The 144,179-nt window shown below is 41.8% G+C and overlaps 1 protein-coding gene across 1 annotated transcript; it reads left to right on the forward strand.

Moving 5' to 3' along the window:
- The first annotated feature begins 27,682 nt into the window (after positions 1 to 27,682).
- On the forward strand, positions 27,683 to 106,059 carry ANO6 (anoctamin 6). The gene is made up of 20 exons (XM_076331739.1): positions 27,683 to 27,811; positions 55,043 to 55,119; positions 64,911 to 65,039; positions 73,894 to 73,959; positions 75,607 to 75,885; positions 76,013 to 76,126; positions 77,986 to 78,101; positions 78,522 to 78,656; positions 79,962 to 80,067; positions 81,355 to 81,415; positions 84,794 to 84,939; positions 86,409 to 86,486; positions 88,014 to 88,239; positions 89,123 to 89,292; positions 89,873 to 89,970; positions 92,898 to 93,028; positions 93,824 to 94,029; positions 100,101 to 100,300; positions 100,760 to 100,865; positions 101,802 to 106,059. The coding sequence occupies exons 1-20, from the start codon at positions 27,703 to 27,705 to the stop codon at positions 102,006 to 102,008; spliced, it is 2,760 nt and encodes a 919-aa protein (XP_076187854.1). The 5' UTR covers positions 27,683 to 27,702; the 3' UTR covers positions 102,009 to 106,059.
- The last annotated feature ends 38,120 nt before the right edge of the window (positions 106,060 to 144,179 follow it).

Below are 144,179 nucleotides of genomic sequence, written 5' to 3' on the forward strand. Positions count from 1 at the left end.
TGTGCTCAAGACCCTTAAACTTCATGGGGTCAGGCCTAAAGAAAGGGTAATGGACCATGAGGTCCAGCTTAATAGACCTGATATTAACACAGCAGCAAGAATGTCACCAAATGCAAAGTTTAGGGCAGGCAATGAATGAAGTATTTGTTACACTTAAATAATATACAAAGATTATAACAGAGTAGTAGCACTATATCAATGTCATCATGTGGGACTTTGAAAATCCCCCATGTATGAAATAACTTTGCAATGCATCCTTGTATTATAAACACCACAATTTACCTACATGTCCTAAATGATTAATTAGATTAATGTGTGTTAAATGTCATATCTAGCCAATAATATTCATCGGAACTTCTCATTAATCTTGGACCTTGAAAAACCTACGTGTAAGAAAACCTTTCTAATCTATCAGATCGCAGTAAGAGAATATTTGCATATGAGAAGCAAAGAGTTTATTCATTCAGTGGCTGAGATGCCAGTGCCAGTACTGGCAGATCAACGATTTTATTGGAAAGTGAATGAGATTTGTCACTTTCAGTTTAGCCCTGAAATGCTTATTTGTGCAAATAATGTTTCATCTGACTAATGAAGTTAATGGATAACTCATGTTTAATTATGAACCAATGTGGGGCCTGAGCCTTCTTGACTCTAACATTCGTTTTAATATGAAACAATAAAGTAGCATGTGCTAATGAAAGCCCTAGGTGAAGCAAAGGAATAAATACAGTTATTTAGCAACACCAGGGATCAGCAATTCAACACCTTATTTAATAATTATTTAACTTCTTTTCATAGGCATATGTTTGTAAGCCCAGAACTGCTTAACACTGTATTTGAAATAGCCCTATATTAAACTTTATTTGTAGATAAGGAGCTTTTATTATTGTCTCCACTTTGTATTGTTAGAAGAATTAAAATGTAGATATAAATAATGATTTGGTGAGCTTTCCGAAAGTGGCAAAAAGGCATTTAAAAAAAACCCCCATATTTCCCTGGACAGAATTTACTTTCTCTTTTAATAACTGAGAGCAAAATACTTTCCAATAACATACTTCAAGGAGCAGCTACTCTATGAGGAGTGTGTATTGAAATAAGGCCCCACACAGACGTATGGTGCTTGAAATGGGAAACAGAAAAATTAAGCAAAACAAATATTGGTAAAGTTAGTAATTATATTTAATTTGACCCAAAAAAAAAAATCTTTTTACTTTGAAAAAAAGAAAATCCCATGAGTAGATGCCTGACATAGGATCATAGAATCATAGAATCATTAAGGTTGGAAAAGACACCATTCTGACCTGGCATTCACCAGTATGTGCTTGCAGGTGATGGGAACGAAGAATGGCCCCGACATGCCTGGGGACTCCAGAGGGACAGGAGGGCTGGTCTCTTCTCTTGGTGAGCAAATGAAAATAATGGAGCAGCGTTGCCTGCTTTTCTGCCATAGGACAGTTGCAAACAGGTTATCTAAAATACAGGGTTTTTTCCTTCCTTCTGAGGTTAATTAAAGGTTAATGGGTTGATGGAGAACAGGTCCTCTTCCGGGGGTGCCTTTCTTCCCACAGGGACCTTGTGTAGAAACTGGCACGCTGCTGAGCGTTCCCCGAGTTGGCCAGGGAGATGGCCGGAGATGCTGAGCTGGGCCGGCCCAACGTCCAGAGGTGGCAGCAGAAACCGCACAAAAAACCTGAGCCCACAGCAGTTGTGTTTCGAAACCCAACTGATGCGCCTGTCCGCATTTCCAGACCTCTCGGGCCTGGACAGCAAGCCAGGCTGTACAATGGAGGAGGAGGCCATGGAAAGCAAAGAGACAAATTGCTTCACTGACCTCTCTCTCGTGACAGCTAGAGAAAGATGGGCAACCAAGGTAATTGCCGAGGCACCCAAAGAGGATTAGTATTACTGACTTTACTATTGCCTCTCACAGAAGTATCCGGTGCTCATCCTCCATTTTTGAAAGTTAGTAGTTTAACATTTCATTTAATCATTAAAACATCATAAAACATAATAATCCTTTAAATATTAATCATTATTTTTAAATTATTTTGAAAAAAAAAATGTTTCCTTGTGTTTTGAAACTTTGAACTCGGTGTTCTTGAGTAGGGAGGGAAAGCTTATTGAACTCACGTATTCTAATATAATGTCCCAGACTTTGGTATAGCTCAAAGCTTTGCATGGAGAAGCCCCACCTGGCTGAACCTGGCACTTTCCAGTAGCAGCACTGCTGGCAAGTTAACTCAAGAACAAGGCCACCAAAATTATAATCAAGAAGGTGAGGCTCTGCTAGACCACCATGCTGGATGGAAATGCAGCTCTAGTGCAGGAGTATGCATGTCTGCATGAATTATGAGCTTAAATTTTATCAATACTGAGTGAAATTAAAGCAACATCTTCAAAGCATCTTCCCTGACTTAGGACTTTGTTCCATTTTGAATTTGACGCGGGCACTTAAAAACCCATCTTCCTCCATCTGTCAGTGAGGACATACTCAGAGATCCAGGACAGTAGATGCCTTTTTCCCCACTGCAATGTAAGCAAAGTGACCAGAGACTACCAGATGAGAAGGAGAGCAAAGCCACTTTCAAGTTTATCATCTGAGGTTACTTCATACCATCCACGGTTGGTGAACATATGTTGCAGCCTTGAAAGAAAACAACAACTCTGCAGGATTTTAAGCTTTTTATTGAAAAATTATGAAGCCAGCAATTCAAAGTTAATTAAAATCTGAACCAAACTATTCTAACTTTAGGAAAACTAACTACAATGAAACAATCCAGTTATGAATCAAGCTTAATGAGAATCAAAGTAATTATTGTGTAAATAAAATGTTATGAAGTCACAAATTATTTTGAGCAGTGGGTGAAATCATCAAGGAAACACATTAAAACATGAATTTATGTAACACAAACTCAGAGGAGGACTTGAAATCTGCTCTCTGAGTTCTTGAACAAGTTGTATGTAAAGTATTGAAATACGAGTATATACGAGTATATGAAATATGCCTTAGCTAAAGAGGCAAGTGGGGGCGTTAGGCTTTTCTGTCTCGTGTTTTCCACTGGTTAAGCTTAGACAGCTTCCTGCTCATCATTTAGGTCTTCTAGATCACATTTCAGGTGTGATTTCAGGTAGTGGGTTTGAGATGCGCTGATTGAATGCTCTTATTTTTGACGATCTGGCTTAGACCGCATGTCTCATGAAGTCTGGTGTAGGTGTTGCAGTAGTTAAGGAAAAAGATAACATCTTCAGATTGCACGGTCTTTGGAGCATGAGGGTTAGAGCTGTGGTCAGCCAATTTCACTTCTGTTTGATATTTCATATTGTGCAGTTTACTTTAATCACAAGGCTCCTCAGGCCAGCATAGTATGTGGCTTCTTGCTGTTATTTGGCCTGAAGACATTGGTGTTTTCCACAGAAAACCATGTGTGCCAGGTTTTCTAACTCAGTAAGAAAGTACAATCCATACTCAGAGGCACATACTCGACTGGACATCAGTCTAGCATGCAGCAGACTTGCACTCAAAATATAAAAATTATGAACCCCAAAAGAGGTGACTCCAGATATTGTTTTGTCTGTCTCCCAGCTTCTCTGTGAGGAATGAAAATCCCTCCTAAGGAATAAGAACAATCTGCACATACGTGTGTGTGTGTGTATATATAAAAATAAATTTAAAAATACAACATATGTAGAAAAAATAATAAACCTTGCAAAATACAGGAATCTGGAGTTTATACATGGTAAGTCTATATCTCTCCGCCTAGATATGAGGGCTTGACCTATGTGTGTATGCAAGGTTTGAAAAGGAACTAGCTATTTTGAAAATCTGCTATATTATGCAGAGCTCTGAGGAGCAGGAGTGTAAACACACCCAGAGTCTCTTACGGAACGGAAGCAGAACGTCACATTCGTAGGCAAGGAATATGCTTTTATAATGCTTTTTCTCTCTCAGGAGCTGTGTAACTTCTGAATTATATTCTAACATTTATACTACTACTACTACTATTAATAATATAGTCACTTAGCCAGATGCTGCTCTGTCTTGCTTTACTGTAAATCAAAAAAACCTATTGTTTACCTGGGTTTACACTGTTACAAATAAATGAGAGAGATCTAGCGAACTCTGAGCAACAGAAGCAAACTCCCCAGAACATGCATTGCTGCATATCTTGGATCTTGAAGGCTCTTTTATTTACATTGTAAGTATTCCAATAATGTATTTGGCTTTTAGCTGAAGTATTTCTCACTCTCAGCAGTCAAAGAAGCACTATAACTGCTCACAGAGTCTAGAACAGATCTTATCAGAAGTGGTATATCTCACTTCTGGTGATGGAGAGAACAGAAACAGGGTGCAAAAGCCAGAAGCACGCAAAATTCTAGCTTTGCAGGAAGCCTTCCTTTGGAATGATGTAGTGTCTAATACATGTTCTCATATTAATACACTTAGATTAACAACATATGCTGTTTTGCAATAGTCTGACAGCAAACATAGTACAATCTTCTCCCTGACAAAGATGACAGAAGAAAAATACAGTGATAACCTGTTATCCTGTTACATTCCTTTGCGACGACAGAGCTCGGTAAATGCATTTCCAGTAACAGCCTTCGCACAAGGCTGCGCACTAGTGCCAACAGACAAGTCAGCTGGCAAACAACCATTCAGGGTTGTGGCCAGGTTTCTCACCCTGCTGCCACTGAAATCCTGGACTGCATCTGCCAGTTAGAGAAGAATGGGTAGGGTAAGGCTAACTCGACTTACTTTGAACTCAACTCATAATAGTCAAGAGTACAAGTATGTGTGACTCTGAACCAAAAGGCTTGCATCTGCTGAAAGTTACAGTGTAAACAATGAAATTGGCAATACCATTCCTTTTCTGGAAATCTGGAATCTGTTTTTTTCATCATGAAAAAACACCGTTTTTCAGTATAGGAATGGTAGCAAGAGCTCTGCCCACAAAATGTTTCCAAGAGTGTAGGTAACCTGGGGAGGAAGCCTGCCTGTTCAACAGTCAGTGTCCTGGGCTTAGATTGTCTCTCCAGTACTTGTAAACTAACAGTTATTTGCTTAGACAGAATTAAAGCAAAACCAATGACAAAGTGAAGAATAAATACTCCGGTCTCAAAGCTAGGCAAATCCTCAAAACTTTACACACGAATGGTCGGAATAATGGATATTCTCTTCCTAGTGTGAAGGTGCAAAATGTGTAACAACAAATATTTTCCCATCCAGTTAAGTACAGAAGGGTCTCTTCTACACTTGAGGCAGAATCACGTCAATGTATCATCTCTGGTTTGTATCGTGCTAGAGGGAAGATTCGCGAGGACTCCAAGAGACAAGATAGCACATGTGAGCGCCTCTAACTTTCCTCTTTTTTTTATAGACCATGAGAGATCATTTCCCTTGTAGGCAAAATCAAACATCTGAATCACTCCTGCGTAATGGTTGCATCCTGTCTGAGTTCCTTTTATTTACAAATGGATTTGCAGTCTAGTGAGTCAGATTAAGTACCAGTCTGTCACAGCAAAAACAGAGATAACGCACTTCTTCACGTGGCTGAACGTAGAGGAAGAAGACTGTAAAATAAAAGAGGCAAACACTTTGAATTCAGTTACTTTACTTCAGCACACAGAACTTGGAGAGATTATTTTCACAGTGAAATGGGGTCCCATAGTGGAACCCATCGGGTCCTACAGGGACCCCATTTCTTCTGTTAATTAAGGTAACTGCTTCTACCTAAGTGTTTGGCAAAGATGGGAATGCTGGATAAGGAGTACCTCCATTTTGGATTAGTATTTTCTGGAAAAAAAATAGTTCCCGTTGCAGACAGAGACAGAGGAAGATATGTTAAACTGAAAACATGTAGCAAACACACAGCCTCTAAGCACCACTCTCAACACAAAAAGCATGTTATCCAGCACATGGGACTCATGGCCAGAAGTCAGGTTTTGCATTTGACAGCAAATAAATGAGCAAAACCGCCAAATGATATTGTATAGTCCTGCTTCCTTATCTATTGCTAAGGGAAAGTTCCTATAGGTGTTCATCTGCCATTACGTTAACTTGGTGTCTCTCCATACCGGAGGTCCCCTCCCCCTCTGTAAAATCAACCCACACTGAGATCCAGCTGGTGGAAGCAGCTGGTTTTTGGTCTGCCCCCAGGGTTTCCTCGCTGAAGAGGGGGAAACGGGCACGTCAGGGTCATGGAAGGAGCTTACCAGGGACTGAGAGTAGCTGGACATGGCAAACTGGAACTTCACCACTTCTGGTTCTCCACTGACGGGAGGTCCAGACAGACCTCGCTTGAACAGGACAAGACAGGACATGCCTGTCTCTGAACGTGAGTTTCTAACAGCATTAAGTGAATGAAACTCAAGGAATTACTATAGGCTCCCTGGCAGCTTCTCCTTTACCCTCCTGCTCCTACTCAGCTGTACTGAATGAAACTTAGAGTGGCCCAGCTGAAAAATACAGAATGTATTTTTTAAAAAACCCATTGGGTAATGCCTTTTTCTCTTTGGTGGGGTGGATTCAGTGGGCTAAGGTTGGAAAGGGAAGAAGGTAAAAAGTTTGAAGTTGACCAAAATGTTCAGGATTTCACTGTTTATTTTCTCTTTGTTAAATTTTGCCTGTTTTTTAATTCTTGGTATGAGGATCAGCAGGAGGAATGGATGGAAACTCTGTGAGTACACAGACAGACGGAGTTCAGCTGTCTCACAGGGGAAAAAGGATCATGGCTCATGAATTGGCAAGGCTCATTAAGAGGGCTTTAAACTAGGTTCGAAGGGGGAAGAGGATAAAACCAGGCTCACTAGAGATGAGCCTAGGGGTGGCGTGCCGATGCCGGGGTCGAAATCGATAGCCCAGCTCAAGTGCATATACACCAATGCACGCAGCATGGGCGGCAAACAGGAGGAACTGGAAGCCATTGTGCAGCGGGAGAGATACGACTTAGAGAGATATGACTTAGTCGCCATCACAGAAACATGGTGGGGTGACTCTCATGACTGGAGTGCTGCAATGGATGGCTATAGACTCTTCAGAAGGGACAGGCGAGGAAGGAGAGGCGGTGGGGTGGCCCTGTATGTTAGGGAGTGCTTCGATTGTATAGAGCTCAACGATTGTGATGATGGTACGGTTGAGTGTCTATGGGTAAGGATGAGGGGGAAGGCCAACGAGGCAGATATCCTGCTGGGAGTCTGTTATAGACCACCCAACCAGGATGAAGGGGCGGATGAAGCGTTCTACAAGCAGCTGGCAGAAGTCTCTCAATCGCTAGCCCTTGTTCTCGTGGGGGACTTCAACTTCCCGGACGTCTGCTGGCAATACAACACGGCAGAGAGGAAGCAGTCTAGGAGGTTCCTGGAGTGTGTGGAAGACAACTTCCTGACACAGCTGGTGAGTGAGCCTACCAGGGGAGGTGCCTCGCTCGACCTGCTGTTTACTAACAGAGAAGGACTGGTGGGAGATGTGGTGGTCGGAGGCCGTCTTGGGCTTAGCGACCATGAAATGATAGAATTCTCACTTCTTGGTGAAGTAAGGAGGGGGGGCAGCAAAACCACAACCATGGACTTCCGGAGGACGCTGGTTGAGAGAGTCCCGTGGGAGACGGTCCTGAAGGGCAAAGGGGTCCAGGAAGGCTGGACGATCTTCAAGAAGGAAGTCTTAAAGGCGCAGGAGCAGGCTGTCCCTGTACGCCGTAAGAAGAATGGGCGGGGAAGACGACCGGCCTGGCTGAACGGGGAGCTCTTGCTGGGACTCAGGAAAAAAAGGAGAGTTTACTGCTTGTGGAAGAAGGGGCAGGCGACTCAAGAAGAGTACAGGGATCTCGTTAGGTCGTGCAGAGAAGAAATGAGAAAGGCAAAAGCCCAGCTAGAATGCAATCTGGCCGCTGTCGTTAAAGACAACAAAAAAAGTTTTTACAAATATATTAATGACAAGAAGAGAGCCAAGGAAAATCTCCATCCTTTATTGGATGCAGGGGGGAACATTGTCACCGAGGATGAGGAAAAGGCTGAGGTACTCAATGCCTTCTTTGCCTCAGTCTTTAACAGGCAGACCAGTTATCCTCAGGGTACTCGGCCCCCCGAGCTGGAAGACAGGGACGGCGAGCAGGATGAACCCCCCGTAATCCAAGAGGAAGCAGTCAGTGACCTGCTACGCCACCTGGATGCTCACAAGTCTATGGGGCCGGATGGGATCCAGCCAAGAGTGCTGAGGGAGCTGGCGGAGGAGCTCGCCAAGCCGCTCTCCATCATTTATCAGCAGTCCTGGTTAACGGGGGAGGTCCCGGGCGACTGGAGGCTTGCCAATGTGACGCCCATCTACAAGAAGGGCCGGAAGGAGGATCCGGGGAACTACAGGCCTGTCAGCCTGACCTCGGTGCCAGGGAAGATTATGAAGTGGTTCATCTTGAGGGCGCTCACAAGGCATGAGCAGGACAACCAGGGGATCCGGCCTAGCCAGCACGGGTTCATGAAAGGCAGGTCCTGCTTGACCAACCTGATCTCCTTCTATGACCAGGTGACCCGCCTAGTGGATGAGGGAAAGGCTGTGGATGTGGTCTACCTGGACTTCAGCAAGGCCTTTGACACCGTCTCCCACAGCATTCTCCTAGAGAAGCTGGTGGCTCACGGCTTAGACAGGTGGACTCTGCGCTGGGTCAAAAACTGGCTGGACAGCCAGGCCCAGAGAGTTGTGGTGAATGGAGTTACATCCAGTTGGCGGCCGGTCACGAGCGGTGTTCCCCAGGGCTCAGTACTGGGGCCGGTCTTGTTCAATATCTTTATCAATGATCTGGATGAGGGGATCGAGTGCTCCCTCAGTAAGTTTGCAGATGACGCCACGTTGAGCGGGAGTGTTGATCTGCTCGAGGGTAGGAAGGCTCTGCAGAAAGACCTGGACAGGCTGGATCGATGGGCCGAGGCCAGCTCTATGAGGTTCAACAAGGACAAGTGCCGGGTCCTGCACTTGGGCCACAACAACCCCATGCAGCGGTACAGGCTTGGGGAAGAGTGGCTGGAAAGCTGCCCGGCAGAGAAGGACCTGGGGGTGTTGGTCGACAGCCGGCTGAACATGAGCCGGCAGTGTGCCCAGGCGGCCAAGAAGGCCAATGGCATCCTGGCCTGTATCAGAAAGAGTGTGGCCAGCAGGAGTAGGGAAGTCATCGTGCCCCTGTACTCTGCCCTGGTGAGGCCGCACCTCGAATACTGTGTTCAGTTTTGGGCCCCTCACTACAAGAAGGACGTCGAGGTGCTGGAGCGTGTCCAGAGAAGGGCAACGAGGCTGGTGAGGGGTCTGGAGAACAAGTCTTACGAGGAGCGGCTGAGGGAACTGGGGTTGTTTAGCCTGGAGAAAAGGAGGCTGAGGGGAGACCTCATCGCTCTCTACAACTACCTGACAGGAGGTTGTAGCGAGGTGGGTGTCGGTCTCTTCTCCCAAGTAACTAGCGATAGGACGAGAGGAAATGGCCTCAAGTTGCGGCAGGGGAGGTTTAGATTGGATGTGAGGAAAAATTTCTTTACTGAAAGAGTGGTGAAACATTGGAACAGGCTGCCCAGGGAAGTGGTGGAGTCCCCATCCCTGGAGGTATTTAAAAGACGAGTAGATGAGGCACTTAGGGACATGGTTTAGTGGGCATGGTGGTGTTGGGTCGACGGTTGGACTCGATGATCTTAGAGGTCTTTTCCAACCTCAATGATTCTATGATTCTATGATTCTACACGGCACCAGGGCAGCTTTTCCTTGTTGCAAATTTGTTTCCAGTACACAGATGTCAAGAAAGGACTCCCGGGGACCAACACCACTTATTTTGGGGAACAATTTTCCAGAAACCAGTTTCCCAGATTCTCGTGCAGTGAACAGCACTGCTGTTCCATGTCGCACCCCACAGGCTGTGTTCGCAAACCTAATATTTCAGTACAAGTTCATTTGTGCAAGTGAAGGCTTTTCTTTCCTTTGAAACATCATCTACGAGGCACTGAAATAAATAACTGGGAGCCAAAATCTGACCAGCACTTGTGTATTTTCTTGTGTGTTAATCGTTTGCAGGGGAAAAAATACAAAAGCATTCTTATTCAGCATAAGTTATGAGTTAAATCCTGTTTAGTAAAGGAACTTACACACAGGGGAAATAAATCAGTATATTCAAATACAGAGTGCCTACATGAGGATATAAACCATACAAAATGTTTTCCTCCTTACATTCTGTGTGGTCAAATTTACATTAAAATGCCAACAAATGTCTAATATTTTTTAATTGTTTAAAGACCTCCAGAGCTTTAAAGCAATAATTAAATACATATTTTTATCTTCCTACAGAAACATCACCTAACCTGCTCTGTTGAATAACATTTAAAAACTCCAACCTGTTAGTATAAGCCTCTTTTTTCCTTCTTTTCTGCTCTTCTTTTTTCTCTTTATTTTTTCTCTCTTCTCTTTCTTTTTTCTTTTTTCTTTTTCTTTCATTTTCCTTTCTTTTTTCTTTTCCTTTTTTCTTTTCCTTCTTTTCCTTTTCCTTCTTTTCCTTTTTTTCTTTTCCTTTTTTTTTCTTTTCCTTTTTTTTTCTTTTCCTTTTTTTTTCTTTTCCTTTTTTTTTCTTTTCCTTTTTTTTTCTTTTCCTTTTTTTTTCTTTTCCTTTTTTTTTCTTTTCCTTTTTTTTTCTTTTCCTTTTTTTTTCTTTTCCTTTTCTCTTTTTTTTTTTTTTCCCCCGGTGACTGCTGCCACTTCTCAGCTAGTTGCAGTGGACGGTGAGTGAACTCTGCCAGAGCTGTGGGCTGAGGCGGTAAATGAGAGCATGCTGCCACCAGGAGGCTGACGGGCTCGCTCTGGGTTCGCTCCAGCGGCTTGCCTTCTGCTTCAAAGGTAGCTATAAACAATCCCCAGCTCTTTGACAAAGCTCATGGGCATATAAATAGCAATGAGAGAGAACTAATGAGCTACCCTAGGGCTGCATATAAATTATGGCTAAAAGTGACTTTAGTTAAGTGGCTATTAGTGCCTACACTGGGCATGCATGAGTGAATGTGTGTTTAATTGCACTAACATGACTGCCACATATCGCTAAATACAACAGTAGAAATCACTCCACGCTAGCAGTGACTCTTTCAAACAAGGATCAGGAAACTAAGTGCTCAGATGAAATAACTACGTACTCTTTCTTACAAGATCATGACAATTTGATATTATTAATCTTATTAGTAAAACATTATATTTGTATTAGGATTTTTTTTCAGTTACTTTCAGTAGCAATTTAAGTATATTTGTAGATTACAGACGTATACGTACCTACTGGGCAGGTGTAAGTCGCCTAATGCAATTGGAGCCACTGGAGCTATCTCAATGTATATCAGTTGAAGAGCTTTCCCTAAGAATTTCTCTGTAGAAAAATGCTGGTACTACAGCTACATGCTGCCCTCACAGTCTCTGATAATGTATTTAATGTTATTTGTGGAAAAATTTATGCACCAAAAAAAGAAGATTTTATCCAAAGCTAATGAGGAGTTTTCTTGTTTCTAAAGAATCTAACTATCCAATCCTGGACTATTCAGCTATACCTTTTCCATAAAGATCCCGCTTTATAGACAGGCACAAGTACTCTGGAAGTAAAACATACTCATCTTTACCAGCCTGTGAGGCTGGATTCTTTCCTTTGCAGTTCCTTGGTCTATCAATGATTTCTCCTGTGATCTTGAGAGGGTTTCTTAGCCTAGTGGTGTCTTGTAATCCTTAGATCAAGATCAACTAAATAATGGTTGGGAATTATTAACCTCTGTGGGACTGGAAAGGAGTTGTGAAGCATAATGGCCTTTCTCTCCAGCCAAAATGCCTAATGGCATCCCTTCCCCAGAGAGTGCAACAACGTCTGCTGAGGCTTTCTAGTAACAGCTTGCTTCTGACGGTGGTGAGAGACATTATAGGGGTGAACCAGCTTACAAATGCCATTTCCACACATGCCATCTCAGTGCCATTATTACACGCACCATTTTACAGATCCTAATGAACACTAGTTAATAAATTACCTATGTTTCCATGAAAAGCCATCCCAGGTATGACTGGGGAAAGGGCTCGGTTATAGTTCTGATTAGCAATATGATTCATCTAGACCCCTTAAAAACCCCAAATATCCATAATACCAGGTGGACCGTTGGCTCCTTCACTGAACACTGAGACCATCTGAAGGTGGCCGATGTGGCAGCAGGAAATGGGGACAGCTGCATAATGTTCGTATGTGCTGGCAGGCACGGCTGAAGGGTCCCGAGCGCCTGAAAGCAGCCAGAAGGCACGGTTTGCCTGTGCCCATCGCTCTGCCTTCCCGCGCCCTTCCCAAAAGCCACACAGATCCCAGCAGTTTGGGTTACTTGATGAGAACCTCTCCTGAAGAGGCAACTTCCCAGTGTCCAGATATTCAAAGCCCGTAACATTTATATGGCCATACCCATTTCAAAATGTAAATAGGAACAGCCAAATTTCAAGGGCCAGTTATTTTCTCTAAAACAATCACCTATTTTCTAGTTTTATTAGAAGCTAATGAGCAGCCTTTTTTTTCTTTTGTACTGGTGGAATTTATTCTGAGAATATTTCCTCTACTAAGCTGCTCTCCTATTCACAAGAGATAGGGGCTCTCCTTTGAATTTGTGAGTGCATTGTACCACTGGCCATAACTGAAGCTGCCAGAACCATCTGGTAATTCATTCTTAATGAAAGCATATGTTTAGAAAATTATCATTTTTCTTTGTTTTCTGTCTGTACCCTGTTGGTGTCAGCACCCTCTTCCCATATTCTGCACTTCAAAAATGATAAACACGGTTTAAATACTAAGCCTAGCCTGGATTTTCAGGGATGAGTGCAACTACAGAAAGTTTCAAAGAGCTCTAGGAAATGGAAATTCACTAAAGAACTAACTAGTCCCACAAGGCTCAGGCTAACGATTGCACAAACTTCACAGGAGCTGCTGCTAGTCTGTGCTTCCAGGCTTGAGCTTCCCACCTACTTTCACTTTAATACATGGTTTCCCTTGGTTACTCATTTTGTCTGCACAAACCTCTGAAGTCCTTCTGCTACAACCACCCTTTCCTTTTTTATACATCGTGGTGTATGGAGTCTCTTTAAACTTTGACCAGCTGAGTCAAAAGGATGCTCCACAGGTGCTGGCCCTTTGACCTCACATGAAAGGAAGATTTTTCTCATCTGAGGAAGCTATGAGGAAGCTTTGCAGATTATGTAGGAAGAGGCTTTCCTCAAGGAAGCCCAAGCTACTGCACAGGTGAGAATCCCACCAAAGGAGGAGAATCTAATGCTCAAACTCAGTTAGACCTAGTAGCTGGCCTTCCATGATGCTTCCAAGACCATAGCTCCTTGTGGGACCAGGAACAAACTCTACTCCTGGCATTCAAGGCTCCAAGTGCTACTCAAAGCAAGTTAGTCTGGAAACAGCATTACAGTAAGGGGCAGAAACAGGTTCCTCCAGCCTGGCTGAGGTAGGAGCGCCTGGGTGAGACACCCTGCTCCTGCTGGCTGGGCACGGCACATCTCCGTGGAGAGGTGCTACCGCTACCCGCTTGATCTCGCTTAGCTCGGTGTGAACGTAGGGGAGGATAGGTGGAGTCATTCTAGTTGAGGTACGAAACAAGCGCAGGCTATAATGATGTTTCTCTGCTGCTCTTGTTACTATCCTATTAATTGTTCATGGAATGGTACATTGAAGGAGTTTCACATTTTTTTAAAAAGTTACAATTTAATTTTTTTACCTCTTTTTTTTTTTTTTTACAGTTTTTACATTTTTTTAAATGGTTACAATTTTTTTTAAATGGTTACAATTTGAATTCCCCTCTGCCTGGCAGGACTGTGGCTGCCCCAGCCCACCTCCCACACAGAGCCTGCTAGAAAGATGGCAAGATTCTGGGGAGAGGCGCTTTTCCTTTTTGGATACAAACTGCTATTCAGTGTTTGGAGTCTTACTGGAAGTTTCCTTCAGGAAGAAAAACTGACGCTGAAGTCAGATCTTTGTCTGACTTTTGTCCTCTTTATGTACAGAGACTAAAAACGAAATTATCAAAAAAGGGCAAGCACTTTCTTCTCAATTTCAAAATTCTTTCAGCAGAGCTCTCACGCAAAGACATCTCTGGCTATAGACTTTTTATGAGGCCACATGCCTAATACTTGCTCTGGTTATCTCCTTGTTTTTCTGATGTTTCTGTGTCAGCCTGTGATGGTTTTGCTGCTTCTCTTCACGTCTAGCTCCATCAAACAGTGCCCACACCTCTGCATTTGTATTTAGCCCAAAGAAAACCTCTTTTATCTGGGATCCTTACAATGGTGTATATTGCTATGTTCTTCTCAATAGCTCTTTTTGTTTCAGCTAGCTAATTCCATGAAGGAGCTTTACCGTTTCTTACATTTTATTCTGAATGAAAACCAGCTGTTATGACCAACAGCTACAAGGAGATTTTGTCCAAGCCCTAGCCTAATGCACCCTAACCCTCACTGAAACCATCTTTCAGAATGAAATTCTGACTTTGAGATTTGATCTTTACAAAGGTCTGAGGTTCCTAGAGAAAACTTCTTGCACTAATTGGATATATCAAAGTTGAAAGTTCAGACTATAGAGTCAGAAATGTTCTTCTTCAACAAAAAGAAATATAAAACCAGACCAAAATACTGTATCGTGTTACTGCAAGGCAGACATTACAGCCGGTCTGGGAATTCCAGGCATATAGCTGGGAGTAGCTCAGCACCTCAGTTTGTTCCTGTCCTGGTTTTGGACATGACCTCATGACCACAGGAGACTCTTGCCTTACACTGGAGTCCTTCCGCCATCCACCTATGCATCAGTGCATCAGTCTCAGCTCACAACCAGGTGTGCCTGGCTGTAATTTTAAAGAGCAGTGCTGTCTGATGTCACTTAGCGTGGCAGCACACTGATGTCTCCTGCATGTCACAGTGCATCGTTGTTCCTTATCCCTGGAAGGCCACACCAGGAGGATGATCCCCAGAAACATCTGGGAAAAAGCACGTTTAGGGCCCTTTATGGGACCGGGAGAGGTGTATCTCCAAGGGCAGAAGCACCACAAACATGCAGGATTTCCAGGGCCCTAAGCAGAGAGGCATGCATGGAAGGGATGAAAAGGGACCAGATTTCCCTCACACCAGCATAGAGGTGAGCCCCACCAAGGGCTGCCCCCCTCCTCTACCCCTGCTAACAGAGAGATGGATGGATTCCGACATTCCCCAGGAATGGGGTGGGCAGGTTTAAAATCCTCATCTCCTCCCTGAAATATTGTAGTGCTGTTCACAGCCCTCCAGACTAGAGCAATGGGGTGTTTTCTTTATGGCTTGTACAACCTCCTGTGTCTTAAACCAAGCCCAAAAAATGAATCAAAATCCATTTTATCTGTGCTGAGATGGACCAGAGACTGTGTGGGGGCTCAGCAGGAGCTTCTTGCTGCAAATGCAAAGGGTAGGTCACTGCCAAGGCAGCCCACTGCTGGTCCGTGTGCCTGGCTAAAATGCCATGTCCTCCTTCTCTAATGTGTGACCTTGTGTTAAAAAGGTCTTACCAACCATCAAAGCATAAACATGCGTTGGCAAACGCGAGGGAACTTAACAGCGCTGCATCCGCAGATAGCTGCAGTATGTGTATGTTGTTCGACGAGACTTCTCAAGAGCTGGCAGTCACATTTGGAAGCAGAAAAATCACCGATGCAACCGAGTCCAGCGTGGAGCAAGACATTTATATTCATTGACTGAGAATAAAGCTGGATACAATATATTCTGTGGCATTTCAGTGGCTGAGATCCATCACTCAGAAACGATCGGGGAAATGATTTTATAGAAGTTTCCTTATCTGTTTTAAATTATGTAAATGCTGTATGGACAATATAAACTGGTTTGTATTACACACAGACTGCTGTTGAAAAGACTTGGAAGTTGTAAGGTCAGGGATCTCCAAGTTAGAAAAGGCTTTTGCAGCTTACATTTTGACACTAACTGCAGTTACATTATAAAATACTGTTTTCACCACAGGACCCTTGCTTCACCCATCGTGCAGAATGTGGGACCCACTCGGAGAAGAAGCCGTTTGGTGTTTTGCTTTAGCCACGCTACCCTGCATCTACCACGGACCGTGTGTGGGGCTGCGTTCAACTAATTTTCCTATGGGCTCTGCTCTGACACTCCTTCTCTGAAGTGACTCTGTCACAAGCACTTATTTATAAGGCTTCCCATGGCAGGGCTCTAATATTATCTTATTTTAGCCTGCTAAGGCTCCATTCCTGAGCATTAGTTATTATGTGGACCTTTTTGCCCACATAATAGTTATGTGTAATTATGTTGTTGTTGTTATTATTGTTGTTGGGGGTTTTTTTCCCATAAGACTTATGGGAAAAAAGTAACATGATGCTGTTTTACGGAGTGTAAACTAAAGTACATACACTGGGTAAACCCACTAAGGATGTGCAGACAGCCAGCATTTTGGCATTTCCTAAATTCTTCTAAATTAATCACAGCCATTTCACATTGTTTAATTATTTTTAATGTCATTTTAGAAAGAGTGACAAATAGAGTAGCTTGACATGCCACACTCCTACAGCCAAGCCAAGTTGCTCCTGCTTAAAGAACTGCACCAGAAAACAATGGATTATTGAAAACAATTTTAGCAGAAATTAACTTTAACAACATTAATATTAGTCTTGTCCAGTTAAGGGAGGGAGGTTAAGAGAAACTGATGTTTGCAGTTTAGGCACGGATAATTACAAAGAAGGTTATCTCCTAGCAAAGAGGTAAATAAAGGTTAGTGAGCCAGGCCTAATATTAAGACTTCACTGGAACAGTTCACGTACAGGGCAATTGGAGTGTATGGCCAACAAAAAAATCACTAAAAGTGAACACAACCTCTTGGGAGGTCTTGAGGTGTAGGGAAGGGTCCGATTCTCATTGTACCCTACCCATGGTAAGATGAAGGCTGTGCTGCAGTATTTCCACAGAATTTACTCTATCTGTTTAGAAACTGAACCTCATAATTGATGCAATACAAAAACATGGCAGTGAAATTGCAAATAAGTAGGTAGTGAAGGTGCAGATAGATGTTTCTGAAATGAACTTGCAAGTTAATATAAGCAGAGTTGATTTCCTTCTCGTTTGTTAGCAGTAAAAGGCTGTAACTCTATCCATGACTCTGCAGGGTACGCACAAAATTGATCAATGCAGAGGTGAACTCTTCACTTGAGCTGTGGTTATTGAAAACCATCAGCTGCTTTCAGGGGAATCAAAGTTGCTGATGGCAACACAAATACAGTAAAAGCATCCCGGCTGTTCTGAGGGGATATCACATAATGGGGAACTGACCGATTTTTCAACAGTAGCTTCCACGAATGTGTTGCTGTGAGAGTTAGCGTGATTTAATGGGCTATCCAGCGTGGATGGAGTGGGCCCCAAACAACCTGAATTTACTGAACTGGTTTTGAAAGGGCCACAGCAATCATATAATTTCGTTTCTGCATACTTCAGTATAATGTGGGAAATAATATACAAGGCTATTTTGGGTTGCAAGGGCATATTGGCTTAGAGAGAGATAGCGACACATCAGGCATGCTACCATGTTTATGTAGCTTCTGGACTGGCTGGCTGGCATCTAGTCAGCTCATAGCTTGGGCAAAATAAGCTCAAATCTGTTCACACCCTTCAGTGCATTGGCAGTGATGTGTCTCCACTCACATCCCCCTACTGAAACATCAAATTTAACAGAAAATATTCTTGTGGTATTTGACTTTGGATTTACTGTTTCCCTAATAATTTTCTTTTGGAATGGAAGGTTAGGAAAAGCAAGAATGAAGAAGCAGGAGCTGTAGTGATTTGCTGTCTCAGACCCACGTTTGAGAATGGTCACATCTGTAAATGGGGAGTAAGATTTCTTGCTTTGAAACATAAATTTCCAGTTGCAACAAGCAGAGTTACTGTTCACAAAGCAATCACCATGGCTTCAAACCGCAGATCTGGAAAACAGCTGCAAAGCGTTAAATAGATCTCCTGGTACTCTGCAGGATCACAGTATGGCCTTGATCACTTGTGATCTACCAGTTCATCAGCATGCTGGACCCTGTGGTTAGGCACCTTTTTTCTGTAAAGAACTAGATGGGTATAGCACCTTTCAGAAGGAAACTAGCTTTGAGATGGAAGGGGAACGGTGACAACCTTTACCTGGAAAAGTTCAAGCCACAGAAGAGCATTATGTATTTGCCGTATATCCCCTGGCCTGAATACAATACCTGATGTGAGGATGTTTCTGCTGCAGCCTATATGGTCACAACGGAGAAGAGCTTCAGGTTTTCACACACCAGCCTGAGGAACATGTCTAGTTTTCCTTAGAGGAAGTCAACAAGTTCCTCATCTGCATGGCTAGCCTTTGATCCTGCAGCGCTTGAACCCAACTAGCTGAGTTCAGGAACCTGGGAGTCAGGAAAAATGCTCGTGCTATTTCTTACACTTTTTTCCACAGCCACCCCCAGGCCATTTCTGAGTACAGGATACTGCCACAGTCATACCTTTAGTTTGACCAGCTACTGCTGGTTTTCACCTCAACCATCAGGTGAGTGCTTTCAAAGGCTTTTATTTCTTGTTCAAGGAATTTTATGTGCCTATATTTGGGGGAGAACAAGGTTCCGTTTTATTCCTGTTTATCTCACTCTTGAGTTTCTCTGGGTTGGTAATAAGACAGAGGCAAGGTGTTTGTAAGACATCATTTCACAGCTCAGTTGTGAGCACGTTCACGTAAAGCCACGTTCTGCCCTTGTTTACACTCTGCAGCTCCGGAGGTTTCTCTGGGGATTTGATGGAGGAAATAAGGTCAGGATGCAGCTCTTTGAGTCAAACCCCACCAAACTTACTCTGGCAAAAAAAGCTTGTGGGTTTCCTCCTCCTAATACCCAACGCAATGGAAGGAAACATATGCTCCTCCAAGTGACCATGGAAACTGGTGCCTGGGTTTCCAAGGTGATTTTCTGGCAAGTGGCCGAAGGAGGAAGCGGTAACAAAACAGGAACAAAACAGGATCCCAGGCAGCAGAAAACATCCACATTCCTGGCGATGCAGCAGCCTGCTCTGAGGAGGCTGAAGCCACAGAGACAAACAGGGCAAACTCCTCACTTTAAAATCACCATAGGTGTCAAACACACAGCAAAGGATGGGTAACTCAGTCTGCTGGTCCCACCTTCCTTGCACATCTATCTGTTTCCTTTCCTGCTTCTGTCTGGTGAATGACATGAGCCTTATCCAACTAACATCTTAAGGCTCATATAAGCTCGCTTTCGATAGAAAATAACAGAGCAAAATGACACAGGGAGAGAAAAAAGAAGCTGCTTAAAACTGACTCATACCTTGAGGTTAGGAAATTCTCACACTCTTGTTATATATATATTTTTTTAATGCTTCATAGTAGTAAATAAGAGTGTTTTTCTATCTTGCATTTTGCAAGGCATGGAAGATATGTGACAAAGGATCGATTTATCTTTAAAGTGCAATAAAGAGACTTTGCAGAGCACATCGGTATTCCTCCTGGGGCTCCAAACCAGCATACAGCAGAACCCCTCCTTCCACATCTTTCAGAAGGACCAGGACTCTCCTTCTGTGCCTGTCAGCATAATTTCTTCTTGGATTAAAGTTAAAATACAGTGAGGTGCAACATGGCACAATGGAGTGGAGGAGGAGGAAGGACTGGTGACAAGACCGTTTCCTTTTGCAGCAGAGAGGAAGAGGAGTTGATACACAGACATATGTGCTCCTCCAACTCCTGCGCAAGCATTAAAGCCTGTCACAGAACGCTCTCACATCATGAATTGTGGAGTCTACTGATGTACACCAGTTACATGACCACAAGCAAGTACAGACACAGCATCTAACAGCAGAACAACCCAGCAACAGGGATGTTAATGAAGATTAGACGAGGGACTGTTGCAAATTAAGACCAGCCCCAGCAGGAGAGCTACCCATCCTGATATAAAAAGTCTGCTCCAGAAATAGCAGAAAGCGGTTTCCTTTCTGCTGGAAGAGAAGGAGCCAAAGGAGTCAGAAGCTTCCCTCTACCTGTTGGGAAGAACCGCTGAATATCAAAATCACAAACGTGAATCAGTGTTGCTAAGTGTTTTCTTGTGCGTTTATATTCATGCTTTCAGCTATAAGTAAAGCCTTATGAAGCTCGGTTGCCAGATTCTTCATTAAAGCCAGAAGGTCCTATTCTATCTCTGCAGGATATAATTATTGACAAGTTATTTTAAGATTGTTTCATGGCCACAGGATAGAACCAAATTATCCTTAAAAGTGCTGTGAAGTAGTTTGACATTGTCTTCACTTATCTAATTGTGGGGTTGATTTCAGAATTCCTCTTTCTTCCCCTCTCTTCAACTTTAATGGAAAATCTGTGCTTGCAAGTGGTGGGGGAGATGTACAACAGCATTCACTGAAAGCACTTTGCTTACCACAAACACAGAGCCTTTCTGAAAGCACGCAGAGGGAGCATTTGCTTATCCCACTGAAGTACAGTAAAAATGAACACTAGCTGCAGCGTGGGATGCATCGGCCACTGCAGTAAGGGGAGATGGTGACGATGAGGGAAGGGGATGTAACCCGCGTGAGTTAGTCTGAGTGTGCCAAGACAACCCTTTCTGACCTTATCATCGATAAACTCCTGTATGCATATTTGTCACAAGGTAAGTTCAGGTTTTTACTCCGAGAATATATATCCCACTGACAGCACTGCCCAGTGTAGTCTGAACACTCCGTTACACGGCGTGGTTGTGTGTACTCCTCTCCTTTACTTTCATATCCAGACTCTACCTGCACTTGGACACGGCAATGCTGCACTACACTACTCAAATCAGCTTAACAATTTCCATGGGGTTCAGGTCAGTACTAAATGTAGCTCTTTGTATCTTCTCAGAGCACTAAGACAAAATCTGTTTGCAGTCTCACAAGCGTGGGACATACCTTCTCCATCAGTTGAACACAATGCCCAGACACCGCAGCTCATTCTGCGTGCAAAGGGCAGCAACACGCAGAGGTACTAGCACTGGCTTTGAAAGGACTAGTCATGTTGGTAATGTACCATACCTGAACTAACTAACCCATGTGGGTGACTTTGCCTTCCATATCACCTGCCTACAGTCATGTTTGTAGTTTACTGTGCGCTTGCAGGGTAAGGCAGGATAACTGAGAACATGCTCTCTCTTGAAGAATGAGTAAGATGTGCTACAGTCATTTCCTGTGACTTAGGGATGTCCAGACAGATATGGGACTAAACAGGTTTTTTGTAAGTACAATTAAAACGTTGTAGAACTAGTATAGAGCATTGCAAGTGAAACGATTGTATGTGAGTGTTCGTAATTTACCTGGTGAAATAACCCCATTAACTCCCTGAAATTTAAATATTCTGAACTATTTGAGTTCACACATTTGTGTTAGAAAAATAAAACTATTTGAACTCTGAGTCTATTATTCTAAGATATACATTGGCCATGTATAGACCTTTCCTAAGAATTAAAAGCTTTGTATTAAACACATTAAAAATATTGGATAAAAGGTTTTCCATATAATTACCATGTCCATATCCCATACTAAGGACAGCTAGCGAAAGAAGGTAAAATGAACACATAGGTAGGAGCCAGCAGAAGACTTGGTAGCACTTATGAGGCTTCTACATGAAGTAATTACACACGCCACTGGTCTGAGATCAATTATTTATATCCTCTTTTATATACTGTAGCTCACATTTTATTGGCAATTGTTATTACCAATTCACTTCAATAGAGGGCAAAAGAGACTGAAGTTGTCATCTCAGACTGGAGGTTGCATGCAAGAGTGAGAATTAAGAAATCTCGAGGATTACATACAATTGGAAACATGACCAAAGTAAAAGAAAAATACTAGAGCTGTACAGGGTTTGGGTAATTTTAATTTCCCTTAATGCTTCACTGCTCTCCCTATCTGTGAATCATACTGAAATAAACACAGGAGCTTGGTGAAACAAAATGAACTCCAAACTCTTCACAGTCATTTTTCTCTAGTCTTGAACAGATTGTAAGCACTAATTTAACAGTACCAGGAAAAATATATGGTTTGGTGAACTGGAAGTATATTCTCCTACATTTTCTTTTACTGACTTTTAATGCAGTAAATTTCTGAATAATTTGGTGCACTTAAGGGAATTTCTTGTGATGAATGACCATTGTATTTGTTTTTATTTTCTCTCTGATTTTACTTTTCCATTAGAACAGGGGCTTTGCAGGCTATCTAATAGAGCATTTCAAACGGTCTCTTTTCTGTTACTGAGTTTCAAACTCTTTCAGTAATGCTTTAAAATTCACCTGCTTTCAGACACAAAGGCACAGTATCCCAGCAGTTATTAAAAAGTCTAATGATTTATGAAACATGAAATAATAGACTTTGTTTGGTCTCTGGGATAATTACTTCTTTCATTCCACCTAAGAATGCAGAACAGAAAGACGGCTGTGTTCTCCATTCTGCAATGAATCCCGCAGTGATGGACCACTTTGACCTTCATATCCTTAAAGAATTCCTCACGCAGTGATACTTGTCTCCTGCTATTCTTCCCAAATTTTGTCTGCACTGATATAATTTGCTGTAGTGGCCTTAATACAGTTATCTTTCAATAACTGATAGTTTTCCCACAAAACACTTTCCCTCCAAGTTTTTTTTTAAGTACACTTGACCTACCAGTCCTCCACATTTGCTGACTGTCTGCTTTCTTGATGCTCATCATCTTCATTCTGCTAGGACTACGGTTTAAGCAGTATGGATTTTGTCCCCCAGCAATTCGCAAGCACTGTGAAAGACAACATTTGAATTCAAAATTATCTTGACAAATGAGAAAGAGTTGATCAAATGAGGAAAAATAATAAAAGCAAGGGCAAAAATGTCCACTTAGGAGCAGAAAATCAACTACAGAAATACAAAATGGGAAATAGCCTGACAAAGAACTCAACTGCAGAAATTAATCTAAGACTTATTGAAGAGTGCGATAGAAATATGAGTTGACAAGTGCTGCTGCAAAAAAAAGTAATTGTCGCTCTGGGGTATGTTAGAAGGAGCACCACATTCAAAACGGTACAGCAATCGTATTCACTGTGGGTGAGTTCTTACCTGGAATACAGTATTTGTTGTTGGGTGCTGTACCTGAAAATAAAGGGTTAGACAATGTCTTTCATTGTGTACAGAGGTACTGACTTGTAATGGAAATATTAAGATGGCAGAAATGAAGTATGAGTGGATATAGTTGCATAAGCACGAGAACAATGTAAAAAATGGATTATATTCATGAACAAGGACATAGTCCACAACAGTAAGATCGAGGACTGTTGTCTCTGTTAAGCCAAGGAGGCCTGCACTGCAGTAAAAAACAGACCACAGATTGCCTGTCAGCAGAAGACCCTACCCTCTAACAAGAGGAAGATGGGAAGAAGGTAACAGCACATCACATACGCCATTCCTTTTCCTTTTAGCCCAGCTAGAATTACAGACTATGGCCTTAAGGAACTTGGAGCAGACTTGCCTAAAATTTGTGGAGATGGAAGTGAGCAAAATTCTGATGCAAAAGCATCATGCCATAGTGATTTTTGGCTCTTGAGTATAAAAGACCTGTCAAAAAATTAGTTTGTCGTTGCTTAACAGATGTGATGAGGACCTGATACCCGGTGTCCCGTCACAGAATCACAGAACGGTTGAGGTTGGAAGGGATGTCTGGAGGTCATCTAGTCCAACCCCCCTGCTCAAGCAGGGCCACCTAGAGCAGACTGCCCAGGACTGTGTCCAGGTGGCTTTTGAATATCTCCAAGGATGGAGATTCCACGGCCCCCTTGTCCTCTGTGTTGGACACAAGTGACCCTGGCCAGACCACCTGAACACTTACATCTTGGTTCTTCTAAGTATGTGTGTGTGAGAGTGTAAGTGAATTAAATCATTGAGAAAATGACTGTGAGCGGGTAAAGCCAACATACTTACAGATTTTGTAAAATAATATTACCTTCTCCTTCCATAGAGTCTCACACTGAATTTTTTACACTAACTTCTTAGCAAAGAGGAAAGCACAGACAGTGATAACGTGCTGGAAGGCTGAAAGACCTGGGTTTGTGTAGACCGGATGAGAAAAGCCTCAGAGCAAGTAAGGTGATAAGTTTTCCATATGTAATATGTTATTATTAAAAGGACAACAACCAGCTGTTCTCATGGATGCTGGGAGAAGCACAAGAAGAAAACAGCTTCAATTGCTGCAAAACGATTTTGGCTGAGTATCGACAGGAGTGAAACCCTGGCAAGAGCTTACCTGGACACCTCACGGACTCCTCACCGGAGACTGTGAAGCACATGACTGGCAAATATTTGTCACCAATGTCTGGATATGTTCAAACCTGTCTTACTGCTGGGGGCTGGACCAGACCAGCTATCAACAGTGCATTTCTGATGCTCAGCACCAGATTTATTGCCAAAGGCCCTGTGACTCAGAGACCCTGGTGCCAGCCCAGATCCGTGTCAGTTAGAGACTTGGTGCCTGTGCCAAAGTTTTGTCACCACTGGACTAAACAATTTCTTTTAGTCTCTTCCTGACCTATGTTGTTATGGTTGCTATGAAACCCTTACTCATGGAAGCAATTTTTCCACTGTCTCCGTGGACTTCTGCTCTTGTTTCTCACTACCACCAATGTTAAAACATTTTTATTTCTTCTTCAATAGAATTGAAAACAGCCATGCTTGAACTGGAGGGAAAAAAGAATTTATTTTAGTCTAACTTTTTCATTTCAGATGACTTTTGAAAAACTCTGTTTGTCAGTCAGAGATTACACAACTGCAATTCTTTGAGCTGATCTTTTGTTATTATCCGTCTGACAAAAAGATGGCAGCAGGGTGGTGCTGTTGCATTTTCCTCTTCATTTGCTTTTTTTTTTTTAATCTCTGCTTTTCAGGAGTAACAAAACCAAGCTTCTGAAGCTTTGGTGCTTTACCAAAAGTACACATGGAAATATTTGCATCAGGTATAAAGTTAAAAAACAAATAGCTATGCATTTTCAAAAAGTTTTATGGGAATTTTAGACACAGTACTCCCATTGCCTTTTCAGATAACTGCAAAACTCAGCTCTGAAGTAATCTATGAAACTGAACATTCAGGTATTGAAGGCTGAATGAAGCCTACAAAATCTTCATGTTCTGTAACTGCTGGGAGAAATCTTACAGTGGGAGCAGGACTGAAGAGGTAGACCCTCTACCTGCATTTTTAGCAGGATCAAGTTAAAAAAACACATTTTGCGTATAGCCTGGTTTTGAAATGCTCCTCTTTTGTACACATTTTTTTTTGCGCTTTGCAGCTTTTTGATTACATTTTCATTCATGAAATGTGAAAATGGGAAGTACGTAACCAAGGTAACAATGATGTCCCTGGTGTATATCCGAGAGCGCACAAATCTCATGTCACAGTCCTAAGCCAAGCTGTACCTTGTCTGTAACAATCCCTGCTCTCCTCCCATCATTTATGAATTAAGATCTTACCAGCAGGACCACATTCCGGGGAGGACCAACAATGAAGGAGGGCAGCTGAATATTACACAATACAGGTATATAAAGATGTCGCTGCAACTGTTTGCTGGACACACTGAAACCATGCGGTGCCTGCGGCTGAGTCAGCCTGGAATAAACGCTCCTGGCAAGGAGCGGCGTAATTCACTCTCTCCTTGTAACCTCACTAAGTGCGAAACCTGACAAGTGGTTGTGACAGTGAGTAAGGCACATGCTGAGATGGCCAGAGGCAGACCGGCTGTGTCACAGGGCAGCACACCAGATTTCTGACTTGGGACACAGGAAAACACATGTCTTACTACGCATCATTACCCCGTACAATGGGTATCCCCCCATCATATTGCCCTCCTTCTCCCGTTCAGCAATGTGAGGCTTTCTTCAGCTAACAGAGTGAGAAAAATGCTCAGTGTCAGATGGTGGAGATAACGCTCATTTGCTAATACCGGTGCTGGCATCAATAAGGTCGAGAGAGGTAGTTTCTGTTCTGATGATTTCACTTATGCCCTTGCAGACCATTTCCTCTCTTCAAGCAACCAATGTGAGGGGGTCTTTGCTAAGCATAGTTGCTCCAAAACTTCCCAATTAAATTTCTCAACACATTTTTGTCTGAAAGTGCTTGCACTTAGATTTGCTGTAATGCCAGGCCCTGCTGTGACTCTAACCCACAGCCGCTTGACAACAGATAACCATATTAGCAAGTGACAAGCTTATCTAACAAATGGCTTTTCGTCCCAATTCTTGTTTGTACACTTCAGACATCCTCAGTCCTGTGGGCCATTTTGGTATCAGCAATAGACCAGAGATTGAAAATAGATTGCTTATAGGGTATTTATTTCTTTACGCAGAAAAATAAAAGGTTATCTTGCTGTTTTCTCCTTTCCCCAAACAGGACTCCCCCATTTCTTCAATTCATTTTTCCAGCCTTATTTCCATTTCTTCCCACTATTCAAGCTCAGTCCAATTCCTCTCTGGGCATCCCTCCAGATGTCTTTCTGTTTGAGGAACCCTCTACTTTCCCCCTGGAACCAATACATGTGAGTAGATTGGTATACTGTTGAGCACTCAAATCCCTTTTTATGAGTACTTCTGCCTCCTCGGCATTTCTGCATAGTGACAATTCTGCATTCCCTGTGTTGCAAAATTCTCCTAGTTTGTATCTGCAGACTAAGATGGAGACGAGGACAACCTCTCACCTGCAAAACTGTCAACTGAGTTGAATACATCAGTAGAGCTCCAAAGATGGGCTGTTTATTCAGTCCTTGAGCCTTCCCTCTCCAACTTCTGCTACTTTCTCCGAATAACTCTGCCAATACTTACTGGTTTGGGGTTTTTTACATACGTGGGCTTCACATTTTCAGAAGTATTTAGCAATGGTGAGTTCTTCAATGCCTGGGTGCATAATCTGACATATTTTGAAAAGACCCAGGGAGTTCACTCCTGACCCAGTTTTCAAAAGGTAAACATACGGACGAAACCAGAGAAATCTTCACCCTGGATCCTGTTAAGAAAGAGTGTTCCCTAATTAGTTTTAAGATGGCGTTTGATCAGCTTATGATATGATCACGTATATGAGTTCTATGATACGGCCAACTGCAAAAAAGAGAACAAAACGCACAATTGCCAATATAATGTTTTTCCAACTTCCCCCTTTTAGTCATTCAGGATGCCATTAATGAAGTACGTAAATGTGCCCGCTTACAGAGCACGATTTTGATAACGGTCTCTGCCCCTCTCTGCCCATAGATCAGAAAGCGCCTTCTCCCCGTTCCGGCGGCTCCAGCAAATCGCCCGCTAGAAGGTGATAACGGTGTAAGGACCGAGGCAATACGTTGCCTCTAGTCCCGAATCCCACCTAGAGCTCACCTTTCCAGAAGTTCAGCGGCTTCAGGCAGGAGCTGCGCAAGGCCGAGAGCAACCGGACGGGCCGCCAGCCGCCAGCCTGCCAGGGCAAGGGCGGACTCGCCTGCCGGGAAGGTGGCGGCGGCCTCCCCCCCCGCCCCCCGCCGCCGCCGCCGCCCCCGCCCCGCCGCCCGCCGCCGCGGCCGCCGCTCCGCCTCCGGGGCAGGGAGGGCTCGGGGCGGGCTCGCCTCCCCGGCGGCGGGAGAGCGGGCGAGAGGGGCCGCAACTTCGGGAAGATGAATGCGGAGAACCAAGATGTGCTGCTGGATCTGGAGGGGGAGGAGGAGGAGGGAGAGGAGGAGGAAGATGATGATGATGATGATGATGATGATGACGGGGAGATCGGTGAGTAGGGGGGCTACAGCCTGGGGAAGTTCCTCGTGGAGCCGGTGTCGCGGGCGGGGAGGGCACCTGCTGGCGCCGCGCCCCGGGCAGTGACCGGGCCGGGGCCGGGGGGGGGGCTGGCAGGCAGGGTGCTTGCGCCACAGCTCACCTCCTTCTGCTACAACTTCTGATGATTTTCCCGTGGAAAATACGTGATCTCTTTGTCTGTGCTGGCGGCGTGTGCCAGGTGGGGCTTCCTCATGAAGCGGCGTTGCTGTGCTCCTGCTTTCGTAGCATCAGCACAGGCTAGTTTTCAGAGAAGCACCAAAAACTTTACCTGTCCCTTTCCCTCTCCTGGGAGGGAAACGCGTGAGATGGCACAGAAGCAGCACTTTGCAGTTGAGTGCGAGGCTGGAGACCTTTGGTGTCGCGGTGATCTCCCAGCACAGGCACAGCCTGTGCCAGGGTGCCTTGCTCCCTTGGAAAATGCGAAGAATGCCATCGCCTCCGCACACCCCCGTGCACGCAGCATCCCCCAGGGCTGAGCCCTACGGCTGGCACCCGCTTCAGGGGACAGCAGCTAGCTCTCCTCGTTCTGCCTGACTTGGCGTGCCTTAATTTGACAGCCAAGGAAAGGAGGGGGGAAATTACACCTCCCCCCCAAAAAAAAAAAAAAAAAAAAGTAAGGGAGAAAATTGGCAAAGCATAGAAAGATAGTAATTTTGCTGGGAAAAAAATGCATATTGTGTCTGCCAGAAATGCAGACAGTAAAATGACCAGAGAGTTTTAAGTTCAAAGACAGCGTACGTTAGTCTTATCCCGACAGCAGCAACAAGAATTTTGATAATTTTTTAGTAGTGGGACTGGATTTCTGCATTTGTAAAAAGTTCTAGTGACATTAACTCTCCCTGATACTCTTGCTGCCTCTAAATACTAATCCTTAACAATGGCCAATACAGTTTGCCTCATTTATTCAGCTAGCTCACTCCAAAAGTGTATAAAGTTTAAGCCTCACCCAATGTCTGTGGAAATCAGGGAATGTCTTTCCTCCAACATTACTAGCCTTTGTTTCAGATGCTGTGGGAGTATCCCTTGCTTTACAGTAATAGTCCAAAGACAAATTCAGTTTTCCATATAAAGTGAGGCAGAGGAATTGTTTGACTCCATTCCCCAAATTAAGGAGTGGATCAGCACTGCAGTGTATTAATCAACACATGCCTTTTTCTTTCCATTCTTCACCCCAGAGAACAACCAAATTGTTTCCTACTCATGACTCTCTATCAAATTTGGGGTTAGTTCAGCTCCCAGAGCCAGCAAATCATGAGCTTGCAGGATACAGCAGTTTGGAAAAACACATGCTGTGTGGCAAAATTGACTAAAAATTGAGCAGTGATGATTTCATGAGTTGTTATGCAAAGCCTGTTACGCAGTGCCCAGCTCTGTCACGTTTGCTGTTCTGCCTTGCAAAATGCATGCGTAACAGTCTCGAGGTTTTTATGTTAGGTATAATTACAGGAGAGCTATTTTATTAGTCTGAGAAACTTGTAAATCATCCATTTACCTCCAGTTTTATTGTACCACTTGCATCTGCATTTTTCCCAGGAAAGCCATCCCTGCTTTGGCAAGTAAGCAGGACTTCTGAACTCTTTCCAGTTCCAGTCAAGATCAGTCCCAAGTGTTTATAGCTCATCAGGAAAGCATTATTATGGCATATCAAAGTTGTAGTCATGGCACATAAAGGGAGTGCTCTGGCTCATTGGCATACAGTTGGTTTTGGTTATCCGCGCTGATGACTAGCAAACCACTCGCATCAGAAGCAGACTTAGGCAGGAGTCCAGAGAAAGAGCTGGGCTAATGAGTCCCAATCCACAGGAAGGTACCACAACCGCGCTGCCGGCCATACATAGCTTTGAAATGGATTGTTTTGGTCAGGCTTGTGCTTAAGGAAGAAAGTCTTGTCCTAAGGTTAGGCTTTGTTGACAAGTTGAAACCCTTTTTTTCCAGTGCTTAAACAAGATAGGCAAGTTTTTCTTTTGGAGTCAGACTGTTTTCAAGAAGATTGTTACATTAGTGGCATCAATTTGTTTCTGAGATATCTTGTTACCAGGCAGAAATGGTGGGAAGGACATTGACCTGCGGTTGCCAGAGCATTTAAAATTCTCCAAACCCATTATTTTCTGCCTAGAAACTGTCAGACAGTTCCATAAACTGTAAAGTTTTTCTTTCCCTGGTGCCAAACCTCATACCATATCTAAATTAGTTTGCTTGTGTTTTGGGATTTACATAATATCTGAGTGTGCTTTCCAGAAAAATTAACTTCTGCAGACAATATCCAGAGGCATCCACTCTGACTAACCATTCCGCATGAAATACTTTTCTCTTCATGGGGATATGTTAGCATCTCGCTCACTCTTTGTTGTCTTGGTTTTGCTCAAATATACCTCCTAGTTGTTCCTTGAGCTTTGAGTGTACAACATCTTCCCATCTTCTGACACTGCTGCAGTAATCATCAAGCCATGCTTTACAGGTGACCAAGAAGTGGATGTTCATATGTTAACCTTTTTCTTGTCACACAGTGTAGCTGCTGTGCCAATGAGAATTCCAGCTCTTCTTTCTGAAAAGGAATTAATGCTGTTGTTCAGCATACATTTTTACCAACTACAATAAAAATGTACATCAGTACTGGCTTATTCAAGCAACGTTATTTGTGGAGTTGCAGCATAAAATAACCAGTTTTGTGCAGCCCAATGTGCAACTGGAACCCTGTCCTGAGGAGTGGTGTTGTAATCCAAACGGTGAAGAGCAGGCATAGCTATTCTTCACCTCCTTACTTTTGCTCACTGTTCTGTTCTCTGCTTCTTTCCTCATGGCATAGACTGAATTTTATCATATTGCCTGCCTAGAGCTTCTATTTTTTCCTATTCAATAGCTTCATTAACTTGACCTGCTTCTCATATGACCCTACAGATATTATTGATATCATATACTGTACTCCAATATGAATGTACAGTATACCAACAGTGTTCTACAAATTACTCCAGTGTTTGCCTTCATGGTGCTGTGAAATGGTCAATTCTCTATAGAAGTCTTCTAAAGGCAATGGAAAGTCTGAACAGTTAGATTCCTTGATTGAAAAATGTGGGTTTGTCCTGCAATTTATTAATTGTAATCCTCACACTGTGGGAAATTTAAAAGTGGTCTACTCGGCAGTAGGTGCAGGGATCAGATCTGATAATTTTATAACATGCAAGGCTTTATAAGCAGATTCTTTAAAAAAATGTAATTCTGTTTCTGAGAGGACAATATCTTGCTTTTCAGTCTACTTACAGTAATGAGTAAGACTGCCCCAGTCCACTCTTACCACACCTGGTTTTCTTCTCTTTTTCTTCTCTGTCTTGTAATCAACCTAAAAATTATTGGGGCACATTTCAGTCACCCACTGTCCTGAAGAAGACTGTGGGATGGGTATGCCTGATGAGCTGAGAATCAAGAATTTCTGCTCCCCAATTCTGTGCTCTGTGTGCGACACCGTTCTTGTACGTGTGCATCTAGAAGATGAGGAACAGGAGCAAGCAGGAATGTAGACATATGTCTCATTTATTCTGATTTGCTATTGAGGCAGCGAGAGACTTTTCATGGTGAAGTGGGACTTGTACAGGTCCAGGAAACACTGCCCTGTAATACTGCTCAAAACTTAAACTACCTTTCATGCCTTCATGTCCTTCCTCTTATCTATTACCCTGATGGTTTACCTACATTTCTTCTTCTCTTCATACTTCAGTAATTTTATTTTTTAACTTTCTGCCCACTTCACTTTCACTGAATCCAAGCCACACAGGAGTAACATCCTTGTAACCAAGTATGGCTGCATTTGAACAGTACGCTGCTGGTACCGCTCACTTTTTAATTCTGATTTAATGATTTTTCTACAAAACTACTTAAAAATACATAGTGAGAGTATAAATATTTAACTACAATATAATTGCTGTTTTGTAGCTATTTATAATTCATAAAGTCTGGAGGAGATCAGAGTATTTCAAGAATCAGGCAGGAATTTAGGAAACTGATAAACTTCACAAATTTACCAGATTTTTCTCTTTTTAAAGTTTTTCTACTATAACAGAATTCCCAGTTGTCCATTAGAAACTTATTAAGTCATTAATTTTATGTCAGATATTTATCACAGGTGATTCCCTAAAAGTTTTTCCTCTACACAGCCCACAAGTTCTTTTAAAAGGAAAAATGCCCTATACACGTTTATGCTCAACATCTTCGATTTTTTAAATGACTTTTCAAGCATTATCATTTGTAAAAAAGAAAACTTATTAAAATTGATATGTAGGAAACAGCCAGGCTTGTGTTACATGGTACAGAACTCCAGCAGCTCCGTAGTGTTACAGTTATTGAAAGTAATGCAATCAAAAACTCACAAAAAATGTCCTAGTATCAGCTGATTTGCAGTTTATGCAGTATATCAAATTGCAGGTAGAGAGCTTGAATTTCAGGAGACCAGAGGCATGGAAGGGGTGATGTATGCATGCCATAACAGACATTGTGTCAGTCTGTGAGTCACACAAATGGACCTTTCAAAAGTAATTAGAGAAGGATTATAAATCAGATCTGTTACTATATGCATGGAAAGTTCAATAAAGTTGTTATCATTTAAATCACCTCATCTTAGTATTTCTTAGTACCTGCCATTTCCTAGGAAATGATGGGTTGCATGCTGTGGAATAAAGGTCTAGTTTGCCAGTAGAGATGTGGCAAACCCCAAGAGGGAACTGATACTAAAACTGATGTTTTCTGCTGTGGTTAAAAAAAAAAAGGAACAAACACAAGGGTGCTTTTGTATGAGAGCAATTACCTGTCATAAATTAAATAGTCTTTGTAACGCCTTCCAGCTTATCCCTTGTAAAGAACAATGGATTTTTTCTTTTATTGTTTATTTTTAGTTTGAGATAATATATTCTTGTACCCCTCTAAAAAAGTCAAACAAAGAAGCATTAGCCTACATTCGAGATTAACTGGGATAGGCCAGGAAAAAAGTTACTCATTTTTGTGCTTTATAAATAATGCACAAATAATAAAACTAAATATCCTGTGCTTGACGTGAAGATCTTTAAAAAAGGTGCTGCAGGCCTTAAGCATCTGAAGCTGCTACAGGTGTGTGTTTAACAAGATAATGCATTTAACAGGGTGTGAATGTCAAGGAGGTGGGCGCTGAAGAATGGTGCCATGGGTTGGATTGTTTATTGTTCTTACATTCAGAAAACAAAGGTGGGGACAGAAATATCTTGCAAGTGCTGAGCTCTGTATCCTAATGAATAGAAAAAATCAGCTTGCATTTGCCGGACTGTCACTATTGCTTCAGTGCATGTCTCTGGCATGGTCCTTTCTAACAGTCTGAAGTATTGCTGTATAGAGTACATATGTTATTAAACTGATATTTGATTGATATTTTTATTATAAAATTTAAAAAAAATCACCAAGGCATGGGCCTAATATCACTTGTAATTTTTTAAGGGTTTTTTATTCAAATCCAGTCTCACTGTGAGTCTAGGTAGAACAGTTTTCCCACTGAAGAGTGTATGTGTTCATCTGCTGCGCTGGTCGCGATGAGAGCCCGCTAGGACATTGTTAAGATTTTGTGTTAGGGTTCAGGTCTGATGAATCTGGAAGTTGAAATGAAAGCCTTAGGCTGTAACATCACAAACATGTCAAGCCAGCATAAATTGGCTTGTCTACCCAAAGAAGTATTCCCCCCACAACCACCTTACAGCGGCAGCTTAAGTCTTCATGGCATTTTGACCTTATTTTTCATTGGGGTGTATCAGTGGTAGCACGGTAGAAATGCAAGGCTGTAAAGAAGGACACTGTACCGTTTATCTTATTACTGCCAGTGTCTTCTGTGGGAAATGAAAACTGGCAGTCATGCGAATTGTCATCAAACAATGGATGTTGTTTGATAATCAGTCCAAGAAAGCAAACACCTGAGCACAGAATCCTTTGTCTTCACCACCCTTCACACTTTACTCAGGCATCCCACGTCTATCTGAAGGCTTCGTAAAAGGATGAGTGTCTTGATTGCTTCCTGAGGAATTATACAGGCATCTGAAAGATATTTTTGCTTGATTCAATGGAATTATTTCTACCCCTTGTTCTGACCTGTCCCAAACTCAGCATATGATAACAACTGTAGACATGTAGGCACGATTGCCTGCATGGACTTCAGAAGTGAGATCCTGAAGCATCGCTAGAGCTCATTAAAAAAAAGTCCTCAACCTCAAGATGGCTTGATTTAATCTTTGAGCAGTGCCCACTCCTCTGCAGGAGGAATCACTCCCCAACCTCCTTATGTACACATGGGGTACCTTCCCCAAGGAAGTCAAGAGATGTGCTCAGGCCCCATGTTTGTATATCCATGATTTAGTACTCCGCCTATGCGAAGGTAACTCACCTAAAGCAGTTGTTGGTATATCAGGGATAGGCTGCTGAGTGGCAAAGGGTAGGGAACGGAGAAGACTTAGACTTTCATTACCATCAGGCAGCCTGCCACATATTCTTCCATTGCATGATACTATCAAAGGGGAGTATAATTCCTTTTTCCCATTCCCATCCTGCATCCATGTCAGAGCGGCTTCCTCTTCACAAGCCTTCAGTTCCAAACCTTATCAATATGGGTGGTCCATTTCCTATGCAGCACTTGACCTGTTGAAGTGCATGATATTACTGAATGCAAAATAGGCAGAGCCTAGATAGTTTTGCTAATGGAAATAGCCATATTAATAAAATCTGTGTGTTATGATTGTAAAAGGGTAAGATTCAGACCAGCATAGGCGCCATTAGCAGGAATAACCAGGAAGACCAAATGGTTTTGGAAAGGGACCACATTTAAACATCTTTAATGAACACAGGATTCAGATTGGAAAATTAACAAAAATGTCTTAAAACACAAACTGACTGAACTTTAAGCAGTGTAGTTACAAGTCTGCTGGAGCATAAACATTCTTTAATTGATTTTATGCCTCATGTGGTAGAAATTGCAGCTTAGTTTTAAAATATTGTGTAAAGGCTGAATAAGATTGAACCCTTCAATTTAGTGTTTACATTAAATAATTTCCAACTAAACCACTAATCATCAATATTCTTTAGACATAACTGAAAATTAAAGTTTTGTAGGAACTGCCACCAATAGCAGATTTTGCTTTGCTTTTATAGTTTCCCTTCCTTTCAGTTTTTTGTTGATGGATTTCCCCTGACCCCATTAATCTGGTTAGTCAGGTTCTCCAGCATTCTTTAGATGTGATTTATCATGGAACATTAAATATTTGCATAGGAGACTGCTTACGGTGCAGTCATCAGAATGAGCTGCTGCGCCGGTATTCTTCTGTAGGAAACAGCCACCACCTCTCTTCTGTTTAAGTGCCGTTTGAGAGCAGTTGCTGCAGCAGGCTAAATGTCTGGTAACTTGAGCGTCCATGGTGTGTTTCTGTCTTGTGGGCTTCTAGCTTGGGTGGATCTGACTATTCAGAGTGTCTACAGGAAGATCTTGGTTCTTGCTCCACTGCTGCAGCAGAGACCTGTGACCTGTCCTTCAACCGTTACTACTTTGGGAAATTACAATCAGATAAGGAATCTTCACTGGGTAGGGAAGAGAATTTGTAATGTAGAGTGGGAGCAAGAAGCACTTGTGTGGGGATGCAGTGAGTCTCCTGTGCTGTGGTGGTGCCAGAGCTAATGCGTTTTGGTCAGGAGAAGGGGATGAGATTAGTGACTTTTCAGTGGGTGAAAGATTGTGGGTTCTTTCCTTCCTTTGTGGGAGGAATATTTAACTGAGAAAATGTCATCTGGATTGCAGATGAGGGTGGAAAATATGAGAGCCGATTACAAAATGTTGTCGGTGTAGCAACCCTGCTAAAGCTGCTGGGAGCTGATATTAGTAATCCAAGGACATGCTGCTGTGATCTGGCACAGTGGAGGAGCTGAAGAAGAGCCACGTCCTGCCTGTGGAGCAGCTGGGGTCTGTTGTTAGTGGAGGGTGCCTGAGATAAGCACCAAAGACTAGAACTTAGATCAGTGGAGAGACTCCTGTAGCACAGACCGGGGTCTTGACTGAAGGGTCTGGTAAAATAAGGAGCGTCAAAGAGATGGAAAGAGTAAGGAGATGGAAGTAAAGGCAAAACATCCATTGAGACCTGGGTGCAGACTAAGAAAGAAAGTAAGTAAAAGGGAAAGAGGAAGGATTCTGACAGTCTTCATAAGGGTAAAGCCGACCAGTGCAGCTATTCACATATTTATCTGGTCAGGAACTCATAAACAGTGGCATAAAGATTCTTCCAAGTCAGTTCATCAGGAAAATAAGCTACAGCATAGGACTAAGGTAATATAACCGTGGGTGCAGTGAATTGAAATAATTCATCTGTGGCATTTTCATGCATATTTTTAATCTATAGTAAAAATCACAGTGTGTTCATAGGTAATTTATCCAGCAGGAAAAAAAGACTACATTTATACCATTAATTATTTGCAAAAAAAAATTCCATTGCTTGAGGTTTGGCACTGCAGTTAGAGATAATAACATTTAACAAAACAAGACTGAGATGATGATCCAGAGGGCTCTAGCATTGCCAGAGAGTTTTATTAGTTTGTGTGCAATATCACTAAAATTATTAGTGTTCTCTTTCTATGTGTTTTTTCCTTAAGTAGTCTAATGGAGTTTTTATAGGCATTAATGAACAAGGATGAGGTCAAACAACGCACACTTTATAAACCCTTGTGAGCAGTCCCATTGATGAGAGTGGGAATAGCATTTTTTTTGTAAATGCTATTCATAGCAGAGAATGCAGAACTAGTCCCTAATGGAGGAAATATCTTTATTAAATTTTTCATCATCTCCGTATATACTGATTTATTCTAGGAAAAATAATTAAATTCATTTAATTATTCTGCTGTCTATGAAAGACGAGAAGGAATTTGCACAAAAGGACAGTTTAATCTATAAACTGATGGCTGTGCTTAAGACAAACAGCCCAGCAAAAACTCCTACAGTATTTGGTAAGACTTAAACATGTAATGTATTATTTTAAAAAAAGAAAAAAAGAAATCAATACGACCTGAAGAATAAATGAGCCAATGCTGGTTTTTTGGTTTTTTAACTTGTTCCTTGTTGATAATAAAGTGAGGAGAGAAAAAGCTTCAGGGGCAATGCAGTCCAGCCAAATAGAGCTCCAGATGTTTCTGTAAGTTTATTGGTGTTTGCAAGAAGAGCAAGGCTCTCTTTTAGACCTCTTATGCACAAAAGAAGGTGTCTTTAGGTAGAAGTTGGTTATTAAGCTGCAGCCGTTAGAAGAAAAATCTGAAGAGTCCTTCAGTTGTTGAAACTACAGAGTATTTCCTGATTAGGAAACAAAAGTATAGAGTTTATTTCTAAACTCTGGGTCCAACAGTGGGAATGCTTACAGACACGGCTGTTTGCACCTACACACACAAAGTAGCTCAGAAACGCCTGTAGGTTTTGACTTTAAACTTAATATTTTCATAGGCAAAGTAATTAAAAGTATCTTTTTGGGACCCTCCTGTAAACACGCTGTATAACAGCTGAGTGTAGGAAATACTTTAAAGCAAACATTCTGAGAAACTCATTACAGAAATTCAAATATATCTCCTCGGAGACATGTAAATTTAAGAGCAATGGGTATAATTTTATAAACATATTTCAAACTTAAGATTTCTAATTAGATAACTCATTGATCCATAGGCATTGAAATCTAACTAAACAGCGATTTGCAATTACAATTTTGGTTAATCATTTCAGTTCCCAATGAAAAGGCTCCACAGCTGCCTGGAGGCTTGGCATTGGTGAGGAACACCATGGGATCAGCTTGGCTGCTAGAAAAGCTGTGTTTGTAGCTTGGGGCAACAGCTGTGCATGGGCTGCCCTCCTGTAAAATACACCAAAGGCAAGGTACACTCGTTCCCCATGTAATTGGGCAGTAATTTCCACAGTATGTTTGGGGTTGATCTTGGCAAGTCTATCTCATGGCAAAAGCAGCTTGTCTTCTTTATATTCCCTGCCTAAGGACAGCTGATTTGGGTTAGTTGCTCTGGGATAGGAAAAAACCCCAACTTCACGTTATTTTAAGCAATGAAGAAAACCCCTTCAGGTTCAAGAAGGCACCAGGGACTGGCAGAAGTCCAGATGCATTTGTGCAGTGATGTGCTGCGGCGCTGGAGCAGGTGAAAAAACAGCTTATCGTACTCTTGACCAGAGGGTTAATTCTACGGTCTCCGCCGAAGCATTAGGTCACAGTCCTTCAGCAAATCAGCCTTCAGAGATATGCATATTTATTAGGCCAGGTTCTGGGCACGCATGTGATCTAGGCAGGGAAGGTAGAGTGCTTGCACAAAATTTATAAATGGCTTACACTGCTTCTTGGTTTTATCCTTTGTATCTCTTAAAATATCAGCAATATTATGGTTTAACAGAGCTGATTTAAGTCAGATCTCACTAACAACTCATCTGAAATTTCTCAGGGAAAGAAAACACATATAAACAATGACATTTTATGATGTTTGGACCCAAGTAGTGTAGTGCTTCTGATAGCTGTTACATTGTGAAAATTTCACGTACTCCTCTCAGCTGACGTTAGGAATCCTGATTTTTATAGCATTACCTACAGTTTGCTCCTATAGTCCTCACACAAATGAGGTAGCAGGCTGCTGCTCATCTCTGCACACCAGGCTGTGTAGGGACGTTATTACAAGCCAAACATGACACAAAGATGAGAACAATCATTTTGAGTTCAGTGGAACTGTCAGCATCCATAAAGTTATTTAAGTGTGTAAATGTTGCAGTCTCAGCCCCCAGAGACTGTATATTGCTGTTCAGAGTCGGGGTTTTTCAGTGGGTTTTTTTCAGTGGTTTATCTTCCCAAGCTATTGATGGTGGAAGGATAAATATCTGTGTAAACAACAGTACTCCATTTATCAGTTGTGGCTGGTGTATCCTCGTCTTTCTTTTTTTGTTTGTTTCCTCTGAGTTTAATTAAATATTTTGGGGATAGATGTTTATCCTGCACTCTAAGATAAGACCAAATGTGTCTATCAGAGGAGTTTCTGCATCTCTCACTGCGTACAGTTCACTGAGCAAACCCAGTGACCGTTCTCCTCAACAGGATGTTCCTCAGGAACACCTTGCACACAAAAATAAGCTCCAGAGAAATCCTGTTTGGTTTCAGGAAAAGTCTTTCAGTTCTTTTTCATGCCCTTCGCTATTTTCTTCACCGTTTTATTTTGTTACTTTTAGGGTCAGTGATTCTCTTAGCATTCAGAGTGCCGAGTTTGACTCCATATGAGCAGATCTGGCTCATGCAGAAGAGAAATGTCACTCAGAAGTGACATAAGGTGCTCTCAGGGTCCACACTGCGCCAGACAGCCAAAGTGCCAACCTGTAGCAAACTGGGGCAGAGGAGTCGTGTGGTGATTTCATGTTTCAGGGATTGCTCCACTTTGCAGATACTAAATTAAACCAAAGTCTGTGGCTACAGGAAAGGTGGCCATTGAAATCCTAGCTCTGTGAGTTCAGCACGAGTGTATCCCATCAGTGCTATGTGCAGCAGGGGACTGATACAGCAAGTACTTACAACATTTAAGGTTTTGTCTGTGTAGAATGCAGGTCAAAAATATGACAATAAGTAAGATTACAAAGCTTTTCTTTTACATGATCAGGCAGCTTTCTAACTGTGCTAATGGAGGGAACTGAAGTCTACAGAAGTGAGAAAATGTATGTTTGATGTTAAAAAAATTCCTTGCAGTCTAGTGAGCAAAGTGTACTTTCAGAGCAGTTGAAATGTTGAATTATACGTGTTTCTAGGGATCAGCACTGTGCTTTTTCTCTTCGTCTCTGAAAGTGCATGAGCAGAATTTTCCACTTTTTTTTTAACTGAACATGTTTGCTTCATTTCATAATACAAGGGAAATGAAAGTGCCAGTACTTTTCTAAATGTGGGGTTTTCCATATCTGTGGACCCTCATGTAACATGTCACCTTGACATGGGACAGTAAGAAGTCAGGCAAGGCACATCTCAGCTAAAGGTTTCAGTCTCAAATGTATATCCCTGATTTTTAGAATGTACGTTGCTATTAAAATCAGTGGAGATGTTTTGCATTGTTCATTCTAGGCACAAAAATATGGCTTGGAGTTTAGCTGTCCCACCTCAAATATTCCTCAAGTGTGTGATATTGTTGTTTTTCGTTAAAGGCTAGGTCATGCCTCTTGCAGAGAGCTCAGAGGTGAGGCCACCAGAGATCTTCTGCCTGGGACTGCCCCTCTTAGTCCCCTCAGTGTGCATTACAGAATGGCTGGTACAACTAACGCTGTCACCTCCTTGCTGTCTCTTTTTGGTGTTTGCTACTCCTGAAGCCCTCCTCTCCTCCTCATTCTCGGTCTCACCTCCACCATGTGAAGGGAGAGCAGCAGATTGATTTGTGTGCTGCAACATCTCCATCACTCTAATGCTTTCAAGAAAACTGATAACCGGTTAGAAGGACTGAGTGCTAAATGCCTCCAAAATGGAGTTTGCATTTAAACTTAGAGCTCTAAATATAATGTCACTGTGAGTTTTGGTTTATAAATACAGTTAGGCCTAAAAAAAAACAGTATAGAGAAAGTGGATATTGGTTTGTCTTTGTATTCTTCTGTTTCTGTATGTTTGCTTGCAGCATTTGTTTCACAGCTTGTGTAGTTTTTCAGTGAGTTATAAATGAGTATGTCCATATGTCAAGTTATTGATATGTGCAGTCCATACTTAGGATAAAGCGTAAAGAGAAAATGTTTTTGATGGATTTACTGGATTTTCTTCCCCTCCACACAAAAAATAGAATCTGCAGTAAAGCCACTGTGGTCTCCTCTTAAAAATAAAACAAAACTCAGCATAGCCAGGGTCAAGGGATTATGACTAGCCTCCTAACAGCCCATCACACTTGCTTTTTCCCTACTGTTATAATGAGATGTTTAAGCAATCCTACCTAAGCTTAAATGAAAACCAACTCTGTAGAGGCTGCTTGGTTTTTTTAATCTGAAAACTGATTTTTTTACATCCTCTCACTTCCACAGTTTTGAAGAAACGGATTAGAATCTCAGTGGAAATGAGTTTGGGAAGAGGGGTATGGCTGGGTCTCTCCACACTGGTTGTACTCTCATGAAGATCTGTCATGTTGTATGAAATGAGCAAGCCCTATGGTTGTTCCTGTGTAACTGCCATCTGGTATGTTCATAACACAGTAAAACAGTTTAGCAGGACTCTTTATAGACACCAAAGTAAAATGTCTTTCTATGCTTTCCAAAGCAAAGCTTGCATCTCCTCTTTTGTGGGCTTTTTTTAAGATTTTATGGAATTGCACTGTGGTATAGGTGAGATGATAGGAGGAAAACAAGAGAATTTCTGTTTGGCTTTTTCCTCCTTATTATTCTTGCTGCTTGCTTTTGTTATAGCTGAAGGGTACCTAAGATTCAAAGCCAGTCATTTTTCATCAGCGTCATTAGTTAGTCCTGACTTCTTTTTGCTTCCTCCAGAGATAAGCTATCAAAATACCTATTTTCCACATTTTGATGCTACCTGCCAATCAAAAGAAGACTTGTACTTTAAAATTCACCTGCATTCTTTCCTGACAAGTTCTTAGACTGAATTTACTCACTCTGGGATGGCTAATCTTCTAGGGAGGTGCAACAATTGTTAGAGAAATCTAGAAATGGCACTTTACGCCACACTATCTTGTGCTTACTTTGGTGGGTCTAAAGCTGCCGTCACTGTTCCCGCTCTGAAAGACCTATTCAGACCAGTGGTGGGTGACCATGCTGAAATCTGAAGTATGACATTACCCAGGGAGTGATCCTTCTATATGTGTTGCTGATAAGCACAAATCTTAGGGTGACATAATATCTAGCTACCCAATAACATTATTAACGTCATTGCACATCAAGCACTCAAAAAGCTCTCGCTATCCCATGGGCAGCACTGTTGATACTTTTCCTCGGGTATCTACGGTGTCTGCCTCAGAGTGTGTAGTAATATGTAATACACCTGAGAAGATTTCTACTGTGCCACCTCATGGAGCGGAGGGGAATCAAAACTTGCTGTTCCTCACTCTTCCCAGTGCCAAGAAGTGTAAGCAGCAGTTGCAGGTTCAAAAGGTGTAGAGAGAAATTCATTAATTAAAAAGCCATGAGATGATCTAAAACAAAAAGATACTGCTTCTGCCTGATCGTATACCATGGGAACTTCACTGCCTCCGCGCCCTTATCTTACACTTCAGAACATCGAATGGCGGTTTTGACCCAGAGCACCATTGGCCACTCTTGGGGACAGGAGACTGTGCTAGGTGGACCACTGAGGTGATCCATAAGCACATTCTTGTGTTCTTATGTGTCCTTGTTCTTCTTTGGCTGCAGACACACTCTGTTTCTTAAAAATCACTGAGCTTGTGCAAAACTGGTGAACAGCCTTACAGTCAAAAGGCAAGGCAAGAACATGGACAGAAGGCAAGCTATAGGCCAAAGACTCCATTATAACATAAAGTTGAGGACTGGGAGCAGGCAGTCTGTCCAAGGACAAAAGCCAGGAGCTCGCTAGCACTAAGGCCTGCAGCTGGATGACCCCAGGCAAGTTGTGAGTTTCCTTCTTACATCTGATAGGACAAGCCACCAATCAGGCTCACAAGCCAGATCACGGATCACCCATCCCAACAAGAGGCTGATTGCAGCCAAAAGTGCGGTCTGATGGTGGTGTTACCTTGGAAAGCTTGTAGCATTACCAACCCTGCCCAAGCTCAAGGCTTGGTCTGATAAATGTTCAATGCCTGATCTGCGCATTCATGTCACCTAACCAGGATCTTCAGCACGGCATTCTCTCTCCAAAGAAATCCACTGCATTTTTCCTTTCTTGTCTTGTAAAAGGACTGTAATGACAGTTGAAATCTTACCTCCTTCTACTTCCAGGTTCTCAAAGTCCAGGGAAAAATGTTTGTAATCACTCTGGAGTTTGTTTTTATTGCCTTCATATTTTCCAGATGTGTTTGTGTATAAGATTCTTGAGTTGGTATTTTCACATGCATCTATTTATTTCTCTTTAGTTTTATAGTGGACTTTTCAATGCCAGGCAAAGAGAGCATATTCTTGTTTTCCGTCAGTCTGCCCACGTTACTGTTACTAGAAAGCTGTGTGTATACATGCATCCTTCTTGTTAATACCTCTTTTCCCAAAAAGTATTTAGAAACCTCTGTGTCTTCAAAGCCACAGCTGTTGGGCATGAAGCTGTCAGACCTTGCCCAGCTGTAGTTGCTGGGCATCGTGAATTGAATTGTCAGCAGAATCCAGAACTTTTTATTCATACTGACTGCAATAAGCTAAAACACAGACTGGTTTGTTTTTCTATCATGGTACTGAATTTACACTAATTACATTATCTGAACTGACTTTTAAAACTTAATAAATTTGATACGCGAGTTGCTAAGGAAAAGTGTCCATAGTTATTATGATTACTTTTCTTACAGTGCGTTTTGAAATTACTCATCAGCAGCGCAGAGTGCTCCTACACATGGGCCACTAATCAAATTGTCTGATTAGGTGAAATTCTAGACTTTCAGCAAAGTTTCCTCATGCCAGATTGCAGTAATAATTGTTCCATCACTTCTGCTCAAGGGAATCTCTCAAATGCTTCAGATATAATTTCATTTCTAAACTGACTGTATAATTAAATAATACAGTATAGCCAGCAGTAATTGTTCTCCATATTTAAATGTAAATATTACCAGTTACCAACAGGAGCCACAGTATCCCTAATTGGCTGCGGCTAATTGCGTATTATGTCTAAAAAATATTAACATTAAGGTTGTGAAGTCAAGCACTTAGACGTTGGGCAATGTCAGCATTAACATTGCCCAGGCAACTTCAATTTTCCTGCCATTTCTTTGCATGCATGTTACAGTTTTTAATTACACAATCATACTGTTCTTTTTTTCCTCTTAAGTCCACTGCTTCATTCAGTAAACTGGTAGTAATTGCAGATTTCTTTTTCTCTTCCTCATTAAGAGCATGGCTCCAAGCCTTGTTTAACTCAAATTATCCAAGCCTTGCACAGCATACATTTTCATTCCTTTCCTCCCCTGTGTTTCTATGGTGCTTTTACCACATCTGAGCACTATATCCAACGGGAGTGTCAGGTTGCCTAACTCCCTTTTTAAGGAGAGCTGGAGTTTCAGGAATCCAGACCCCCGTGATAGGAATGCAGGCTGCTGAAGTGATAAGATGTGGGGAATGTAAAACACTTCTGAGTGAGTTGTGCAAAGACAAGGCGCTGAACAGAGAGACCTGCATCCCACCAGCAGGCCCCCCTGGAACACATCTACTAGAGGGCCACAAGAAAATAATTCATTTTCAAGCACTTTTGCGCAATCAGTTATTAACACCATTCTGGGTTTATGGCCGATAAACTCTCTGTGTTTCATACAAAGCTGTCCAAAAAATGCTCACCAATCACAAATGCTTTGGGACTGATTTTTTCAGAAATAAGAGCATTTCCCAATCTTGCTATTCGAAGTACTGCACTTCTCCAGCTAACTGAGTGACAGATGCCCAGCTCTGCTGTAAAAGTGCTGAGCTTCCCAGCTGTAACAGCCTGGGCAGTTAGCTTGAAAACTCTGCTGTGGAAAGCTGGGCAACACTTTGTTCAAGCAGCGTGCTCAGCGTCATGTGTATTGGATGCCAAAGCTGGGGCTTACACCACTTCTCCAAGGCTGAACGCAAATTCTTTGACAATCAGAAAATCTTTCTTCCTTTCAATCTTCCTGCAGTCTCTATATCCTATCCATCTTTTGCAAGAACAAGTTAAAGGTCTAGATGGACAAGCCCTCCTCCTTAACCAAACCTGGACTCATCCTCATCGCAACCCCATCTTGTATACAAAAGGAGGTGGGGTCCTGAAGAAAAAAGAATAACAATTTGGGTTTTATAATGAAAAATTACTTCCTTTGCATCCACCAGCATCTCCTGAGCTAGATCAAGTGGTATCGCTGTGTACCTTTTACCTTTTATGTAGTAAGAACCACTTCTGAAATGGGAAGACCAGGATGCAATTCCTTCCTTTGTCTTCTTTAAAATAAGCGTCAGTGATGACAGACAGTCTTGAACCAGCACTATTTCAGTGTTTGTGAGTTTGAGTTTGGGGTCTTATTAATCTGCTCACTTGCCACATTTGGCTGTAAGTTTCTATTTTTTTTAAGAGCCCTGAAAACCCGATTCTACCATGTAAAGCAGTATCAACTAAAGTGGAACGATTGAAGTTAGTGATTTAATTTGCAGGTCGTAATAAGTAGTAACCTATATACAGTTTTGATTCATGTTTTGAATTTTTATTTAAAAGGCTTTCTAAGGGAAAGAGGTTTTCTTGCTGATTGGTAGAGCAGCTAAGACAGTAAAACCGTTGTGTTCTGCTGAATGATGACATTGCTGAGGGCATCACAGGGGCTACACCCAGCCTGGTCCCTGGTGACCCCCAGGGGGAATGCCCGCCATGCGTGACGGTGAGGCAGGGAGGCTCCTGTCACCCAGCAGCTGCACAGCCGTGGTTTTGGTTTGTACTTCTGGACCTGAATGTTTGGGTTACTCCCAAATCCTGTTTTAGGTGCCTGCATCCTTTCTTTAATTCCATTCATCTCAGCAGGTATATAGCTCAATGCACACTTACTTTGATTTTTAATTTGTTGTTGAATTACTTCTTTCTTACCTGTAAGATAATAACTATTTACTCTGAATTTGTATTTAGATGCATTTTGTTGGTAAGTAGAATTAATTAACCATGGAGAAAAACAACATGCAAACATGTTTATTAGTTATCTTAAATATGCTGTATACATAAGAAGAAAGTACATTTATAAAACATTTTGCATTTAAAATAATTTAGTAAGCAAGCGAAACATTAACTGTAGTTAATGAAATTGATGGATTGATTAATGAAATTGATGGATTGATTCTGGTCACTAATGGCCATACGCTGTGTTTGATATAATTTGGCATAAAAACTGTCAATCTGCTTCGACACTTTTGAATATCTCAGCAGGAATTTATCTGTAACTTTATATGCCTAACACCTTCTGTCCTAATGCCTTTTGGGTTTTTAGAATTAGTGGATTTCATTCCCTGCCACCTGGATTATATTCACTGCAAGAGAAAAAACAGCAGCCTGTTCTTCTTGATCCCTTTTTCAGACTTAAACAGATTATTCCAAGTAAAGAAAATTTTCTCTCGGAACCTACGAACAAAACTAAAAATCAGAGCTGTCTGTAAGCTGGTGCTGGACTCAATGACCCAGCTGATCCCTTATGTCTTATGTTCTTAATGGGACTGAGGTAGTTATTTTTCTTAACCTTCTTAAACTAAGAACTTGCATTTTTGACAGCAGGAATGACAATGTTTGCACTATTGTTAAAAATGAAAGAAATAAAAGTATGTATGAATGTGTGCTTCAGTATGTAACAATGTGACATAGTTTGAGTCAATAATGAAACAGGCTTATTTGACAGTCAACATTACAGCAGTATGCTACCTGATTCCATATATAATTAAAATAAAGCAGCCCTTAATTGAAAAATTTAAGAAGGCTCATTTGTTGCATCATTTTAATATATTTAAATTACTTAATAGATTATAAGAAGGTATATGTGGCGAAGAGAGAATGATTCAAGCCCATATTCCAACCTGAGATTAATGCCTGAAAAGATTATCAGTCTGAAGCCTTCTGACTTGATCAGTTTATTCCATTATTTTATACTCTGACAAAGGTAGCTAGCTATTTGACATGTATGCATTCCGTGTACAAGCAAAAAACATACCAAATATTGTTTAAAATTGTAGCAGGTAGGCATGTTAATACAGTCTAAAACCAAAAATTTTTTCTATATCTATGTATCACCTATTGACAGATGAGAGCCAAAATAATTCTTTCTGACAGCCATTTCAGCTGAAGATGGATAAATTGTTTAGCTTCAGAAAAAGTGTTTAGAATAGTCTAATTAGCAGCTGAATTTCTGCAGTGATTTACAGTCAACTGGTGTCTGATGTGCAGACTGGATGCAGACAGGTTGGTTCTGGCATGCATTGCAGCAGCGAAAACCAGGAGCCAGCATTTCCATTTCAGCAGATTACTCTGAATTCACAGAATTGTAACTAAAAAGCCATTAGCCCAGTGTTTGTTTTCGAAACTGAAGTTGGGGCTAGTCCAGGTCTCATTGAAATGATTTAGGATTTTTTGCCACAGGTTTTGGGCAAGTGTCCCACACCGAGCTCTGGACACACAAGAACTGTTTGACAGTTGGGTTACTGAGCCCCTTAAACCTTCCAACTCAGTGCCTCTTAAATATTTAGGCACTGCTATCAGCAGACTCATTTCCACAAAGTCTAATTTCTTGTTCTATAACTGCCTGCTAATTACTTTATTATTTTTGGTGCCCTACCCCAACTCTGAGCTGGCTGTTTCAGGACATGGGGTGTTAGACTGGCAATAATCTGCATTATATTCCCAACTGAATGTTTTCCTGTTTAGGGTTAGTCATGAAGGAGTATTTATTTTTGAAAGTCATACCACATGTTCCCAATCCTTTGTTTGCACAGCTGTAAGAGAAGATAACTTAATGGGAAGAATAGTCTTTCAAACAAGAAAGAATCATCTTCCAAGACAGACATTTCATTTCCTTTGTGATCCAACAGCATCTGTAGCTTCATATTGGGTATGCTTGCACATCTGAAATTAAAATCAATGTTTTTCTTATTATGTGGCATAGATTAGGTTTTGAGTTGACGATACCTGCAGATCTGCTCTGTGTGAGTGCACAAAGAACGTAATTTTTTGACAGTTTGGAAAACCATTTTGGCATTACTAATTGTCATCGGTTTTCTCACGTGCTGTAAGACTGCAGGCGACCGTAAGAAGAGAACAAGACTTTCACACGGAAGGCAGCTGTATAGATCTCTTATTAACTATAAACAATAGGTCATAAAATATAGTTTGTGATAAAAATAATTACATTTCACTTCAAGTACGTAACTTTTCAAAAAGGGAAGAATATTGGGTTTAGTAGCATGTATTCTTCAAATAAGGCCTACAGGTATAAAATAAAACTAATTTAAACACATTCCAATAAAATAACTGAACCTAAAGAAATGAATGCTGCTAAGTGCAAGCCAATAGTATTTTGATGGAATGAGGTGAAACCATTGATAATTTGTGATCATAATGGCTACCCTCATAAGTGAGCAGGGTTGAGACTGTTCCCAGAGAAGAGCTAGTCTGGAAAAGTCACTTCAACGCAGATAGACCTTTAACCATCAAAAAGATCCCGATAATAATGTGTCCACCTAGTAAGGAGCAACATAAAAAGATCAGACCTACATTTGGAAGGATAACCTAAGACGTTCTTTTCTTAACTCTTTGTGTTTATTCATTTACTCTGTGAAGTGAAAAAAAATCGGGTTAATATATCATCCTAGCTAAGGAGGATTTGATGGGGTTTTTTTTGTTTAAAATTGTTTAGGTGATTAAAGGAGACTGTTTTATATGTGGCTTGATATATAAGGATCAAGACCATCAGGGATATTTTACATTTTAAAACTGATTTTTTTTAACAGAGAAAGTAGCTCAAGGAAGCTAATGGCCTTGATTAATTTTGTTTTAGAACCACGGATCTCATTGTCTCTTTCTTTCTTTGATTCATAGATTTAAAAGGGAAAATACATGTTCTTGCCTTTTCAACTCCTAAATAGTTTCTTAGCTCTGAGAGTACTCCTATACAATGAACCGAACATATGAAATAAACTACAATAAAAAAATACTCTGCACCAGCAAAAGAGATTGTGGCTGTCAAAAACCAGTATATCAGTCCAACAGTTTCTGTTTCCAGAAAAATTCGACTTGTGCAATGGTTTTACTTCACTTCAGATTTCAGCAAGTATTACATACGACTTGAATAGTTTACATTTAACTGAAAAAAATATTTGTTCTATGATCAGCCCTTAAAACAGGTTGTGACCTGTTCTGATAGGCTTTTTTTAGTAATAACTATTAGATTAATTTTTTAGTTTTATATATACATATATAATATATTAATTTTATACATATATAATTAATATATTAATATATAGAAAATCTGATATAAATTAACAGGAAGGAAAGCAGCTGTTTTGTCTAGTCTAAATAGCATATATTCAATGGTTTTTTTGTTCATAGCTCCAGAGCTTGTAGTCATGTTTATAACGATATCTTCACTTTCTGGGTAAGTGTTAAGATTTGGAAAAGCAAAATCTTTGCTCAGTAGGGAAACTCCTTTGTATTGTCAGTTCTCCGCCTTTTTGATCTTCTGGGGCATTTAAAACAACATGGCATAAATTTGTCCCTCTCTTCCCCCCCTTCTCTCCCCAAAAGTCAGGACAGAATCTTATACCTCAGTACCATAATTTTATTATTTTTGGACCAAGAGACAGAAGGCTGGACGTTCTTAAGGAAGCTGCCATCTACATAAAGTCCTTTTTAGGACAGTGGCTTTACTGCAGTCCCTAGCTGGTATTCAGGGATGTCTCCGGATCTTTAGACTGATTCACCTGAAAATGATGCTCTCCCCTCATTATTATTTCCTCAGTTTTGATACAGACAGTGATTGCCATTTCCTCACGTGGTACCCTGTCTTGGATGTGTCAATGCTCATCCTTTTTGAGAAGATGAATCTCTCTGAAACATTACAGTTTTATTCCAGACAGCAGTAGTGTGTTCTTTTTTATGAAATAAGGTGAAAGTAATTTGACTCGATTACATGATGGGCTTCAGAGTAGTTTTCAGTCATTCCAGGACTCAGTTCATATCAAGTATTTTACTTCATGCTTCCTTGTGGCTTCTGAGACAGTACCTGTGAGGTGGGGCTTGGGGCTTGGTTGCGTCTTGGGTGCCGTGCATGATGGTACCACAAAACCGATCTTCTGCTAGCACGACTGCAGCCTGCTGAGATGAGGAGACACTACCACAACGTCCGTCTGTTTTCTGAGGAGCTGTGTGATGCAGGATCAGCTCTACTTAGAAAGCAGTATCTGGGCAAAGCCCAGATCCAAAGTCTTTGGATCTTCTTGTTTATCCCAGCAGATGGGAACAATCTGACTCCGTCCAGTACTCTGAGCCTCACCGTGGCAAACCTGATCCAATCTTTTCATTTCATTTTCATTAGGACAAATAGACTTTACTAATGACTATTTTTTCTGTTCTAATGTGGTGACAGGGCTGTCAAACAAACATTTTGGGGAATGTGTCAATTCAGATAAAAATTATGTGTAAATATTTCCTGATGTTTTCCAGTCAGTGAAATATTTTGTTATTATATTAATTTTCTTCGCAATCTATTTGGGTCTAGAAGACCTAAGTGTGTCTATGTTTTTACATTTTTATATGCGGTGAAGGTTGTTGTCTAAGGCACGGCTACACGAGGGCAGCGCTGTGAGCTAAGCTAGGGTGTGGGTTTGAAGCACGCCATCTATTCAGTGTTCTCCTTCAGTAAATGCCTGCTACCCTTTCCTCCCATGCTTTCCACCTGCATTTGCTGTAGGACAGCATTGTGTGTGCAGCCAGGTAGTGCAGAGAAGTTGATGTGCCCCAGCACTGCAGTCTAGCTTTGCAACAACTCATTTTCTGTAACTGTACTGTAAACTTTCCCGCATATGGAGGAGATACCCTACGCAGCAGGCAGATCCCACTGAGGGGCTGAGCAGATACTCTTGAGCACATCAGTTTTGTACTTAGGAGAGCACAATATTCTACTAATCTATTTTCCCCGCTGTAAGAACAGGATTTGGGACTCACACTTTTTCAAACTTCTGTGGCAGACGGTCAGTACTCTTACATAATACTCTGAGGGAGGTGAGGAGTGATATGATATCTATAACAAAGCAGCAATGCCTGGGGACCCTGGGGGATCCCAGACATCACTTCCTGGCTTTACATTCATGATTGCTCATGAGGTACCGTGTTCAGTGCCAGGGCTGAGATCTTGTCCTTTGCAATGTCTCACAGGTCTGTTGAGGGAACTGGAGTAAGTACCAGGTACTATGAGTTTGGTGCTGTAAAACCTTTTTGGTTTCTCAGAATAATTCTGTGCCTATTAGTTTGGCTTATGTAGGTGATTTACAAGCTTAAAGAGTGCTGCTACCCTTTTTCACCTTTGATTACTTCCATTAGAGAGGAAATCAATGATGGCCAAGAATTTCTTTGGCACAAAAAGTTTGGCAACTTCAGGCATGTTTGACAATGTCCTTGCTTATAGAGCCAAGCCCAGTGGTCTTTTCAGACATCAGCTTCTCCAATATCTTTGTGGGGTTTTTGTCATTAATGGTTTTTTGGACAGCATCTTTCTTTTCACTTCTGGATACTGCTTTTTTTCCGTTCTCAGGCCTCTTAACTTACAGTCTCAAAAAGACTGTTTCATCCCTACTGCCTGTGCTTTGGGCAGCTTCTATTATTTCATTATTCAGACTCCAAGGAAAGTTTTAATTCTTCTTTATATTTATTCCAAAGGGAGAGCGTCTTCCATGCCTATCAGTGTGCCGTAGCCTCTCACCTCTGCCATAGCAATAGTTAGAAATTGCTACTAGTGATGTTCATGAAAGCCTTTAAAAATTGAGTTATTCAATGGGAAGATTACTGAACTTCCAAAACCATTCACTGTCAATATCAGTTAACTAAAGGAAACACTAGACATTTTTCATTGATTCTCAAGGTATTTTAGGACCTTTATTCAATCCAGTCAGAAATGCTGGCCAACCTGTGAGAAAGCAAAGCCATAGAGAAAACTCATAAAACAAATCACTGGTAGAATCAACAAGCAGGATTCATCTCCCATGGCCTGGCCCAAAATGTGGGAAGTACGCAGGTTATAAAAAAGCAGCGTGGGATTAACATAGGCTTCTTAATACTTGTGTATTACTTTGAGGTAAGGTGTGAAATACTGACGGTGCAATTCAGTGTCCTGGATTGCAGAATGATCTCCAGGCAGTTGGAAATACCACTGGTATATTGGCAGCTCAGATACAACTGAGATGTTCTTGTAAAGTAGCATGCGCAGATTCAGTACTTAAAATTTTTGCAACAGCATCTTTTGTAAGGACCAAATCAAAGACCAACTGGTATTGCTGAGCAGGAACTCAAAATCTATTATTATAATTCAAAGAAATATGATAAAATATTCTGACAAAAGCATACGCTGCCAGGATTGCTTGAAGGTAGAACTTGATGTATCAGTCAATTAAAATCAGAGCATGCCAACACAAATCCAGTAGATTTCTTTGCTCCCTTACACCTTCTTTGCTTTACTTGGCTAAGTGGTAGAACATAAGGATCTACACTTGATGTGCTCTGACCCAAACATTAACAGGAGTGATAATGCCTCAGAAGAAGAAAGAGGTAAGCAGGAATATTATTTTAATATAAAATCTCAGCACGGTGGTCTTTTTTGGCCATAACTATGAGAACACAATGGCCAGACTTACACTCAGAGAAAACTGGGTCTGGAAAGGACCTCAGAAGCTCATCTAGGCCATCCTCCTAAAGTTCATGCCTGGTTCAACTTGGCCTAGATTGTTCCAGCTCATTTAAGTAATCTGCGCTGAAGCATCTCTGATGTTGAAGACCTCACATGACCTCACCTGCCTCTCCAGGCAGTCTCTTCTACTGTTCTCACTGTTAGAAAGTTTTTTCCTAAAGTCCAGCACTTTTGTACTGCAATTTTCTTTCTTGTCCTCCCTACTTCAAACTGACCTTACTATAACGCTGGAGGGGAAGTGGGAGAAATACATGAAATGATTTTGGGGGTAGGAAAAGCGCTTTGTGTGGGTGCAGCTTTTTCTGGCAAAGCTGAGTTTTTGCAGGTACCATTTCTGTCTCTCTGAGAGACTAGAAGGGTCTCTTCGAGCTAAAAACTGAACAAATTGGCACAGCTATCCTTGCAAACCACTGCTAGGACAAATCTGACCTAAGTACACATTCAGGTAGTGTCAAAGCTCTGTATTTTTGCCTTCATACAAACATTAATCTGTATTTAATTTGAGAGAAGTTCTGGGCTGATGTCCCAGAAGAAGTGAGAGTGGCAGGTCCCTTTTGCATGAGTCCTTTCATTGGATCAATGGTCCAGAGACTGTACTGAGTGGTGTTTCAAGTTAAAATGCGTTAAGATGATAAATATTGATTAAATGATAAAGTGTGCATGACACCATATCATGGGGAAGATATGCTGGCCAGAGACACTGAGGCAGAAGCAAATTGTAGTCATATAAATTTTTACAGAGGATGTTCCTGGCCAGCCCCACATCCATCAGGATTTGGGAGAACTGAAGTTAACCTTCCTGCTGTGAATGCCACGTGTCCCCCCTCTCTTCAGTTCTGGCTGAAGGGATTTCTAGACAGCACTGATGGGGGGGGTGTAGCTAGTTACACATCATGAAGACTTAGCAAAAAGGCCACTTTAACTCATGATTCTTGTTACTGCAGTTCAGTGGCTGGCAGAAGTCTTCGTGTCTGTGTCCACATCTGCTTGTTTTGTGTAATGGCTCACAGAGTTTCAGATGTTTGTATTTCAAAGCAGGATGCTTATTTTCTCCTTCACCCTGCCCATTATACGTGGGCAGAAACATTCCCTCTTCTGTGGGCTTTCAAAAGCACTTTGTATCTGGTTATCTTTGTGTCCAGATAGAGAATAAAGAATGCCCTAAGGAGTGTAGGGTGATGCCCGTTACACTGACACCAAGGATATGTATTTGCCTTTCTCACACTAGTCTGAGCTGAACCCATTAAAATATAATGATGTGCATATACAACAATCTTGCAGTAGCTGCTGAGATATGCTCATGTTTTCTGAGTCCTCATATTATGGTCTCAGCATGTGATGTTTGTGCTGCACTAGTCCACGTTTTCCTGCTCTTTTTTTAAATGCTGAGAAACCTTTCTAAAGATGTTAATGTTTTTGAGAGCTCACGTACTTTCATTATTGAGCTGGGCCAACCTTTGGTTATGACTCAAATGGTTCTGAAACGATGTTGATGGAAAAATTCATGGACTTGCTTTTGTCCTCTCCCTAGAGTGTACGCTATCACCCACAGCAGAGATCTGGAAACTGACAGCTCAACATCTGGAACAAAGTCCCTACCAAACTCTATGGAAGAGTGTTTAAACCAGAGAATTCAGCTGCTTAGAGGCCATGAGAGAATTCTGTTGATTTGTAAAGGGCGGTCTTGTGCTCTGTTTCTAAGTGTTTTGACATATCTTCAGCTGGTATAAATGAGCATCATCAGTGAAAAAAAGCTTCTTAAAAATTCTTGAGAATTCGGCCACATATCAATGAAGTTTTTAAGCCAAAAAAAACCAAACAGGCATATCAGTTATGTTTGTCCTGGCATTGTATCTAATCAGCGTTTAGCTGTCCTTCTAAGAGTACTAGAAATTGGATTATTTCAGAGTTTGGGGATTTTCTTTTAGTGTTATAGTATTTTTTGATAAGTTGAGGTTATCCTTTCCAGACAACACTGGCATTTAGGTACCATTGATATCCATGACCTTTTCCTCAGTGCAGGACCGACTTGGCTAAGGCACCTCTCTATTTTAAGGATCTAAAAATAACACATGGGGTCCACCTGCCTGCCGTGCGTAGGCAGAAAGCAGCCTTCTCCCGTCAGCCGCTTGATGTTATCTTCAGCCTCAGGATGTTATCTGACTTCTTCTTAAGACCCAAAAATATTTGTTGAAAAACCAAAACCAATACCTTGCAGCGATTGTAGAGCTTCTGTAATTTGTTTCCAGCAGCTTTATTAGGATGAATTTGTGTGTTATCCAGTGCTTGATCTGGTGGCCAGTTTTCCCAGTGTGCTTGATAATGGTATCATGGAGGAGCATACTTCACAAGATCATTTTTATTTTATGCTGTATTTTCAGGAAAGCAATTCAGTTTGCAGGTTGTTGGTTTTTAACAGGTATTGGGGAAATGTACGAGGAGTCACTGGGGCATCAATACACATTGAACTTGTAGGTGTGTCACTAGGTTATGTGAAAATCATTCCTGTTATAGAGTGAATGTTACTTGAATGTGGCTTCTCCACAATCCATTAATAAAATAAAAAAAAAAAAACCCACCTACCACAAAAAATGCTAAAATGTTTTTATTTTTTATGTTTATTTTTAGTCTTGGAACTGAACCAGGTGATTATTCCCACTTACGGAACTGTGCCAGATGAGCAAAACCTTCATACTCCTGAATGGGTGGGTACTTCTTTACTTCAACTATGACTACTTGTAATTTTTCTCGTATAGATATGCAACAGTCAGTAGCTGTTCCAGAAGACTAGCGTTCCTTTGCATTTGCAGCACATGCAGTTCATCTGTGTGACTGAATCTGAGTTGCTGTATCTATCTCTGTTTCCCTAAAGGTACCTGAAGTCATTGACTCAGATGTGAAAGTGCAGGTTGACACAGGCACTGGACTCAATTAAAAGTGACCAATATATATTCACTATAAACTGACACACACACATACATGTCCTTTCTATATCTAATTTTGTACACCCGTGTATAGGATTTCTGTGTGTGTATACAAGGATAAATAGTTATGAACACACCCTACATATAAACACACATATCCTGTAGATTCATACACACCCAGGTATTAGTTGGCTGACGTGCATTCGGGATTCATTTTTACAGAAATCTTGGAGACACCAAGAAATTCCTTACTCCAGTCAGCTACTGAAGTGGCAAGAAGAAAAAAGACCTGGAGGTGTCCATTCCCTTTATCCAAAGTTCAAGTTCCCCAGCTCGCCTAATGTTTTCTGCAGCTAACAGGTTTCTGGCTCTAGCTCAAGATCCCCTGCCTCAGATCTCATTCTTCTCTAAGGGCTGGCCAGTCGACCCAAACAAGCCCTGCCATGGCACATGCTTTGCCAACCTGATGCCCAACGGGCATGCTGAGAAGTCCAATTTTATTTTTTCCCCTAGAGTGGTACAAGTGTGGTCTGCAGTTGCACAAGGAGATAGCTATAAGCCTGGATTAAAAAAGTTGTAAAATCATATACTTATCTTAAAGCTAATAGAGCAAGATTAGCTCCATACAAATCAAAAAAAGCCTGTTCTGTGTTTCATTACTCTAATGACAGAGGTTAGTGTCACTGGCTTTGGGTGTGTATAGGTTGTCTTTTCTAGTCAAGCTACCTCTACAAGTGGATCAGCGTTACAGGAGAACAAGGCATAAAGAAACAGGTTCAACAGTGTCGAGGATTGCTCATTGGACCCATTAATTTTGAGCACCTAAGAGCTTCATGGCGGTTTTCACATAGAGAAATCATTCAAAAAAGTACTCTAATGGTGCCACCAAGTAATGAGAGCTGGAGCTGGTTCCCAGTCAGCCCTGTCCGAGACATTGACATTTAAACTACCAGCTATTTACAAATATCTGAACCTGCCTGTGCGTTTCTTTATCGCTGTCTACTAGATCCTACTCCAGGAATGACAGCCTGCTAGTGCTGCTACTAGTTATCCCTTTAGCTTGCACAGAGGAGGTCTGTTATGACTGTGGAGGTCCAGGTCCTGCTGACTTCTCTGCCTATAAGGAAATACTTTGTTTTCTTTATATGACTAGGAGAACATACAATACAATGAAAAATGAGCTAAAAAGTTAAAAGATGCAAATGAAGCATTCAAATTCAGGGGGGTTGAATTAAGCCTGCCTTGACTTATATGTAGATATTATGATTGGAGCTGTTTAGATGATTTATTTTTTGGCCTGGCCACCAAACTGAAAGCTATTTTGATTCATATCAAACTGAAATGGGAAACAGAATCATAAAAGAAAGAGACAAAGGATTTCTGTAGTGGTAGTGCATTTCAAAAGCAGTGTAAATGAAGGGATAGATTCAGTCTTCATTGCACCAAGGTGCACCAGAGCCTTGGGAAGCCGCTCTAGCAGCTTAGCTGGCAAAGCACTTGTCATAGTTATGGGTCAGGGGGGTTTGTGCCTGCCTCTGCTGTAGGAAACAAATACCCAAACTACCAGGAAATGAGTTTTCTTCTGGGAGCTGGATACCTTCACCTCCCCTGCCCCTGCCGCAGCGTTTTGCGGCAGGGTGTTCTTCGTTTGAAGCCGCTTCAGTCTCTGGAAAAAGAATTAAACATTTTTCGGAGCATGATGTGGAACCAAGTGCTTCCATTTCCCAACTGAGTGCCCTGACTAGGATGTTATAAAAATCCTTCTTGGACTCTCCTTGTGGTTCAATGAAATTTTTTTAATGTATTTATATGAAGACAAATAGCATCAAACCAGCCAGAATGTCATATACCTTGTGGTTAGAACAGTCTCCTCCGAGCAGTCTTGGTAGAATTTATTTTTATTTCTACTGAAAATCAACTGTCAAAATCAATTTTTATTTTTGGTTACTCATGTTTACCAGCAGTTGTAATTTCTGCTCAGTTTTAGCAGCATTTTTTCTGCACTGCTCCTTCCATGTCAGGTCCTCCTTGTCAGCCACTGGGCAGTTTCAGTGGGTTGGAGGGGCCAGAAAGATAAAATTGAGGTCTGCTGAGCCTGTCTGTGAAATGGATGAGTGCTAATTGTAGCTAGAAACGGAAACTGAATAGGAAGCCTAACCTTAAATGATTGAATAGAAGGGAAGTACTGCGCCTGTTGTCTAAACTTAGATCATGCTTTGCAGCTGGAAGTTTTCTGGAAATTTGATTTGATTTTGCAAGTCATCCTGGAGTAGCCAAAACTGAGTAAGTTATTGGTTAATAGAAACGGTTCTGTTCTTCTGGTGCTGTCTCTAATTATAGGATCACATGCTACGATTGCCGCAAGATCCCTGCCTCATTCAGCACATGAGTAGGACATTAATCTCCAAAAAGCCCAAATTCTGTGAGGGTGTTGTTTGTAGTACTTCAGCAAGGTGTAAATGTGGCAGGAAATGGCAGGGAAAAAATGAAAGGTTCTTACGACTAAAGAAACTGAGTGCAGTCCTAGATAATAGGATTTTATCCTTACTTCTGCTATAGGGTTTCTGTGCAAGACTTGCAAAGTCACATCCAGCTTTTGTTTATTTCCTGAGTGTCAAAGGGGAACATCTGTGACCCTGTTTGCATTAGTTCAAAATAGTCACATATGGACCTGAAAGAGAGTGTACTGCTCTTTGAAGAGAGAATTGCTGAGCTCTCTGGAAAGATGTCACTGTCCTGGTGTCTCAAGCAAGAACTCCAAATTTAGGAGGCAGTCAACAGGTTTTGGCACTGATCTGTGGATGCCTTATGTGATCACTGTTAAAATGAGGGTTATACTGTTACTTTCTCTCCTGGGGGATCTTGTAAAATTAAATTTGTCAACATTTGTAGAACATTGAGATTCTATGAGGAGATTCTATACCACAGGCATAGTCAGAAGGAAACCCCTATTTTAAGCGTTCACCCTATTTAGATGAGGTGTAACAAAAAAAGACATTGAATAAAGAAGATAATAAGGAGTATTCCGTAACTACTAAAAGGAGGGTAGAAGTATGGCGTGTGGTTGTGCAGTTAAGTCATGTATCATAAATAGTACGTACAAGGAAGACAAAACTGCATAGACAGCATTAATTCAAGCCTTTTCCAGCTCTCAGATGTTTCATTTTGCAGTCTTATCTGCTTCATAGGTAGATAGTTTGAATTTGGATGTAACAGTAAGATTTTTTTTGAGAGTCAACATCTGCAGAGGGGAGGATAACTTCTTCAAATTGTCTATTACTGCTGCCCCTCAAATACAATTTCTGCAGCGAGAAGGCTTCAGGGAAGACCGAAAGAGTGAATTTCCCAGCTCCTGCATCCCAAGAAAGATGGGAGGTGCTGAAAAGCAGGTTTTCTGCAGAGTACTGTCTTCACCTTCCTTTAAAAGTAAGGCCGTTTGGTCTCTCTCTAATCAGGAGTGACTGGAATTCCTTCTGCAGCCAGCAGCGACGTGACGCTCAGACAGGAAGTCAAGTGGGTGTCTGGTCCAAACTTAGCTCAAGGGACAAGGCATCCCGATGCCTGGCCGGTTACCAGCCGCTTTCTGCTGACAGAAATGTATGACTGTAATGATGTCCCGCATTTTTCTACTTTGTCTTTAGTCTCAATTTATTTCAGTTTGTTACATATCAAAAATTTCTTTGCATGTTGAGGAAATGAAAAAAAAAACGTTCTTCTGATTAAGTGCTTGCTAATAATCTCACTGTTGCTAAAAACGGAACTAAAACAGTCCTCTGTTGTTATTAGCAAATATGAGTCACAAGGAAAAATGTTAAAGGCACAACAGTTTTATGGCCCTACGGAGACAGACCAACATTAATATGTGGTATGCAAATAAACTGATATCTTCCTGAAGTATCTTATATATTATATATATCATATATCTTCCAGAAGTAAATGCTTGTGTTGGTCTTAATGTCAGAAAGTTGTCTCTATTGGTCACTTAGAACATAAAGTAATAAAAGATCTGGTTATATAGCTGTGATAGGAAGAACAGCTTTGTATTTCTGTAACATTTTCTCCAGATGATCTCAAAGCACTTTACAAATAATTATGTTTCATGATAACCTGGTAATATAATTTGTTTCCTTTTTATGTAATTGATTTGAAGTTTCCTGAGGCCTGTAGAGAGAAATAACTGTGCTCCCAAACAGGCACTCTGAAATTGTCACCTACGTACAACTCACAACTGAAGTGTAACCTGCAGGTCCTCCGCAAGACTGTCGCCGTGCTCCAGCCGGAGGATTTTTTGCAGGTGCCTGTCAGCAGAGGTGATGTTATACAGGCTCTGCTCTGCTCTCTTGTTTCCCAGTACTGATTTATTCCCTGGCATGCTGCAGGAAGCTGTTTTGAAGCATATCTGAAAATTATGTGAGGTTGCAGGCAAGTAGTTTATCCCTCCAATAATGATTACATTTGGTGCTATTGACAGTCACACCAAAGGCTCATGCGGACAAAATAAAGCACTTCTTTTATCCTTCCAGTTAGATAAGTCATTCCTGCAGAATCTCTTGTTATTTAAAAAAAATCAGTTTACAATACTGTGCTTGTTCAGGGTGTAGTAAACAATAAATAACTGCAATTCCTGTGCACATATTTTTCTTCATGCTTGTCTCCGTGCTGCCCTTCCCACCATTATCCCCACTGACTGTTTAACAATATAATGCCCAGAGAAGCCTGGAAAAGTGAAGACGGGTTTCTTTGTAAGGCCACCGTTTTTTCTCCCCTGGCATGGAGCATCGCTGTTGCTGAAGTGAGTTTCCCACTAGAGTGGTCTCCTTTCATCTTCTGCTGCAGGCATCACATGTAGCCATGACTACAGGAACGGTCTCAAGAGTGAGACACGGCAGCTCCCTTTAGGTACCGGCAAGCCTGGTTATACGTGAGGAGGAAGGGCACACGGTAGCCTCCCTCCCGAGGAGCTCTGAGTCAAGGGGCTGAGGGTCGGTTCCATGATGTGGTCACTTGCAGCCAAACCAGTTATCTCAGCTTTTACGGTCCTGTGTGGAGGGGCAAGCTTGTCTTCATGTCCCACTTGTCCCTTCTCCAAGTGCCACGCTGTCCCAAGGGCTGGGAGAGCAGATGCTGTTTACCAACAGCTGCTTGTGCTGGATTAGCAAAGAGCGCAGGAAGCTCCTTATTCCTTTGCCGAGGTGGCCACAGGGGGCCAGAGTCAGGGAGGATTAAGAGAAGGTGTGTAAGCAGGGGGGTGTGCATGGCAGAGGGCTGCTCAGGGCTGGCCGCGGACCTTCAGTGTGATTGCACCAGTACAGCACTTCCCAGCTCCGGCAGGATCCCACCAGCTGTGCATATATCACCTGGTAGTGAGGACCCAAGCAGCGGGTCTGCAGAACAAGGCATTTGGTGGTGGTGGCTACATTATACACATTTCTGGGCTTTTTGTTACAGCCAACTACCTCCAGTCTCATTCCTTGGAGTGCAGAGCCGCTGATGCTCACCTGATCTGACCCTGCTCTGAACTGAAATGCAGAGGTACACCCACATGAACGTGGCCGTGCTGCCTCTAGGCTAGCCCACGTAAGTGTACCCTGAGTGTTTCAAAAAGCTTTATCCACGACCTGGCCCTCCCCTCCTTCAGATTCCTTCTGCTAATAAAGCAGCTAATAGTTCCCTGTCTCAGTGGCAGGCAAGCAGTTGATTGTACAGCACTTGGAGAGTTCAGAAGCGCTGTGGAGTATATGCTAAACATAATTAGTATTTTACAGCTAAATGTATTACTTTTTTTTATTTATTAATGATGTTAATCAATATTAACCTGCTGTCCACTAGGGTATTCTTATAACATTAGTGTGCACAACCGATTGCCTCCGTCAGTACTTAAAATGTGATTATGCTGAGGCTAAGAAAATTAGAAAGTGCAGTAAATAGACCCCACGTTTGTTTCTTCCAAAACAAAGAGGTATCAATGGGCCTGTTCGTTATTTTGGGTTATAATTTGCTACTGGTACTTAAGAAATATTATGTATTGGAATTTCAGCCCCGTTAACTTATGTGTCTATGCACACAAGCTTGCGTGCATTTGTACAATAATAACATTTGTAATACCGTCAAATAATACTACATATTTTTTAAAAACAAACATTGTCTCAAAGGAATTATTAACTTCAGAGTATAGCACATCTTTTTGGTTTCCAGTCTTGGTTTTCCCCTTGTAATTATGTTGAATAATATATGATTTTTCATTACAAACTGTCCAGTAGGGATTACAAGATACACCACACATTTCAGTTAATGTGGCTGTCGGAACCTTATTACATTCCTATTTGCATTTTACTTCTTACTTTTAATTGAGCAACATTTAATGTTACATTACAATTTATTTGTGTGGGTCTCAATCTTGATCTCTTAAGTATTCAGGCGTAATGAGTCAACTCTTTATTATTTTATTGATATATAAGGTCTCTATGGATAGGTCAATTGAACAATGCCCTCATGATTAAAAGCAATAGAGATTACATTTAAGAAGTTAGCTTCATAAGTATGAACTTCCGTGTATCTGGATTCATGCAGTCCAACATTGATTAATCTTTCAGTTATATTCCGTTATACATATATGCATATTTTGATATGTGCATAGAAAGGTGTATGTATATGGTAACATGTATATACTCATGTGAATGAAATCATAAGTAAATTCATGAGTCAGAATACTGATTAACAGGCAGTCTTTGCGTCTGGTTATTGACAATCCAGTTAAGCCAGTTATCACTAAGTTACACACTAGTTTTATAAGCTTAAAGGAGTCTATGTTTAAAGGAAAATTATTTCAACGGCGAAGTTATGCAATCACAAATTATGATCAAAATTTGTTAGATCAAAAATTTGTTAGATCAAAACTTGATCTGATGTTTGCTGTCTGCCATTTCTTTCTTTTCTATCCTGTGGATAGGTCATACAGGAAAAAGTTTAAAGCTGTAGTGAAAAAAACTCAAAAGCTATTACTACTTTTATGCTTTCAAGTGCTTGAATTTCACAACTAAACTCTGTCTCTTTAAATGGAAGCTATTATAACGCTATTTCTAAGATTCAAAGACCAAGAAGCCCAATTAAAAAACCTTCTGGTTTATGCAGTGGCAACACTTCCCCTCCTTATTCATTATCACAAGGTTTGGGCTCTGTGTTTCCACCATTGCAACACGGAGCAATTTTAGCCCTAGCCAGAGCCTGCTGGCGTCCTGGGGGAGAGCAGAGGCTGCAGGGCTGGGCTCTGTGCCTGGCTGGGCTCAGCTCCCCGTGCCCTCTCTTCTGCTGCTGCCCCAGCACCTCCCAAGCTGTCTCCCAGGATGGGCTGTTGGCTGTTGTCGATGCTTTCCTCCCAATGGGAATCTAGTCAACATGAAATCATCATGATTATGTTTTAAATGAGACTGGAAACGGTCACAGCAGGGCTTCATTTTACACCTGTGGCTAGTCCTCAGCGGGAGGAAAATTTGTGAGGGTCAAGTCTGATTGCTTGATGGGACTATGCCAACTCTAGAGCTCAAGAATTTAGAAACTCACATCTGTGACTTGCTTTGGGTGATAGACATACTCAGTGTCATTGTGGTCTGGTGATGCCATCTGAAAGTTTAAAGCAATTTTTTTCCTAAAACTTTATTCACAGTTTGCAGTTGTATGTTGATTTGGTGACTGCCTAGGTAGTTTCTGAATTCTAGGCCAGGTTGTGAAACTAACGTAGAATATATGTGTATATTGGCCATATGTCAGCGTATATATATATATGCATGTATGTATGTCAGCAGCTGCTTGCTGTCAGGTTTGTCACAAATCTCTAGGCACAGGTGGAATTCAAAGAGGACTGTTCTAACCAAGAATCTGCTCAGACTGTTTGAAGCAACTAAGTTAACAGGACCTCTTTGCAGCAGAGCCTAGCGTTTCCACATAGAATGTAAAAAAAATAGTGAGTTTAAACTCCCCTGAGTTTATTTAAAATATGGAAATTTTGTCATAATTATGGGGAGACGCATCTTGGTCGACTGTTTTGACTTGGCCAATAAACAGTAACAAAATAGTCTACAGGGAGAGGTTTAGAATAAAACTCCTGGGAAATTTTGTTTTGGAAACACTGACACATGCGGTTCCTAAAACACTGTATGCTCCCTGGAACTGGGGTGCTCCTGACTGAAGACTGGCATTCTTCTCAGTTTTATCACAGTTGAAGAACAACCATTTCAGTCTGCACTTAAGGGGTCTCTGACACCATAACCGCATTTCTATGTGCCTTTCTGTGGACCAGACATCCCAGAGCTCCCAAAACTGGACCTGGCATCCCTCATGAAGTTTGGTCTGCACTGACAGGGAAATTTCAGGGATAGGACATCTGGGAATCTTTACCGTGTCCCCAAAGACACAACATGTTCAAGAGATTATTCTGGATCATTTTGCCTGGCCTGATCCTGCCCTGGGCCACCCTGCATGCCCAGCCGTCTGGAAGCCAAGGATCCTCTGCAGTTCTGCATGAGAGTCTTGCCAGCTTTGGAGATCTTACCATCTCTAATGCAATGCTGAGTCCCATTTCAGACATTTGATGTCTATCAACTTCAGTGGCACTGCCCTCATTAACACCATGGATGGATTTGGCCAAGTACCTGAGAGTTCGGTGCTCATTACATGATGATTCTGATAACATTACAGCTATATATTACCTGAAAGGAGGGGTTGTTACATGTGATAATGCCCTCAGAATACTCTAAGAAACTACAAAATCATTACTTGAGGATTCAGGTTCCCCTGTCATCAATGTGTCTGTATCATTTCACACATGAAATAACACATTAAGATGTTATTAGCGGATATGACAATCTATCCTACTTTCCTCCGGGGACTAGATAATGGCTTATGGATATATCAATCCTTTTGATTTTGGCATATATTGTAACATGATGGATGTGTGGCATACAACAATGTTTTTTGCTTGCTGAGATGTTGCAAATAAAAAGGGAAATAAATCCACATAGGATGTGTCCATTTTGAGAGTTCATCTGCAGCCTGGTCATGTTCTTCGTTTTCTGGGCAATGGTGGGTTTGGGTATTACAGTGCATAAAACTACTGGGCTTTTTGGTTTGGGGTTTTTTTAATTGCAGAGATGCTTAAACTTCTGGCAGGTAAGGGGGCAGATGGGAATGCACTAATTCTGAGACTCTCATCAGGCAATAACATATCTTGTAGACAGCATAACATTGTGTCCATGATGACATGCAAATTACTTGACAGATGTGTTATTCAGGAATGGTGCTGCATCCCAGTGCTCCTCCCATTGCCAAAAGCTAATATGCTATTTTTAAAGCACAAAATTAGGTCAAAGTTCTGCTGTTCTTACGTCATGCAGAGACCTCCCAAACTTTTTTTTCTCCATTCTACTCTGTCCTACTTTTGTTGTCACTTTGGTCTTCATGTTATATGAGTCTGACGTGTTGAATTTCTCTGTTCATTGAAATACTGTGTAACAGGAAGCAAGTAAGGAACTGACGAGTAAAGTTCTTCATGTTAATCTATCCTACCTGCCTTCCAGGCTGATTTTGACGATAAGCCTGACTCCTTGTTCTTCAGCGATGGGCAGCGAAGAATTGACTTTGTTTTGGTGTATGAAGATGAAAGCAAAAAAACTACTCATAAGAGGAGTCATCGTAAAAAGCAAAAGGTAAGTTATTGTCAGTATAAATCTGAATCATTTGTTGGATGTTAGAGCAGTGGGCAGAAAGGACAGTGCCCTCACCCAGAATGGCAATTGCTCTTGGGAGCTGGGAGACTGAAGTCCATCAAACTGTGCAGGGGTGAGCTCAAGCCAGTAGATTGCTGTGTAAATGGGCAGAGCACTGCACATCGTGTCTGTCAGTGTGTGCTAAGTGACCTCTGAGCATCCTCCTGGGACAGAATGCTTCAGTAAATGTGAGCAGAAAAATGCTGGTATCAGGTTCCCGGTTAGAATTAGACACCAAGATCTTCAGACTAAGGCAATTTTCTGTACCTACAGTGATTGAATTAGACCCCTAGTGGACTTTGGTATTAAAATCCAGATATTCAGAGGAACCCATAGAAGGAAGCAGCTGACCACGTGCTTCAGAACACAGTTATGAACGTAGGTGCTGACATTCTGCCCAATAAAGTACCTAAGTTGTTTATAGGAAATAATTGTACATCACTTTGCCACCAGTATTTCTCCCTGTCCCACTCCTTCCCTTGACACTTCAACAGCGTGGCCCTCCCTAGGGACCCTGCAAAAGATTTCTGACTCAAGCCAGTGACTGTTTGATGCTCTTTAGCAACTATGAACGACAATCATAGATTATTTTTAACTATTATTTTTTAATTATTTCAGTAGTTCTATCAGTAAACTACATTCATTATGGCACCCAGGGCCACAAAAACAAGCTCAGCCATGCCACTGAGCTATTTTAATTGTGAAGTACCTGAGAAATATCCATCCACGGGACTGTAGTCCCCTTGGCATCCGCACTCTCCCACCCACCCGCTTCCTCCTCTGATTTAGCAACTCCATGTTCCAGCAGCAGCCTCTGGTAGAGGCAGGCAAGGACAAAGATATCGCTGAAAGCAGCTCATATACAAATAATGATTTGCAGTTAGGAAAGAGAAGAGTAGGAGTAAAAAGGCCTGTAGCTAAGCTGGCTGATATTCATTACACAGTGTTGTTGTTGGCATTAACAAGGCAGCCATAAGGAATGTTGTTAGTAGGGTTTGAGGGAGTCCTGCAGTGGGTGGATGTTGCATTACACATGATCACAGGATCAGCAATAAAAAATAATTGAAAGAGGTAATTAGAAACAAAAAGCTGCCCCTTTGGAAACAATTGTTTTTATCAATTAGCATTTTACATTTATGTTTGTAATATTTGGCCATTGCCCAAATGTACTTAAAAATATAATGAGTGTCTTTTCCAAACAGTGATGGAAATTAAATGTGAGCAATGGAGTAGTATTTTTAGTGCAGCGTTAATGTTAGAACATTAGCCAGAACGAAACCATGAATAATTAGACCAGGAGATTGTGGGTACTGTGCTAGGTGCTTGCAAAAAAAGTTTACTTTCAAAGGTCTCAGTCCTGCAAAGATCTGCAGCCACACTGAATCTGTGGTGTGCTGAGGAAGAGGAAGCAGTCTACCTACACACAACAAACATGAGAACAAGAGTATATTAGACTAACGATCAGATAAGGTGAAGACTGAGTGGCTGGGGAGCAGCTCTGTGGAAGAGGCCCTCATGGTCGTGGTGGACAGCAAGCTGAACAAGAGCCAGCTGTGTGGCCTGGCAGCAAAGTGGCCAACAAAGGCTGTATGGACAGAAGTATGGCCAGAAGATTGAGACACATGATTGGGGTAACGTGGCTGTGTCAGAAGGAAGCTGAAAACAGGGGTGATAGCAGTTTTCAGAGCCAGGATTTCCATGGACAGGGAGAATCTGAAGCCATAGGGGTACTGTGGAAGGCGTAGGCAAGAATTTTGATACTGGGAACACATACGGTGCTGAAAGGGCAGTAGAAAGCGTAGAAAGAGACAAGGATGAAGAAGTGGCAGTTACAGAGGACTTCCAAGGACAAGAACAAAGGTTACAAGTGTGATGACACTGAGCTGGAGAACTAATGAAAAAATCCAAAGCTGACCGTGAAACAGACAAAATGTTACACATAGCATAAAGTACCAGAGGGTGCTGAAAGGTGGAGGAAGGAGAGGGAGTGAAGAGGGGATTTTGTTCAGTGAGTCTGTCACATAAGCTGAAATGAGTTACCTGGTCATAACCAAACTCCTGCGATACAACTCAGCAGTACTGGCTCCCTCCCTCTAATGCATCACATACAGCTGTCATCAGTTTAGAAATGCATTTCCTTTATCTGTTGTTGGAGGAACAGGCTTTAAAAATGTGAATAGATGTAAGCTTTCTAACTTTATAGGATGGGATAGGTGCAGGTCAGCTCCAAGCACACAAACACTTTAGTCACCTCAGAGACAGAGAGGTCCTTCGTCTCACTTGACATCACTTGCTATGCAAGTGGAGGAAGCTGTATGTGCTGCAAATCTTTATTCCCTAAGCGAATGCTGCACAGGTGTTGGCAGCACTGATAACATTTTTCTTCCTGTACCTCCTCCTGAGCGGGATGCGGGATGCTGCCTTGGGACCTACCTCACACTCATACTAGGAGTGAAAGAAGAGAAACTGAGAATTAAAAAAGAAACAAGTGTGAATAGGATATTTGAAAAGAAGAAACAAAACACATTTACCTTACGTCTGAGATGGAAAGGAAAATGACATCTATGGTACAGTTTTGCATCCTTGGAATTCCAGGGAGAGAATTAACATTTTGGCCTACCACAGTTCCCAGAAAGGTGTGGAGAAGATGCTGCCCAAGATAAGATACATAAGGTTTCATCAGTGTTGGTATAAAACCTAGTTGATAGCTTGTCTTTACTGACACCATTTTTTATTTGGTTATAGTTTTTTGGGGGGGCAAATGACTTCTACCCTTGTGATGATATACAAGATACCAAAATGAAGAGAATTGCCATTTACTGTCAGCTTTAAATACTGCATACATCACTGTCTGTCTCTGATCAATGATTAACTGAAAATGCCAATTTTTATAAGCAGTATCTTGTGTAATTCAAGGTGCTTTAAGCCTGAAGAGGTTCCTTGCTCATACTACTCTTTCTTTGACCCTCCTGACAGTTTTATAGAGCTATTATCCAGAGGTTTATTGTTCACAGAATTTGGAAACTCCAGCTTATTAGAGAATAGCAGATCCAGTGAAGTCTGTTCTCGTAGGGTGAAATCCTCACCTCACTGAGGTCAGCAGCAAGGTCTCCACTGGCCGTGTGCAATGTTACAGGTCTGTGAAATGTAGGGACCAGGAGTGTAGTCACTGGGACAAATCCTGTCTGATGCGCACTGCACCCCACTCGATTGCATGACGTGGAAGCCAACGCAGAATTTAACTTGTTAGTGGACATCTATAGATCTACATTTCTGAAGTTAAAAGTTTTGGGTGCTACACTGGGTGGTTTTGTATGATACTGAGAGTGGAGGAGTCCCCAGACACTTACTGAATTTAATGGGAAGGATTTGAAAATCAGACCTCAACCTAGGTAACCAATTTACTGGATTCAGAGAAACAGGGTACAGATCCATCTATTCTTCTGCAGCAAGAGAAGAACCGGGACCTGGGACCATCATTATATTTGATTTGAATGGCTTTCTGCCCTTTTTCAAAAGAATTGCATGAGTATAACTGAGAAAATGGCCCAGCATTAATTTATATTAATTAGCAGTATTCCTGGGAAAACATCTCAGAGGAGAGAAGGAAATAACTAAAAACATGGGGGTGATTTGGATAGAAGGAAGAAAAATATGGGATTCTGAAGCACTTGGAGATGCGCAGTGGTGCTGTGCTTCCCTCATTTTCATGTGTTTCTGAAATCTGATTTAAAGGAGGCAAAGTCAAACTACTGAAATGACATCCTCGTGGAAGTTTCTAACATAATTTACAGATTCAAAAGTTAGCAGATAAGGTTCATATATGCAACTAAATTTGAACTCCAAGCCTTTTTAAGTTGTATACAATTAATTTTGCAAGCACTAGCAAAAATCAAACTGTCAGGAGCAGATTCCAGAAAGTGTACCTTGCAAGCAATTGAAATTCCTGCCCAAAGCGTGTTTTTTAAACCTACAATTTCTGTACCCTGTTTGTCAGGATAAGTTACCATCAGAACGGAAATTAAATATCACCAGTCTTTCCAGGAATGCTGCAAAATGCTAGTTTTATCTGTTGGGGTCCTCAAGGAGCTCATTGTTGAAAGTTAAAGGGTCAGCGCCAGAAAGGCGAATTAAAAATAGATTGATGCAGAATGCCATTCTAGTCCATCTCCTTCCCCCAACAGAAATAAATGGAAAGACTGTCAGTAATTTAAGCAGTAATGTGGGCAAAACCTTCATTTCCAGCCATGAAGTAATCTGTGCTTCACAGAAATAGATAGTTGGGTTGGTTTTTTTTCAATTAAATGAAAACTATAATTCACAGAGAATATTACACACATCATTTTTTTTTAAGTACGGTCTTACGGAGAACTTCAGCAGAGCAGTTCCTGCTCCTAGACTTGTTTAGTTTCGACAGCTGACAAACAAAAAGCTTCGATAACTTAACAAACTAATTGTACTTCTGCTGTTTAGCATGCGTCACACCTGCGGCGACAGAACAATACTTGGGTTTACAGAAAGAGGGGTACCTCGGTGCCATTTTATGCGGTGATTTCAGGCAGTAGAGGATGGCAGGCTCTACATGCCCGCGGTGTGCCCAGCCGACCTGCCCAGGAAGTCTGATAACAAGGATGAAAGGGACCTTTGAAACTGGGAGGAGGGCAACCACACCTGCCCTGGTCCCTGCTGGATGGATTGGTTTTGAAGCAGGAGCTCACTGAAATAAAATCTCTGTTCCTGAGGCAACTTCAGATCCAAATTTTACTTCTTTGCCTAATGGATGGAAGGAAGGATGACTGAAGGATGGGAAGACAAATGGAAGGAGGGAGTTACTCTGAAGTTACTGCATACACTCATAGGACCAGAAATGGGTCTTTCCAAACAGGGTGACTAGAAGCCACTGTTGAGAGCAGGGCTAGACTGCAGTATTGCCAGTTCTGTGTGGTCATGAATCAGGTTTCAGAAAATCATGAGGCTGGCTTAAAATCAGAGGGTGTCTCAGAAAATATGTATTTGGAGTTCTTTGGGTTTACTTTTTTTGTGTCAGCCTTTATAGCATATTCTGCTTCACATTTTTATGGTTATCTTCAAACATAAGGGAAAGAAGCTTAGAGAAGCAGAGCTTCTCAATCAATTAATTTCCTGATGCTGACAGCTGGGACTTTCAGAAAGGCTTCCAAATACCACCAAAGAAATTGTGAGTGTTGGCAGTTAATATTGATACAGTGATCCTCTCCACTCCCTTTAGCTGATTTCCATGGGGGAGGCTTTGGGCACCATGCTCTTTCTCTTCTTGGCTGTGATTTATCTGTTGCCTGTCAGGTAAGGCAGAGGTGCCTATTCAAGCACTCCTTCCTTGTTAGGATTTTTCCCCTGAAGCCACACAGATATTGTTGTGGGGAACTTTACTCTTTGCACAAAAGAAACTAAACAAAGACATGAGTTGGCATTCTTTTGTCACTGTAATCAAAGCAAGTGCTCCCTGCCATTTACAAAACACAGAGAAAAAAACTGCTAGTGGTCTGCTACCAATTTCCAGACCGACAATCTTGTTAGTCTCCTCAGCTTGGCAAGACAATTGCCAGACATTGAAAGCATTATGGTGAAAAAGCAGCTCCCAAGAGCTAACCCTTCTACATGCCTGTAATACTTGGCATTTACTTACACTGTGCTTTCACTTTCTTAAAACTGTATGTGATTATGCATCTCATAGTGTCCTCATCTATTGGCTAGCCATTCAATCATCAAAATCTATGTTAGGTTTAGATCAGCAGCATTACCATGGTTACGTTATTATTACAACTTAGCCTTGCAGGTAGCTGAGCAAAATGCCGGATACTAAAATAAACTTTGGACAGTCTCCACCTTCCAGCCTAATAAGCTATCATATCTTTATGCTGTATTCCCCAGCCAATGCGAAACCACTATGGAGTCCTCTGGGTAAAAGTCTAGCTCCTCCATAGATCATCATACGCATGATTCAATCATTTATATAAAATAGCAAAGCCCCTAATTAGCAAAGGCTCCCGGGGGCTTTGTTTCTCACTACTTGCATTAATGCGTTATTAGAAACCTTAATATTGTCAACATTTCCCTAAGATTTTGAGGGCAAAAGTAATTTGGGGAACTCCTTACCATAATAAATTATTAAAGCGATCTGAATGGTAAGATTAAAAAAAAAGAAGTATTAGACTCCTACAAATGAGAATTGCCCTGCATACATCTTTGTGCTATTTAGGAAGAAATGAAACAGGTATTTAGCCCTCTGCCTTTTGTATTTGCTGAAACAAAGCAGAACTCAAGTTGACATATTTTCCTGATTCAGTATTACTCACCTTACAAAGAACACATGAATATAGAAGAAGCAAAGAGATAGGATGAAATGGCGGAAGAGTTAATAGTGGAGTAACAAACAACTCCTGTGCTGTGTAGTACATATATTAATGATCTGGTAAGGGGATTGAGTTATGATATAACAAAAATTGCAGAGGAAATAATTCTGTAGTTTACGCAGAAGCCAAGATGACTGTGAACCCTTAGCTTTGAAGGAGAATGGAGAGTACCTATGAAATGTTGAAAAATACAAAGAAATATGTTACTGCAAGGAAAAAAACTCATTCACATTTGGGATTCTAAGTTAGTGCTGTTAGTACAAGGAGGAGACTTAGGTGTCACAGGAAACACCTATATTAAGTGTCCTTTTCAAGGTACAGCTACCATCAACATTCTAGATAATAGAATGTATTAGATATATACAATATATTGTATTGTATTATATTATATATGTGCATATTTTTATATATATATACAATATTATATATACAATGAAAAATATAAAGAGCATTATACTGTCACCAATAAAAAAGTGGATTAATGGGACATGGAGAGATGACTCCATGAAGAGTGCTTTCAAAGTTTGGGATTGTGGTTTTATCCTGAGAAAAGAGAGGAATAAGGAGAAATGTGATAAGTGTTGATGAAAGAAGAAAACATTGAAAGATTCGGCATTTCTTGTCCTTAAGCTGAGAAGAAGGTGATATTCACTGGAATAAAAAGGCAGAAAATCCAAAACAGATAAAAGAAATACCTTTTGACAAAATATGAAATTAGTCCATCGTGACCATTGCCACAAACAGGTGCTGCAGTTGAGCACTATCAAATATAAATGGGATGGGCTGCTTATATTATTCAGTTTTATAATTATTAATTCCAAGACTTGCTAGAGTTTTGGAAAAATAGTTTTTTTCTGCTTTGGGCACTCACAACAGACTTTAAACATTAAAGAACTGGATGAAACTTACGTGGAGATACAACTGACCTGTTCCTGTGGAACTCCTGAAGATGTTTGCCCCTTTTGCTGAAGCGTCTGGCTTTTGCCCCTTACAGTGGGTAGATCTTGGGTTTGGTCCTGAAGACCAGTTTCCATGTACCTATGCAAGTTCCTAAGACTTTATCTAAAGGGTCATTCATTGACTCTGGTCCTTCACAGTAGCAACAGGACTGGATCTTAAGCACAGATCTTAAGGCAGTTAGTCTGGCTATAGAGGATCAGGCAACAGAAACCAGTGGACCATTCTTCTTTTAAAAATTCAAAGTTCCAGTAGTGGTAGGCAAAAATCCCTTAAGCACAGGGCATATAAACAGCCAAAAAATTTGCCAGTGGCATGAAAGCCATCTGGGAGTAAGAAAGTAGTATCACCAAGTCGCTCTGAGAATCTCGCTGCATGCCTAGCCTAGCCTGGTTCAGCAATAAAGCCATCAGTCCCCAGTGCGTTAATGTCATCTCCTTCTGGCAAAGTGCTCACAGAAGCCTCCCCCCTGGCCCCAGCTGCCTACAGATGCCTCCCCTTACCCATGCTGATATTTTGACACGCAGTCAAAATAGTCTGAGGAGAGCTGGCTAGCCTTGACTTACATAAACAAATAGCTCACTGGGGAACTATCCAGTTGATGCAGATAGCTTTTACATTGGATTACTTCACATGAAGTTTCAAAATTTCTTATAAATCCCTTATGGAGTTGTGTATTTCGTATTTTGAGGGGAGAGGGGCTGCTTGTCTCTGTGTGTTTTTTTGGGGGAGGTCATGTATGTGGAGAAGCAAATTCAAGATTGCAAAGACATTTCAGATTTTTTGTAACTCACTACCTGCCAAGTGCTGGTACTGCGAAGTGAAATTAAAATGATCCATGAATTTAATCTTTACTGAGGAAAACTTGTCATGTCCTTCTGGGGACACTGAATGCTCCTAGAATAGCACCACTGACTCTACAAGTGCTACAGCTCTCGGCTTCTTCCCTTGGGGATGCTTATCCATGGACTAAAATGTAGAGGGCTACTACAGTTTGAACCGCTGTGTGAACTCATATGATTACTGTGAAAGAAGAATGAAGTTAGAGGTTGCTGGAAGGAAAATGGTATGGAAAGCCCTTGAGATGAAGACTTTCTAAAGGGCAGATTAATGGGGGGCGGGAGGCTGCCGTCAGTAGTTCAATTAGTGACTAAAGGTGAAGATCACAAGTTGCAGGGGTAATTCAGGGTAAAAAAAAACATTTTTACCTCTGTAATGTACCAGAAGCTAAGAGGGCATTTGAGGGCAATATTGCTTATCAGACAAAAAAGACCTGATCTGGATTAGTAGGTAAGACTGTACCTATCACCACAGTAGCTGTCAAGTGGGCCATAGAGATAACGACTTAATGATTCTCTGTTTTGGGAGGCAATTCCGTTCTTCTATGCATACCTATTTGTGAAATTCGGAACAGATGTTTTACAGTGTTCAATACCTTTTAACAGAGGAAGAGACAAGAATATGAATCAAACCTAATAAAAAACGGCTTGCAACTTGAAGCAACGAGATCGGTGAGTGCTCTTCTCTGTGTGATCGGCTGTGTCTGAGAGCAAAGCTGCCCCTATGGGAATAAGGAAACTGGATGTATGAATTTACTGTAACTTTTCTCTCCTCTCAGGAGAAAAAGGCCCACCTTTTTTCCGTCAGTAGCATCTCTGTGACCTGATGCGAAATCTTCTAAACTTTGTGTCTGTTCCTTCCTCTGCAAAGTAAAAGATGGGAAGCGGGGAGATTAAATAGGTTTTGTTTGCTCAGCACTTGGAAGACAAAAATTACTGCCACACTCTGAGGAGAGGTTCTCCCCCTACTCTGGCTGTGTAGGACATGTGGGAATCCAGTGGGTGTCCGAGGCAGAATTCCCCTGCCAGGAGAGCAGCACAGGGCTCCTGCACGTGACCCTGCTTCTCACAGGGCCTGGCACAGTGCAAACAGTTGTAACTATCATGCTTTGTATATTTTGGGCTGTGAAGTCGCCTGCGGGCAGTTCACGAGCATTGTGATAATGCACACCAGCTGCCGGAGCTGCTGTCTCTTGCAGGGAGGGTTAGAGCCCCTTAGAGCCCCTTTCCTTCCTGCCCTGCAGGGCTGCAGTGCTCCGTCCAGGTCTCCCCATCCAGGACAATCACTTCCAGTCTAAAATTACTGTCGTTTGGTAGTCTATAGTGGGCTCCAGAAAAGGTCGTTCTGCCCCTTCCTCCCAAATTAGACTTGGAATCCATGGCATCATGGTTATTTATTTGATTTCTGCAGTAAGAGCTTCTGCTGCACGTCCAAAGATGCAGTCTGGCTCTTCACATTCACAAGAAAGTAATCTGCTTGCTGGAAGTCTCACACAGACCTGTTGCTATTCTTACATTTTGCAGTTCTCAATAATTCTGCTGCGATCATGACTGAAAAACTTTTGAAACTGGAAGTTTCTCCAGGCTAGATCAGATATCTAACCGATGTTCCTGAGCCAACGAGCTTCATAATGTAATTTCGTGTGGCTGAGACTCACTAATGCAGGGTGTCAATAGAAGGCCTACAGGCAATGTGTAGACAGGAGACAAGAGTGGCTGTCAGGGTTCCCGCTGCATACTGGTGCTAGTTTGGGCGTGCAACTGGGAGCAAGTGTGCCCCATGCTGTCTTTCTCAGTAGTCTCAGCTGATCCCCCTTTCCCTCTCCCCATTCTCCCTACAAAGCTGGGAATTCATGTTGCCCAGGAGCACCCATGGGTGCCTAGCTTGCTTCCATCAAGTCATGTCACCCTGGAGTTGTACTTGAACTGCTGGGGAATCACTGACAGCTCCAAAGCCACAGCTGCCCTCCCAGGCGGCAAGTACAAACACTCCTAATTAACCCGTATGGGGGAAGCTTTGTCAAACTTAAATTGCTTTGTAAAATACTTCGCAGAGATGTAAACATTAAGCATTAAGGGAACATTTAGCTGTCTTTTTTTATATACCTTTATATGCGTTTATGTGCCCAAGTGTTTCCGCCTCATGTCAGTACTTTTACAAAGCTAATGTTACATTCGCTGAGATGGACAAAGAATGCAACTTTGAATAGGTCATCTATGAGCTGTAAAGAGAAAGAAAATTCTGGATAGTTTAAGAAGTGTTATGAAAAATCCTTTGCTTTCATTTTCTCACATATTTTTAATATTCTTTCATTTTAGGTTTTGGATGAAAAACTTATTTTTGTGAAAGTGCATGCACCTTGGGAAGTGCTGTGCACATACGCTGAGGTTATGCACATCAAATTGCCTCTGCAACCCAGTGACCTGAAAACTCGAGACTCAGCTTTCAACTGGTTTAGTAGACTCTTCAGAGTGGATGAAAATATCATCAAACCTGAGCAAGAGTTTTTCACTGCCCCTTTTCAAAAAGAACATCTGTCCAACTTCTATATTCAAGACAAAGACACATTTTTCAATCCTGCAACTAGAAGCCGAATTGTAAGTCCACGGAGTATTTCTAGCATTTAATCTTAAAAAGAAAAGATTCCTGTAATCAAATCAGTGCAATTACCTTCATGATTACTTTCAGGTTGCAAGAGACACAAAAATATTTTATAAATTTCAGGTTCATTTTATCCTGTCCCGTGTGGAATATCTAACCAAAAACAATGTGAAAAAGTTTGGCATTAACAAATTACTGGACACTGGAATCTACAAAGCGGCATTTCCCCTTCATGACGTAAGTCTAGTGCCTGTAACTAAAATGTATTTCAAAATAGAGGTCTGAACTATATCTGTGGGGCTTATATCAAAAGATACAAGCACTACTGATTGCCTTACTCCTTGACTGGTTATTATATCCACATAGTAGAACAGGACATAGTTTGGCTAAAGAGATTTTCTTCCAAAGCACTGTTGGTTAAAAATGTAGCTCCATAACTGAAAAACAATATATTTCATTTAGGAGGTGTTAACCTTGTATTCTCTGGGAGATGTAGTTCAGTAAAGTGCCTGGCCTGAGTGATAGTTCCCATGACACACTGTATCATCAGTTCTAAATCAATTTTAACATTGCCCCTTTTTTTAGTATTCAGTTTTTCATATTAAAATTCATATCAAATATGAACATTTTTAATAAAGATGTAGAATACAAACCTCATCTTAGGATGTGTGACAGTCTCACACAGTGAAAAACATTCCCGCAGTTCCCAAACATTGCGACATACGTGCAGGGAAACTCACGTTTCTGCAGGAAGGCTCTGTCCGGCCAGTCCAACACGTCACAGGTGACGTCAGAGTCATGTGGAGAAAAGCTTAACTGGGTTGAATTTCATCTGCAATAATAAGAAATCCCGCTTTTGTGTCTACACTTTAAAGTATATCAGTTAAAGAAGCAAGTTATACTGAAAATTGTTTTGCATACAAAGGCTAGCAATAGCACAGAAAAAGAAAATGAAGGAAGGAAAAATTATCAGATTTCAGAGTATTTGACTAAGGAAAAACCCCATGTGAGGCTGCAAATGGGATACAGTAAGCAAAGACTGAGGGCTGATTTTCTGCATTATACCTATGATATACCCACACCCCCCACCTCCTCCCCATCCGAGCCACCGTTCTGTGTCTGAGGTGTGTTCTGTTGAGAAGACACTGAGAACATGGAAGGTCAGGAATGGTAACTGCTTCAGCTGTTTGGACTCTGCTTAAAATATTCAGGAGGCCTCCAAGGATTTCAGAGAAATCTTTAAGGCAGAATCAAGACAAATCATGTTTCTTGTAAGTAACCCAAAGCTTTACAGGATAGAATTAATATCATTCATGACTATCCATTTTTAAGGTTTCCTTTTAAAGATTTAAAACCTGTCTTGCAGGCTATTTCTGTCATGGCATGGGGAATTTGGACTCAGCATGCCTAGTAATTAATGACTGTCTTTTTATACAATTAAAATTATATATCACAGCTACTCTGAAAATCAAAAGTAGCCTATAGATTTCTACAAATGTCACTTGTCTTCTTGCATCACAGATACAGAATGGAAAATTCCCTCAAATAAGATAGGCTTTATTGAAATAGGTTTCCAAATAACCTAGTAAAAAACCCAAGGATTATCTCCATGCGAACTCTCTTTTAAATTTAAAACAGAGACTAGAAGCCCTGGATTTATCCCTCAGACTTTCCAGCGTTCATTCCAGTACAATATTATTTTGAAGCAAAGTGTGTTAGCATGTTAGAGCTACTTAAAATCCATTTTAATTCAGTCCTGTTCTCTAATTAGAATGGAACCTTTTCTGTTTTCTATTCCTAAGTGCCAAGACGCTGACATGTGCTTAGATTTAAGTTCATGATGAGCCTCTGTTATTTTCAGCTCACATATGTAAAGCGTTTGCTTTAGCATTCATTGCCTTTCTGACAACCTTCTATCCTGAATCCTGGTGTACTCCCAGAGCTGCCTTCCTGCTCCATTTCCTGGCTTGCAGTGAGACTGGGCAAAAAGGCTATTCCAGGCTCTGGCTTCATGGCATGGGGTCTGCGGAGGTGAGAGCTGATCTGTGCTCGTTAGATTAATGGTATCTTCTTCTCATGCTCTTTCTGTTTTGCAGTCTAGTTTTAGGCACCTGTCAATCGATTCTGACTGCCCAAGTGAACGATATCTTCTCTACAGAGAATGGGCTCATCCTAAAAATATTTTCAAACTGCAGCCCCTGGATTTCATCAGGTTGGTGTGACTGGGGCTGGACTAATGCAGAGGGAACTGGGGATTTACGTAACAGGTCTGGTTTTGGGGATGTCAAAGAGGCACAGCTCAGTACTGAGGGCAGGTACCTACACCTGTATCAGCTCATGCATGGGAGCATTTTTGAGCCAATTCATGAAAAGGCAACCACTTAAAATTTTCCTTTGCAAGGTATGATCTTTCTCTCTTTTTCCTTTTTTTTTCCTCCCCTTCCTATCATCTTATAAAAGCATAAAAGTGGTGATAGAAATACCCAGCTGTAATACTTCTTCTGCAATCCCAAAGTTCAAACCAGAGGAATATGACCATACGAGTTGGCACAAGATGTCTGAAATGACAAGCCATTTGAAACAGAAATGTGAATTTACTTGCATTTCAGAAAAAAACCTTTCCCCTCCACAGGAAATACTATGGAGAGAAAATTGGAATCTACTTTGCCTGGCTGGGCTTTTACACTAATATGCTGATCGTGGCTGCAGTTGTAGGAGTTGGCTGTTTTCTGTATGGATGCCTGACAAAGGACAACTGCACGTGGAGGTACCTATCAGGCCTATGTTAATGTTACATGCAATTTTGATCAGTCCCCTACAGAGGGGGACTGTATAGGGTTTGCAAGACACTGCATAATAAAAGAGGCAAAATGAAAGGGTTTGAGAACAGCAATGGTGGTGGATTTGAAGGTAAAGGCATAAAATGTGAGCTAGAAGAGTAATGGATGTCCATGGGCCACTATAGCGATAGATATCTGCGAGTTTGTTATTTCATCATTTTACTTATGTTTTGCACTACACCACACCTAGTGTAGAAACACAAAGAAAAGAGTGACAGTCAGAAGTCAATACAAAGTGCCGTAACACATCATTTTCACTGTGGTAATCCTTAAAGGAGATATCCAAAGACTTTGATAAAACCCCCAAAATTTCTTTCCTCTATTTTGGGAAAAGACTAGAGGAAGAGCAACAGCACAGGGGGCTTCAACTGCCCAGGATACGTTGGGAGGAGAGGCATAGTCATGACACAGATTCCCTCATCAGAACATGACAAAATTCAACCATGGCACAATGACCCAGGTGTTTTTTCCTGGGTCGTTGTGCCAAATCCTCTGCAGGCCATCACACTGTATAACCCCTTCAGGAAGGGTGTTCATCTTTACAAAACATGCTGAAGGGCTGTTCCACAGCTCCACTCCTGTGGCCAATTTATACCCATCTAGTCTTATACCAGTATTATCATTTAGTTAAGTAGTTCATCTCCCTCCCTGGTGTTTACCCCGCTGATGTACTTATTGAAAGCAATTACATCACCTTTCAGCCTCCACCGTACTAGGTTAGATAAGCCAAACTCTTTTGCCATCATTTAGGAGACATCTGCTATTCCTTGAATCACCCTAGCAGCCCTCTGCACGTTATCCAATCTGATCCTCCTTAGGAGACCACAGGGACTAGGTAGCCATTTCAGTTCCGCAGCTATTCCTTGCTCTGGTAGGCAGTGTTCCTCTTCCTTCTCCCCTCGGACTTGCTATGATAGCCCACGTAAGCATGCAAGTGTGGGTTTCCTACTGAAGAGCATGAGGTCTTTGAAGAGTTGTTTTATTTTTAATGTCAGCAGTTTTGAGAATTACCTCCACGTACAAGGGATGGAAATTATTTTCCCCTCATGTCATCCATTTTTGAGATGAGGACTAAGAATGGGGATGTGTTGCCAGGGTGGGGGGCGGAATTCTTGAGAGCAGATCACCGGTAAATTATTTCTCATTTCCCTGAGATTATTGCACTGTCCTCATGTGCGAAAAAGGACTAAAGAATTTAGTGTTGGTGAGTGACTGACTAGTTTTGTTTTTAGCCAAGAAGTATGTGATCCCAACATAGGAGGTAATATCATAATGTGCCCTCAGTGTGATAAAGTATGTACCTACTGGAACCTCACCATCACTTGTGAATCGTCCAAGGTAACTACACTTACAGCTTATAGACATGCTGTTGAACTTTAGTTGCACTTTCTCTAGTATTACGTATAAAACAATGTTCTTTCACTAATGTCTTGCAGAATTACTAGAACTATGCAAATAGTTGTGCCTTTTGATACAATGACTGAATTTTGAAAAGTAGAAACAACAATAATTGCTCCACTTTGACCTAAGATGAAAAAATTTGGGGTTTTTTAATTTCACATAGCCCCCAAATATTTAATATAGGAATAACAGGGGGTTTTAATCAAAAATTAAACAGTTTGGTTTCATTTTGGGGTACTTCTTCCTTTTGGGGAAAAAAAAGAAAACCCATGTTCAATTACTAAAATCTTGATTCAGTAGCTCTGAATCAATTTTGCTAAGGAAATGTTTAAAGCATGTTTTGACATTTCTAAATTCTGCCTCCTGCCTCCCTGAAGAAGTTATATGGATCTGTGCCTTGAATTTGACCCGTGTCATCAAGGAGGAGATGGGTAGATGGAGAGGCTGATGTGGGCTATGACAGAAGTTGTGACACAGCCGTGTCCTATTAGCCGTGACACAGCCAGACTTTTGCTCTGAGTTCCTGACTAGAGGAACCTGTCTGTCTTTCTCCACTAACTTGTCTCACTAGGCTGATGCTAGCCTTTTGTCATTCCTTTCCATAAGGAAAACTGCACTTTTTTTTTTGCTTTCCGCTCCCAAAACTGCAATTTTTCAGCTATTCATCAAAAATATTTTGCCCAGCTTTGATGTGTTGCTTCAGCACACTTAAAGGGTAAAAGAAATAAGAATACAGGGAAAAGGCTATGATGAAAGAAAAGGCAAATTGTGACCACAGAGGTATCTCACCAGAATGTGGTTTTACTAACTGGCTTGATTTGTTGTCATCCTGCTCATGAGAACCAGATGTGTCCATTGCCTTTTTGTGGCTGTATTAAAAATACATAACTCAGTATAGAGTTCCCAGACCAGAAGCACTGTTTTTCCTCTTCCTATGCAACAGATGGCAGGAAGTTTGATAGCACACCATTTTACTATCCTCTTGCTGCATATTTGGCTTATATTTTTAATTCTGGGCTTTGCATTTAATTTCCTTAATTTACTGGAGGGTGGTGTACATTGACAGAAATTGAGGAAACGCTATCAATAAAGATTGTTTATTAAACTACATAAAAGCTAAAAATCACCATGTTCAGTAGGCAGCGTCTGTGCTAGGTCAGTGTAGAAGAAAAAAAATGGTCGATTATATGTTCAGCCTTTTTTTTTTCTTTTCCATTTTTCCAGAAACTCTGTATATTTGATAGCTTTGGAACACTGGTGTTTGCAGTATTTATGGGAATATGGGGTAAGTCGATTTCAACAACTGTGGTTTGTCATCTAATTTTGGCTAAGCCTCCAGCATCAGCCAAGAAAACATGGATAAATTTGCAACAACTTCATTTTCTACCACTCAGGAATTCACTAGTAGGTAGTTCTGTAGAAGATAGGTACATCCACAGGAACTCTTTTTTAGCATCACAAGAAAACAAAAAATTGTAGAACTTAAAGTTGGTCTTCAGTGTCTGTTTTGTTTCATTTGACTTGGAGAAAAGTCCGAGAGAAGTGATTAGAGCTGCCTCATGTTCATCCAGCAGGAGCCAGCCACATGCTTAAGTATATCTGGCAGAGAGGCTGGGTTTTGTCCAAAGAGTTTTGGAGCTTCCTGTGCCTATTAACAGCTGTGTGACTGCGCAAGGCAATTGAAAAATAGTTGTTTATTATATTTCCTAGGAATTTTTTCCTCCTGTCTTTATTTAAGAAACTGATTGTAAAAAGTGTACTAGTTACAAGCACTAAATTTATCTTTTAGCAGATAAAATGTATCTGAAACCAGGGTGTTTCCCATGGGTGAAACCACTTGGTGCTGTATTCAAGGGATTAGGCAAGGTTTATTTTCCCAGAAATGGTTTCATTTGTTCATATCAGCAACGTTGTTAACTGGCTTTTATTGCACTGTCTTATCCGGAAATTACCAAAGTAAGTTGAATGTTACGTCTGTATACAGGATACTATAGAGAAAATAACTCATGCAACATTTTAAATTCATATGTAGGCTGACAAGAATACATAATTTGCTTTCTTTGTAAAACGCATTGTATTTTTATTTTCCTATGATGACCTAAAGTGCTTTAAAACAGCTACTGCTTTAAAGAAATATAAGATGAAACATGATTTCAAAAAGAAGATTTTTTTCAAAATATACGCTAAAATCAAAATACCGGCAGGAAATTCTCTAAATAAAAGAAAATTAGAAGTTTGATACTAATGTAACCTTCTCCTGTCATCTGAATAGTTAATCTATTTGCAGTTTGCTTTTTAATTAGAATTGTGTTTCCTGTTTTGAAGAATGGTTCCAAGAGTAATAATTACAAAGTTAAGCCGCATGGTTATAGTGATGGCTGCAAGGTCTATTAGTATTCTTGTCATAAGTCCACTATACAAAGAGGTGAATTGTATTACAGAAATTCAGTCAAAATTGTACTGAATCCAGATGACCCATGGTCCTGGTGCAATTCCAGCTGTAATTTTCATCTTGCTCTAATACTTTTGTAGACCTCCTGGTCCAAAACAATTAAAATAATACTAGATTTTTAGATATGTTATTGCATCATTATCATCAATACACTTTTAATAATTGCATTTGTTTTGTGTGTATTCCCTTCAAAGATCTTAAAGCACTATAAAACACCAGGGAATTTGGCCTCAGGAATTAGCCCTCTATATATTAAAGCTCTGAACCAACACTTCTGCCATGATGGCATGACTAGATTGACAAAGGTCATGAACAAAGGCAGCTTCCACTTCACTTGCTGCCATCACTGGATCCCCTCCCTGGACAAGATCAGTTAAACAAACAAATATTCTCCAATGGAAGCATTTCTTTTCAGTCCTTGGTGACACAGCTTCAGAGGCAGAATACCTGGGCCATACTGAATGGCAGTGTTGAGGGACGCGTGAAAGGGGCCACCACAAATTACCAACGTGAGGTGGAATTAGTGCTCGGATCTCCTGATTCTGAAACATCATTTGTTTCCACTGGTAAAAAAATGCTGGCTCAAAATAAAAGGAAAATGTAGCAGCAGTAGAAGGAGCAGCAGCTCCTTCCCTGCTCTGAAAGACGCAACTTGGCTACTGGCTTATTTTAGCTAGTAGAAGTTTTCTTTGTATTGGGGCTGAGGGCTGTCCCCATGTTATGTGCCCTTCTTTCACTGTTAGCACAGAGGCTATCACAGAAGGAGGCCCTGCACTTCTGGACTCCCCAGCAGCAGGCAGATTTGCAGCTGGAGCAAATCGGTATAGCCTGTAGCTTCCTGTGATTTGGGTTGGGCAGCAGTTAGAGGTTCATGGAAGACTAATCTCCTTGCTCTGCAGGAGAAGGCAGATGTGATCCTCTGGCCCACTGATTGGAATGGCCTTTGTGCTTCTAAGCATGAAGTATCAGAGAAGTCCTTGTGAAAGAGGCCCCTGAATAATCAGGGGAGGAGGGTTTCCTGGGGTTTTGCCTGTGTGCAGATGTCAAGGTCATCTCACAGCCCAGCCCATGGAGTTTTCTGGGTTTTAAATGCTTCAGTTTGGGGTTTATTGACCACACCTGATTTTGGAAATAACCTTTACTGTTTGGACTTGTAACTGCATGCCATTGATGTTTCATCATTCAGGATGAGGGGCCAAACTACTTAAAAAAAAACCACTTTTAGGATTAATTACTCCCAGACAATGGGAGTAATGAGGAGTGCAGTGACGGGATGCTAACTCCTCCTGGAGGCAGTGCTGCAGAGCCACACCACTCATTTAATCTGAGGATGCACTGTCTTCAGTAATAAAGCATCCGGGTGTACTGGGGAGCGTGGTACTGACACCCATCATCCTGAGCTCCTCCAAGCCTTCTCAGCTGTGTCTGTCATTGCCTCTGCTGACAGATCTACCTGCATCATGTCTCAGGCCAAGGTAATGAGTTTGGCTGGATTCACATCTAGTCAGTACCACTTAGGCATCTGTGTACCTGGTCCCCCAGTGCTTCCAGTTGTAGGAGCACAGTCCAGGGAAACTGCTGACCCAGCCCACAGCGTTTCTACGCTCCATGCCATGCAAAAAGAGCTGCAGCCCCTTCAGATTTGTGCTAGCAGAGGAGGAAAGATAGCTGTGTTTCAACCACTTTACCTGAACCATCATTGGTTCTTGTAGTTTGCAGACTGATAATTTGTCCACACAGAAATTGCAGACTGAATGAACATGAGCTTTTCCTCGTGGCAATTTTTGGCATACTGAGTTCTTGTTTTCTAGAAGTCCTGCACTCTCCAGTGTTTTGTCTTCACCTATCCAATCAACTTGCTTTCTTATGCATCCCATGATAAACTTTTTCAAAAGCGGTCTGTAACATGAAATCCAAAGTGCTCATGTTCTAGCCTTAGGCAGAAAGCAAATAAATTTATCTTTATTCTTTAGCATGTGCTTACAACACCATTTACCCCAGGTTTCTCTTGTTAAAGTATCTATATATCCAAAGCAATAATTGCATAAATAAGTAGATCCAGTTATTTTCACCATCACATTAGCCAATAAGGGTTTTGTTCCATATCTGTGGAAATCTGTAGGGGAAGCTGAGCCACATGTTATAGCCCAGGGGGTCAAGCAGTGTCCAATACTCACATGGTATTGCTCACTTTGTTTGTCTTCTGGATAGTTACTTTGTTTTTGGAGTTTTGGAAGCGACGGCAGGCTGAACTGGAGTATGAATGGGACACAGTTGAGTACTTAGAGCAAGAAGAACAAGTTCGCCCGGAATACGAAGCTCGGTGCACTCATGTAGTAATGAATGAAATCACACAGGTAAGGAATATTTTGATAACTGGTGATGGCTACTGCAATAGACGTGTTCTGAGAGGACACTATGAAAATGGTGAATCTAGACCGGCGCTGTATAAATCAGCAGTGCTTCAAGGAAAGTTGATAAGCTGGCCTGGAAATAGTGAACTTATATAGTACAGTTGTGTGGGAAGGAATTTATACCTAACTGTAGGCACCTTAAAGTAGTTGCCTGTTTGAGGAGCTTGCACTGCTGAGGTTTCTGTGTCATAAATAAACAGAAGTAGTCATCATCTCCAGCTTAGGAGACTAAGTCTACTTTATTAAATCCCCCAAGAAATGATTCAGTGTTGCTGCCAGAGGCCAAGATCACAGAGCATTTGCTATCTTTGCCTAAGAATGCATCAGGAAAAAAGGGTGAAATAGAGGGAAAGATGTTACATTATATATCATGCCAAGACTGTTCTTTTAACCAAAGATGTTTCTGTTTGAAAATAGGTATTGTTGCTAAGTGCATGTGGATGCAATTATGATTAATAACAGCAAACTCACAGGGACAAGAATAATCCTCATTTCAATGAAATAGGATTCATATTTATGAGGATCTTAGTTTAGATCTCTATTTATTGTACATTTTGAGTAGCTTTAGCTTCTGTAGCTCACTCCAGCTCAGCTTCAATTTTTACTGTTCTCTGTCAATATATTACTCTGGCATTTATCTGATCATTTGCATTGCTTTCACATTCCATCCACGTTATACTAATGTTTATTAGAGGGCACTTGAAAAGTTTCAAAATTAAATGCCATAGTTGGAACTATCCTATATGGATCTTCTTTTTATATCTCATACTACACAAAATCTGGTTCTTTTTAAAAGCTTATAAACCTATGCCACCTTTACTATATAAAGTGATAGCTAGAAAGTTCCTTTCAGACAGCTCAAAGAGTGAAGAATATGCTAAAACATAATGATTTTGATCCTCAGAGATCCTATAAAGACTCAGTGAATTTTCACACCACCACATTCAGGTAGGCACTTTCCTTGGGAAAGCCATCCCATTGTTCCTATGGGATAAATTGAGAAATATGGAGATCAAGGACCAAAATTTTAGTGCCTGCTAATTTTAGCCAATGAGGTTTAAAAGCTGATGGCCTTGGATGCCATGATCAGCCAAGAAGGATGGGTCCATTGAAAAGGACTACGCACCCTGTCATAGCTGAAGTCAGTAAGAGCTGAGGACACTCAGCCTCTATGGAAGTAATTTTTATCTTAGAATGGGCAGCAAAAAAAAAGACACGTAATCAGGCAAGACTTTTGAAATCATGAATAAATGTGAGTTTCCAGGACAACAAAGCAGGAAAGGAGACAAAACCAGAGACTTCTTTCTTTCATTTTTTCTGCCCTCAATATTATAAAGGGTTTAATTGCAGCACCCAAAAAATATGAAGAAAAGATTGGGTGCATCCTTGATCCGTTTCTAAATCTTTTACAGCAAGAAGAACATGTGCCATACACTGCCTGTGGGAAGTGCATACGGGTGACTTTCTGTACAAGTGCAGTCTTCTTCTGGGTAAAGTTCTCTTATTTTTTCACCTCATGAATTCAGTTCTCTAGAAAGTGTCTAAAAAAAGATCCTCCTGAACTGAAAAAAAGGTAACAAAGGAACAAGTTCAGTTGGATTTCCATCTGATGCATAAACCAAGACCATAAGGTATGGACCCACATGGAGAAGGTAGCTGTAGTCACTGAATACTCATTAGCGTACAGTCAATAGAAAATATGTCAAAATATCCTGCAGCTGTAGCTTGTGAGTTATGGGTGTGAATGTGGTCCATTGGTTTTTCCCTCATTACTTTAAGATAAATGTCTTTGCTTTTGGGGGGAAGCAGGGGAAAGACTTTGGTTTATATGCTCTCCTCCCTACCAGTTTCTATCCACTTGTTCCAGCCATTTGCTTCAATATCGCGTCTCACAGTCCTGGGCCCCTTTCAGGTTTTTCATTTCACTTAACAGAGCAAAGCTGGGCTCTCTTTAATCTTCCAGAGCTGCTGCTTTAATTACAACTAAAACTTGAAAGCAGTCCACTCACCCATGAAACAATATCTAACATGGTGAGCATGCCCAGAGAGGTTGCCTTGAAAAGCTCAGTATTTTAGCATGCTGCATGTCCTCCTTGCCTGTAGCCCAAACAGCAGCTGGAAAAGACCTCATCCTAGGTGATAGGAGACAGATAAGAGATAGGGTGGTGGCTGGCAGCCCACGAGACCCTCAACGTTAACACGTCTGAAACACAAAGGAAAGAATACTGGCTTGCTGTTGGATTTAAATAGGTAGGACTTCAGGTTGAAGGGAAGAGATTTGGTCTGAGTTTGTCATTTGTGTTACTGCACTCTCTTATTATGTGCAGGGAGGGGGGGAGGTAGGTGGATTCATGGCAGTTTGCAGAGATAGTGAAAAAAAGATTCACAGCTCTATGGACCTCAATCTGAATAATAGCTAGAGAACTAGCAAGAAATAAAAGCAGGAGGAAAAGCAGAAAGAGAGGAGATGGCAAGCAAGATGGGTTGCATGGATCATTATTACAAGTCCTGCAGATTACATGACTTGGCTTAAAATTTATCTATTCCTTTGAGGGGTCTGTAGTCTGTAATATTATCACGTGAAAGAGAAGGTACAGCCCCCTCCATAATCAGTGCAGACCTGCTAGTACATTTGCCATCCTGCCAATTGCCCAGTGTCGAAAGAGGGAGATTCCTTCCTAACTCCTGGAACCATCGCATGCCCTGAGGCGTAAGATTTGATTACACATCTCGTTATCTTAGCTTGCATTGGTACAAACCTTGTTATTAGTCATAAACTAGACCATCTCTTTTCTTTCCCGCAGATTGACTATGCTGCATGAAAAAAAGGCTTCTTTTATGCATTCTAAATTTATTGCCTTCTACCTTATTTGAGCATCCTCTTGCACTCATCTTACGCGATGGAATGACAGGCACCCAATCGGTTTCCTTTTGCTTATTGTAGAAAGTATTTCAAACTCACTTTTTCCCGAAGCCAGTGGTTCAATATTAACACCTTTCTTGCATTCCTTTGGCAGATTCTTTTGATTATTGCTTCAGTTATTGGAATCATTGTCTACAGGCTCTCGGTTTTCCTGGTGTTTTCTGCAAAGTTGCCAAAGCACATTAACGGAACGGAGGCGATCCGCAAGTACCTGACTCCGCAAACAGCCACTTCAGTAACTGCTTCGCTCATCAGCTTTATAGTCATTATGGTTCTCAATGTCATCTATGAAAAAGTGGCAATCCTGATTACTGACTTCGGTATGCTGCTGCTGTACCTCAGATAGAAACTTGGGGTAAAATAGCAAAAAGAAAATAGCATTTATATGTATAATAATAACTCCAGTAAATGAACACCTGTACCACATATTTCAGAATTTTCCTGCCAAATCATACAATACCATCTAGAAATTTTCAAAGACAGATCTTCTCAATATCAAAGGAATACGATATTCAGCTCTTTGCCTGAAAACTCCTTGTATAGCCAGCATGAAAGATCAATTGTTTACAGTTTTGTGCTTGTGAAACAGACAAAACAAAGAAAATTACTATAATAACCAAGCTTTATGAAAACAGATCAGTAACGCATAACACATTCATTTACATTAGCTTTTGTTTATGGGAAGAATAGCTATTTTCTTGTAAATAAATGAAATAAGGTCACTGTTCCAAAGCTAGATACCAATCCCATGTTATTAGATAGATAAAGTCACAAATATTATTATTCTTTACATCCAGGCCATCAACATTAAAGTAGCTATTTTACTGTAGATGTGTGAAGTAGTGCGGTGTTTTAATATAGTTTCATTTAATACTGTTTCATCAGTTCAAAGTGTTACATTTGCATCTTTCCTGAGTGTGCTGGATTTGGGTGCTTTTTTTTTCCTTGACTTATCGGAATTTTTGCTTGTTCTTTTTCTTTATTGTCAGGGAACAAGTTCTTTCCTTTTTACAACACATATACTTTTAGAATTAGCATAATGATTACAGTATACATGGGGATTATGTACAATCTAATTCATAATGTTCTCAGTCATATTAAGGAATACAAGGCATACACATACTTTTCCAGCTGAGGCTTTAAAGCAGCTTGTAGGTTACTTGTAGGTTGGCTTTTTTTTTCTTTTTTTTTTTCTAATTGCAGAGCTTCCAAGGACACAGACCGATTATGAAAACAGTCTGACCACAAAGATGTTCTTGTTCCAGTTTGTCAACTATTACTCTTCATGCTTCTACATAGCCTTCTTTAAGGGTAAATTTGTAGGTCACCCTGGAAATCCAGTTTATTGGCTAGGAAAGTATCGCAATGAAGAGGTAAGAATGTATGACAGTGTTTGGTTTTAAACAGCAGGAGCCATTAGTCCAGGTATTCTGCTGCAGTTAAGAGTGTATAACATAGCTGTACATATTTAACATGAGGGTTCAAAAAGTGACTGCCTCCCAAGCCAGTTGCCTCCTTAGTAACCCTTAGCATAAATGAACATGACACGAGACCAGGTGGGCTTAGGAATGTATTATGCGTACCCAGACAAGCTTATTTTCTCATGGTCCAACAACCTGTGAATCGGCACAGAGGGGAAGGGGAGAACATCAGTAGAAGCATTCATATTTTTCTGGGTGACCCTCGCCTGGTGACAGCACAGTACAAAGCTGCATGACTTCACCTAGTATTTCACTCTTTCACTAGTGTCCTGTCAACCTACCACATATGACCATATGTGGCCTGGAATTGGCTTTTGCATACATTACTGGAAAGGTTTGCCTAAATAGTCTTCTTGTGTTGCTTTAAGAAATGTTATCATAATAAACCAGGAATGCATTGTTTTAAATGCTTCATTCACGCCTGAAAAGTTACCCAACTTCAAAAATGTTTCATGTCTCTCCCAACCTTCAGTGTGATCCAGGCGGATGTCTCCTCGAACTCACAACTCAGCTTGCCATCATAGTAGGAGGTAAAGCAATCTGGAACAACATTCAAGAAGTGCTTCTTCCGTAAGTTCAAACAATTAAGTAATCTGCTTTTTCATATTTGAAAGATACTGCTTTTGCTTGATGCATTCAAGCATTTGGTCACTAAATCTGGTAGGCGCGTGTTGTATTCTAAAAGAATAAGACTAGTCTTTTGGGGCCTTTTTAGACAGTTTGGATATTTTCGGTCTGGTAGATCTGAGCTCCTGTCTGTCGTTCTGACTGATTTTAGTTCTAATCAGAAATGCTTCCTTCCTCTGCAAATCAGACTCAATGTGTTTCAGGTTGGATACTTAAAAATGAGACAATAGAAGCTCTGAAACTATTAAACTAAATACTGTTGCTTAATATTGAGTGGAATGACTTGTTTTTACACATTGGGCTTTTAAAAATCATGCATAAGTTACTAATTTAACTCATTTAGTTTTACGGTCCTATTTGACATTCATAGTGCCTAGACGTTCTCTTTCAGTAGGGCAGATCTCTGGAAGGGCATGTTTTAGTGTAAAGAATAAGCAAAGCGCTAACCATGAATGCCCTCCATTTAATTTGGGTTAAGATACTATCCAGGACTCTGTTCCTTCTCCCAGGACTTTTTCTTTATTTTATGCTGATCAGTGGCTGTTATGTGGCTTGGAGTAGGGAACTCCCAGTTTGCTCATGCCCTCCTGAATGCCGTAAGCACCGGCCCACGGCATTGTATTCCCTCTGGCTGTGGTTCTTCCAAGCCCACTAATTGTGCTCCTTTGCTGTACAGTGACCCTACTTCAAAGCGTGTTGTAAATACTGTGTAGGGTTGAAGCTAGGGTGTTCTGCTGAGATACGGTTCCTCCAGGCCCCAATGCTCTGTATATGCTGCTGGTTGCAGGATGGACCTGTAGACCCATCCTTCTTTTCAACATCTTCTTTTGCCTGGGGAAGGGTCCCTAGACTAAGCATGCCTGCAGGTGTCAGCTCCAGCCGCAGACAACTGACTCCCCCTTCTGTGTACAGGAAATATATTCATCTGACCAGAATTTTTAATTCACTTCCCAGGGTGACAAGTAACATTTAGGTGTTGAAATGCTGAGTATCACTTCTGGATCTGGTTCTTAACTACTCTCTCATTCTGCATCTCTGCAAGTATAAAGAGAACCATTTTGTTTTTTCTCTATTGATAGACATTCACCCCCACCCCCCTTTTTTTTAATATGGTTCTTTGCTGAAAATGGCTACAGCCAATTCATCGGTTTCCTTAAATTCTCATGCAAGCCTTTCAGATGAGAAGATCAGCCTCGCCTCGATCCCTGGGAAAGTGAAGGAGCAGCTAATCCTGGAAACCATTTCCAGGCACATGAAGGACAAGAAAGTCATCAGGAGTAGTCAGCATGGATTCACCATGGGGAAGTCATGGTTGACCAACCTGCTAACCTTCTATGATGAAATGACTGGCTCAGTAGATGAGGGTCGAGCAGTCGATATTGTCTACCTGGACTTCAGTAAGGCTGTTGACACTGTCTTCCATAAAAGCCTCATAGAGAAGCTGTTGAAGTATGGCCTGGATGAGCAGACAGTAAGGGACAGAAAACTTGCTGAATGGCTAGGCCCAGAGGGTGGTGATCAGAGGCATGAAGTCTAGTTGGAGGTCAGTCACTAGCAGTGTACCCCAGGGGTCAGTATTGGGTCCTGTCCTGTTTAACATCTTCATTAATGATCTGGATGAGGGGACAGAGTGCACCCTCAGCAAGTTTGCTGATGACACCAAACTGATAAGTCAGAGGGTTGTGCTACCACCCAGAGGGACCTTGACAGGCTGGAGAAATGGGCTGGCAAGAACCTCATGGAATTCAACAAGGGGAAGTGCAAAGTCCTGCACCTGGGGAAGAAGAACCCCATGCACCAGTATGTGCCGGGGGCCACCCAGCTAGAAAGCAGCTTGGCAGAAAAGGGGCTGGGGATCCTGGTGGACACCAAGTTCAACATGAGCCAGCAATGTGCCCTTGCAGCAAAGAAGGGAAATGGTATCCTGGGCTGCATTAGGAGGAGTGTTGCCAGCGGGTCAAGGGAGGTGATCCTTCACCTCTGCTCAGCACTGGGGAGGCCACACTTGGAGTGCTGTATCCAGTTCTGGGTCCTCCAGTACAAGAGAGAGACATGGACATACTAAAGAAAGTCCAGCAAAGGGCCACAAGGACGATTAAGGAACTGGAGCACCTCACAGATGAGGAAAGACTGAGAGAGCTGGGACTGTTCAGCCTGGAGAAGAGAAGGCTCAGGGGGATCTCATCAATGTGTACAAATAGCTGAAGGGCGAGAGTAAAGAAGAGGGAGCCAGACTAATCTCGGTGACTAATGCCCAGTGACAGGACAAGAGGCAATGGGCACAAACTGAAACACAAGAGTTTCCCTCTGAACATAAGAAAACACGTTTTTACTGTGAGGGTGACCGAGCACTGGCACGGGTTGCCCAGGGAGGTTGTGGAGTCTCCATCCTTGGAGATATTGAAAAGCCATCCGGACATAGTCCCGGGCAACCGGCTCTAGGTGGCCCTCCCTGTGCAAGGAGGGGTTGGACCAAATGACCTCCAGAGGTGCCTTCCAACCTCAACCATTCTATGATTCTGTGAATTTTGTGATCAGAAGGAATTAATCTGTCTAATCACAGGCCTACATTTAACTTGATTTTTTGTTACCTTGAATTTTATGTGGTCATTCACCTGTACAACATAAGTATAAATCACTATGATTCTGATAAATTGCCCTTTTACATTCTTATTTATGGTTGTAAATAACTGCTTTCAGGATAAGGCAACAGAAGATTATACTCAGGTTTGAAGGAAGTTTTCAGTAATTCAAGAACAACTAAATCCACTGTTCAAAGCTATAACAGCACAAATGTCATTTTTTTCCATTTACTGAACTTTTTAGGTTATTTTACCAATGTTAGTGGTCTTTTTCTCCCTGGCTGATAGTTGGGTTAAGAATCTGATCGGAAGATACTGTGCAGCTGCTAGATCAGAAAAAGTTGTTCCACGCTGGGAACAGGACTACCACCTGCAGCCCATTGGAAAACTTGGACTGTTTTATGAGTATCTTGAAATGGGTAAGTGGCAGTTTAGTTCGAATCCACTATCACTGCTGGATACAAACATGCTTTAAAGAAAACCTTCATACAAGCAATGCTTAATAAGTTTATAGACAGAGGAGACATGAAAGTTATCCAACACAAGTTTTGATGAGCTGTTATAGATAGTTTTGCAGACTTTTATTAAGCAGCTACGCCTCAATCCAATTTATAGCTAGGAAACAGCACAGGATTGTACAAGGAGGAGAAGTGCTGCTTCTTTGCCCCATCTTCTCAGAAATGCATCCAGAAGGCAGACCGCTGCCATGTTCTGGTGTTGTACAGCAGAGCCCTGTGTCAGACTGCTCTGCCAGGGATCTGCAGTCACCAGTACTTGTCACTGGTCTCTTGGGAACTGGTAGATGTCCGGTTTGTTGCCGCCATCCATTCTGTCACAGCATTGCCAGCGTACTTGTGGCAGCACCCAGACACCAATAACACGATTGTTAGTGTGGGCTTCCCAGCACAGCACTGAGACAGATAGTGATTAGATTTCCAAGTCTTCATGATGAAGACATAAGAAAGAAATGGATGTTTGAATACCCTGAATAGTTCCTCTGGTGTGTTGTGACTTGTAACATTTTCCTGTCCCTCCACCTAGCAGGTTTTTCCAGTACTGTTGTGCTCCTATCTTCTCATACATAAGATTTGCTAGGCACTTGGCTACTCTTTCTTGTCTCTCTCCTACAGTTGGAGTATATAAAGTATACGTGCTCATATTTGCTTATCTCCAGTAAGTGAAAGCCTCATCAATGTAACCTCTCCCTTTGACAGTTATACAGTTTGGCTTTGTCACTCTGTTTGTGGCATCATTCCCCCTGGCTCCTCTTCTGGCTCTTATTAACAACATGTTGGAAATCCGGTTGGATGCGTGGAAGCTGACGACCCAGTTCAGGCGCATGGTTCCACAGAAGGCACAAGACATTGGCGCCTGGCAGCCCATCATGCAAGGCATAGCCATTCTGGCAGTGGTCACCAATGTAAGTACTGGGCCAACAACTGCAAAAGGTAAAATGCCTTCACTGCAGGTGTTGTTACATTCAAACGTGGGAACGCCACGTGTGGCAATGTAGCACTTAAATGATCCTAAATGAATTGCAGGCATCAGTCCCGTAAGACCTCAGCCCCTGTGAAACAGGCTCTCAGTTACTTTCCAGATGTTTTGGGAGCAGAATATGGCTACTGTCTAAAATACTATAACTAAAGAAAAGAAATTTTACTTAGAGTTGCTAGAGTCTTCAGAAAAATCTGTTACATATGAAGACTATAGCACATCTTTCCCAAAATTATAGCGCGTAGTACAGAGATCTTTTCACAGTCTACAGCTAAATGCATGAATTTTGAAAAACTTAGGTTGCAGCTTAGCTAAGTTATAATTGATTGCTGTTTCTAATTCTTACAATTCTTATGGTCAAGCCTTCATATTTGAATTTGGCTTTAAGCAATTTTGCACTTAAAACAGAAATTCAGCTTCTTTCTTGTGTACTTAAAAACACAATGTGTGCTAAAAATTGCAGGACTTACCTACCTTTTGAGATTGGAATGAATTTTCTGAGAATTTGCAAATTAATCTGTTTTTCAGTTGGATTTGAAATTAATTTTAAAAGAGTTTCTTTAAAATACTTAGAAAAACTTTTTTTTCTGATTAATTTCTGATTCTCCTGACAATGAAATTCAGACCTTTCAAATTTTCCATATCATTAATTCACCAAGATCTTATACATAGACTGCATTGTGGGGAGAAAAATAATCCATTGGACTTTACCACTGTGAATTATTTGATCGCTTATTCTTAAACAGTAGCTAATATCTATTATCTTTCAAAAAATTCCCACTGCTGGCCTTTCTCAAAAGAGCAGTGCCCACTGGTTTCCTCTGCAGGGACAGTAACACCACAGACTGTTCATGGTTAATAGCCTTTTTCAACAAGGTCACCATTTTCTACTGTTATCGCTGAGATCAGGGATTCTTTCTGACACACTTAAAGGTAGTCACTTCCTCAAGGACCTCGTCCTTGCAGTAGCAGTACCTTATGGCACTCAGTAGGCGTTTCTGGAGAAAGAAGTTGAGTCTGAAGACAAGAGTTCATCTCAGCCCAAGCTTTCACAGGAGGCTCTGCCTGTTTGGAGAATGGTGGACTTTGGGTGAGAGGAGGGAGACGGAGCTGAGCACTCTGCCATAGATACTAAAGGATAGTTAGGGGACTTATTTCAAGTAAAAGAGCAATTCAAATTTAAATAAGGGCATGAAGTTATTTTTCTGTATCTCAGGCACCTTCTATAGTCATTAGGTGCTTGGCTGGTCTGGGGTCTCAACCCCAGGGGTTCTGCTTTTCAGAAATAATGGGACAGGTACGTGCACCTTCTCTTCCCACACCCAGATGAGCGTCCCTGCATATTGCTCTCTCTTTTTTCCCCAACTTTTAAAAGTCTTCATTTTGCCCCTGGAAGGATGAGGCTATTTTCAAAGAATGGGAAGATGAGCTTCCATGACCTGACTGCCTAATGAGTTATCATCTTCTCAGTAGCTTGTTTTTGTTATTTTTGGGGTTGAGGGTGGTACCATATAGGAATAGGAGTCCAGGGTGGATTTCAGTGATTAGGAAAATTTTATATGTCGGCCTCAGCTACCAGATGTACTTTCAGGTATTTGAAGGTCTCCCAAAATGGCCATTATTGTTTTTCAGAACTTTATTTCGCACTGTAGCAATTCAACAGGTATGGTAAACATAGCTAGGATGTAGAGAGGAGACTCAGGAGGGCATAAAGGCAGAGAATTAAGCACAGAGAAATGTCAGAATAAAAAAGAGAACTTGAAGATGGAAAATCTTCAAGAAGAGAATCTGGGAGACAGACAACAAGCCAGAGAATCTGCTCCAGCTGTTTCGCACTGCTCTGCTGAGGCAAGCCAAACGTAAATCCAGCTGTTCCATAGGCATGTGAAACATCCAAGGCCTAGTAGTAAATCTGGTGTTAAAATTTAAAACAAAAATGATGCAACTTTGGTAACACATGTCAGATAGTTAGAAATGTCAGGTGGCACCAGAGATACTTCGGGGCTCTTTTGTTTTAGTGCCTGTGTAAAAAAATTGTTAGTGATAACTCTTCCAGCAAATTATGGAGATAGATAGTGCAAATTCCCAGGTGAAGCATAGCTATAGTAAAGTAGAGGTAACATTATTGGTGCATCAATATCCTTTTTTGAACTATGCTGCTAAAAAACTTATAAAATAAAAGGCAAAGGAGTTTCTGGTGCCCTGGAAGAAAAACAAATATGTTATGCTATAGGACAAGCTAACTGTCTTTCCTAGTCAATCCAGCTGGGTCTGGTAATACCACTATGAAATAAAAAGTTGGATATACATCTTAAGATTACTTTAAAATATTGTTATGAGTACCTTAGTCATAGTCCTTATGATATTCAGGGCAGAGTTAAAGTGGCTTTGGTGACCTTACGGTGACTGAGACGTGTAGGCTTCTGTTAGGAATGTATTCATGCCCTGCTCTAGATTCTGCAGAAAAATGACCCAGCAATAGTTTTAGGTGTCTGTCACTACCCATCCACAACCCACCTGAGGCTCATCAGAGCTTTGCAACCTTTTTTCACTCCAAATTCCTCCTTATGTGCTATACTCCTCAAGGCATCGCTGAAAACATGGATTTCTCAATGTACGAAAGTATATTGACAGCTTGGTTTTATTCTCTGTCCTCCGTGACAGGCACTCAATCCCAATGTTCTTGTGACTGTTAGCTGCAGGCATGTGTCTTTTAGAGTCACCCTTTTTGGAGGTCTCACGCGTTAGATAGAGTTGATGTCAGTGTGAATGTAGTGCATTTGCCACTGACATCAGTGGGGCTATTAGCATGCAAGGGGCACAGCACCAGAGGCTGTCATGTTCAAAAGGCCCTGCTGCAGGTGTTGTAAGGACCTCAAAGAGATCAGTATTTCTTGCTAATGAAGTGTGGGCTATAAAGCCATATACTAGATCAAATGCTAGAAGCTGTTTTCTTCCTTTAAGTATGTTTTTTTCTTGCTTGACATCCAGTATCTAGTACAGGCCATCAGTCTTTCCTTTATCATCCCTTCCTTGACTTTTCCTTAGTACACAGAAACTGTTTCTTCTCTTCTGTGTGACTTGATTAGACGTGGGTAGTGTATCATCGTCTCCTTCGTGCATTACCTTTAGAACACCTGCTAGTCGCTTGCAAGCAACTTTTGCACAAAACTATCAGTTTTGCAACTTGCCGCTCAGGCGCTGGACTTGCTGTTCCATGATACCAAAGCATCTGTTGTTGATTTGAAGACTGATTTTAATTAGTCATGGTATAAATGGAAAACTGTGTACAGTAAAGCTTGGGAAGTAGAGAATGTGCTATTTGTTTGTAGTTCTCCAGTGCAATACTCTGAAATGCAGCCCATAATTCAGGAAGAAAAAAGTTTTTCCTTTGAGAGGATGCCGTAGGATTAGCTTTCGTATTTCTGTCCTTGCAGCTCTCTGGAGCACATCTGGAGATCATTCCGAGGGAGGGAGGAGAGTGGGACAGGGTTCAGATTTAGGATGATGAGAGACCTGGGGCCTTGCAAAAAAATTCAGTAAGAGCAAATACTAAGTTGTGTAAATACCGTATTCCAGCATCTTTCTAAATGATACACAGAAGCAGCATCAAACTCATTTGGTCCAAAGGGAGAAGGGATTTTTTTTGCCTTACTGTTCAGTTGCTATTAGTTCATTTATGGTCTGACTGGATGAGCTAATGAACAGAAAGAAATTACATTTAACTAAAACTTTCTGTGCTTGTACTTCAGTTAAAAACAGAGTAATTTAGGTGTGAGGTCTTCTCCCTGCAACTGCAAGACACAGTAATATATATTTCTTGTCAGCCAAAAACACCCACTTTGCGTGTAAATATAAACAACATATAATTTTCACTTCATTGCACACTGGCATCTAATGCTTAAAAACAGTTTTTAAAAGTGCATGCGAACTACATTTGATTTAAGCCAGAGTACAGTACAAAAAAAAAAAATCTTACCCTTGGAAATTTTAAACAAGTTTATTTTAGTTTTAGGATGCCTCCCTTTTCTTTCTCCTCAACCAAATTAACCTTCTCTCAACTGAACTCCATTATAACAATATTCTGGAGAACCAAATACAGATTTTGGACCACAGTCTCAATCTTTCTGCAACTTTTGTCTTAACTAGAGTTTAGCTTCTCAGGTACTTCAAAGTAAGCCAACTCAAAAGGTAAGACATTAGGATAGTGTTCAACATTTGGCAGTGGTGCTACTTGAGGTGGGGTGAGTCTTGCACCCCTTTCAGCTCCTTATCCTTTCCCTTCCCTGTCTTTTCCCCTTGTTGCTGTCTCTTGTGTTGTGCTGGCACCAGCACTTTGACAAACACATGATGAACCAGATCAGGGAGTGGATCCGGCCGGGATTCCCCGCCAGATCAGTGCCATGATCTGATCTGCTGCACAGCTGCATGAATGCATGAGCGACTGCTAGGGGCAGAGGCAGGAGGGACAGTGGTTGTTTTTACTAGCACTGCCACCAAAGTGTTGTTTGATGAACTGTAGAAGAAGTGTCTGCATTTTTTTTCACCCTTTCTCCCCTCTCCCTTTCCCTTTTTTTGTAACTGTTACAAATACCTCCTCAGGTTGGGGCTCTCTTGCTGGGACTGCTGCATGAAGGTGGACAATTTTTGCCCCATCTCATGAAAATAAGGAAATACAGACTACATGAATCACAGGCTGGCATGAAGGGGAATAAAATATAGATATTAACTAGCTCTTATGCTCCTCTGATACCCATTACTGCTTAACTTTGCCCCTTCCTCTGTCCCGCACCTTTACTGCAGCTTTTTTCTGCCCCTTTTATGTATCTCTGCCTACACGTCTCTCCCTCTGATGCCATTAGATCCCTATTTCACACCTTTCTCCTCCATGTCTCTGCCCTGGTTCTTTGCATCCATGTTGTCAAGTGTTTTTTTCCCCTGCCGTGGGACAAAAGACTTCTCTTTCAGCCCTGGAGTGCAGCTCATCACTCCTTCCTAGGTGCTGGGCACCAGAGACGCCTGTCATCATGAGCTGGCCGGGCAGCCTCTTGCTAGGCACTCAGCTGCAGATCTTGCCAGTGGAAAGTCTTCCTCACAGGGAAACCTTTTGAATTTGCAATAGCAGAGGAGGAGATTGGATTAAACATAGTTAACCTGTCCTCCAGAATAGGATGTTTTGGGAAGTTCATGGGTTTAGAAAAGACTTCCCACAACAAACCCACGGATCCAATTTCCTACCCAGTTTGCAACTAGCAGACTGAGTAGGACAGGGACTCTCTTGGGAGCAAGATAAAAACAAATGGTCACGTCATATGTAAAACAGCACTATGCAGCTGGTACTAAAAAAATTATCTTGGCATCAAGAGCAGTTTCCACATGCACTGACACTGAAACTTATGAGGCAACAACTGGCAAGATGAATTTGGGCTGGCTAGCACCTCAGAAAGAGTGGATGTTTCTAGGGTCAGAGACTGATCAGCTATATCAGAATTAATATCAGAATTAATAATTTATTCTTTTACTCAAACCTGAGGCTTCCTCGTGAAATTTAATTTTCTATTATTGAAGGACTCTTCCATTGTTTCCATGAGTTTCATCAGGCAGGATTTCTTTAAGCATCTCATAAGTACATCTGATAGAAAGCACTTTTGCTGAAGGTTACCTCAGAGTACTTTAAGGTGAGTTTGGCTGCTGACCTCTACTGCATGCTCATGAGGAAAAAAAGTGTATTATAGTATAACTTTTTTAAGGCATCCAGCAGAGCTAGCGTAATTTAAAAACCATACAGAGTGCACATTCCAGAAAGAGATTGTTTCATGCCCGTGAGTGACTACGTGCTCATTTACAGAGGGAACTACTGACTGGAAAAGCACATATTTTCTATTTTTAGCTCACAGTGTAACTTTTGTGATACTAAGTATGTGGCAAAGCCATACATGTTAAGGCATATTTCTTAAACACTGCTCTGCTTTTTTGTCTTCTTTTTCTGAAATGCAGGCTATGATAATTGCTTTTACATCTGACATGATTCCTCGTCTGGTTTATTACTGGTCCTTTTCGGTCCCTCCTTATGGGAGTCACAGCAGTCACACTATGAAAGGGTATATAAACAGTACGCTTTCTGTCTTCAATATATCAGACTTCAAGAATGCAAGCAAGCCATTTTCCCCATGGTTTGGGAACCAAACAACATGCAGGCAAGTGTCAAATAACCATTCTTTTCCAACGAGAAGAATAAATACATTTTTTAATATCGAAATCATCTAATTCAGTTAACGATATCCAGTAAGAAATGTTAAAACACAGTCAAAGCCAGCATATTTTGAATGGCAGAACTGAGTGGAAGTATTCACCCATAAGTTTGGGCTACTCAGAAAAGTCTTACTTTATTTTGTTTTTCTCGTAATTGATAGTCTTCAGAAAAAAGCACTTCACATTTTTATAAGTAATTCTTAATACAGTGGCAAAAAAAAGGGACATTTCAGCCAAATATAGCTTGTTCTGCAGATACAGAGTTTACCCATTACTGTAGTTACGTGCAGCTAACTGTTCCGGGATGCATTAAGCAGGGACATGTCTTGCTCCATCCTCTGGCCACAGTGCTTTACTGCAGAGATGCCTGAGAGTAGTTCCTGACTTTCCTACGTTGCTTTCAGATACCGGGATCTCCGCTACCCTCCTGGTCACCAGCACCAATATGAGCATAACATATACTACTGGCATGTCATTGCAGCCAAGCTGGCTTTCATCATTGTCATGGAGGTAAGTAAGTGTACAGGGTTTTGAGCATGACTTATTTAAATTTCTCTTCCTTCTATGCAGAAAATCCTTCAAAGACGTTCTGTCCAGGCACAGCTATCAGAGCTGGTGATGTGTGCTAGCATGGGCAAGAGCTTGGGAGATGTAAATAAAGTGTAGCACCATTAGAAAAAGTCTCTGAAGTCCCAACATCAGTGAAGGATTGCCCCACGTGTTTGCAGTTTCTTTTCCCAAGAACCGTAAAATGATTTTTAGTATCAGAAATAGAAAGGACAGTTACACCAGAAATATTTTTACATACACTTAGAGGAAGTTTGCGCACAGGCTCATGAATACATATACGTTAATCCATGTGCACTAGCAGAGTGAAGTGTATAAAGACACTGCAAAAGGTGAGTCTCTAGATGAGCATGAAAAAGCAATTGCTCCTTCCTCTGCAGCTACAATCTGGGCTTACGAAAGATGGGAGTCAGTCCAAGATGAAGGGAGAGGAATATTAGGTATTATTTCATTATAAAATGTACTTAGGGCCTGATCCAGGGACTACTGAAGTCATCAGAAACATGCAACTGGTTAGATCAGAGTTCCCAGAGCAGAGCAAAGTCCATTGCCCCAGAGTCATTTGAACAAACCTAAAACAATTTTAAAACAAACTGTAACCAATATTTCCATGCAGGGGGGAAGCACTGGGTACCAGGGTCCCCCAAAGCAGGTAGAGAAGTCTTTGTTAAAATCAGGATTAGAAAATCGGAAATTCTTGTTTATCAGACAATTATTCTATTCATTAGTCATGTCTGCTTTTTAAAATACTGTTCCACTGTGATAGATACTGGTACAGAACCAGCTCAGAGTCTTAAGAGATAATGTGAAATTTCATTTATAATAATAATAATGTCCCGTTCAGCCTGACTGACATTCTTTCATTTTCACCTTCCCCAGCATGTCATATACTTTGTGAAGTTTATTATTTCATACGTAATTCCGGATGTATCACAAAAGACCAAGAGCAAGGTCAAACGAGAGAAGTACCTAACACAGAAACTCTTGCATGAGAACGATCTCAAAGTTGTGAAAAAAACCATGGGGAAAATAGCCGACAAAATTATCAAAGGAGTAGACAGCACTTTCGGACCTAAAGCTGAATAAGTACTTTTTTATATGGAATAACAGTATTTAGCCAACTAATACCTGTCCAGATATTACCAATAGCTAATCAAACACTTTGGATTAATTCCCTTTACTAAACATTGTTTCTTGCAACTGTTACCTGCTCATTTACCTGGTTCCCTTGTACAAATGCAACCAGTGCAACTCAGATAAGAGTTACCAATTTTTTAAACAGCTTTAGCAGGATATATTTTTTTAACATGTGAAGATAAAAATTATTTATCATCTTAAGACGATGCAGATTAATCCTCAAATATATAGAGTGCTTTCCACTTTATTTAGGCATCGGCTATTAGATCTTTTGTTTGACTTGATTAAAACCTTAAGAACAAGAATGACTTATTGTAAGAATACCATCACGTCTTCTGAAGGAGTTTTGGTTACTTGCTAATGCAAACCCCAACTATAAAATGAAGAGGAAAAGCCAAAACATGATGGAAAGAGAAGGAAAATACAATTCAAAATCGTGTTATTAAGCCATTGGAATTGACATACTAAGCGCTGTTGTGTGCTACACTGAATTAGCTATGCATACTGAGACTTAAATGGATAACAAGATATTTCAATTAATCATGGACTTGGATCACAAGAAGCAGCAGGACTGTAAGCCCATCCTGTTCATCAATCTCTGTGTAAACAGGAGAATTGCCTTTGAAATCAATGCATACAAACTGACTTTACAGCACTCCGAGTGAGTAGAAAACTCAGGCATTTTATCTTTCCCCAGTCAATGTACTTTCATTAGTTCACTTGCCCATTCTGCTCTGAATGACCGTAGCCTTGAAGGTCTCCTACCTGTAACAGTAATGAGTGTTAAAAGTCTTTTCACGTACTAAATCAATATTTGTGGAGGGCTGTCTTTTGCATTTCTCCCACACCAGAGGCACCATGCTCTTCCCTGATAGATTTTGACATAGGAAGAATGTGCAGCTGGACCTGTTGTGATACAACATTGCGTGATAAAGTGAATTCTGACAAGACCATGAATCTATTGAAACTGGAGATTGGAATAAACCATTTAATATGCCTTAACCATGTTATGAAGCTTTAAATAACTAAGAATGATGTTAGAGGTGTGGATGCATGTGCTAGAGCCATCAGTCATCTTCAAATTAGGCTGCAGATATGCTTGGCTATTTTGGCTCTGGTTGCAAACTGGGAGTTAGGGAATTACAGATTAAGCATGTATGTAGAGCTCCGCTTTGTGTCTGCAGCAGTGGTATTCCAGATTATTAACTTGCTTTCTCTTTGAACAGTTTTAGTGGACCAATTTCTACAAATTCTGAAAACCAAAATCTTGTTAAAAAAGCAAAAGTGTGCCTGTACTCTGTAAACCAGGTGATTACTGTTGCGTTTGTAATTTTGTACTCTTCTTAAATGTAATAAATATGCAGAATTTTTAGGCAGATTATTCATATAGCTTTTTACATATTAAGAAGTTCATTTGCAGAAACTAAGTAGCATTTATAAGATGTATTTTATCCCATTAATACTCAGAAGGAATCAAGCGTCTGAATTTTGTAGCAAAACTTCCAAATACTGACTGCTGTGTACCTCAAGCCTCTCCTTTGAAACAGCAACATTTAAACCAGAAGAGGTAGCACATGAGGGGAGTCCTTTCAGCAGTCATGATACACAAGCTTTCACTCAGCAAGACTTTGTCTGATGGCATGGAAGAATGTGAGAGGAAAGCTTGGTTCAAAAATCAAAGAAAGATGAAAGAAAGAAACTCACAGGTTCCAGAGAACCACTTGCATTTCTGACACTGAAGGACTGAAGCTTACTTATTATAATGCCCAGAAAACTTTGTGTAGACACCACCTGAAGACAAAAAAAGACGCAGGGCAGAAAAACAAGATAGACTGTAACGATAAAGGACAGTCAACCAGAGCAGTGAGGGGACCAGTGCTTCTTTGCACAGGGAGTTCTGCCCTTTGCCATTTGTTTTGGTTTTGTCAGAATCACGACAAGCCTTTAATTTACCAGGAAGCAAATATAAACTGGGCAGATGGACAAACACTCAGAAGTTTCTAAGCAAGACAGAATTTCTCATCAAAATATATCCCCTCAATACTGGTTTGACCTTTTCCCCGGATCACAGGATGACTGGGGTTGGAAAGGACCTCTGGATGTCATTTGGTCCAACCCCCCCTGTTCAAGCAGGGCCGCCTAGGGGAGGCTACCCAGGACCATGCCCAGGTGGCTTTTCAATATCTCCAAGGAAGGAGCCTCCACAACCTCCCTGGGCAACCTGTGCCAGTGCTCGGTCACCCTCACAATGAAAAAGTGTTCCCTGATGATCAGAGGGAACCTCCTGTGTATCAGTTAATACACATTGCCTCTGGTCCTGTCACTGGGCATAGTATACCAAACTTCTGTTTAAAACAAATTTTTGTCCAAAAAACTGTTTCATGGAACAATTTTAGTGAAGTACTCAGGACTTCCCTTTGCAAAATGAGTTTGGTTAGAAAGGCCAGTCAGCTCCTTGCAGACTTGGAGCTTTTGATTTTAGCTTTGAACCGGCTCTTCCCCGTCCACAGTTGTGTTCAGCTGAGATGCCGTTTTCATACCCCCATCAGTGATGACAGTGCCAATGTGCCTTAAACACCCTTCCAGGTGCTGTGTTGGAGGGCTGGGGCAGGCAAGGAGGCATCCTGTGATAAAGGAAAAAAATATGCAGCACAAAATGGACCATTTCAGGTAATTATTTGGTCTTAAGGAAGCATTTATTACCCTCTTTGAGAGGTAAAGAGACTAGGAAACAAAGGAATTAAGTGCCTTCCCTGGGGTCACACCATGAGCAGTGGCAGAGCTTAAGGCTGATTTTCAGGAGTGCCTGGTCTTCTGCTCCTTGTTTGGTTCCTGTGGCCTCTCTCAGTTGCCCCTTTTTACATCAGTTGGCAGCGTTTCCTAAAGGGGCAGTTGTCTCTCAGTGTCATCGAGAGTTTATATTCCTGCCTTTAAAATAATGACTTTAAAAAAACATGCTACATCAGTAAAGCGTGTATATCTATGACTTGGGCTCCTCCCATAATAAAATCCTAATCAGCTTTGGTTGTGTTTCTACATTACCATTTTTGTTCAGATCAAGAGTGTGCTTTTGAAACTAGTCTTCCACTTGTCCCCGCTTTCTGGGCAGTGCTTCCCATGACAGACTGGTCTCAGGGCACATGGACTGGATTCCTCTTGGTTTAAACTGAACGAGAAGGCATGTTTTAGATCTGCACTTAATGGTCTCTGACAGGCACTTAGTCCAGAGAGCTAAAACCAGAGCTAGGCTGAAGAGAGCAGTGAGTGCTGCATGGGCATCAGCTAGTCAACATCAACTTTTTGCTCTAGTGATTTGCTTCTGAAGTGCCATGCTCCTTGCTCATGTAGCTGTAACATGTCATTTCAGAAGACATTATATCAGGAATTCAGTTCAGTTTGCCATATGCACAGTGTTATTCACAGCACACAGTTCTGAATGAGAGAGAAAGAAGAGGAAAACCAACAGAGTGCCTAGTAATTGCATTTTAATAGTTGGATCTCTTAAGCTGTGCAATTTCTGTAGCCTCTACCTCCAGCTGCTGAAATGTGCTCTGCTTGTACACAGGGAGCTCTGCGCAGGCATCAGAACAAAATGCTGGGGGGGCTGTTGCCAACATATGAGTATTTGTAACTCCTTTTTTTTTAGGCTAGGTCACTTTAATAATATTTAAAGATCTGCTTGAAGGGAAAAATAACATTTGTTTTGAACTATGAATCAATTTTGCTCTTTTATACACTTTATATGTAGGCCAGACTCTTACTTTGTACAGATTTGTTGAAGTCAGGGTGAATTTGGACCAGTGACCATTTCACTGCCTTAACAAGCACCATAAATTACAGACCGTCGCCACTGTTTTAGACTCTGTGTATGTTGATAAAATTCAGAATGTAAGAATGTATTTTTTGTATTTTTTCTAAGCATGTTTGCTATTCGTTTCTGAATATTAAGATTTCTTTATATTTATTGTCATTAAATAAAGTCTATTTTAAAATAACAATACATCTGCTGTTGATTAGCATTGTTTGTTTTTCCATGAATGATACTGCTGCTGCCAAATGCCACATTTAAATTCTTAGAATGTCATCCCTGTCTAATTTCCATATTCCTCCTCTTTTTCAATCTTCTTCCATTAAACTGTTACTAGTACTGAAATTTATGTCCTGTTTTTTCTGCATCCTCTAGATGGAAGTCATTCCTTTCAATACCAAGTCGATGACAAGGACCATTATGTTCTCATGCAAATAAACAGGTTAGGTCTTTATACCCTTTCACTCCTGTCATGATAAACCCTGTGTTATGTCTCAGAGTCATCATTTATTTCTTCATCTGGATCGAGTCTGTGATGCTCCCACCTCCGGGCAGCCCACTCTCTCTGTCTCTCCCTGCCAGCCAGCCATCAGTTCTCTTCTGCTTCTACTCTGACTCTTCCTCTCTACTTCGAGGAAATCCTTTTCTAAGACTTAGAGAACAGGAAGGTTAGAGAGTAATTTTAAACAGAGACCTTCTTTGTATTGAGGTGTGTTGGGTTTTTTCCCCTTAGGGATTTAAGTGTACCTTCATGATAGTTGTGGAAGCAGAGGTACCACCGCTTCCAATCTGTTTTCTGCTGACTAAGGGCTATGTGTCATACAGATGCCAGTACACAAGCTGTTCTGCCGCTCTTGCATCAATTTGGCTTTGTCAGAGGGAGAACAAAAGGAACTTCACGATGAAGCATAATAAGGGTTATTTTCCTGCAACCAGAGGGATATAGTATCATCATAGGCCAAATCTATATGAGGATGGTGTGGTTTTAAATTGACTGATGCATTTTAAACCCTTCAAAGAACAGGCTTTAGTATTTTTCTACTTAATACACAAATAGCCAAAGTAGCGTATTACTTCTGGTGTTGCCTGCTTAGTTGTAATTCTTTCTGTCACAGAGCGAATGAATTGCACTGATTTCGGATACCCACTATGTGCCAGATGAACACAAGCTGTGCTCTGCCCCACCTGGTACACCCCACCTCGTCACTGTGCTCCACCTGCACATCACCAGAGAGCTCAGCAAAGGTATCAGCAATTCACACCAAGTCTAGATTTTTCTCTGGTATGCCCATCTGTCATTTCCAATCTACTAAATAAGGCTGCATTTCCTATACAGGGGAGCAGCGCTGATGGCTGCAGGCTTTATTTTGATTTGCATTTATATGGACCTCAACCATGGATCAGTAACAGATACACAAAACGCTGAAAAGATATGTATGTGGTTAGTCATAAATAACCTCCACATGGCTTGGGGCAATATTTTCCTCATAAGAAAATAATGCATCTTAATAGCCTGATAATAGTAACAAATTCTTTCCAGGAAAGTTGAAGAAAGTGTTTTTTATTTAAAGCTGGAAGTGCATCAAAACAACAAGAGCCTTTTAAAGTTGTTTTCTACAATTTTTATTGCGTTCTCTGATACAACTATCCTGTAATCACTGTAAGCAATGCTAATCACTGGGATTAAAGCTACAGTTTTATCAGTGAGCAAAGATGCAAAGAAATTAAATCACTTCTCTTGCTTTTAGAATGGATTCATCAATTCTCTGGTTATTCCAGGCAGTCCTGGCACAGGGTATGGAAATGCACATGTGAACACGTATCCTCTACCCTCTTTCAAACACACATGCACACACTGATGGGTGTTCTGCCAACTATAAGGAACGTAACTCCCGGCCTGCCTCACACTGCAAGATGCTCTTTTCCAGTAAAGAAAAAAGTCTTTCAACCAATTGTATCAAGATATATTTTTCTCTATAAATATGTAGGCTATGGTAATCTCCTAAATGCTGAAGAGAAAGAGAAAGAAGAAAATGCATGACACAGACCACGGAGAAAATCCCACTGCGTTCCATGGTGCAGTGAGCACAAGCCAGAACACCAAAAAGCCACCTCTAGCATAGGAAGAGAAAGTTTGTAGGGGAATTCTTAAATTGTGCAACAGGAGGGAAATTACAGCCAACTCTGATAGCATTAACACAATATCAGGTATTTTATTTTTTTAGATACTCATGTAGTGTTCATGTAAGCCTCTCACATCATTTCTCTGCTTCTGGGTGGACGTCACACAACAAATGGCTAAATAAGCTGTGCTGGGAGCCACAGCCACCTGCGACTATCACCTTACCTCCCCATTCTCTGGGATCCCATTTGGCTCCCAGCAACTGGTCTCCTGTTACAGCCGTGTTGTGCTCACTCATGCAGTCATTTTCTAAACCGGTCTGGCTGCTCGGAGCAAGCAGAGTTACACGTAAGCCTCTGTGGCAAGGGCACTGCAGGATCTTCACTTGCCGGCGCCCACAAGTCGGTGGAAATAGTGACCATATCCCCAGCCTGGCATTCAGCCCTGAATATCCATCCCCTTTACCAAGGGTTGATGGCACTTGGGGTTTGTCACGTTCTTGGGTTTTACGGAGCTGAGAGCAGCCTGGCTACCAAGAGGTGAGCCAGGGGTTAAGGTTACTTGTCCCGTGAAAATATTTCGGTGGCTGTGCCAGCATATGCAGGCAGGGCTCTGCCTCCTCCCAGTCACCCCCGGGCTGCCTTGTGACAACCCCTCTGTTTGTGCAGCTGTGCACCGGGCAGGGGAGTGCGGCGGCACGGGCGGCTGTGGCGGCATGGGCAGCTGTGGTGGCACAGGCAGCTGTGCTGGCATGGGCGGCTGTGCTGGCACGGCCAGACTGGCGGAGGGTCACACGGGGTGGCAAGTGGGGGATGGGGTGGTAGGAGAAGCAGCCCAGCAGCCAGGCAGCCCCCGCCAGGGACCAGTGCAGCCTGGGCTCACCTCTGCGGCACGAGAAATCTAAGAAAATGCAACCAAGTGTGCTCCTCATCCCATGATTATTTTAATGAGTTAAAAAAAAGGAACTTCCCTGCCTGCCTGAACTGGTTATCCAGCTGACTGGGCCAGGCTGTGCCTTTAAGAGTCCCCTGCACAACTGCAAACAGGCAGGGCTGGTCTTGGCACCTGGTCTGGGTCCTCTGAATATCCCTATTCAGGGGTAGCTATTGTGCCTTGAGCTCACGCTTCACCTGAAGCCAAGTGAATTTTTCAAGTTCAGACGTGCCCTCTGGGTGCTCATAACTTTAACTACATAGAAGATTATACAGGTGGCTAAAATTGGCAGAATCAGGCCCTTAACTGTAGTCTTAAATGTGGTTTTGCAAAGAATATGGCATTGTTATTTCTGAGATTGCCAAAATGTCACCTGGTCCCTGAAGACCCCAGGACGACCAGGGATTTTTGTGACGGCAGCCTGCAGAAGCCTGCTGTGCAGTTGGGAGCAGAGGCGACACCAGACAGGACTATTTGCAGGAGGTTTCAGCCAGAGGCAGAGGTTGCGTGGCGAGGGCGAGAGCAGCTCCATCCCCAGCCACGCAGCCCCTGGGTTACGGCGCTGGCGGCTGTGCCAAAGTAAGAGCTGAAAAATTCTGCTGTTAATCAGTAACTACTTGGTTAGATCTGGGAACTGCTGGGAACTGGAAACTGATCTGCCTCTCGCAGAGTACCGTACTTCCAGATTAGCGATACATTATAGACCTGTTACAGCTCACAGCAGTTTTCTTTGAAAGAGATGCTAAGGTGTCTTTTTTTTCTCTTAAAAAGGTATATACGATATGCACATTACATATTATCTCACTGTTTTCACACACAACTACAAATAAAAGAAAAAGGCTGCATTTGTGCTCTTCATAACTTAAAGCTTTAACTGGGAGGCATAAATACAAAAAATAAGCTGAACTGATTTTCTTTCCTTGCCAGCCTGCTCCCATATTTTTTCCCCAGTGATCTATAAGGGGAAAAAAATGTCACCATCCCCCAAGAGGAGCCATTAACAAATCCTGTCTTATCTTGCAGCTAAAGTAATGACATCTTATTGACAGCGCAGCAGAACAATGTCTTATTGAAAGCTCCGGTGCTGGAGGATTTCGGCTATCCTCAGGACTTGAGACCAAGTAATGAAAACAGGTTTTGCTACTGAATCAAAGACAATGACTGCTCTAGTTCTCCAACGGCCTTTAGCAGTCATGGGCACACAGAAGACGTGCATAGCTCACTGAGGTATCACCCGCACTACAAACTCAATCACATACAGGGACCTTACTACAGGAAGGATGCCCAAAGTAGCAAGCAGTTAAAGTATGATCTACAGTACATACGGGAATGGTGCTGGAACTTTTTCTCACTGCTGTACTTGACACATGGATGGGCCTGGAAATACAGGTCCGTCCATTTCTTACAACCCGGTTTAGCCTTATCTGAGCCTAAGGTAAGTTATTTGCTAATTTTTGTACCTCATCAAATTAATTGGACCAGCTGCGGACATTTTTGATGACTGAACAGGAGTTGGTGATTCGGGTTTTGTTTTTCATGTCTGTGTATGATCTTATTAAAATTATTAATGTACCTTTGTTCTTTAGATAGATTCTGCTTCTTGTAGGCTCCTCTCAGCAGCCTGTGGGTAAGAAGAGATTTTTGCAAACCAGGTATCATCAGAGTTAGGTCCATTGTATACATATGGCTTTGTACAGCTGAAAAATCAGTCAGACATAAAATGTAACTGTGCCTCCCAAATTCATCCAAGCAAAGGGGAAACAGGAATGCAGAAAACAGATATGTTGTAGAACTGCATTAGATTAGTTCCAACTAATCTAAGCCACCTCTGTCATAGTCCAACCACATCCTGTGTTCCCAAGCAAGCTTTCCTGCACATTTCTCTGCTATCGCTTGTGTTCATTTGACATCCTGGAGAACTAGCTCAGGATGCAAAACTGGGAGAGACCACACTAAAACAGTACAAATACTGAATATTCTTCTGCCAGTCTAGCACACTGAACCAGCTCTTGCAGGGCCAGATGGACACAGCTGCTGGTGCACGGAAAGAGCAGGGCATGGTGGCACGGCACAGCAGGGTAGGACAGCAGCACCCACCTGGATTGCTTTAAACCCTCATGGACCCATGTCCTGGATGGGGAGGTGGAAGAGGCAGCTGAGTGGGTCTAACAGATCGCTGCTACCAAAAGGGTCCTCGGTCCCCCTCTCCATCAACCTTCACTGTGCACTTCTACACAGCATTCCTCAGGCCCTTCGTGAAGATGATGCAACTCATCAACCCAGCAAAAATTTATCCCCATTTTTACTTATTCAGTTTTATTCTGGATCAGCAAGTCAAACCGGCTCATTACAGATCCAGCCAGCACCAGAACCAGTGCAAGGGGTGAAGAAGCACACAGCCAGAAGCTGGGGGATTGGACCTGCCCTTTCAGGGGTAATGATGTATTAGATCAGCTGAGCCATCCTCAGCCTTGCACGGGATGAACTGCAGCTCTCACAGCTCCGTTACTTCACAGAAAAGTAACTTGGTTTGCAAATGCTTTTTTTTCTCCTTGTCTTTATTTGCATGTTTAGAAGGCCAATGCATCACATTCGTACAGCACATATATAATAGACTAAGACAGAATGTGAACATACGTTAAGTGCTCAATTTATCAGTATTAAATTTAACAGATCCTAGATTAAATAAAACTTTTGTTTTTGAGTAAACAAAGATTAATATTAAACCCTGTCTGTGCTAGAGCAGGAGTGAGCAATATGTGATGTCTTAACTTGTGAGTATGCATCTTCAAAATGCAGAGCCAAGGCCAGAAGGAAAGTGAAAGGGGGCCTAATTCAAACCCCCTGAGGAAGCTGAACATCCACTAAGGCTTGGCCAGGAGGACGCTGGAGGACCTGCAAAGGAGCAAGGCTTGTTCCCAGAAGTGGCTTCTCACAGAGATGCTGACAATGCTGGCAAACAGCTGGCTCAGGAAGACCACTTCCATTTTCCTGATATCCCTCTTCAATTAAAGCTGAATTCTCAGGAAAAGAAAAACTTATGAAATATTTAAATAGACCTTTTTTAATAGAGAAAGAAATTCTTACAATAACCAGTCAGGACATTCCCGGTGGTTGTCCTCCCATATTTGCTACTGTGGCTCCTACATAGGTGTTAGTGGCTCTGTATGACACCCTCCTAGGAGATCATTCCCGATTTAATGGGCAAGAGGTGTGCTGTGGATTCAGACAGTCAAGCCCAAAGAGACAATATCTTCAGCGTGGTAGACAATAGGCTCTCCAACTTCCCTCTTCTTCACCCAGAAATAAGGTAGAAGCATGCCTCAACCTTGACTCTGAGGTGGATTGCTTTTCCCTCCTCCAGATTCAGGATTGCCTGTTTTGTGCACATGACCTAATAAACATACTCTGATTTGTCTTGCTTTTACAAAAATTAGACATACCCAATTCACCCACTTTGAAATCCCAGAATGAGTCACAGTTGTGCTTTCTCCTGTTGCTTCTGGTTTTCACTTGGTCTTGCAGAGAAAGACTGACTATACTTGCACTTTGTAGCTTATGGTCAAAATGGCATCAGGGCAGTTCTTCTTTGCCCCACACTGGTGGGCTCTCTCAGCAGCAGCACGCTCATAAGAATCCAGCACCACCACATCTAAGTCCAACATCTGGCCCCCGTCAGCCACAGACATAAGCCTAAACACTTACCACTCTTTATCTCATTATCCTTTTTTGCTTTATCTTTCCAGTGTGACAGGAGTTTCAACTCTTTAAATATAAACATCCTCTGTCTTTAAATACCAACAGCCTCATCTGGCCTATCTATAATTAAGCTGTTATTAGAGTAGCTTACTTTCATTTCACAAATGAATATCATAGCTCAAGAAGTACAAAAATCCCACAAATTAATGTGTTGCTCTTTGCATTGGTTTCATTTATTCCTGTTGTCTGGCCTTAAATGGGATTACTACTTGAAAGGTCAGGGTATCCTGTAGATAAAATTTTTGACTGTCCAATACTGGAAGGGTTAGAAAATTGTAACCACATAGTCTGAAAAAGTAATTTACTACTTTACTTCAAGAATCTCCATTATTCAGTTGATAGACTCCTTAAGTCCATGTTGTCTAATGATTTATCCTCAACCATACTTCTAATATGTGAATGGAAACAATACATTTGGTCACAGTTTGTAAAACTGTTACAGATAAGTCTAATCAGATCTTTTTCAACAATTCTGACTGCAGAAACGTAAGGTACATCACAGCTATTCTTGATGCAAACAGCTTTCCAAAGAGGAAATTTCATGTTCAGTACAGCCAAGTATGATGAATCCGCCTCCCCCCCCCCCGCCTCTTTTTCTCTAACAAAACCACCGGAGTTGTTTGCACTCTACATTTCCAAAGCATCTTCTCAGTCCATGGTGCATTTCCACGAAGGACAAAGTTCTCCAGAAGCCTCTGGAAATGTACTTTGCAGAAAGATCAGAAAAGCCATCTTTGGTCTGTTTTCCTCTTTGGATTTGACTGACACAAAGGAACCTGGGCTGTACTGCCTTCCGGGTCAAGAAGGTACATCTCCATGTACCTTCACATCACCATGACATTCAGTCATGGTGAAACAGGACGTTGGTGTGGATTTTTATTTTCATGAAACAAAAATTGCAGAGAAGATAATCACAATTATTAATGACCTTCAGATATATTAAAGAAACAAATGAAATATCAAATACATTAATTTCTGAAATGATGGTAAGTAAAGAAACGCAAGAAAGGACACCGGTGATCTGGTAAACAGTGCCATGCCTTGCCCTTCTCTAGAAGTTCCCATCTCTAAGGTGACACACAAATACATAGGTTTTTTTTTTCCTTTTTATTGTAAAAATTATATTACCTAATATCTTAAAGTAATGGCTGAGAAGACAAACTGTACTTCTAGGCTGATACTGATCTTGATGCATGTGCAAGCCCAGCTGCCCCCGGGCTCGCTCCCCAAGCAAGACACACGGCTGGGGTTGGGGCATTCCTCCAGCCTGGCTGATGGCACCACCACTTAAAAGCACAATAAGAAAAATGGGCAGTGAGGGCAGAGGGAGAGGCAAGCCACAGAGCCAAGTTTCACCTAAATCAGCATGATAATCACATTTCTTCGCAGAACATTGTCCTTAACAGACGTTGTTCTTAGCCTGATCCTTAATAAAGGGGATAATAGCTCATGAGAACAACAGTCACAGGAGATATTTCTAGTCAGCTTTTCTTCTTGTACTTGGCCAGTTTATGTGCAGCCTAAGGGTATAAATAGAGAGACTATAGAGGGGATTAACAGACTTTCTTTCCAGCAGGGCTCATGTGCCAAAGTGATGACTCTATTAGCATTGTTTCCCCTGAAAGGTTTGTTTCACTCAGAAACCAGGACAAAGGCACCACACTCTTTCCTGAGGCCCCATTTTCTCCTCTGAAGAGGAGTGAGGCTTCAATTGCAGATCTAAATACTTTGGAGTTTATCCTTCCATCTGGGACAACCCAACAAGATTTTCCACCTCCCATTTTCAGACCATCATCAGGGACAAGGTTTCTGTGGGGATTTTACACCCTACAAGCTCCACATCAGCAAAGTCACTTTTTAACTACAGCATTTTAACACTGAATATTATTTGATGAACAGGATGTTAGTGATGACTGTGGCCTTTCACTCGCCTGTGCTAAGGAGACAGCCTATAAAACATCTCCTGTGTACTGTCACTCCAACAGAATGTGATAAGAGGATGGGGAAAACAGGGATTTAAAGGCTAAGCCTCACTTCCCCAAGTTTTAGGGCTCTGGAGCATAGACATCTATATCTGAGCAAGCCACCCTAGGATCTCTCTGTAATTAACAGAGAAAAACTGGCATCTTTAAGGTGTGATCCTTCTGATCCATTTTGATTGACATCGGGATGTGGTGAATCACCTGGAGGTAAATGGGAACAGGCTCAGTTGTCTGCAGGTGACCAGGCAAGGTTGTATTTCTGCTTCTGTTTTCTATCACATGTGGACAATGTAATTTACTAAGCCCCCAGCTTCTCAGTTTTCTTTTTTGTTTTTTTTAACACAATCTCATCTTTGCAAAGCTTTTTGAAAATTAAGTATTCCCTTTTTAGGGATAGATCTCACACAAACACAAACGTCATGGAGAACGCGGAGAGGCACAGCAGAAAGTGCAGTGACTTCCCATGGAGTGAACAGCTGGAAAAAGACAATGTGACGGCATCCATCACCGGAGGAGCAGCAGGACCTCGCTCTGCACTAGGTACTTCATAGGATCCACCAAAACGTCTGCACACGTCATTAAATATGATGATCACAAGTTGAAACACCATTTTGGGCCAGCTGTAGGTCCCCAGCATGCCAAAGGACGGAGTCCTTGCAGTCTATAGCTAACAGCATTCCCACAGGTGCATCATTAAGCAATTTGAAAAACTGACCATTTTGATTTTGACCATCCATGTGGTGGGCAAGGTCTCTCTGGTGTGCCATAATCAGCTGTATGATCCCGTCCGATATGTGCAGTGCTCAATTTAAGCAACTAGAACCAACAGTCTGCACAACAGGGTTATCATTCATCCCAGCTGCCTTGTGCAACGCTGGGATGAAGGCTGAGAGCCATCTAAACAGCTAAGTGTGAATTACTACACCATATCTCAAAGTCAGTGGTATCTTTTATTAATCATTTATAGAGCTGTGTATTATTAATATATGCAGAAGCAGCTGTCTCTCTCTCTGGTGGAATTTGCTTTTGTGAGAGATTTGGAGGAGACCAAGGAGATGAAGAAGCAGAAGCCCAGCAGAGCCTTCCCGAACAACAAGGAGAGCTGCCAAAGTAGGTCACAAAACCTCTCTGTAGGTAGATGGGTCCTTCCCTCATTAGGCTATTTTTAAGCACACAGGACCAGATCCTTAGCTGGTATAAAGGAGTTTGGTCCCATTGACTCCATTGCAGCCAGCCATACTAACACTCCTTGAAAATCTGGCCCATGATTATTTAAGTATAAAGAAATACCCCCCAACACACCCCAATTACAAGCCCAAAAGATATATTGAGTGTGCAGTAACACCAACCAGGACATGCAACACACTGCAATAACAGTAAAACTTGAATGTTCCTCAAGACATGGGGCAAAAGTGCTTTTATGCTGCATGATGAATACATTACAGAGATGAAGCTGTCTCTATGTATTTATAAAACAGATATTGCCTTCTTATTCACAGGTCCGTGTCCTTTGCTTACCAACACATTAGAGCTGTCCTCTAGGATTTCTTCCACTTGAGGACTGAATCTGTGAACCACTCTGGAAGATTAAAAAGCACTCTTGGTTTTACAGAAATCAGCTCTTCCTATTTAAACACCTAATTAATTTCATGGCAAGCATTTCCCAGCATTTTTTTCTTTTCAATCTATTTACGGGCCTGCTGTCTGCAGCGCTTTCCAATACAGCAAGACCAGCTTGTTTAATCTGCTAACATTTGTACACTAAGTGCTCCATGAAAAGGCAACTTTAAGCAATGAATTATCTATCATCTTAGCTATCTTTAAAATTGAGTAAAAAAGAAAAAAAAACTTTTTTTTTTTTTACTAGAGCTGAATGGGAAATATTTTCCCTCCCCAGAGAGTTTCTAAGAGTCCAAACTGTTTTATATTCCACAACCCAAGGCAAACCCAAGACCTTGGGAAGTTTTCCACAAACAGATTTAAAAGCCTGGAAAAGGCTGGAGTAAAGCATTTTCACCTGGGATTTGGGGAAAGCAGACTGAGGTCCCTATGCCAATGCATAATCATCTAAAATGATAGTATAAAATGATTTCATTAGAAGAAACTCAGAGAGCCTTTCCCAGCTAACTCTTATCACAGCTACCATCCAGTATTTGGGCACACTCCTGCCAAGTTTGAGGCCAGGGAGGTCTGATTTGAGTCAAAGCCTTCAGCATCCCAGGATGGGCCCCGGACACTCACCCACAGCAGGAGAGAGAGGAGAAGTGCTCCTCCCAGCTCCTCTTTTCCCTCCTCCTCCTCCTCTTCCCTCCCAGCTTAGACCAGAAACACCGTTCTTTAGCCAAGAACCTTTCTGCAAGGATTTGTGTGTGTTAATAGAAGTAAAAAGATATTTTGCATTAACAGATTCAATTTAGATTAATCAGCTTAGTGATGACAAAAAAAAGAGTGAAAGATATTCACTGCATAGAAAGTGTGTGAATGAGCAAATATATATATATGTTCATATTGATCTATAGATCTCATGGTGTAAAAATTAACATAATTCTACAAAGCCCTAAGACCAAAGCATTGCTGCTAAAATACATCTAAGTCCGTAACATAGAGCAGGTAACACCAGAGGCCTAACTTTTCCTAGCTTTGTCATGCAATTTGACTGAAATAAAAAAATCCAGATTTTATGTGACCCTTTCCCATTAGTGACATTAATATATGCTTTGAGACCATTTATATTCCGAAAGCTGATACCGGCTAGGAGTGAAAATTTTATTGTCAAACAGAATTGATTTTAAGATTGTTTTCATTTCACTTTTAGGCTGATTTTCAGTGCTCTCTATCTGTCAAGAAGTGTGTTTGGTTTTTATCCTTGCTGGGAGGTTTGATGAAAACCTTATCAGTGCTTTATATGTTTATTATAACTTGTAGAAAGGTGAAAAAAGTTCCATCACTTTTGTATCAATCAGTAAAAAAGTTACATTGATGCTAGATGGTTTTTAAGATTCATATTTGTAAACTTAAGTGTTAGAGGAATTCTTAGTTAGGACATCTGAGAGCTTTTGGATCTGGATCTTAGGTATGTACCAAATGTGACTGAACAAATTTTCAGGATTGTAAATGAGGAAAAAGCACAATACACAAAGAATCTTGCAATTTAAAAAAAAAAACTTGGATATTTACATCAATTACAAAGGTATGCAATATTTTCTGATATATAGTTTACATTTGTTACTGATGTTTTAGCTTAGAAATAAAATGAGATGTATGATACTGCATGAAATGAAGTATTGATTCGCATTGCTTTTTAAAGCCTGGATTTATTTTAAAACTGCTTTCTTCATTGTAAAACCAGACTGGTTTTACTAATACTAGCGCAAGTATTCTCACTGCTTTGGGAAGCCCCAGGGTGAAGCGTGGTCCCACCACAGGGAACAGCAGTATGGGTTCCTGTAAAGGGAATGAGCTGCCAGCTCCTATTCCTCCAACTTGCATTTTTAAATGATGAAAAGCAGAAGGGGAGTGCTCCAGTGGCCAGATTTTCTCTCCATGAGACATTGCCATCCAAAGTCAAGCTTTCAATTTTATACTTTCTTTCTTTTTTTTCTTTTTTTTTTTTTTTTACAAACTTAAGGTCCCACCCTGCAAACTCATCATCACCAGCTTATGGCCAGTATGGGCTCATAGAATCATAGAATCATAGAATCACTGAGGTTGGAAAAGACCTCTAAGATCATCGAGTCCAACCGTCAACCCACCACCACCATGCCCACTAAACCATGTCCCTAAGCGCCTCATCTACACGCCTTTTAAATACTTCCAGGGATGGGGACTCAACCACTTCCCTGGGCAGCCTGTTCCAATGTTTAACCACTCTTTCACTAAAGAAATTTTTCCTTACATCCAATCTAAACCTCCCCTGCCGCAACTTGAGGCCATTTCCTCTCGTCCTATCGCTTGTTACTTGGGAGAAGAGACCGACACCCACCTCGCTACAACCTCCTTTCAGGTAGTTGTAGAGAGCGATGAGGTCTCCCCTCAGCCTCCTTTTCTCCAGGCTGAATAGTCCCAGTTCCCTCAGCCGCTCCTCATAAGACTTGTTCTCCAGACCCCTCACCAGCCTCGTTGCCCTTCTCTGGACACGCTCCAGCACCTCGACGTCCTTCTTGTAGTGAGGGGCCCAAAACTGAACACAGGATTTGAGGTGCGGCCTCACCAGGGCCGAGTACAGGGGCACGATCACTTCCCTACTCCTGCTGGCCACACTATTTCTGATACAGGCCAGGATGCCATTGGCCTTCTTGGCCGCCTGGGCACACTGCCGGCTCATGTTCAGCTGGCTGTCAACCACCACCCCCAGGTCCTTTTCCGCCAGGCAGCTTTCCAGCCACTCTTCCCCAAGCCTGTAGCGCTGCATGGGGTTGTTGTGGCCAAAGTGCAGGACCCGGCACTTGGCCTTGTTGAATCTCATACAGTTGGCCTCGGCCCATCAACCCAGCCTGTCCAGGTCCCTCTGCAGAACCTTCCTACCCTCGAGCAGATCAACACTCCCGCCCAACTTGGTGTCATCTGTAAACTTACTGAGGGTGCACTCGATCCCCTCAGCCAGATCATTGATAAAGATATTGAACAAGACCGCTCATATGAGGGACCAGAGCCACAAGTCCCAGCACTGGAAGCCACACTTTGGCCGCTGCCCCTCCCTGCTCCTGCCAAGAACCAGAAACACGACATGGCCCCCCAGTTCCCCTGGCAGACAGTGGGAGCCCCGTCTGGCACCACCGCTGACACCCAGCCCTTGGGTTTCCCTCCCGTCTGTTCACCCACCATATCTCCAGCATCCCTGAGCTGTTTCTGAAGGCTTGTTCCAGTCCTGAAGGCTGTGTTTGCAAGCTGGTTTTCTAACCACACGCCGCACTGCTACCAGGCCTGGCTCTCTGGGAAGTTTTTCGATGGTCCTGGATACAGCTGACTGGGAATTTTTCAACAAAACCTATTTCTCTTCAGGAAAAAATACCAGTTCATCAAAAGGGAAACCTTGAGAAGAAATCTGTCAGTGGGAGCAGAATGGAAGAAATGGGACAAAGAAAAAAAAACAACTTGTTTTCTCTTGAGAAGGTGGGATTTCTGCTGAAGTCCCGAGAGACAGAAAGCCCCGGCCCCGCACACAACACCATCACCTGCAACAGCCATCAGCTCCACAGCATGCAACTTCATCTGGAGGAGGCAGCCTGAGGTTGAGTCCCCCCAACAAGTATCCAAATTAGGGTTGTTTTTTTTCCTACAGCTGGAAAAGTAGTCAAAGCTGCTGTTTGATTAGTCTTCTGCTGTGCTAATGAGCTAAGTGGTCCCTGAAGGGGCCAGGGAGAGGCAGAGTGGGTCGGAGGGCCGGGGCACTTCTGGGACCGAAACCTCTCGGGTGCGAAGGCAGCCCCGTGCTGCCCGCCCGGCTCCGGCCCTCCCACAGCACCTCACGCAAAGCCTTCACCGAGCCGTGCAATGGCCCTGCCGCCTCACCCAGCCTGTGCTAGGATTTGAAACACCGGCAAAACCAAAAATAGGAATAAAGAGTGGATAACCCCACTTTATTTCCAGGGCTGGTGAAGGGGTGGCTGAGAGCACATGCACTTGTTGCAGGCTGTCCTGGGGTGGAGGCAGCCTCTCCTCTGCCCTTGGGTCTGATCCTGCTTACCAGGAGGCATTTTGGGGATTCAGCTGTGGAACAGTCCCCTACAGCATCCAAGATACCACTTGCACATAATGCACAACACGTGTAGCACACATGGCTCACGTCTGTGCAGTGATGAATATGAAGATTTTAAAGGGACTTACTCTAAGCTGTGTGACTCACCCAGAGCCGGGTGCCACCGTCTTTCTTCCGAACTGAAAACCAGGAGCTGATGAGAGACTTGGTTGCTCTCTCACACCTTTGTGATCTATTTCTTCAGAAACATCTCTCTAGGACTAGTAAATGGTAATTTAATGGGCTGTTTCCTCCAATATCCACCTTTTACTGGCTAAATACAATGCAATTTACCTGCCTGATGGATTAGGAGAACAATTCCTCCTCATGCAAGGTAAGGCCCGTAAGTCACATACCACTCTGCTCTTCATCTAAAGGTGCAGTATGGAGTTTCATAGCGTTTTCAAAAGACAGGGCAAACAGGAGCAAGGCAGCAACTGAATTACTTTTCCTGTACTTATTTATCTATCATGCTTCTGATTTTAGGTGCTTCCTTTTTAGTGAATTTAGCCCCCCCTCGTCTCTCAATCCTTCCTCCCTTTAGCTCAAGTGAAAGGCAGCTTTAGTAAAGTTCAGAATTGCCTGTACGTCAGACGCAAACCTGCTGTCAGGCATCAACGCGTTCCCAAATGACGCAGCGCTAATGACAGCAGGGCAGGTCCTGCTGGCGGCTGTTCTCCGGGGGTACGCGAGGAACCCCCCCTGCTCTCCGGAGGCCCCACCACTGCTGTTAATAGTGAGCAGACACGGCCGCCTGCCCACTCTTCAGCAGTCCAGCCCCATCGTCCAACAAGTTACAAGTCTCAGAGTTGCCCATATAAGCATTCATGAAGGCAATAATGAAGTTATTTAAGCAGCTTATTTCTGCCCTCTGGGATAGATGCCGTTATGATGTGATCTAATATAGGGTCTATTTCTAAAATGCGGCCTGTGTTGAAAATGGGCTGCAAAATAATGCTGTTAGCGAAGGTATTAAAGATAAACAGTTATTAGCAACAGTCTTTCAGCTGAGTACTAAACTCTATGGAATGGAATAAAGATGAGGGCATTTCACAACTGAGGCAGCACAAGTTACATTATAAATTTCAATATGCTGCCATGGTACACCAGTTACGTTAAATTATTTTTCCTATATTTGAACTTATCAGCTGTTCCTTCTTTCTTTAAACAGGACATTCTTCCATGCAAAATCATTAAAAGCCTATTAACATGAAAAGGCAACCCACTTTGAATGTTAATAAAATACAAATACAGATTGTTACACTTGTCTTCCTTCTTTTGTTTTGGCCAGACGCATTTCTAGAGATCGGCTGGGATGGCAGGAGTGGTAAATAGCCGTCCCTCCTCACTTGCAGCAATGCAGGGCAGTTTTCTAATGCCATTATAAAAATAATTTGCCCGATATGTTTATAAATTAACCTTTGCATCCCTATTCTGAAGAGCGGCTTAGGAATCTTTCAAGTTGGGAAAATCTCACAAGATACGAAGACGATTATGCCATGTTTTCTATCATTTTCCTACTGAAGACCCCTTGAGAAAATTTTGCTCAGTCAAAAAGCAAGTGACTTTTATTGTAGAAAAAAAAAAATATGCAAGACATCAGCTCGATAGATGTGAGCCAGAGGTTAGGATGGAAAAGCTTATATATTCTTAATTATAGCTTTCAAAAACAATAAAATATACAAACACTAAATTTCAGAAGTTCACCTGAAAAAATGTTGCAATTGTTGCATGACACTATTACTTTTACACTTGACTTTGCAAATGATCTTTCACTTCTTCACATACATTAAAATCGAAAAAAAATGGCAACCTGATATTTGGGGCCTAAATAAGCATTTCTACACTCAGTCATCGGAGAGCTCATCCTATGTGCTTTAGGTTACACAGACCTGCTGGTTTTGTCTGGGTGTTAGGAAGGCAATTCCTTTACATAGTCTTCTATTCTATTACTTTTGTCCACATATATACTCAATTTTCACATAAGCATCCCAAATCCACCCACCCCCCTATAAACTGAGATCTGTATGACTGCCTAAATTCCTTAGATAAACTCACCTAAGTCAGGTTAGCATGTACAAAGACCTCAAGAACACAAAGAGGGGCAGTCACAGAGGGCTGTCAGATATAGCATCCCAGCATCTACTTTACAGCTGCTCTCTCTTCCCAAATCCCCTCTAACGACTGTACAAACCATTTCAAGTGAAACCACATTAATTGGGTCAGAGAAATGAGAAGAAAAATAGAATAGCAATATAGCAAAATAATATAGTAAAGGGAATTTAAAAAATAATGAAAGGAAACTTGTCTGCAGAGTGCATCCCATCCAGCTCCAGCTGCTTTGCTTTGAACTTGGGGGGTGCCCCAGTTTTTGCAGGGAGCTCACCTGCAGCCTCAGCCGTCACTGGAATCAGGCTGAAGCAGCTGGGGGAATCGCTGCAGCAGAGCCTTTTGATATTAAAAGTAAAGACTCTCTGCAGTAGGAAAAAAGGGAGTCCCTTACACACCTACAATCTGTTCTTTTTCAGGGGGAGGTTGTTGATATCATGTTTGAAGTGATAAGCACTGTAAAGCTCTGTGTCTAGTATGTAGCTCTATGCTACATACTTAAGCTAAAAGTAATTTTAAAAAGCTAATCAGAGAAGGTTGTATAACATTAGCTAGGCAGTGCAGAGGCTAGTCTCGTAGTTTTTTCTTCACGTGAATGCTTACAAATTTGAGTTTGCTTTGAAAACTAAATGGTACTGCAAAACACGGGAGATTTAAGAATAAAATTCCCTTTAGCAGCTGTTAACAAGAATGATCAGTGTAAATCCCTTTGTACTAAGACAAGAATAAATTCCTGGAATTCAAAGACTCTCTAAGGAAGAAAGAGAAGTTACAAAGAAAAGCCCCAGAGGCTCAGACCTCCCAGCACAAACCGCAGGAGGCTGGGAGCGGGGATCCACCGCTGATCTCCAGGGCTCGGTCCCTGCAAGCGGGTGTCTATGCCCCAGCACCTGCCTTGGCCTTTCCCATTTCCCAAATGGCCACGTTTCTCCCTGCAGCCACCCCTGTGGGTGTTTGCTGGGCAGTAAGGGACCAGCCGGAGTACCCAGTCCAGGCACGAGAGAAGCATTTTTACCATTTCTGGGGCTTGCCAGGTTACAAACCCACGTGTGCAGTGAGTGAACCACCAAGCGAAAGGCGAGGACGTGGCACTGCCCATCCCTGCTGCTGCCGAAGCCGTGCAGCAAAAAATGAAAAATTCATAGAATAAAGTACACTCACACGAAATTAAATTTACTGAGAAAATACAGCCCTGTCATTGACTGTTTAGGGAACTCGTTTGAGTGACTCCTCAGAGGTTGTTATGATGGTTGTTTCCTATGAAATTCAGAGGCATGAGGTGGCATGTTTTTAGGACTTACTCTCGTGATATCTCACCATCACCCAGAGTTACCAAACACCAGCTGAACTGTGGTAGCTGATTACGCATTTCTGCTGCCAGTCTACTGCAAATGTGTGAGAAACCGTGTTTGCTCTGACCCACTTTCATCACTCTGCGAGATACTACTTTCCACACTGACTACGGGGTACGTACACATGCTAGGTTGACTCTCACCGCTCAGATGATGCAGGATAATGGCTTGACTCAGGCAGCTAACTCCCCGGTGTGGCTGAAGCCTCAGACACCTCAGCCTTGCCTTTCCCTGGGAAGCACGTTCACTGCTTGCCTTTGTGCATCCCCTCTCCTATCCAGGGAACTGCACATCTCGCAGGAGCAGCCAGGCGTCTTCCCACCTGCTCGCGCAGGCTCTCGGTAAGTGAGAGGCGATTAAGGGAAATGAACTTTTCCTTCATCAGCGAAAGCAGCAGAGGGCAGGTCTCCTGTTTCCCAGCTGTGTGTTATAACCCTGTAGCGTGAAACAGGGTACTCCTAGCTGTAAAAGAGCGGCCGAGTCCAAATTTCGTTCTTGGAAAGCGAGCAGCATCAACAGAGCAAAAGATTCTTAATCAGTCCATCAGTTATGAAATTGCTCAGCCAAATAAAAGTGGCTTACTGTATAATATTGAAACACTGGCACAGAAGCAGTAGCCTAGACCTCTGCAAGTGCCCCAGCCAGCAGGTACAGTCAGCCTGCTCTGGGCTGTATGTGCTCCTTTGGGACCAATGCATATTTTAGATCGAGAGACTGGACTAGTCGCAGCTGGGAAAGCTGCATCACACAATGCCTTATCACCTACCTGCTTATCAAAGCGGTTGTAGAAGACAGATATATAAAAGATATTTTAAACTATCTCAAGCAGAAAAATACCCAACCCCAAACCTTAAGCTGTGTGTCTTGCAACTAAAAGCAGCACCCAGTCATCACTCGCTTCAGCTGCAATCAGCCAGTTCAGGTCGCCATGCCAACAGATGACTATTCCTGGTTTTTGTCATGTTAGGTTTTCACCGGCATGGCGAGTCACATCAGCTCAACAGAGCCCAAGGCAAACACCAGCAGTAGGCAGGAGGTGGAGGTGGGAATGGGAGTGTGTGGAGCACTCCCTCATTTAGTGAAAGCAATGAGCTGCCAGAAAAGTTCAATACATGTCATGTAATTTTAGTCTATTTCCATTTATGGCTTTCAAACGTCGATGACACTGGTGTTACACTAGTCCCTAACTGATCCGAAAAGGTACTAGGTGGTCTTCTCAGCCGTAGGAATGAGATGCAACTAAGAAAGGATGGAGTTTGAAACAGCACGGGAGAACCCCTTTTAAAAGCACTAACCCCTCTCTAAAATGAAATTATTTGCAAAAACTTCTCTTCTGGATAACACATAGCTGTTTTTGGAGTCAAGGTAGGAGCTATTTCCCTGTTGGGGAAGAAATTAGTTGTTAAGGATTCAGGGTAGCTGTATGGCCCTGGTGCTGGCAGATGCAGACCCAGGAGCACAGGAGCTGCAGCCATGGTCCATCCCACCCTGACAGCAGACAGACAGTCGGCATTAGACGTTATGAGATCCTCTGCATCAAGCAGAGGTGGCATAATGAATGCACCACATTAGGATTTCTCCTAAGCCCCAATTGCTGTAAGCTGTTGAAAACAGGCTAGCATACCTGTTAGCAGTAACCAGGGGCAGATTTACAGCAACAGGCTGGGACGGCAGTAGCCCTCTAATTACCATCACCCAGGGCACCCAGCCTGGCTCACAAGATGGAGAAACCACCGTGCAGCCTCCCCCAGCATGCACAGCTGCACCCAGCTTTACCAGCGACTCTTACAGCCCAGGAGAGTCTTGTTACAAAGCACAATCTCTTCAAACATTATTTATTGCCTGGCTCCGTGGATGTTTGTGTATTACGTGGAAAAGTATCTCCCTTTCCTCTGGCTTGGACTATTCTCTGACTTTCTGTGACTACTCTTACTTTCATGGGTGGGAAACAGGGACAACAGCTGCCCCTGCCCTACCTTCGCTATACTAATGGTTTTCAGCCTTTATACACCAAAAGTGAAAAGAGGCACAAGGCAGAGAGCCTGACTATGCAGCCAGCCAGCAGGGAGAAGCAAGTAGCAGCAGCTTAATTTGATTACATTGTCATGGACCTCTAAAGGTCCTTTAGCAGATCACAAGGGGTGTGTGGATGAGTCCTTCTAGACTATTTATTATTTTGTCTCCTTTTTTATGTCTCCTTTTTATTTGTCTCATCTCTAAGTGAAACAACTCCAACCTTATCAATCTCCCTTGATATGAGAGTTTTCCTCTGCTCCAGTCATGTTTGTCACCCTTCCCTGAACCCTTTTTAATTCTGTTGTTATTACTTTGAACAAAGATGGATGGAACAGCAGAAGCAGTTCTCCAGCCGCACGACTTGCAAACTACAGAAAAACAGGTCAAGGCTAGACTGAACTCTGGAGCAGCTCTAGCGAGGTCAGTGGAGTTACCTCAGGAATGAGTATACTCCTCTTCAGTTAAGTTTCTTGCCAAATTCATTTTCCTTAGTATTGCTTAGGCTGCGGAAAGCAACTGTTGCTGACAACAGGTTGTCTATAGTGCATGCAACTGAAGTCACATCAAACATCTTTTAGCTGGAAATGTGGATACGCACAAGCCGTACTGAGCATTTTAGCAAAATCATGCCTAAACCTGTTTGCACAGCATTGCAACACCTGACCAGAGAAATGATCTGGCCATCTCAGACTCCTGTTCAGATCACTGCCAACAGGAAGGGACCAACTACCAGTTAATTAGGGGCCTGCCTTTTGTTCCCATGGCTTGTGTCATCCAGTGCTGTCTAACAGGATTTAGATCTTCTCATTCTCCATACAGAGGTATTTCCTTGTTTTTATTTTTACTAAATCCTTCATTTTGATGCATCAATCAATACCATAAATTAATAATGCACCACTCAGGATATGCTGCTTTTCACTTCCATCTCAAATTGCCTTGTTTTGGCATTATGCTCAAGAATAAATAGGACACCTTGATTTTCTATAACATTTGTTATTTTATGCATCTTCCACTCCATATTGACTCTATTCATACATTTACTTTTTTATCTGCTTTCTGAATCAAGCAGCTGTGGTCCCTCCATCTCTCTTTATACAGAAGTATTTCCAGGCTTTTAGATGATGCCTGTTGGTATGGCAAGACTCTGCTTTGTCCAACTACTCTGTAACATAAAGGAAACCTGATGCAATACAACCAACCTCCCGTTAAGTATAATAATGAGTTATCTTTGTGTATGTTCTCAGGCTTTAGTGACTTTCAATCAGGCATACAAATTTGGACCAGTACCTGGAGTGGTGCCATCCTTCCTACCACCCTATAGCCCTTGCAGTGCTTGATCTAATCCCATGGCAGCTGACAGTAGCTCTCCCAGCCCTTCTCAGCTCCTGGGGCCCTTTTCATCCATCGGTTTAAGGGCACTGTAGGAAAAAAGTAAGATGGAGGCACCATCAGATGAAGTGAACTGAGCTGAGCCACATAACACGGCGGTGCTGGAATAACCCATCACTGATCTATCTCACAGCAACAACTTCATGCCCCGGGCCTGCAAGATCTTCCCTCAGGCAGATGTTTTTGACTTGGCAGTGACCATAATTGCTTCCTGTATTAAGGATGCATGGTGCAATATGGTGATTTGTATTCTGAAGACATCTGTAGAGTCAGTATTAATAGAGAAGTAACCAGCAAAAGCCAAAACAGATGTCTAGTGATATGTGTGTTAGTGCTGAGCTCAGAGGGGTTTCCACAATCTTGAATTTTTTCATCAAGAACCAAAACAAAAGGCTGACAGTAGCCCAGTTTCATGAAAGTGATCCAGGTTTTATGAACCCCTGCAGACAGCCTACTCTCCAGCTGTAACCACAGCCACCATGCAAGCATCGGCCCCCTCTTCTACCTGCACCAGAGCACCCACATCCTTCCCCACCACAGGACTGGGCTGAGCTGGGCTCCAGAGCTGACTTCTCTACCGAGGCAGAGAGCAAAGGGCTGCACAGACACAACCTGCCGGCTCCCAGCTGGACTCTGCTGAATAAGAGTGTGTCACAGATCTCTGTAAGATTTGCAGTCATACCCAGCCAAAGGGATATTCATGAATTCTCACTTTAAATCCCATTCCATTTCAAAAATGCTGTCCCCTTGAGATTTTTTTCAGTACTTGCAAACCTGCCAGGTTTTTTAACATATAAATAGGAGCATTTAGTAAGAAAACAGGGACATGATTCTAACTCTATCGAAATACATCTGATAGAAAGAGCTTTTAGGAGAAAAAGAATTTAAAAGATTCACCGCTTTTAAAGAACGGTTAAAACCCATCTTTCATTACAGCAAGACCTAGGAGGAATGGCTTTGATCCCTCAATATTATCGGAGCAAAGGCAGTTAATACCTACTTCTAGAGTAGCAGCATTAGCTTTTGTACAGAATTCTTTAAATGACTTCTAGGGCTATTAAAGTCAATTGTAAAACACCACTGCGTTTACCTAACCAGAATTTCCCCAGCAGATCAGTCCACAAAAGGCTTTAGATGTTGCGATATCGTGTGTTGCAATTCTGAACTTTTGGCACTTTCGACTGGCTTCATCCCACTAACTTTGGGAACCTTAGTTGGGAACAAAAATCTCGCTAGGCTCCTCTGAAGTCAATGGAGAACTCCAGACAATAATTTAGGCTGACTGTTACATGGGATGAATCCAAGATCTTGGCCCCTGCAGAAATAACCAGCCCTGGGTTATGTACCTTGGCTCCCTGTTGAATACGTGGAGACATCCACATGCCTCTGAATGGGATCTAGGAAGGCCACCAGAAGAAATGGGGAACCCTCTCACCTAGCTGGCACTAAGGGGCTGGGGGTGAAAGCCTCTTCTCCCTCAGCCACAGGAAGCTGCTGATGAGACCTTCTCACATTCCTTGCTTTCTAGGAGCAGCAAGGACACCCATCCAGGTCTGTGGGAGCCTTGGCCGCTCTTCTCTGCCCAAGGCCATTTTAACCTAGATCTTCTTGTGGCCACCAGCATATAACTGGATGGCGCTCTGCCAGTTTCTAAATTGTTCCAGTTTTTATGAAACAATTACATGTCTGTTGGGCTAGCGAGCCAGAAAATTACTCTCTAATCTAGTCACTTGGAGTAGGATTGGAAGGGAACTGCATTCCAGTTTCTGCTCTCATGATTATTCAGTTATTTGATATGAAACATTGATTGGAGAAGAAATCAAAACTTTGATCTGATAGAAGAAATTATCATGTTTAGTGGCTGTCTGAGAATACCTGGTTAATTTCAGCAATGAGACGGTGTTGGTCATATTCCCAACCTATCATTCAAGAAATAAGGGACTTTACTGGCAGAAATGTAGATGCCTAGAGACTTAAGATCCTGACAGGGTCAGCTAGCAGCAGAGACAAGATTTTAAGTATTTAAATTATGGTTTGATATCCCCATATGCATGTAGGATGTGCTAGAGATACTACTGTTTCCAGCTTTCCATGCAATATGAAACTTATGGGGAAGTCCAACGACTGCAAAGAAACCCTGAATTCATTTATTCTTGTTCTCTCTCTCACATGTAGATGGAGGCATACATGCAGCACACTGCCATTAATAATTCAAAATTATATAAATCACTATGTCATTTTTGAATGACACTGTAAATGAGTTGACCTGCTATCTACATACTACGCACCATGGAATACTGGCATAGCATGTTTGCCAGATAAGATAAATAAATAGGGTTTTACCTAGTGGTCTGAGAAATAAAGCTCACAATGGGCAGAACTGTTTTAAGAAGATAAATACACTACTAGGAGACAAGAGTGTGCCATCTATGAGATTACTGACTAAGGTTGTGTGCAAGACTGGGAAGATGCTAGACAAAATAATATGAGGACCACCACTGAAGGGCATGGAAAATCATGTATTTTAAGCAAGGAAGCAGCCCAAGGAAAATGAGACATCAACATAAAACAATGAAAAAAAATTGGGCAGGATAAAAAAAAAACAACCAAGAACACAGAAAATAGAAAAACTGTAGAAAAGAAGAAGAGCCATCAAGGTCATCAGCTGACAAAAGAAGTCTCTGAAAAACATTTTCATGCATTTGTACACTGGAAAAGAAGAGTCTTCTGTTCATTTACATGTACTGGGTTGGTTTTTTTTCTGATTGCAGAGCACTACAAAATGCTTTTGCACAATATATTCCTTATTTTAGAAAGCTCTCATAGAAACTATGCACACACAATATGTGTATAAACGTATTTTATAATAAGATAACTCATTCTTTAACTTCACAGTGAAAATGAAAATTATCTGGCTTTCAATAATGAAGAGGAGAATCAGATTCAGGTTAATGAGAACATTTGTCTGATTAACCTTCTCCACAGTCAATGACTTGTAATGGTCCATCAGTCATCCATGCCAAAGTAGTGTTGCCAAATGTTTTCAATCCATGCCCAAACACATTTATAGAAACAATCATAGGCCACTAAATAAAATCTGGAACCACGTGTTAGTCAATGAACATCAGGAAAACCATGCTTAGAGCATTCAAACACCTAAAGATGCACTCTGCATGACCAAATTATTAGAGTTTGCAGTCTCACTAGTATTATATACCCAGGTGAGAATTTAATCATATGAGGAAAAAGGGTCACAAGCAATAAAAAATCCCCAGAGATTTTGACTTGTTAATGAAAATGATTCTGCATAGTAGTGACTGAAATATAGTACTGCTTAGCAATTGGAAAATGACATTCCTGTATGTAAAATTAGTTGTTGGTCTTAATCCAGTTAGCAGCAGTGAGAAGGTACCTGTGTTATTAAATCCTATTGTGCTCTGATGGAACAAAGGCTGGAGATGAGAAGCCAAAATGAGGAGGTAAGATAGACTTCATTCCGTCTGTTAATGGTGGTTCAGTTGTCCCCGTACAACAGTGTGGGGAAATTCCCTTTTCCACTGCCTCTCCAGTATCTGTTACAGAGATAAATACAAGTGTCCTTTTTCTGAAGATACCAAGAAAATACCTGAAATGCCATTAACTCTTCTTTAAAAAATAAAACCAAAAACACAACATGCAGGTGGAACCCAGGTGTTGGTCTATAGTCTTTCAGGTACTCAAAGGGGTCATTTTGGGAAAAGACGTGTGAAACCATTTAGGATTTTTATTGCCGTGTTTGAGGCCATAAATCAGGCACTAGCTGCCAGAAGTTAAGAACTGTTCCTGTGGGAGGGTTACTGCATAATATTTTCACAGGATTTGTTGAACCTTTCTTTGAAACATACAGTATTGGCCACTGTGCAAGAAATGGTAACGGACTCATCAGACTAGTGGTCTGTTAAAATACGGCAACTCTTCTGTTCCTGTGCTATTTAATAGAGCAAGGACAACAATTCATTGCCAGTAATTTATCGGATAACGATTTTTCTCTTTATGAACTGTCACAGACAAAGGTCCAAACTTTCAGATATGGCTATTATTCCAAATTAGTTGTGATTCCCTTTATAAAAACCTCACAGAGATCAGAGGGTTCATTAAGATAAAAAATTTGAGAGTGTGGACTGAATTAGTAGGCTATATGTTGTTTCAGGCTTCAAACAGGCTCATATCTACAAATAAATATCAAAGCACAAATTGAAAACATTGAATATTACAAATTAATATCTGATGAAAAACTAACTTTTGAAACAAACAACATAAACAATACCTTTTGTGCACACTTGGGATGCAAAGTTGCAAAAGACCAAATGGTCACAAAACCAAATCGTAGTATATGTGTTGAATTTCAAGTGCCAGATATTCAGCCTCGAGAGCTATTTTGCCAAATTCTGTCTTTTCCACAAGCCAAGCCAAAGGACAGACCCTGCCTCTCACCCTCCGTCACCATGCTCTCTAAGGGCAGATTTTGGCCTTCGGTGTCAGGGATACACCCACCTCACCCACAGCCCCACGGGTCCACCTGTGGGAAGCATCTGGCCAGCAACTTGGTTCTTCAGCACCACTTTCTTATTTATGTTTTGCTAATTATGTTATTGACCTTTGAGGAAGTTCTTCTAAGAACAGTATTAACTCAATTAATTTAAAAACGGAAGGTGTCTCTTCTTTTTTTTTTAACGAAGCAGAAAGCATTCTGAAAATGGCACAGAAAGGAAGGGTACCAGAGCACAAATACCTGTGCTGCCTATATTAGGCCATCTCAGACTAATGGAAATTATTCTCTTTTTCATTATTGAAAGTATAGATATTGTTCTTCTTTTACAACACAAGAAGAAAGAAAAATATTTCATCGATATAAACATACAGGGCAAATCACTAGGAGGCCAGTAAAGAATAAGTTCTAGTAAGCAAAAGGTAAAATCATAAGGAAGCAGGTCAGAAAAGCATTTTGAGAGACAACTGGCTAAAGGAATCAAAAAAAGTAGTCAAACCGTTCTCAAACATGCCGCGAGCTGGCAGCCTGCCAGGTAATCAATAAGGCCCATGGGGCTCCCAGGAAGAGAAAAGCTAGGTGAACTCAGTAACCATGAAAGAGGATCTCAGGGAGATTCCCATTGCATGGGCTTTCCTGGTGAGAAAAAAATAGGAGCGGTTCAAATGTAGTAGGGGAAGATTTAGGACAGATCAATAAAATAGGTAGTAATGCATCAGCAGGACTTTATCGTATTTCCCTGTATTTCCCTGGGAATGTAAAAGAACTGCTAACTGCAGTGCACAACGCACCACTTAAAAGGTGCTAAGGGAATAAAAAGGCAGATGTGATCCCAGTTTTGGAAAAGAAAATTAGAAAAGGTCCAGAGATCTACAGACCTGTAATTCTGACTTGGGAACACTGACCTGGGAAATTTATGATAAAGTGTAGAACTAAGAGACGCTGGGCAAACATGATACAATTGGAAAAAAGTACTATGACTTCTGTAGGGAGAAAATCTTACCTCATAAATCGACTGAGCTCCTTGGAAAGAGTCAGTGAGAGCACAGATTGCGGTGGTGCTGTAGATGCAGCATACTTGTGTTTCCAAAAAGGTTTCGACAGGGTCCCTCCCAAAAGGTTTTTAAATAAATAAAGCTCTTGTAGTCAAAAAGAAAGGGTAGGAACAAAAAGGCTTTTTTTTTCAGAAAAGGGAGATTTCCAGAGGAGTCCCACCAGCATCTATAAAGCTGTGTGCTCCATTTACCCATAAATCATCTGAGAAAAGTGAATAACAGCATGGCAGAGTTTGTTGATGACACAAAATAGTTCAGGGCAATATAAACAAAAGCTGACTGCAATGTGACAGAGACAGCTCGCCATAGGACACACGTGGGATTCATCTTACCTAACCACGGACATCTACAACATAGCTGTTAGAGAAACCGAGGGTCACCTGAGGCTCCTTTCGTACGCAGTGGAGAGGAACAGGCACTTTAAAGGCTTGATTCCCCTGATCTGTTTGAGATATATACATTAGAATGTGAGGAATCACAACCCTAGAAATGCCTTTCTCTATGCTGCCTATAACGAGAGCACAGGGTGGCTGGCTCAGATGCCGTTCATCTACATTTAGTCTGATGAATACCCTCTGAGTATGCAGGCAGTAAAATAACAGACAAAATTCAATGTCAATAAATGTAAAGTAATGAATATGGAGGGAAACAACCTTAACTAGACATATATAATTTAATGGATTTTAAATTGGCTATTACTGTTCAGAAAAGAGAACTAGGAATCACTGCTGGTAGGTCTGTGGGAAGCTCTCAGTTCACTGTTAACAGCGGTCAGAAAGACACATGGCTTCGTCAAGTGTTGGAGATCTGGGGACTCCAAGTGCATAATAACACGAGTACAATTTAGGACAGGTCAGACAGGAGCGTTATTAACCACAATCACAGGGAGAGAACATTTGGACAGCATCGCCCCCTCTGCTCCCCTGTGCTCTGCCAAGTGATTGCAGAGACCCAGCCTATAGACTGTGTCAGTATATAGGAAAGGAATAAAAACCAAACTAGAAATGAAATTATGGCATTATGTGGATGGTGTGAATTTACCCTGTCTTACTCGTGACAGTTCAGGTCCCATCATTTGAAAAATCATTGTAGAAATGGTACAGGAGTAGGAGAAAGACAAGGGGGATGGTCCAAAGGTTGGAACACCTTCTGAAAGAGGAAAAATTAAATCAGCAGGACTCATTATATGAAAAGAGACATCCAAGGTCAATAAAATCATGAGTGGTATGAAGAAGATGAACGGGGCTTGCTTATTCACTCTTGTAATTCTACAGACATAAATGGTAGGAAGAAAAATTAAGTCTCGGAACTGGCCTGTCATCACAGGTACATTGACAACAGCATCAGTCTGAACCTAAAGTAGTGAAAGCTGTGAAACACTGTACTGCACTGCAGCCAGCTCCCAGGAGGTGGTGTGTGGGTGGGGACAGCAGAAGGAAGATGTTCAAGGGCAACCTTTAGGGGAAACTACAGATGAGAGAACAAACCAAAAGCAAAAAGAAGGGCCATCACACTCCCTGCCACGCTCAACTGGGGAGTCAGGGGACTGACAAGAGAGGCTGTGCAGAGTGAAGGATTCAGAGAGCTGAGAGAAACATAAAACTTGGAGAAACCCTGTGCGTAATGGAAGATAACTCAAATAAACATGTGATTTCTTAAACCTTTCTTAATCCTCTAACAGCGTAGTGTCTAAGTAGAAAGAGAGCATATTCGCTGGGCTGTCAACTGTGAAGCCCAGGGAAGCACGTTCCCTTGCTGTAGGTAAATTATCCAGAGCTGCCTTTAGCACAAGGCCAGTGAGTAATCACCTGGGGCGTCATTTAGGGGACAAAGTTTAAAAGGGTCCTAACAATGCACAATGAAACAGAAAACTGTCACAGAGGGTAGGAAACACTGAAACACCTGTATATCTAACAGATTGATCAGAACTGTGATCCTTCTACAGACAGCAACCTCAGAAAAACCCTGCAAAACTGAATTATGTTTGATATATAGCATACCTTATATAAATATGTAATATTTTTAACAGTCTGAATATAGGCATTTGGGAAAATGTCTAAGCTGCTGATCGAAGATCGATTCTTAAGAACTGCCAAAACTGCAAATCCAAAAAATGTGCAACAAAAAAATTGTGAATTGGCGGTTTCCATGTTGGACACCTTCCAAAGACAGATAAGACTATGAAAAATAGCAGCAGAAAAATTAAAAAGAAGTAGAAATCTTCCATGTCCTTCACAATGGGTATACAACAGCTCCATGCAGAAAAGAAAGCAGATGTGTTTCCAGCTGTTGCAACCGCTTGGAAATGCATCAGATTATATCCTGTCCTGCTTGACAGAAAATAAAAGAGCCGACTCAATATTCAACAGACCTGTACTAATGTGGAGTCAAACAGAGTGTTTAAACCACAACCTTTGCAGAGTTTGGAGAAATGCAGAGGTAATCCTTCTTGCCGGAAAGAGGCACAAGCTCAATTTTCATTATGGACCTTCTAGTACTTGTTCCCAGAGCAGGAGTGACAGCAGAGGCTGGGCAGGGGGACAGCGGCGGTGGGACGGCAGCGGTGGTGGTACTGGCTGTGGTGGCTCCACTTCGCTCCGCATCCAACCACGCCACGGCTGACATTGAAACATTCAGCACATGGGCAGGAATTTGCCCATCCCCTCCATGGGGACACAGAGCACCAAGTCTCTGCATCTTTTCTTTTTTTGGCCTCTCCCTTGTTCGAAAACTCATGCTGGATGATCTAAACCTTTGTGGTTAACAGCTTATTTAATAAAATATTGATTTTTTTTTTCCCCTCATGCTTTAGGAAATAGGATCTTCAAGCACTTTGATGAAGTACTGTAGTTTCCTCAAACTCTTTTCAAGGTCTAGCGGAAAGTCTAAATCCTAAACTGAATGTTTCCTATTAAATTATATCCACATTTCCTACAAGTCCTATAAAAATAAAGAATGCCCACCAAGATCACCGATAAAGGAGAACATCACAACTTTTCCGATTTCTCCAGTGGTAGAGGTCCATCTACAGCTACACATGGAAAAATGGATGAGTGTGGTTGTGAGAGGAAAATACCTTCACCAAAAACCAGAGGAGTGAAGCAATAAAATCTGTAATAGTTACTTGCTAACTAAAACTAAACAAAGTGGAAACTAAATGGTATGTATATCTTGAAGAAAAAAAAAAAGTCGTATGTGTAATTTGGATAGTATAAAGTAAATGTAATTAGACAATATATAAAAGAAATGTGTACATTATTTACTTCTAACTAATCATTTATAAACTTAGCATTAGAGATGAACTAAGGTATATAAATTTGATTTATCTTGGGAAAAAAAAATTGAAAACGGAAACCATCAGTATTTTTTAATCATAAATGAAAATAAGAGTATCTGTAGAGTTCTGAAATAGGATTTAACTGAATTTAATTTAACCTGATGTTATAATGCAAATATGGAATACAGACATCTATAGAGAAAATTTTTCAAAATACCCATGGCATTCCTATTAGTATTCATCATAATGTAGTTAAAATGGAATCATATCAAAGAGTAACAGTACGTTTTGTCGTTGATGCATAGGAATTGTAACTCTGAACAGATAAATTCTGAAATAAAGTATCATAATCTGAAATACTGCCTATGGAGAGCACATTTTAAATATTTGTCAGTTTCTTTCACTGGTAAGTTTGTAATTTAATGGTTCACATGAAAATTTATTTTAAATCTAACTCTACTTTTTTTTCCCCGTATGAGTTCCCTGGAATAAATAGGGATTCCCCCCCCCCCCCCCCCCCCGAAAACTTCTGGAACTTTTCTGTACCATATTAATTCTTTCTACAGAGTATCAAAGAGACTGAATATATGCTGGAAGCCTTTCTGAACCAGGATTTTCAGTTTGCCCAGTGAAAAGCATCTGGCTGCATAGCAGTTTTAACCAGCTTTAAAATTTCTATCACTCAAGTAGGAACAAATGGCCTTTTGGTTAGAAGAGCTTGTGATCTTCGGCCATCTTTAAACTTTGTTTAAATTTGAGATAAACAGAAGTTCGGTGCACATGACTGAAATAATTTAAAAGTGTAGTCTACACACTAATGCCAACTTAAATCAGCTGCGGATCTAGTCAGAAATATTGTCCAGAGCACTCACAGAAACGCAGATTGCCTGTCTGCATATTTTCAGTACACTCTGTAAGAGATTATGCTGGAGAAAGTCATAGGTAAATGCTGTTATCTCCTGTACGTTATCTGCACTGGCAAAACTAATGCTTTATGTTTTCCTCTTTGTAACTTTACACAGTTAAGGCTTGCAGCCATTAGCAGAGAAGCCTGGATAGATAAGAGGAAAAGGTCTAGCGCATTACGGTACTAAAGAAAACTAAAACAATGTGCTAAATGGTTAAACCAAAAGAAAGTGAAAAGTCTTCAAAATATTGACACTACTGCCAAAGGAAATGCCCGTCAACTTTGTTAAGTACCTTCAGGTTACTCCTTTTACTGTGATGCGAAAATAGAAAAAGAACTATCTGTCTGTGTGGTGTGCTACAGCAACGGAGCTGCTAGAAAACAAAAGGCTTTATTTGTGGAAGAGAAAACATGAGTGTTTATTTACTTTACTACATTACATAGAAAAAAGATTGAACAGTGTATAACTCTTTAAACTGAAAAGTCAGAGGCTGTATCTGAGGAAGTTCCCCATTGGTTCTCTCCATCCACAAAGTACAAACGTGTGTCTGACAGCCAAGACTTCTGCTCAAACTCAAAACTGAGAAATAAGTTAGATAGACATAAAATACGATAGTCTTGAGGAAACTTCTTTAGGTCTTCCAAAGCCTAGACTAAAACCAAACGTCACCAAGGAAAGAATCAATAGCCTTGCCTCGGTTTTCTTTCCTCTTTTAATGTCAATCACCATTATTGGCCCACCGTAAGGAAAAGACAAGATATTGTCCTGTCCCAGCTATATTTAGAATAATGTCTTTGGTTGGTGGGTTTTGTGTTTACAGGAGAGAGGATGAGAGGCGGGGGAAGGCATTTGTTTTGTAAGGACAACACATGCAGCTCTGAACTGAATGACCAGAAGAGTTACCTCCAAAGTAAATCCTTCCCTGAGAATTAAAATTATTGGTGGACCTGGCTTGCTAATAAAAGGGTAAAATGCACCTTGACCAGCTCCATAAGGAAAAAAAATTGAAAGGAGGTGCTCTGCCACATATTGAATCGTAAAGCCTCACACATCAGTGCAGGGAGTTGTGGGGGGAGTTGGTCCGTGACATGCTGCTTCATCACCCCTGTCATCTGCTGTGTGCTGAAACTCTACCTTCACGGCAAGAAATTATTTTCTGGCACTGATTTATATGACTATGGCTCCTAAGGTCACTAAAGCTGAGGCAAAAATGCCCAAAATCCCACTGGCTGCACCAAGGGTAATATTTTAAGACCGCCTTATGCTCTGCAGGAGCTCTGGCGCAGAGGAAGAGTTGTGTCCTGATGCTAGCACATCAAAGGTGCTGCTCCCTGCCCCACCTCATGTGCGGAGGCAAAGGGTGGCGGCATGAAAGGCACAAACCCAGCTCCTGAGGGCATGAAGCAGCCAGGACGGTGCGCGGGGCACCGCTCTAGTGGATGCCCACAGCCCGGGGGGGCGAACGCCAGCACGCGCTGTGAGCTGGGGCTAAACACCCCGGCATCCCCGTCCTGTCTCTCCCTGACAATCTCCCAATTCCTTCTCCAAAGCCTCCCACCTGAATTCCTGAGTGGCGGGGATGACCTCCACGGGGCAGTCGCCTTGACACAGGATGTGGGGAGCCCTCTGCATATATAAAACTTAAAAGACCTTGGTGAAGGCCATTCCTGACATCTTTCTCCCACTCCCATTTCCAAATGCAGCATCAGAGTCCCTCCCATCTTTCCAGCTGATGAAATATAGCTGTTGTAAAATGCTAGCTAACCACATTTAGCAAATGGAGATAATCAAATAAAAATGAAACTATACTTACTAAAGAAACACAGTTTCCAAAACACAGACTTTGGCTAGAGACTGTGTTTTGCTTAAGAGCCTGCCAGGAGATCTGTGGACTGTTTTGTAAACAGTTCTCAAACTGGTGTTTGTGGGAGAGACACGTGGGAAGGGGATAAGAGACAGATGGACGTATGAAGTGTATCCCAAGGAAAGTTCATCAGGAAAGAAAATGCTCAAGAGCTGCTTTGATGGAGATCCATGAGAATTGTGTACAGTGGAAAGAAGGTGAACAGGGAATTGTTCATTGTTTCCCACTGTTTCCTGTTACAGAGGAGCTCGGGGACAGCCTTGACTGTATCTTTAAGACAAACAAAAGGAAGCATTTTTCCAACATAACAGACAATTTAATTGTGTAATTTATTGTTACCAAAGTTATAAATGAGCTCTAAAGGAAATTAGATGAGTTTGTAAAGGATGCATTAGATTCAGCATTACAGGACAGAGCCTTAATTTGACCTAATTTGGTTGTTCTTACATTCCAGAACACAATCCATGGATCTTTCAGGGTTCTTTCTGGCCTTTCAATAGCTCAAAATCTCACACAGTAAACTAGAGTTTAAAATGATCCATTCTTCTACTCTATTCCTTCCACATAAAAGTTTTCTTTTTTCTTTCTTCCCCTAATACATACTGTTGTATGAGCAGTCAAACTCGGAGATGGCTTGAAATACAGAGGGTGGTTTATTGAATGCTAACTTGTAGACCTTGCTCGTATTTTTATCATTTCAACCTCTATTTTTAATGTTTTGCTTTGGAACAAGGGAGAGCTGCTTGATACAGGTACTTGGGTCGGCCAAGCAGGGTGATGCTCCCCAGCATCTGCTATTCGCTGACAAGGAAGAGCTGGCTGGGAACATGACAGTGGTGTATAGTGACCACACAATAGTGGGGCCCAAGATCCTGCAGGAAGCGAGGAAGGAGCGCAGCGCAGCGCAGCACAGCACAGACCCTGGACTCCAGGCGAGCAGACTGCCAGTTGTTTAGGGAATTGGTAGGTGGGATCCCATGGGGCAGCTCTGAAAGATGCTCAGGAGAGCTGGCAAGCCTTTAAGGACAGCATCCTCCAACCACAGGCAGGGCCCACCTTGATATTCGGGAAGACAGGTGGGTGTAACAGGAGATGGCTTGGCTCCAATGCAGAAAAGCAGCATACAGGAAGGAAGGAAGAGGAAGGGACAGGCTACAAAGGAGGAGTTTAGAAATATTGCCCAGGCAATGGTATTAGGAAACCCAAAGCTCAGCTGGAATTGAGACTTGCAAGGGAAGTCAAGGGCAACAGGAAGAGCTTCAGGCACTACTTTAATGATAAAGTCTGAACAAGGAAAACAACAGCTCATTGCTGCCTGGGTGAGTGAACTGTGACAGCAGACACAGATAAGGGTGAGGTGTCTTCTGTGCCTTAGTCTTCAGTAACAAGGTCTCCCAGGGTTCAAAGGGGAGAACTGCCAGCAGCAGATGAGGGTCAAGTCAGGGATTACTTATGAGAACTTGACCCATACAAGTCCATGGGACCAGATGGGCTACATCCAAGGTTTCTGGGAGAGCTGGCTGATGTCCTTGCAAGGCTGCTCTCTGTTGTCTTTGGAAGGTCATGGAGACCACTGCAGGGTCCCCAACAACTGGAGAAGGGCGAGTGTTTCATTCATCTTCAAAAAGACATAAAGGTCAACCCAGGGAACCACAGGCTGGTCAGCCTCAATTTGTTCCCTTGGCAAATCATGCAGTGAGTCCTCTTGGACTACACTTCTGGGCACATGAAGGAGGAGAACGCGAGTGGGAATACTCCTGGGTTAAATTAGCCACTAGATTGAGGGAAGGTATTATCCCCCATTTCTCAGCACTTGTTAGACCACACCTAGATACTGAGCCAAGAACAACATGGACGAACTGGAGCGAGTTCAGCAGAGGTCCCCAGGCTGGTTGGGGGCTGGAGCACTTGCCCTGTGAGGAGAGACTGAAGGAATTGACTTGGTCAGCCTCGAATAGAGGAAGCTTTGGGGGGAGTCCCAAACAACAGTCCCCCAGAACCTATGGGGAGGTTAGCAAGAAGACGGAGCTGAGCTCTTCGCAGTGGTGCACGGCAGGAGGACAAGAGACAACGAGCATAGATTGAAATGAGAGACATTCAGATTGGTTGAAAGGAAATATTTTTTCCCCATCAGGCAGTGGAAGAGGCTGCCCAGAGAGGCTGTGCAGTCTCCATCCCTGGAGGTTTTCAGGACCCAACTGGATAAATCCCTGAGCAACCTGGTCTGAGCTCAGAGGTGACCCTGCTTTGAGCAGGAGGTTGGTCTAGTGACCTCCTGAGGTCCTTTACGGCTTGAATTATCCTATGAGCCTATGATACTGTGATAGTAGTGACAATACTTCCTTTCACTCAGTGCTATAGATTTAATTATTTTTTCTATCCTAGTGATTTTAGATTAATTGCTTTAGTTTTTCAAAGAAATATTTTGATGTGTGCTTTTGTGTGAATGATGATTACTTTTACTGTCCTAACTTTTGAGCTATTACACTTGAAGTCCTGCTATGTAGTACTGCCAGTATCAAGTTTAATTACTACTTCCAGTTACGGCAGAGTTGGCTGTTACTGGAGTCTACTGCTAAGGCAAGAGATGCTGTCCTCTGCTTTTGTAAGACAAGGCAGACATCCAGCAATTCAGGCTGATGGACCAGAGCTGAGTGCAGCTCTGGCACCATGAATCTTCTGCGTCTCAGCTACCCCACGTCCACCTCCTGTGGGGAGACAGTTACAACATACAGTCAGGCACCATAAACCACAAAGACCCTCTCCAGGAGGCTTTTGGGGACAGCAGGAGTTCTTGCTAGTGCAAAAAGGGCCTGTGTGCTGACTTTTAAGCTGTGGTGAGGGACCTGAGCCCCCTGCAGGGGAAGGGTGCTTCTCTGGATGAGACCTGCCCCTGCTCAGGCTCGAGAGCTACATACCATCTTTAAATGGCAAACCTCACCCTGGAAAGAAATGCATACGTGAACTCACTGTTTCAACTTTCCTACACAAGTCTTTCTCAAATAGGGAAACATGTAAGCCTTAGGTTATTCACAGACTGGGAATAAATTATTTCTTCTGTCGTATTGCTCAGGCAATTTTATCTTTTTGAATTATATGGAAATAAGAGCAATTAGCTTTTAGACTATTGTTCCTTTCATATATTTCAGCTGCCCATTTCCCATTCTTCTTTACAGGGCAGCTAACAGTAGATATTTTGCTCAGACAGCTTTTAAGAACTGGACTTCACAGAATACAAAATTGCATTTTCTCTTTACATTTTCCCCACTTCTCAGAAGGCTGCGTAGCACACATTTCATACCGTACCTGTTTTGTTTCTTTCTTTTCATACTCTTAGAGCTGTATGCATGGGATTAGTTTCTAAAACATATTATTATTTAGCAAGCAGATAATGGGCTGTTGCATCACAAATGCAGGTTGTTAGCATTGTTCTTTGCATTCTTGAGATTTGTGACTAGGGACACCTTTCAATGATGTTTCCCTATTGCACCAAGCAACCCGTTAAAGGCTGATGTCAGATACATGCAAGTTTCCATCTTCTTGCATAAGAAATGAGTTGCAAGAATCCACAAATTTCCTGGTAATTCAGTGTACCAAAACCTCATGTTTGCTGTGAAATTATATATAAAATCTTAATGGTGTTTTAGGATCTTTTCTTTTCTTTTCTTTTTAATATAATGGTTTGGGACCTCCTAGCGAACGAGAAAACCTCTGGAGCACAAACGAGCTGTAAAAAGCTGAGATGTTTTCTCCCTGTGGGCATCCTGAGCTGGGACCGCTGGGTAGTGGCGGGCAGGGTCCAGCTGCCCGGCAGTGTGCGAGCCCCAGGCTCAGCACTACGGGGAAAATGCAGCCTACAGCTTCCAGATCTCAGGTAGTAATTCTGCCCATTCACCTTCCGCACGGACGTCTTGTCTTGGCACGGCGAAAGCTCAAGGATCCCTGTCCCACTCTTTCATGCACAGCACAAAAAAGCATTTTGATTCCGGACAGCTTGGAGATGTGGTCTGTAGAGCTGCAACTCTGTGCTCCTCTCCATTGCAGCCCTACAACCCCATGGTTCTGCCCTTCTGCATGGTGCCAGCTAGCGTTTGACAGAAATACCCGCTTTTGTGGAGGGGCTCTTTTGTGCAGGGTTAGGAATTGAAGCCAGGCGGTACAGAAATCTTAAGAAAAAGTTATCTTCAAAGTGAAGGATGGTGGAAAAATCATTAACAAATGTCATGTCAACAAATAAATTTAACTGCAAACTTTGGTTGCATGGGATTCTTCTTGGGCCAGGAGGAGGATGGGAAGGAAGATTATTGCAAGATGCTCTAATAAATTAATGTTGTCTTGAAATTAAAAGATCACTGCTGTGGAATTTGATCCCATTGTCTTGGAATCCATGGGGGTCTTGTACATAAGGAAAAGCTACTGTACATTTTTCCATAGTAAATCTGAATTTATTTAGACTAGCATGTAAAGAATATTTCAGCTCTGCTCAGTTAGAAATTTCTATAATTTTAGAAGAGAGAGACTGAGAATGATTATTGGTATCTATATTTTAGAGTACCGTCTTCACACTGAACACATCCCTGTGCAGAAGCCTGCACAAAGCCTATGGGGCACTTGTGGACAGCCTGAACTGCGCTATGAAATGAGATCCAGGCTTGGAAGAGGATTGTTTTGCAGACATGAATTTACCTGCTGTGCTCCCCTCATCTTTTTCCTACCTGTCCCCTGCGGTCCCATGTTACAGCCAAATGGTGTTTTCCAGTTTATCTGTCTGCTGTGGCTTCCTGCTGGTCAGATGGTTAGCCGTGACTTCTCGTACTATGCCTACTGCACCTTGTGGGATTCCCAGGTGAGGTCTCATGCAAGTACAAGGCAAGATCCACGCTGCTTACCTCTTACGGAGAAGTCTACAAAATATAGAATCATTTGTGCTAGAAAGCACAACATAATTTTAATTATATTATTTGGTTTGGACTTCCTTTGTAATAATGGCAGAAGAACGTAACTTTCTTAGGGAGAAATTCTAGTTCCACTGAAGCCATTAAGCATTATTAGGACCAGCGAGCTTTTGGGAAATTCTGTGGCACAGGGTGGATCTTTTGTGTAGTGCCAAGTCAAGACCAGAGTTATGATCTGGGCTCTATGAGATTTCTGAATGCATAAAACTCATTATTTTTATATTTTCTCCTTTGTTTTTAATGTAACAGAATAGGGCTATGGTATTTTGTGTGCCAATACAATTATATTTGGTATTTAATAAATCTCAGCACCGCTTAGCTTTTTT

The sequence above is a fragment of the Aptenodytes patagonicus genome, chromosome 1 (genome assembly GCF_965638725.1).
Source record: "Aptenodytes patagonicus chromosome 1, bAptPat1.pri.cur, whole genome shotgun sequence".
NCBI lineage: Eukaryota > Metazoa > Chordata > Aves > Sphenisciformes > Spheniscidae > Aptenodytes > Aptenodytes patagonicus.

Excerpts from the sequence above, each read along its gene's own strand:
- ANO6 (XM_076331739.1), top strand. The coding sequence starts at position 27,703 with ATGAATGCGGAGAACCAAGATGTGCTGCTGGATCTGGAGGGGGAGGAG. Across the intron at positions 27,812-55,042 it reads TGATGATGACGGGGAGATCG|TCTTGGAACTGAACCAGGTG; the intron begins GTGAGTAGGGGG and ends GTTTATTTTTAG. Across the intron at positions 100,866-101,801 it reads CTTTCATCATTGTCATGGAG|CATGTCATATACTTTGTGAA; the intron begins GTAAGTAAGTGT and ends CACCTTCCCCAG.